Below are 144179 nucleotides of genomic sequence, written 5' to 3'. Positions count from 1 at the left end.
ACTGAAACTGAAACCAAAAAAACTAAATTAGGTCAAAACTTCATATTAACAGGTACCACTTAACAAAGACCACCTCTGTAATAAGACCACCTGTATAATAAGACCGCCTCTAATACAGGTTTTTGCAATTGAATTCGGCGACTTTGCAATTGAATTCGTCCCGTTTGCAATTGAATTCGTCGGTTTTGCAATTGAGTTCGTCGCTTTTGCAGTTAAATTCATCCGTAACAAGAATGGCAGCTGGAGCAAACACGAAAACATGATGTAGCAGCTGCTACAAGAACTTGTTCAAGTACAACAGTAGTAAACAACTCTTTATAAGGCAATAATTCTTCCTCTACAGCCTCTCCAGCAACATTCCAAACTCTACTGCGCCATTCACGATGGGTGTGGTCACTCGCGAGCAAGTTAATTAACTTTTCAGACAGCTATCAGCTTCTCGTACTACCAGCTTCAATTACCTTCTAGTGTCTCAAGTGTAACTCTCCATGGCGTCATCTCTTAATGAACGGGTTGGTTTCTTGGATCCGTTTTGTTTATGACGAATGGTAATGCAAACACGATGAATTCTATTGCAAAACCAACTAATTCAACTGCAAAACCGATGAATTCAATTGCAAAACCGATGAATTCAATTGCAAACGGGACGAATTCAATTGCAATACCGACGAATTCAATTGCAAATGGGACGAATTCAATTACAAAGGTGACGAATTCAATTGCAAAAACCTGAAAGACCACCTCATTGTAGTAGTAGGTCCAACAAATATAGCTAAGGTGTACTCATAATGTAATAAAGTATCAATCAATCAGACAGTACTTAAAGGTTAAAATGACAGCTGCAGGGTTGTACAAAAGGACGTACTATCTTACCTGCCAAAAGTCCATGGTCATGTCACAATGAAAATGGGGAAGTTGCATGCATAATTTACTCCTGGATTTGATAATGGATTTCTCATGAATTGTGCATGATTTAAGAGTTCCATAGTTAAATTAATGATCTTGGACTTTGTGTCTTGGTAATAGTTAGACACTCGTGATAGGCATCTTCAAGGATTTAAAAACCTGAGGTGATGTCAATAATTACCTGCGTCTCGGTAATTACTGATGTCACCTCAGGTTTGTAAATCTTTGAAGGTGCTTATTACGAGTGCCTAACTATTACCAAGACACAAAGTCCAAGATCATTAATGTTGATTTTGTAACTATGCAACTCCTAAATCATAAGAAATCCATTATCAAATCCAGTATTAGCACAGTAAATTATACATGCAATTGCTCCATTTTCATTTGTGACATGACCATGGATTTTAGATCTTAGCACAGTAAGATAGTATATCCTTTTGTTTCCACATTTATTTCAGCCATTGTTTGTGTACTTTTATAAGTAGCCTGGGACTACAACAAGACTGGTCCCAACAGCTCTGGTACCTATCTACTATACCAGTATGATTAAAACACCACCTTGTTGTTCACACTAATCTATACAAACTATAGGCATAAATGAGGGTTGGGTTATTCATTTGCTCCCATGAAAATGTGTAAAAAAAAAAAAAAAAGTTTGTACCAGGCAGCACTATGTTCCATGTAGGTTGTGTAATCACACATCATAGTATTACATGTACTATATCCTACTATCCTTCTTATCCCACAGATCAAGTTACTAGCAGTAGCAGAAAGAGACATAAGCATTGGTCAGATTTGCAACACAACGAGAGTACTGATGAGATGATGGAAATGTGTTGACAGCACAACAAGCAAAGCTTCAAACATACATTACAATTAAAAATAAGTTTAAAACTTATAAAAGGTAACAAATCAAAATACTTGATAGTTTTATGTTCTGATCACAGAAATCACTGTAACAGTCCAAACAATGAACAAATACATAAGTAAGGATTAATATCAATGATTTGAAACACATGGATGGATAAATTTATGAGTAAGGTAAATAAACAAAGCTTACCAAACAGAAAAATGAAGTGATTTAGAAATACTAAGAATGGATAGTTGAATACCAGCTTAGTATGTGTGTGTCTGTGTGTGTGTGTGTGTGTGTGTGTGTGTGTGTGTGTGTGTGTGTGTGTGTGTGTGTGTGTGTGTGTGTGTGTGTGTGTGTGTGTGTGTGTGTGTGTGTGTGTGTGTGTGTGTGTGCGTGTCAGTGTGTGGTAACAGCTAGCACATGGAATGTGTACTCTATGGTGGATGCAGAGGGCCCTGTTGAAATTGCTAGTCTTGGCCAAAGAGGTGAAGAGGTCTTGAGATCTGAAAAGACACAAGTGTTTAACAGAACAAGCTAAGCCCATCTCTGAACAGCATAGAGCTGTTCAATGTCAACATTGTCATCGATGGATTAAGAGTGCTGGGGGCCTGAAAGTCCACCTAAAGAAGTGTGTTCCACCAGTGTGACCAAGTTCTTGCTTCCTCTGCTGCTGTGGATGACCACGTGACCCGAACAGGAAGTGTCAAGACAAGTCAAGTGTGTGTGTGTGTGTTGTGTGTGTGCGTGCGTGCGTGCATGCAGGTGTGCGCGTGTGTGTGTGCGTGCATGTGTATGTGCGTGCATGTGTATGTGCGTGCATGTGTATGTATGCCTCTGTGTGTGTGTGTGCGTGTGCCTCTGTGTGTGTGTGTGTGTGTGTGTGTGTGTGTGTGTGTGTGTGTGTGTGTGTGTGTGTGTGTGTGTGCGTGTGTGTGTGCATGTGTATGTGTGCCTCTGTGTGTGTGTGTGCGTGTGCCTCTGTGTGTGTGTGTGTGTGTGTGTGTGTGTGTGCGTGTGTGTGCGTGTGCGTGCATGTGTATGTGTGCCTCTGTGTGTGTGTGCGTGTGCATGTGTGCGTGTGCCTCTGTGTGTGTGTGTGTGTGTGTGTGTGTGTGTGTGTGTGTGTGTGTGTGTGTGTGTGTGTGTGTGTGTGTGTGTGCTTGTGTCTATGAAAATGGTTAGTATAGTCAACTTACATACAGTAATACATTATTAATAATAGAGTGATGGTACGTACACAGTGTTGGTGTGGATGATTAATCGATTATTTAGATATTTATCACAAATTGATTGTACATCTCATCATGTACCCAACATTGATTTTCTAATTTGTGCAGTTGGGATGCCAACAACTTAATTTGCCTACTAGTGGTTTCCACATTGTTTCAATTAATGCGCTGTTGTGTTGTGTACATGTGGCAGGTGAAATAGCCAGTAGTAAGTTTGTGGCAGGTGAAATAGCCAGTAGTAAGTTTGTGGCAGGTAAATTGGCCAGTAGCAAAAAACAAGCATGACGGAGACAGTGCTACCAGATCTATGATAACCAAATTTTAAAGTCAAGGAAAACTAAATTACCTGCCTGTACTTATTTTGGTTTTGCTTCCAGTAGTGGTGTTGACCTTTTTTAGCAACTATTGTATTTTATTTAGTGTATTTACCATGTTACAACTATCACTTACATAATGTTAGATTCAATCAAAAATCTAGACTATAATGCCTTCAAATATCTTCACTACTAACAGTTTTGGGGGTAACTCATTACATAAGTAATGTGTTACATAATAATTACTACTTTTGTGGTAACAAAGTAATATGTGACCCGATCTGCAAAAACTAGACATAATGGCGCATTTTTCAAATTCTTTATTGTTGAATATTTATAATTTACTAGCCAAGTGTATGCTCTGGCCAAGTTTCAGCTTCATATGGCAACAACTTTTGGAGTTACAGCCCTACAAAGTAGCAACAACAGAAAGATTGATTTGTACAGCAAGTATTGGGAAAATAAATGACATGCGCTTACAAAAACGGCTGTAACTTACAAATACAATACAGTACAGTTGCAAGTTGCACCATTGTGTTCGCCATGAATAGGGGAGTCCATTATTGGGTAAGTTGTTTCTTCTATTACCATTCTTCACTGTATACAGAGACGAAATCGGTGAAGAAAAATCGATCGCATACGATCGTTTCGACGTTACGTAAACAAACGCCCATAACTTACGTATCCTTTAGTCTACTGCAACGAAACAAAGGTTTTTGAACTCCTCTTGAGTAGGCAAATAAGATGATATCCAGGTTTTTATCATAGGACCCTTCCTTCACAAAGAACAAAACGTTTAAACATTTTACGATTTTTTTCCGATTACGCAAATATTTTACCCATTGCAAATCAATGGCTTATACTGAAAATTTTGGCTTGCGCCATTATGTCGGGTTTTCGCAGATCCGGTCACATATAATGAAACATACTGTAAAAACAGGTAATATAATTCAAATTATTTATTTGCAAATGTAACGCGTTACCTAAGTTATGAAGTTACTGTAACAAGTCTAATAATTGTGACCGTCTCAGCGAAAACCCGTCAAGTTCGCACAAGCATGCGTATTGAGAAAATTGTAGTTCAAAAATAATTCATAAAATTATGCATGCTACAAGAAAAAATATGCAAGTTTTTATCAGGCCAGTACTCAAAGAAGGAAGACTCAAATCGATTAAAACTATCTACCATCTTATTCGACTGCTCATGGGGAGTTCGAAGACCTTTGTTTCAATTTTGTAGCTTCAACGGTATGGGTGTCACGTGCGTCTGTTTACGATGCAGTGAACGTAAACAAGATCGCCATTGTTTCTTCTAACAAACCACCTTCATACGCCTATGCCCAATGTGACTGCAAGGCTAAAACTATAACTTGGTTGATCTGCCAATCCATGGTGAACATTGTAAGCCAAATTCCAACTTTGTAGATTATTCCAAATGGAAGTTATGGTTGTGAATGCAAGCGCCTGTAGTTTATTTTTAGTATAGTCACTGTACAAATTGATTTCCTTGTTCTTCCTACTTTCTAGCACTGTAATTTCAAAACTACACACCACAGAAGGCTGAAACTTTGGTTATCCATTCCTTGGACACTGGAGATAATGGTGAATGAATAAAAAAATTTTTAATTGTGTGAACTAGACGGGTTTTAGCTGAGACAGTCACAATTATTATTTTAAGTAACGAAGTTACTGATCTCATTAGTAATCCACTGAGTAATGCCTAGTAACTACGAAGTAACAAAGCTTACTGAACAGGGCTGGAGCCAAGAGAGATTTTGAGTGGTCCGGCCATCCATAGACTGCTATGGAGGCCATAGTCATGTACACTACTTTTTATTGATCTGACGTGATTTTTTAGATTATCTGCTTTCATGTGATAAATACACACAACATGCCAAGCTAGTGGGGTCTGGGGGCATGCTCCCCCAGGGAAAATTTTTTTTAAAATAGATGCTCTGAAATGGCATCTGGAAGCTACAGTATTTTACTTGCAAGGCCTCTTTCTCCTTTTTGTTACATGATCATCAAGGATATATCTTGCAGCTGGTAATTTTGCATATCTAATTTAATTTTCAAAATTTTTGTGAAAGCTTAATTCTTTGAGATACAGAAGCCATTGGGATTGTATATTGCTAATGCATGCATGATCAGTTAACCCAATGCAATGCCATGCAGATGACGCACTGGAACTTTTGAGTGATTTGAAGACAATTAATACACATGTAATGGTTATCTAAGTATAACAGTGCCTATATTCTATATCGAATGCTCTATTAAAGTATTGTGGTGACTGTTCTATTAGAGTATATCATGATGACTGCTTTATTAGAGTATCTCGATCTTTTTTACAAATTCAAGTAGCTGAAAAGTAGTCCAGCATAGTCCGGCCAATGCCTGACCGGCCGGACCGTGGACTCTGGCCTGCTGAATGAAGCTTATTCACCAGTTTCTTGCTTAGACAAAGATTTGCACATTGTTCAACAACGCAATCATGTCAGGTGATAAAGTGGTAGTTTTACACGTGACAGCTTAAGGCTGAGGACAAAAAGTAATATAATATGCAACTGGATTTTGGAAAAAACGATCTAAATCGCACATTAGAAGTTTCGAGATAAATGGTTTTAAAGAATTCAAGCCAGCATAACTCTCCAAGGATAGTAAGCACGCGTATGAAATTTACACGAAAGATGCATCATCTGTTACCTTTCAGACCACTTCCAGTACTTGTAGCTGCTTGTAGAGTTTCCTGCAAAATAAGAGAGAAAATCTGAGCAGTTGGAAAAGCGTAGTAGTATCACGACTGCTCGCAAAGGGGTGAAGGGTGGGGATGGCGGGGTGGGCAAGGGTTAGACCTCAAAATGGAGGCAGACCATGATTGGAGTCCAGAAACGAGATTACAGGGCTGTGCTGGCTTCCTAATGGCTGATATGAAGCAAAATCCACAGAAAAATGTCTGGCCAACATTATCAGGCTGTCCACCAGTAAACCACTGATTCTTACCAAGCAAGGTTCTTCACAAGGCCTAAAACTGCCATTCCAGCTCTACACACCACCAAGAAAAGACATCTGTTCAAACCAGCTTCGAGTAGTTTGAGTGGCAATGAGTATCAAAACTACTAGTATGATAGTGTTACAGACTGGAGGTGTTAGTTTGATTTTGCCTGATGTACGATTTGGATCAGTTTTGTAAAATCTGGTCACATATGTAATATTATTATAGTTAGTTTATTATATGGGCAATAAATAAAAACTAACTGTAACTAAATAGTTCAGTTGTAAATAATATGTAATATGTAACGAGTTACATTTAAAAAGTAGCTGTCCCAACACTCATTACTAAAAATGCAATATCGTCCAACACTAAGTGATGGTAGTAGTGTAGAGAATTATTTACATCATACAGTATAGTAGGGACCACAAAGGTTTGGAAGTGGCACATGAAAAAACATCACCCAAAAAACAGCCTCACTTTTCCCCAATGACAATGAGGCAGTATTGGTTAGGTAAAACTACGTAAGTCCAAACAAGCCTTCAGATCTACCCAAAATGCTTTCAACAAGTTGCTATAACATTTTTGTTTTTCAAAAAAAAAAATTTAATGGAATTTTCTAATGACTGATTGACTGACTAATGTCTTCAGACAAGCGTAACTTGATAACGGGATTGATTTTTTTTCACTGTTCGACGTTGCTTCAGCCAGACACAGTCTTTTAGCATAATATAGTACATACAATGTATTATTCATGGATTTTGCAGTGTCCTCCTTTGTGTCCCATTCATCTTTGCTGACACTGATTTGGCAGTAGTGTGTGATGGTTTCCCTTCACGATGGAAATTGTCCGTATTTTTCATAGTAGCTACTTTGATTGCAGAGGTGTTTTTCGAACAATTCTTGATTCATAATGCTGTGTAACAGGTTGAACATAACTAATAACAAAGCTTACAGAACTTTGCATGGGTGAGATCAAAGGGAAAAGTGAACTTTAAATTTCATAATGTACATTTTACACCAGCAAACAGTGCTTTTTTGCACACAAAGAGTACTTTATTGCACCGCAAAGAGTGTTTTAATTGTACAATAAAGTACTCTTTGCGGTACAATAAAGCACTCTTTGTAGGCAATAAAACACAGTTGCCCACTTGCTCTAGTGCAGGCTAATAGCCCACGGTGCTCACGCCAGTATGACTAATCACCCAAGCCAGTGAAAGCTGATAGCCTCACCGCCCTGAGGGGTCAATCACCACAGCCAATACGAATTCTAACACTGGATTGCTTTTAAAATATACCTAAATGCTTCAATGATGGGTAGGAGAAAGTAACATTGCTGTTACGTTTGTTAATGTAAACAGAGAAGTCCTGGAGATATCACAGAAATACTTCACCATGTGTCACAATAGAATTGATTGTGGGTTGTGACAAAAACCTGCCAAAATACATCATGAACGTCTACATACCAAACTATGGTGAACTACGCATGAGTAACTAGTTTGCATGCATTCTGACTGCTAATAATAATAATTCATGCAACATGGGTTAATTGCAAGTCTTAGTGTATGATGAAGCTACACAACTAGAAAGTTCCATAAATCATTTAAAGCATTGCCTTGCTTGTGCTATATGAAAAATAAAGAATGCCTTGCTTGTGCTATATGAAAAATAAAGAACTTGGCCCTTGGCCTCAATGCTAATCTCATGCCTTATGAACATCTCAGCCGCACTGCGGCAATGCTTTAACATATACGTAATGGATACATACTTCACTTTTCAAACAATAATTCATTGTTGAGGTGTACAGGAGGGTGGACACGATATAAGCGCTACTGAAAATTATTACCGTTAATTAAGTATTTCTAATACCAAGACTAAGATGAAGTGATGAAACCTGTTTAGCAACAGCCACACTAATTTATCTTGTGCTTCTTGTGACAAACGGAAGAAGATGAGTACGAAGGTGTCTTATTTCCTGCTTGATTCTCCATGAGGACACACTAGCGGCGTCCGTTTTTCTTTCTTTAATTCCATGGGAGCAAGCATAGTAGGCTTATTGTATATCATAATACCTTCTTCAACGATTGTTGGGCTCGAGTACAAGCTTATAAGGTGTCTCTAGAGTGCAACGCTTCGATTCCACCGACAAACTTACTGCACAAGTGATCCTCTATAAATTCAAGAGCAATTTACGTGCTGGGAATGGCGGGGAAGAGTGGGGTAGACCGGCTAAATATTCTAAACGTGAAGCACACTTTCGAATGGTGCTTATTTAAACTTCGCTGAAGGCTTGGTTATACTTTTAATACAAATGTATGCGCTCACGTGTGCATGTCCACCCTCCTCTGGTTGACGCGTGCAGCATCTTTTGATCTGGTGCTAAATAAACTTAAAGTTCCCAAATATTCCTGTACTTGTAATGATTTCATCCAAGGCTCTCTTTATAATTAGAGAGACCTTCACAAAAATTTTTAGGTTCATACAAACTGAAACCCACGGACTTTCATTTGTTAAATTGTACTGTCCTCTTATATACAGCTGCTTGTCAGAAGTAATTGTGGGTTTTAATTTCACTACACTATACATTGCTTAGCTTACTGTACACCACAACAACACTTATAAGGGTAAGAAAGCGGTTTGGTTGAAGAATAACTTTCTTACGTTCACCGCATCATAAACAAACAAACGTGTCATGCATACCGTTGGGGCTACAGAAACGAAACAAAGATTTTCAAATTCTCTATGAGCAAGAAAAAAGATGGTATATAGTTTTAATCGATTCGAGTCTCTCTTCCTTGCTGATAAACTCTTGTGTACTGTTTCTATGTAGCATACATTATTTTACGAATTCATTTATTTTTCTAATTTTCTCAATACACATGCTGAGATGGTCACATACACATTATAACTAACATCAGTGAGAGAGTAATAATAGTAGAAAATAACAGTGTAGTAAACTAGTTAATACTCTAATGACATTGATCACTTCAATGAAATTGATTAAGCAAAATACAACAATTACTAATCTAACTTATAACATCTACTTATTTAAACTGCAACTTTTTTATTGTACGTACCTTGAGTTGACAGCTGCTTGTTAATAAGAAATGTGTTATTAGTTAATTACTAGTAATAAAGTAACCCCTCCGTACCTCCCTATATGGCAGGACCTCAGCATGGCTGTTGCTACCCAGTTAAATGACCACACATTTGCCAATGTTACAGGCAAATACTATTTTTCAAAGTACTCATTGTTGTTGCTGTGCCTTGACAGCTGCTTGTAAACAAGAAATATAATGTTTACTAGTACAAACAAGCCCATTACACCTCCCACAGCTATTACTAGCCATTTAAATGCTCATTCATTGCCAATGTTACAGGCACATAATTATCGTGTTTTGTAGTGTGGTCTCTGTTGGACATGAGTGAGGCACTACAGGAATAAGAGACCATGTTTTCAGCCAATCAAATTTCTGTATCAAACTTGTTGTACTCTAAACAAAAACAGCCTAACTGTAAAAAATGGTGCAGCCACCAAAAAGCCAGCAAGAAAATAAAAAGTGAAATCCAAGGTGATAGGCAAGAAATGGCTGTGATGGTAGACTAATGGCAAAAATTTTAATAACAACAATTCAGGTGAATTTAGTGCCGAATCCTAGTGAAACTTACAGAAGGCAACACAAATTTACCTGAGATGTTGTTATTAATATTTTTGTTATTAACCTACCATCACAGCCATTTCTTGGCTGCTACCACCTTAGATTTCACATCATTTTTCAAGCTGGCTTTTGGGGGGCCACACTCTTTGTTACAGCTTGACTATTTTTGCAATCATAGTGGACTTTTGAGACATTGTGAAAGCTAAAATGGCTACAGTTTCAGATCCCTAGCTGCCAGATATTCTATGCTCTAGTGATCACCCCCTCCCTCACCCCCTAACATCAATTAATACCTCCAACAATCTTAAGGTGTCTTGCCTTAACTATCTAATCAAATTGATTTTTACTGTACTTGCAATGTTTACATCCAAGGCTCTCTATTAGAGAGACCTTCACAAAAATTATGAAGACTTTAATTAAACTCTGAGGAAGCATCACTGATAAAGATAAAACTTGAGTGACCTGTTATATACAGTTACTTGTCAGAAGTAATTGTGGGTTTTAATTTAACTACACTACACATCACTTAGTTTACTATACATCACTACAACACTTATAAGACATCAAGTAATGTTGTGGTGGATGATTTTGGGTGGATATCTCTAAATATAAGCCTTCCATAATGTTGTTTCTACTGTTTGGTTGTCTTCATTAATAACAATGTGATCTGATCTTGGAAAACCTACCTTTTTGGCACATTGGTCAATTGTCTCTATTACAGCTTTAATGAGGTACAGAGTGTTCATATAACTTGTGTTAACATTTTAGCTCAATACCTTTAAGCATTCCTGAGATATGGCCAATTTGCTGTCCTGTACATTACAAAATAAATTTATAGTAGTAAAGCATTGAGTTCTGTGAGTGATTTAGGGTGACAGGTGGTGACAAATTTTTACCAAAATTCCATTCCTATATACCAACTAAATACTTTTAAAGACATCTCTGATAGTTTAATGATTTATTCTTGTTATTTTTGTGCAATTAAATGGGCGATGCAAAACAAAGATTTTCTAACTCCTCTTGCTTTGGGGATCACGATGCTTGTTACAACTGTTATGCAATGCTTTTGTTGCAGGCAAATAGCCTGCTGGGTGATTACCACCCATGCCAATATGAATGCAATCACTGGCTTCATTTTATATAAATGCCTGAAAGATTTGACTATGGCTGGACAGCATGGTAACATTACAACTATGCCTGTTGATCGACGAGTCCTAAAGATATCATGGAAAAGTAGAGTTTTTGCTAATCACTAAGTATTTTAATGCTATCAAGTTACAGGTTTTGGCGATTGAATTCGTCACTTTGGCAATTAAATGTGCCGCGAGGGCACAAGAATTCGTCATAATTACATTGTCTTCAAGAAACAACTGCTCATCACGAAGTGAATCATTTTCGCCATGGAGAGTTATGCTTGACACACTAGAAGGTAATTGAAGCTGGCTGTAAGTGAAGCTGACAACTGACTGGAAGGTTAATTAGCTTGTTTACAGAGTGGCGAATGTTGCTGAAGAAGCTGTAGTGGAAGAATTATCACCTTATAAAGAGTTGTTTACAACAGTTGTACCTAAACAACATCTTGTAGCAGCTACTACATATTGCTTTCGTGTTTTCTCCAGCTGCCAAGCTTTGTACGGATGAATTCTAATGCCAAAGCGAAAGTGATGAATTCATTTGCCAAACCCTGTATTTAGAGACTAATACAGCATATACGTACTATAAAGGCCTAAAGGGGTAAGCTTTATTGTAGCATGGCTAACTTGTCTTACCTGTACTATGAGTGTGGTCTGTATTTAAAAATATTACAGGTAATGCCCTGATACTGTGATATATGTATGCCAAAATAATTCCTTTGATCTTTCCATGTGAAGTGTTACATATCTGATTAATTGTTTATGGAAGGCACAAACCATTTGGAATTATCTCAATTTTAATACAATGACACTAGCTTTTATTGTATGTCTTCAAAGACATGACAACACTTACATTCTACAGGTCTGTAGTGTTGATCAATTAGTATAGTACACACTAGGGGTGCAGCAACATATCGATATATTGCAATATTTTCGATCACAATACAATACACTATGTGTGATGAGACATATCAATATGTGAACAGATTTTACAAAACCGGTCCAAATCACACATCAGGCAAAATCAAACTAACACCACCAGTGGATAGCTACACTATCGTACTACTAGTTTTGACCCTCAGTACTACTCAAACTACACGAGGCTGGTTTTAACAGACATCTTTTCTGGGTGGTGTGGAGTGCTCAAATGGCGGTTTCAGGCCTTGTGAAGGACCTGGCTTGGCAAGAATCAGTGGTTTACTGGTGGACAGCCTTATAATGTTGGCCAGACATTTTCTCTATTGATTTTACTACATATCAGCCACTAAGGAGCCAGCACAGCCCTGTAATCTCATCTCTGGACTCCAATCATGATCAGCTTCCATTTTGAGGTCTATCTGTTGCCATCCTCACCAACCCCCACTCTCCACCCCTTTGTGAGCATTCATGATACTACTTCACTTGTCCAACTGCTCAGATTTTTTATCTTATTTGGTGGGAAAACTCTACCAGCAGCTACAAGTACTGGAAGATTTCTGAAAGGTAATATATTGATGCATCTTTTGTGTGAATTTCATACGCGTGCTTGTTATCCTTGGCAAGTTATGTTGACTTGAATTCTTTAAAACCATTTATCTCGAAACTTCTAATGTGCGATTTGGATCATTTTTCCAAATACCAGTCACATATATTGCTTATTGCAATATTATTGTTGTGTTACAATACGTATATTGCATAACATTGCAGTGTTGTAATGAACTGTGGCTTGTGGATAATTAGCCTATTCAGCTTCCACCCTCCTGGAGCAGGCGCTGATCCAAGACTATTTAGAGGGGAGTGGCTAGGAGCTTTGACATTCCACTAAATATTGATAATATTTGTGAAGCTTTCAAAAGAAAACATCCAAGGAAATTAAAATGCGCGGTCCTTCTATTCTGTATGATTAGATTTGATTACCTTGGTTTTGTAAAAGACTATATACATGTACATGCAAGAATGAAAAATTACATAATGTATATGGCTATGTATGTACAAGCAAACAGTACAGAAAGAAAAGATACAAAAAAGGATTAAAACAAAATAACAGGGTAATGGATACTAATCATTAGCCACCCTCAGGGGGGGTGGCTAGCTACCCTATCCCCCCCCCCCCCCCCCCCCTGGATCAGCCCTTGTGGAGGGCGGGAATCAAAGCCACCAGAATGTAATTATTTATGTTTTAGAAGCCACATAACCTCAACAAACAGTGCTGATTGTAGTACTGCCTCCTTGTACTGTAATACCTATTTAATAACTGTTGGCCATTATAAGCAGCTTTTGACTGGTAGGTGTACACCACATGACACTAAATTAAATGCTACGTATCTGCTGTAACTTATGAAGCTTAAATCCATGAGTTATTTACACATGTATAGCACTTTAACATCACCAAAGGCCCTAATCCAAATATTGCAATACAGCAATATATTGCAATATTTTTAAAGGTAATACACAATATGGTACTTACCAGTATTGTTGCATCCCTAATACACACCACTCCTAATATGGTAGTATTTAATAATGATAGTGTTTAATAGTTGATGTACAGTTTGTAATCTTCATTATCAAACACAAGATACAACATGTTATCAGACAGTATTGCATGTTAGGGGTCATCCATAATTTTCAGCATTTTCACAAGAGTACAGAGAGTACTCTTTTCCATAACCCCCTCCCCCCCACCTAAAAGCGTACTATTAAAAATGTTGATATCGATCATGAATTGTTGTATATATGTATGTGTGTATGTCACATATGAAATTGTTTTTAAGAGTTATTGTTGCTGTTTTTACACTATAGGAAATGCAGACAGATCAATCACACAAGAAGTTGTTTACATGTGTGAATTTGTGTGACAGTCATATACTTATTTCTTTTTAGGTCTTCCCCTTCCCATTTTGTAATTTTGCTCAGTCTGGTGTTTCTGAAGCTGGTATTTGGTGGGATAAATTTCACCATAAACAAGACATTTTATCTCAACTTTGGACTTCTTTGACTGTGAAGTAGATTCTGATTCCTCTTGTGACCTAGTTCCACTGTGTATCAGGCATGTGTGGCGCTCCTTGTCAGCTTCACTGGTAAAAACATAACGGAAATGTCCACATCACAGAAATGGCTATCTGTTGGCTGTCTTCAATATAATGCATCAAATTATCATCAGTACTACAGCTTGAAACACCTGTACTAACTTGCTGAGTTACAACACTGTACATTATCATGAGCTTCAGCACCACTACTGACGTCGTCTTCTACTGCTACAGTTTCTTCATTCACTGTGCTTGTCTGCAAAGAAAACAAGTTATAGGTAGCTGTCGTTCAATACATTGTGCAAGTCACCTATTTGTAAACACTACTTCTATAAATTAAACCGGCTATCTGGCAAGCTACAATCCTGCATGTATGAAATAGTGCTAAACCTATCAATCTAGCCATTTAGTACTGTACAGCTACGTGCTTTTAGTACAGTGAAAACAGTTTTTTACTGAAAGTGATCCTGGCTATTACCTAACATGGCCTAGTCATGGCTACCTGCATACCTAATGCACAGCTAGCTACGTGGTTTTATAGCCTGTTTATATATTGTACCTTGAAAAATGAATCAATACGCCTTGTCCTGCTCCACTTCAAGTGTTGCGCAGCTTTTTCCAGTGCTGCCACATAGTGCTCTTTGCTGTAAACAACTCGCTCCTTCCACTCTACTTGCGCGCTTCACAGCATCTGCCCTCTTCATTTTCGTATCGTTCGTCACAACAAAGGTGTTCACGAAATGCTGGTATTGATTAGTTGGTGACTTGTGTACACTATCTGGATGCATAGCGAGCTCAAGAAGAAACTGCCTTGCCTCGAACTGCAACTCACATTTCGCCATCTTGATACTAAAATTGTATGCGCATGCTAAATTATTTAGAATTATTTTTATATAGCGCTACTAATATCAACATTATTAAAAAGCGTACGCATTGGATTTACCCCCTCCCCCCCAGCGTACGCTCTGTACGCTTGCGAAAATGCTGAAAATTATGGATGACCCCTTATAGTTATATCCCATTATAAGTGTAATAACAATGTTATCATCTGAGTATACGGGATATAACTATTTTATAACCCAGTGCACAGGAGTCCGCAAAAGTTTATGGATAATAAATTAAGTTCCGGTTTGAGTTCCTGTCACTGTGCTTAGAATTTTGTCCGAATTGTATGGAGATTCAACTTAATAGCTACAACAGAGACCCTGCATACTGTCTATAAACTGTAGTGAAGGCAATGTTACGAAGCAACAGTTCCAGGTATGATTCGCCTTTGTCAAAAGTTGGTATGGTGGTGTTGTGTGGCGTGCAAGAGAAAAAAAGACCAACAAGTGGCTACCATAGTCCAAGATAGAATGATGAAGCTAGAGGTTATCGAAAGAAGTTAGTTGTTCACCAGTGACAGTTGGGACTGATTGCTAGAGCGAACATCAGAACAGACTGTTCTTAACATTAAGAACTATTGTATTGGTAACTTGTAGTGTTACTGTGTAAAGGACTGACAGCTTTCTTGTAAGATTTACGAGGTTTAAGTGCTGTATTGGTGTGTTTTGTATCAACATTTCCTTATTTGGCTCTTTGTTCCATTGGTAAATAATACCATTTGTGGTTGTTATGATATCATGAACAAGACTGAGTGACTCCAGCAACAGGGTGATAACTAATATATCGTACAGTAGCAGCACCGCACTGTCTTAGACTAGCTGTATGAGTTGTAACCCAGCACAACGTTTTGATACTCCCACACACTGAGATTTAAAGTACATATATGATGAAATGTATTAGGTTACTGGAATTTAAATAGGTATGTACCTTGAAACCACCTAACTTCAAAGGAAAATTTCAGGGTACATATCTCATAAACCCTGGCTTGCCATGGTTTATTTTAGTTAAACCATGGCTGGCCATTTATTTTAGTTAAACCATGGCTGGCCATTTATTTTAGTTAAACCATGGCTGGCCATTTATTTTAGTTAAACCATGGCTGGCCATGGTTTATTTTAGTTTTTATTTTAGTTAAACCATGGCCTTGATATCTGGTGAGGTAACGTTAGTTTGTTTTTACAAGAATCCTGGCAGCATTCGATTGTGGGAGTTTATTATTGCTCACATGATGAAAACCATGAGGCTGATTTTCCATCCTACAGCACTCAGACAGAGGCGATTCGACTCCCTCACCACCCTATGAGTTGACAAAAGAAAGTTCAAGGTGAGAACTAGTGTCATGGGTAATTTACAAGCGCTTGTCCGCGTGTTTGATTATGTACCATGCCCACTTTTCGTATATCATGAGGTAACTACTCTACAGCGAAGCGTACCCCTCTGGATGTTTAGAAAACTGTGTAAACAGTGTTTAAGTGATGTAGCAACTTTGAAACACTTGTAAAATCGCTAAATTGAGTGTTTCCGTGATATCCGTAGGATTTGCCCGTTTATGTTAACAAATGTAGTCACAACGTTAGTTGTTGCTGTCCCATAATCGAATTTCACAAGTTGGTCTATATAATGAATTCGGTGGTTGGTCTCGTGTTGGTTTGGGTGATTAGTCTCTTAGCCTGCATTGGCATGGTACATATCAGTTGTATCACGTGCCTTCGTGATTTGCCTGATATGCACACCCACGCTCTTGGGCCGTACATGATACAACTATTACGTGTATTCTATACCTTGGGATAAAGTACCTTGAGACTGAAGTAGTCATTAAATGTCTTCTTCAACTCTTTTGCTTTACTATAAACTTAAAAATTCCTAATTTGTCTTCATACTTGCATCCAAGGCTCTCTATTATTAGAGAGGCCTTCACAAAAATTACAAAATTTCTCCTAGCAGAATGTATGTATGTATCACAAACTTTAGTGTCCTCTTATATACAGCTACTTGTCAGAAGTAATTGTGGGTTTTAATTTCACTACACTATACATCACTTAGTTTGCTGTACATCACTACAACACTTATACGACATCAAATAATGCTGGGGTGGATGATTTTGGGTAGATAAACCACATGTGTGAATAAGATCAAAAGTGCTGTGCTATGCTATGTAACTTATATACCACATTTTGTGGTTACAATTACCATATATGGTGCAACTTCCACACATTTTGTAAAATCCTTACCTAAAAGGTAAACAAGTCTCTAATAGCAAACACCTAAATCAACCACCAGTTATTCACCAGAAGTTTTTGTCTTTTTCGTGGATAATTTAGTAATTGTGACTAGGTGGGCATGGCACTTCTAAAAAGTCTAACATATCGATCTCCAACATGTGCTGTTTCACTATAAATTGCTATCTATAATTGTTTCAACAACTGGGGTGTAGAATATAACAGTTATAACATGATTACTAGGGACATGACAAAAATATAGGCTCTCACATGGGCCCTTGTGCTCATGCGTATATTTCTGTCATATAACATTTATCATTCATTTTATAACTGCATGGCATACACTATGGTTAGTGTCGTGATTATCAAGGTTCCTCATTATCAAGATGTCCTGATTATCAAGGGGTCCTGATTTTCCAGGTCAGTTAATGTACTAATAATAGACCACTACCAAGTGTCCACAAAATGTAGGTGTCCTCAAGTGTCCACATTAACAGGTTCCAGTTTATTGTCCACACATAATATTTACATACACTTGTTATGCACTCATGAAGAGATGGTAGAATATTCATTCATACAAAATACATATCATAATTTCACAACTAAACAGATTCAATAATAACTTGTTATTGTCGATGATCAAATACATGTAGTAGTTTTGTTTGGACATCATTTTATTGTGACTAATAAGTAAATACTGGGGCTACAACTACTCACCCCAGTAGTTGGTCTCTTCTTCTTCTTCTCAGTCATCACAATGTTGTCACTTCACCAGTTAGTGTAACAGTTGCTCCATAAATTGTGTAGGGTCTAAGAGATCACCTGACCTACAGGATATTAAACTATGTAGTACAATGATCACACACAACACAGTACAATAATACAATGGTGAACATACATAAAGTGAAATATCTTATAACAAACTATGTCAATTAAGGATATCATTGAAAAAGAAAACATCCATTATAAGATCTTGGTACCAACAGGTCAGTACATTTTAACAGAAAAGACAACTTCTTTATCATAGTACAAAATAAACCAAACCTTCGTAGTCACCCTTAGAAAGGTTCCAGTGTTTACAATGAAACTATAAAATATGGACCCATAAAGTGTTCTGGTTGTGAAGGTGTCCTTGTCACTTGAAACCTTAACTAAGTGTCTGGATTACGTAGGTGTCCTCAAGTGTCATACATCACTTAGTTTACTGTACATCACTACAACACTTAAAAGACATCAAGTAATGTTGTGGTGGATGATTTTGGGTGGATGTCTCTAAATGTGACTGGATTTTGGAAAAACAATCCAAATCGCACATTAGAAGTTTTGAGATAAACGGTTCTAAAGAATTCAAGCCCGCATAACTCTCCAAGGATACGTAGCGAGCACGCATATAAAATTTACACTAAATATGCATCAATCTGTTACCTTTCAGACCACTTCAAGTACTTGTAGCTGCTCGTAGAGTTTCCCAACAAATAAGATTAAAAATCTGAGTAGTTGGACGAGCGAAGTAGTATCACGAGTGCTAACAAAGGGGTGGAGGGTGGGGTGGTGGGGTGAACAAGGATTAGACCTCAAAATGGAGGCAGACCACAATTGGAATCCAGAGACAAGATTACGGGGCTGTGCTGGCTGATATGTAGGCAGAAAAACATCTGGCCAACATTATAAGGCTGTCCACCTGTAAACCACTGATTCTTGCCAAGCCAGGTCCTTCACAAGGCCTAAAACCAACATTCGAACACTCCACACCACCCAGAAAAGACGTCTGTTGAAACCAGCCTCGAGTAGTTTGAGTGGCACTGAGTGTCAAAACTATTAGTATGATAGTGTAGCTATCCACTAGAGGTGTTGGTTTGATTTTGCCTGATGTGCGATTTGGATCGGTTTTGTAAAATTTGGTCACAAAATAATATCAACTTTCCATAATGTTGTATCTACTGTTTGGTTGTCTTTATGCAACAAATATTATCGATGATTGGTCTGGTGGGAGCACTTTTACTTATGACGCTAGATCAGGTACCTACTACATAGGTATGGTTAATGTTTTCATTATAACTTTCGACCACCATCTCAGGAGTAGAACACTTTAGTTACTGAAATGAGTACAAGAGGACAATGATCGATAACTAAAAATATGATCACTACAACATCATTGGATTATGTCAATGTAAAACTTACAATTACATTTTTGTATGGCTTGAAATGGGAGTTGACACTGTGCTATCTATGAACTATCCTTGATGTTGTTTGTAATAAACATTTTGTGTTTTTGAAGTCAACGCTACAGGTGATAATTAAATAACTTATTGTATTATACCAAAAGAATATGTCACTTTGTTAACAATCTTAAGCTTCTAGGATAGCTTCATCTATCTGATCACAGTTCACTACAGTATTCAAATAGTGCATTACTGAATAGAACAATTTTATCCTGACCGAACAGTCAAATATCTGAACAAGCATTTTAACGCTAGTTGAAATAAAGCACTATTGTGCAAAACCCTCCAGGAAATTGAATAAATATATTAATGTACTATCTCCAGATCTGTAGTGCCAGGTGAAAACATGCGGATTGGAATTGCTGCTTTGTCATGTTTTCTATAGCAGGACCACGGTTACTATCAACTTGGTTTTAAAAACTGCTATTTGTACCTAATGAACAACTTGCAGTAGTTTTGGCAGCAGAAAATACTGTGGTAATTCACCTCGACCATCATGTGGACCATATTAGGCATTAGCCTTTTATAGAGCACCAACCACATGTTCCATGAAGGTTTGTTAACTTAAAGAAGCCTAGAATAAAATGTTGGACTTTTGTCAAGTTTGTTGATCCCTCGTCAGAATCAGTGAAGTATCATTAGATGTAATACACTACTATGTTTGAAAAGAATTTATTGCTATCATGTTTGCACATTGAGAGTTCATCAAGAAGCGAGGAAGGCCAAGAGCAAATATTACAATAAATTTTGAATAAAGAGCTTATGAAACAATCCACGCATTTCATTTGTCAACTCATCTAAAGAAGCCTAATAACACCTTGTTTTTAAGAATACAGAAGTTAGTGGTAACAACAAATTTGCTATGGGATACTGATTGCAAGATAAGATTGAGATACTCTAATAGAACAGTCAGGATCTAGATACTCCCGTAGAGCAGTCACAGTATTCAGAGAAGCAGCGTAGCAAGTTACTTTTGTGTACTTATAAATAATTGGTAGAGAGCAGCTATTGTCAGCAGGTAGATACCTTTTTGGTTGTTTTGGTTTCAGCTTACAGCTGGCCTGGCCCCCTCACTCTTTAGCCCCCTGATTGATAGTAATCTGTGATATTTAAGTTATACTGGTTTTGATACAGCCTGTTTTTTTTTGTTTTTTTTATTTTAATACTGCCATACTGTCTACAAATTATGGCCTCCCTGTGGGCTTGTTTCGTCCAATATTTAAAGAGGTTAACCAGAGGAGGTTGGTCACGCATCATAGCCCTATAACATATTGATGCATGTTATTGCATAACCAAATATAGTGATTGAAATTGATGTCGGTATTTTCTACCCTTTTCATCACATCCACACGAAGTATTCATGATGCAGCCTTTGTTTCTTGGCTAAGAAAGCCACACAATTTGCTTCATGGCTGAAAGAAGGGCGCTGGGAGCTATAATTTATAGATATTAATTTGTGCATTACATTACTTTATATTGATAATGAGGTGTTGGGGTTGAATGGGTTGAACTTTTCTTTGAGATCATGAGATGTTCGATGACGCATGACTAACCACCTCTGGAGGGTAACCAGACATGTGACAATGTTTTTAGACAGGTGGTGATGTAGCTAGATAACCAAAATATGTAAACAAGTTTTTTTGTGGTAATTTTTACCTGAGGTATGCTGAGTTACCGTGCTTTTATTGAGGTAAATGGCAGTTACTTTAATACCAATGGTTTTTACATTAATACTGTGATATTTAGTAATACTGTGATACTTTTCATGGAAGGTATACAGTTTGCTATTTTTTATTACCGTAATACCACCCAGCACTATTCCTGTATGACACAAACCATTTGGAAGTGTCTCAAACTTACAATGACACTAGTTACTATATGTCTTCAGAGACATGACAAGATTTACACAAAACAGTTTCATTGTTCTTTAACATTTCATCCAATACATTTTCCTTGTTTCTTAACAACTCTTAACCAAATTGACATCTTAACAACCAGACTTGTAGTCCTTCACCAACTGAAATACAAATTAACAAAACTACAAGGAGTGTGTATTTGTAATGTACACTTTATAGTGGGCGGAGCTCCTAATCCCATTTCATCATACAGTACGATAGTAACTGTATAGTAGGGACCACAAAGGAGTAGGCGTGGCCCACGAAATAATATCACTCAAAAATCAACCTCAATTTTCCCTTACGACGATAAGGCAGTATTGGTTAGGTAAAACTAAGCCTAAACAAGCTTTCAGATCGACCTGAAACGCTTTCAACAAGTTGCTACGGAATTTTAAATTTTTTTTATTCAACGGAATTTTCTACTGACTGACTGAGTAACTAACTGACTGACTGACTGACTGATGCCTTCAGACAAGCATAACTCGATAACGGCTAAGGCTACGGGCTTGATTTTTTCACTGTTCGACGTCGTTTCAGCCCGACAGGTGCCTTTTGGCATACCGCAGTATGTACAATGCATTCTTCATGGACTTACCAGTGTCCTCCTTTGTGTCCCATTCATCTTTGCTGACAGGGAAAAGTGTCGATTTGGTGCGAGCACGTGATGGCTTCCCTTCAAAACGGAAATTGTCTGTATTTTTCATTGCGCCTATTTTGATATGCAGAGGTGCTTTTCAAACCGTTCTTGATTCGTACTGCTGTGTAATGGGTTGAACATTGCCGACAGTGAAGCATAATGGATACTTCACTTTTCAGACGATAATTGATATAGCTGGGGCGCGCGGTGCCTTTTCAGATGCGGTATGTGTGGGTTCACCAGTCATAATAAAAATATTTACAAAAAAAGTTAACAAACAAGTACACAAAAAAATTGGAATTTTCAACTAGAGTAGGGACCATAGCACATCGATAAAAAGTACTGAAACAAGTTGGAGTAGTCCATGATATTAAATCACAGTAAAACAATAAGAAGTGTTATATCCCTACTGTGCATTTCCATTATGGTATCTTGAGCACAGTAGGGATATAACACTTCTTATTGTTTTACTGTGATTTAATATCGTGCACTACTCCAACTTGTTTCAGTACTTTTTATCGATGTGCTATGGTCCCTACTCTAGTTGAAAATTCCAATTTTTTTCGTGCACTTGTTAGTATAGTATCTATGGTAGTGTATACCATTCCAGTATGATAGTAGTTAATAATGATAGTGTTTAATACTGTAGTTGATGTGCACAGTAAAAACAAACTAGTGAAGGTCACTACTAAGTGTAGTGAAGGTCACTACACAAAGTAGTGAGTATTGTGGCAGAAATTAATAGTCACCTTCACTAGTTTGTTTTTACTGCGTATACAGTTTGTAATCTCCACTATCACAAATGACAAAAGTTTGGAATGACTAAAGTTTGGCGAATTGAAGAAGTTCGTCAAACTTCATTCACCAGTCAGCTATTCAGTATAGAGTTCCACATTAGCTGCATGGTAAATTTGTCAAACATTATTATCTGCCAACCTGCTTCACATGCTTATTCTCCAAACTAAAGTCTCGCCAAACTTTCGTCATTTACGGTATCAAACACAACATGTTTATCAGACAGTACTGTATAATACACATATGATAACATTTAACATCTTATTGTATTGGCAAAGCTTACCCAAGCTCAGGTGCATAATTGGCCTAATTTGTGAGAATATTGGGCAGCCCAGAATGTGGCTGAGTGAGTGAAGTACCTGACCAAGTTAGTGCACAACATTCTGTATTAATATTGTGATCTCATCACCATAGCTATTAAGTAGCAAACATAATTCTGGTCAAGCAGCTTCACTGCACCCAGTGGCGTAGCTAGCCCTGAAGGATTGGTTGGGCAACTACAGCAATCATGATTTGCAGCAGGGGGATCTGGGGGCATTCCCCTAGGAAAATTTTTGAAGTTAGACCCTCTAAAATTGAATTTGAGAGCAATTTAAGCAGTTTATCATTTACTATCATACTAATAATGTGCTTGACTGTTGTATTAGGGTGACTGCTCTATTAGGATATTTCAATCTCGCTTGTTAGTTTCTGCAGACTGAGTTGGTAGGGCACTGAAGCTGATTGTTTGGGCCTGTGCCCTACCAGTTCCCACCTTAGCTACGCCTCTGACTGCGACTTGTTAGTCCTGGGTTACTGGGTGTATGCATGTAGTATGTTTTCGGCATGATGGGCTGCTATTCAACTGATAGAGCTGGATAGCATCTACCACTCCAATACTTTCGTCTGTGCCTTGAATTGAGTGCACACATGCATAGCTATAAATAGTAACACTTCATGGTGCACGTGACCCATTGTCCCACCTTTTACCTCCCGGTATGATTAATGATGTTAACTTTTATTTACAGAGTAAACAACATTTATTACTGTAGGTTATCGCTCTGGAGTTTACGCAGATGTGTATTCTATACCTTGGGATGAAGTTCCTTGAGACTGAAGTAGTGATTAAATGTCTTGTTTCACTATGATCTTAAAATTCCTAATTAATTTTGTCTTTGTACTGGTATCCAAGGCTCTCTATTATTAGAGAGGCATTCACAAATATATATGCAAAATCTTTAAAAGATTTGGAATTCAACATCTTCAGCAAACTTTAGTGCTCTCTTATATATACAACTACTTGTCAGAAGTAATTGTGGGTTTTAATTTCACTACACTATACATCACTTAGTTTACTATACATCACTACAACACTTATAACACATCAAGTAATGTTGCGGTGGATGATTTTGAGTGGATATCTCTAAATATCAACTTTCCATAATGTTGTATCTACCATTTGGTTGTCTTTGTCAAATAAAAATTATCCAGCCGAGCTATAGCTGTTCTTCAACCAAGAGCTCATAATACACTACTTAATATTATGAACTCTTGTTTAAACTTATTAGCATTAACATCTTTGCAGCCATTTCTTGACTGCCATCTTTGATTTCACCACTTTTTCACCAGACTTTTTAAGGCTGCGCCAGTTTTTCACAGTTTGGCTGTTTTATGTAGATTTCTCCTCTTTTTATACCCAAAACCAGCCTTTAGGTTTAAACAGGCAATGCATCGTGAATTGTTTATACATGAAGCCATTCAAGTTTACAATGTAATCATAAACAAACCACTTCACTGTTAAGGAGCACATGTGCCATTAAAGTTGAAGTCTTTGACCTTGTACAATGATTGTAAACCAGGTGAGTTAGCTTAGATGGCCCCTGGGCTATCTAACATTGTAACAAAGGTGATGCATTATAGTAGGAGGTATGAATATTTTGTTCAAGACAAAGTGCTTCATTATGTTGCTGTTACTGGTTGTGATACATGAACACAAGTTGTTGTGTAGTTTCAATTACTTCCCAGTTGCCTGTTTATTCCTTTTACAGCCATAGAATAAACTCTGTGGATAGTTTTTAAGATTGTTCTCAAACCCACTGACATGCACACATGTGACTTTATTGTTCACAAAATAATCATTTTCTGCAATTTTGAATGGCTTCACAGCAAAACTAATTCGTGACACATTGCCTTTTATTATTATAATACTCTAATAGAGCATACAGTTTTCTAAGACTTCTAATAAAAATGCTCTAGTACTTCTATTGGTAGATCTATGAAATTACAAACGTAAATTAGCAGTAGATATTTCATTTAATATATGTATAAAACAGAAATTAAGAGTTGTGATCATCCAAAGTAGCAGTAGTACAGTGGTCAATGTAAGTATTAGGTACATAGGTCCCTGGTTCAAACACTGGTAAGTGCTTTATTTGACATTTTTGTGCACCTTTTTACCTCAAAGTGACTGCTCTATTAGAGAGTATCTCAATCACATGATTTTACACTTGTTTGATTCTTGTTTTTTAAACTTTGTGTATAGCTGTAACTCTATTGCTTTCAAACTATAAGGTACTGTTATGATGATCAGCCTATGTATACATCAATTTTCGAGCTATTGCCAAACTGGTTTATCCTGTAGCTGTGACAGATGTCTTGATTCTTTTAAATGTGAATAAGTGCTTGGATATTCATCAGATTCACAGCAAACTTGGTACATGAATCCACCTTTATCAGTTCTTCATTTGTGCCAATAGAATTACATGTTTACGTTTTATGGCAATTCTTGCAAAGTGTGCGAAAATAAATAAAAATCCCCATAAAAGTTAATTAAATAAATTTTTTTTTTAATTAAGGCCCCTATGTTAATAAAGAGAAGTGTTCCGTTAAACGTGAAAGCCATTGTTGCATGCATGCATTCAAACGCATGTATCTCGTAAACGAAATATCCTATGCATATACAGTTTGGACCACGCTACTCTGTGGTTAATGGGTAATACCCTAAGCTTTATCCGAACATTGTAGCATGATCGAGCATGAAGTAAGGCCAATATGCGTTTGAAAGAATTTTCGGCCGTTTTTAAGACGATAATTGCTACAATACTACCTGTCATAAAGGAGAGACGGAATAAAGAAAGTTAGTAAAAGTTATATGATGTTGTAGATCTATACTTCGTGAGTAGTTTAACACAAACCACGAAGGAATAGGTTGTTCCTACATGGAGTAACAGGAGCCCAAATTTATGTCAAAATGCATATTTTTCGTAAAATAACTTTCATTTTTAAGTACCAAAGCCAAAATATTGGCTTTAGGGGCCAAAGAGTTAATTAATTAATTGATAATACAGTAATGTATGGATAATACAGTCTATCACTCACTCCTCCATTATTGTCTTGATAGTGATCACATGATCATCACATGTAGCTTTCCTCCTTTCATCTGAACATATACATTTTTTTTAAATCAAAGACACATATCCAATAGTTACATGTACTTATACACACACAACAATCATCACTTATATCACAACAATAAACAAGAGACCAATGTAGAACAAGGAAACGTTTGCTGCTATATACTCCACTCTATAGATTATGCCTGAATTCTATGTATTTTTTATATTGCACTCTGGGAGGTGCTGTAATTGGTGTATTGCACAAAAGTATTGGTTGCAAAGAGTGGGGATGATGCCATGCAAGCCAGAAGGTAAGTACTTATCAACTATTATTACGTAAGCTCCAGACTTTTCTCCATGACAGTAGATTATCCATACTGTATGAGTGTGGTGGTGCTAGTTTAATGTCCAACTGCTTGTCCCTCAGTTTAGTCCTGGCTTAAATCCCAAGCAGTACTGAATGACGCAATCAATTAATTGCAAATGGGTATGTCCACCATACTGCAATCATGCATAGGCAAACACAAACTAATGGCTAAAAGGACGTTCTCCATACTTTATATGGTGTTTTAGGCTACAACTACAGTAGCAAGTTACGTAAACTGCAATGGATTAAAAGTGGGTGTGACACGCAAAGATCAATTGCAAAGAGACAAACATCAATCGCGCAAGATCAATAAGCAGCTGCAATAAAGATGACGATGTTTATTTGTAATTCTTTCACAGACCATGAGTATATTACGAAGCTTCGAAGGATACTTTTATAATTTAAAGTTTACTTAACCTTCTAGCCAACGAAACATTCAAAGCTTCATCCCAGCCCTAGTTTTAAGGTGGTAGCAAGTGAAACTGCGATGGTTTAAATGTGGACATGGCACACAATGATCGATTGCATGCAAAAAGACAAACATCAACCGCACAAGATGAATAAGCAGCTATAATACTATGCTCAAATGGCGGTTTCAGGCCTTGTGAAGGACCTGGCTTGACAAGAATCAGTGGTTTACTGGTGGACAGCCTTATAATGTTGGCCAGACATTTTCTCTGTTGATTTTACTACATATTAGCCACTAAGGAGCCAGCACAGCCCTGTAATCTCATCTCTGGACTCCAATCATGATCTGCCTCCATTTTGAGGTCTATCTCTTGCCCTCCCCACAAACCCCCACTCTCCATCCCTTTGTGAGCATTCATGATACTACTTCACTTGTCCAACCGCTAAGATTTTTTATCTTATTTGGCGGGAAACTCTATCAGCATCTAGGAAGATCATTGAAAAGTAATCATCTTTTGTGTGAATTTCATACGCGTGCTTGTTATCCTTGGCAAGTTGTGCTGACTTGAATTCTTTAAAACCATTTATCTCGAAACTTCTAATGTGAGATTTGGATTGTTTTCCAAAATCTAGTCACATATATTGATTATTGCAATATTATTGTTGTGTTACAATACGTGTATTGCATAATATTGCAGTGTTGTAATGAACTGTGGCTTGTGGATAATTAGCTTATTCAGCTTCCACCCTCCTGGAGGGCGGGAATCAAAGCCACCAGCATGTAATTATTGATGTTTTAGAAGCCACATATCCTCAACAAACAGTGCTGATTGTAGTACTGCCTACTTGTACTGTAATACCTATTTAATAACTGTTGGCCATTATAAGCAGCTTTTGACTGGTAGGTGTACACCACATGACACTAATGCTATCTGCTGTATCTTATGAAGCTTAAATCCATGAGTTATTTACACATTTATAGCACTTTAACATCACCAAAGGCCCTAATCCAAATATTGCAATACAGCAATATATTGCAATATTTTTAAAGGTAATACGCAATATGGTACTTACCAGTATTGTTGCATCCCTAGTACACACCACTCCTAATATGGTAGTATTTAATAATGATAGTGTTTAATAGTTGATGTACAGTTTGTAATCTTCATTATCAAACACAAGATACAACATGTTATCAGACAGTATTGCATGTTATAGTTATATCCCATTATAAGTGTAATAACAATGTTATCATCTGAGTATATGGGATATAACTATTTTATAACCCAGTGCACGGGAGTCCGCAATAGTTTATGGATAATAAATTAAGTTCCGGTTTGAGTTCCTGTCACTGTGCTCAGAATTTTGTCCGAATTGTATGGAGATTCAACTTCATAGCTACAACAGAGACCCTGCATACTGTCTATAAACTGTAGTGAAGGCAATGTTACGTAGCAACAGTTCCAGGTATGATTCGCCTTTGTCAAAAGTTGGTATGGTGGTGTTGAGTGGCATGCAAGAGAAAAAAAAGACCAACAAGTGGCTACCATAGTCCAAGATAGAATGATGAAGCTAGAGGTTATCGAAAGAAGTTAGTTGTTCACCAGTGACAGTTGGGACTGATTGCTAGAGCGAACATCAGAACAGACTGTTCTTAACATTAAGAACTATTGTATTGGTAACTTGTAGTGTTACTGTGTAAAGGACTGACAGCTTTCTTGTAAGATTTACGAGGTTTAAGTGCTGTATTGGTGTGTTTTGTATCAATATTTCCTTATTTGGCTCTTTGTTCCATTGGTAAACAGTGGTTGTTATGATATCATGAACAAGAATGAGTGACTCCAGCAACAGGGTGATAACTAATATATCGTACAGTAGCAGCACCGCACAGTCTTAGACTAGCTGTATGAGTTATAACCCAGCACAGCGCTTTGACACTCCCACACACTGAGATTTAAAGTACATATATGATGAAATGTATTAGGTGTGTATTCTATACCTTGGGATAAAGTACCTTGACACTGAAATAGTGATTAAATGTCTATTTCAGGTCTTTTGTTTTACTATAAACTTAAAAATTCCTAATTTGTCTCCATACTTGTATCCAAGGCTCTCTATTATTAGAGAGGCCTTCACAAAAATTAAGAAAAATTGTCCTACCAGAATGTCCGTAGTACCATCTTGAACAAACTTTAGTGTTCTCTTATATACAGCTACTTGTCAGAAGTAATTGTGGGTTTTAATTTCACTACACTATACATCACTACAACACTTATAAGATATCAAGTAATGTTGTGATGGATGAGTTTGGATGGATATCTCTAAATGTAACACTTTGACACCTCGTATACATTTGCTATTTGCCATGTATACCTCTTTACAGGTGGACATCTAAATGTACACTGATGTACATTAAAATTTATCCCGGGAAAGTGGTTGCAATCCTAAAAAGAGCAAGCCACTTTCATCAAAGCAAGCATAGCCTGATGTGGATGAGGTAGTGGTACCACCCTGTTTGTTTTGTACAAGCTCAGACCGAAATCGATTATGAAAATAATTTAGTGCTCACATAATAATTACCAAAAATTGAAGTGTTGCTACAAGAAGCAATCAAATGAAGGTGTTACAGTATCCTTAACTTGCCGGTCTACATGTTGGGAAATGTTACATAAAGGTGAAAACTAGTCTTACAGTGCATTCACAAGCGTTTCGGCATGTTTTTGAATGTGGACACACCCACATTACAGATGATATGAGTTAACCAATCTATAATGAAGCTACCCATTAGACATCCATTGTTATTAGTCTTTAAACAAAGCGAAAGCATTAAAACACCTGCAAATTCCTCGTAATTTACCCTATTTGACTTTTCAGTGATATCTGTAGGACTCGTCCGTTTATTACAGATTTTGGCAATTGAATTTGTCACTTTGGTTTGTCCACAATAAGGTTGGTAGCTGGAGAAAACACAAGATGTAGCAGCTGCTACTAGACCTTGTTCAAGTACGCCCACATTAAACAACTCTTTATAAGGTGATAATTCTTCCACTACAACTTCTTCAGCAACATTCACAACTCTACACGTTTAGCGATGGGGTGCATGGTCCAGACAGCCACCAGCTTTGTGTACACCAGCTTCAATTACCTTCTCTAGTGTCTCAAGCGTAACTCTCTATGGCAAAAATAATTCTGACGAGTGGTTTTCTTGAAGAATGATAAATTCTTGTGCCAATGTGACAAATTCAATTGCCAAAGGGTTGCCATAGCAACAAATTCAATTGCCAAAACTTGTATAACAATTGTATCTATAACATTACTTGGTGCATAACCATTCAGGCATGCATATAAAATAAATCCAATAGTTACACTTGTATTGGCATCAAGGCTCAACAAAAGTGTTACATATTAGCTGTAACATGGGCACTTGTGGTTTGCCTGATATGTAAGGCCACAGCTCTTGGGATTTGGGTATACATTACATGTGCCCATGTTGCAACCATAAAATATTAACTTTCCATAATGTTACATCTACCGTTTAGTTGCCTTCATCAAACACTCACAGGATTCCCACAACTCTAGTTTGTATTTATGTTGAATTATTGAAACTGTACTGGTTACTAACACCTTGTATAATAGCTTTGCACTAACTAATAAGTGCCCGTGTACAAACTTATGTATCTCTTAATAGAAGAATTTCATATTAATAACCGTTGACCCTAACAACCTGAATCACAATTTGTAGCATATGTGACCGTCTCAGCAAAAACCTGTCTAGTTTGCACAAACATGCGTATTAAGAAAATTGTAATTTAAAAATAATTCGTAAAATTATGCAAGCTACAAGAAAAATATGCAATTTTGTATCAGGCCAGTACTTGAAGAAGGAAGACTCAAATCGATTGAAACTATATACCATCTTATTAGCCTGCTCATGGAGAGTTCGAAAATCTTTGTTTCATTTTAGTAGCTTCAACGGTATGGGTGTCACGTGCATTTGTTTACGATGTGGTAAACATAAACAAGATCATCATTGTTTCTTCTAACAAACCACCTTCATATGCCTATGCGCAAGTGACTGCAAGGCTAAGACTATATATTGGTTGATCTGCCAATCCATGGTGAACATTGTAAGCCAAATTCCAACTCTGTACACTAATCCAAGCGGAAGTTATGGCTGCGAATGCAAGTACCTGTAGTTTACTCTTAGAATAGTCATTGTACAAATCGATTTCCTTGCTCTTCCTACTTTCTAGTGCTGTAATCAGACATTGGTCAAACACTTAGGTCAAGGACCTGAAGCACTTTTCAAGCACCTGAAGAAGTGTTTAAGTACAAGCACAAATGCTGCAATTGAGTAATTGCTTCAAGTACAAAGTGAAGCACCATTTAAGTGCTTGATATAATTACTTAATTACTTTATTAACAAACATATATAATGGTGCATGCAGTCATGCAACTATTGTTATAAGTGCTATTATTATAATGAACAAACATCAATCGGTAAAAGTTTCATGTTTCAATCTGCACCTCTTAGGCCTGAAGATTTTCCCTGCTAAACTAAATAATTGTTCTACAGGTACACCTGATAGAACAATTACTCCCATTTGATAGCACCTTATGGTTGTTAAATGAGAAGCTCATTGGATCAAAGACTTTTGATAAGAGCTGGCAGTTTTTGTGCTTTAAAATGTGCTTATAAGCACTTTGAAATATAAGTGATTAAGTACCAGCACAAGCACAAATGCTACACAGTAACAAATACTTCTAAGCACTTCAAAACAAGAGCTTAAGGTGCTTATAAGTACAAGTGCTTAAGGCTTGACCCATGTCTGGCTGTAATCTCAAAATCACACACCACAGGAAGCTGAAACTTTGGTGATCCATTCCTTGGATACTGCAGATAATGGTGAGTGAATGAATATTTTTTTAATTGTGTGAACTAGATGGGTTTTCGCTGAGACGGTCACATATTATTATGCCATGCAGCCAACCTAAATATGCCATCCTTCAATAAAACTTGGAGACTTTAGACACTCACATGCCCTACAAATGTAAATTCAGGTTGCTATAAGGGTTGCTATGAGTAATGCACCTATCAATGTTAAGCCCACTACCCCCCTCCCAGGCTTACTAGGGGATTATTAGGGGATTTTGACCTGATTTGATCTGAAACTCTATCCCACTAGTGGGATATTTGACCGCTCAAAGTTTTTAGGGTTTGTTTTAAGACAAGTTATATAGTGCCGGCAGTCACGTGCATTAAAAAAAAAAACTTAGACAAAAAACCTAAGAAAGCAAAAAAAAAGTTGTCGCTGCAAGGGCTCAAACCGGGGCATCTGTACTCATAAGCAATGTTTGTAACAATTATACAAACAGTGCTGCAGCTACTCACCTCCCTTAGTTTCTACCTTATAAACATCTGACTGAAGTGACCTCTACATATAACAAGAGTGAAGAAGAAACCAAAGCTGAAACCTAGCCTACCCTAATGCTAAGGAACTACTTTTCGCATCCCCTAAAGTTGAATGCTCGGGGCAACCTACTACTAAAGTTGAATGCTAGGGGAAACCTACTAGACGCGTGCCCTAAAGTCGATAGCTCTGGGCATATTGGGCGCGTACCAATCCTAGCTCACCTAGACACAACTGGTTTGTTTGCTAGTCCAGCAAATGATGGACTTGTGCCGGTAAAATAGCCGCTCACGTTCGTAACCGGTGCCAGTACTATATCCACTGTTGTTTTAACTTGCAAGCTAAAAGAATTGACCTGTTTCCTAAAGTGCCTTACAGCCATACTACATGGAGATTTGACCACTAATCGTTCCCCCATGGGTGGAGGATTTGATTTTTAAAATTAGCACAAAATAGGAGCTACCCAGTATTAGTCTCGCGGCGCCTGACCCTAAAAGTGGGTCTGGTGAAACTGTGTACAAAAAGTTTGGCACTGCCGGAATGTTGGAAGCTCCAATCAGATCGCTCCATTTCAAATTGATTATGTAATGCATACATTTCAAAAGATTCGCGGCTTACGGTTAATTCCATCCGGTGACTCTGCCGCTTAAACTCATTGAGAAAACAGCCATACAATTCTGTTGGGTTCGTTTTAATGTTGAATAAATAAATTAGCGCTATTAGTTTGGTGATGCTGTAAGCGGATCTGGTTGAATGGATGTTGTGACGTACACAGTGCAGTTACATAACACATAAAACGTCATCCAATAAACATTCCAGAGCTCAAACTTTTTGTACAGTTTCACCAGACCCACTTTTAGGGTCGGGCGCCGCGAGACTAACCCAGTATCAAATAACAGCACCTAAACTCTCACGCATTAGTGCGAGACACACATCAGACTTTTGGCTCACACATGGTTTTCCATCTCACGCATTGCAATTCCTGGAAAATTAAGCCCTCACTTAATTAATTTTACTTCAGACCTCTTGGCAAAGTACTACAATGGCTAAAAATGGAGAGGTATCATGTAACCGAAAATAGCCAAAGACTGGGTACAATTTTTACTAGAATTTTCTAGGAGACCTCACACACAAGTAAGCAAATTTCACTCATTTTAACCTCAGGTCTCGCTCCAAATGCACTTTACAGGTTGAAGTCTCTGGAAATATTATCAATATAGCAATAGTCGGCACTTTTAGATGAAGTCGGCAAGAAATGGTCTATGCGGAAAGGCACCATCGATATTAAACACCTTTCACGAAAGAAGAGTAATTTTCCATGGTTACGCCAAAACACAAATCATACCTGGTGATTTGTAGAAGTTTGTGCAGACCTGATGGACCTTGAACTTTTGTAGATTTCCGAAAATATTCTTTCCAGTATACGGAAAACTAGAATACAAAAAGTTTACACGCTACACGTGATCTTCAATTTGAAATTTAGGAGGGAAGTAGATGGAGATGGAGACGATTCCCGATAACCTTCAGGGGTTGAAGCGGAACAAACTTCAGTCGCTTTGTAAGAAATATGGTGTACCAGCGAACTTAAAGGTTAGTTCTGGTGTGTCAATTTGAAATCGCTCGACTTTACACAAACATCACTCGTTTTCCTCATCAGTTATAAGTGCTTGTTTTATCAGCGCCACACATTTCAATTCCGTATCGATGAAAAATTGAGCGTAGTAATGGAGCGCTAAGTTGTGAATAAATGCTAGTGTTTATAAAGGCAGATTTTTAGGTTGTGTTTGTAATTGTATGTAATTTAAATCCTGCTCTTTATTTCACAGAATATCGAACTGATTCAACGGTTAGAAGAAATCAAGGATGGCCAGCGAACAGCGTTAGCAGAGGTATTGTGTTTGTAGTATGTGATATATAGTCTATGGTGTAACCCACATTAAACTACTTTACAAATTTTCTCGATACAGCTTTTTAGTTATATTTACATGGTAATATTGGCAAGGGAATTTTACTTGCAGACAAGTATGTGTGAATTAGCTGACATTAATTACCCCAGGTTACATAATATTATATGGTGCCAAGTGATATAACCCTAGCATAGAATGAATTCACTATCTTCCTATCAACATTGCTGTATGTGAGCTTATGATGAAATGGTCATGATTTTAAAATTAGCCTCAAGTCAGTCATCAATGCCATTATTCCATAGATATATAACCCCAGGTACGGGATGGCACACGGAGTGGTGCTCCCAATACTACTGTAGAAGCACTTCTTGTCTGATGAATTTAAGAATTTTGCACCTTTGCCAGCCTGTAGAAATCATGCTCAAGGGTTGTATACAATCACTGGACTGGACTGGTGGACTGGACTACTGGACTTAGGTATTTTCTCTTTTTTACCCAAATATTTGGGCAGCTGGTTGCAAGTATGTTAGTCTCATGTAGTTAGACCACTCCCCCACACACAAACAAAAGAAAGGTGTGATCATGCCAGACTTGTCAACATTGCCCAGCTTCAACTATGTACAGAGGTTCTAATAGTTCTTGTTTGTCAACAAATCTAAAACAGAAGTCACATGCGGTAATTATAGTTTAAAGTTCAAAATGAATCAATTTGATTGGTTGAAATCTTGTGCATGTGATTTCACTTGTTATTGCCGTCATGCAAAAACTATAGAACCTTTTTTATCAGCTATTGAATAGCAAGACAGTTAACTGTCACCACTTAATCTAGCTGACTCCATGACTATAACTTGCATGGTTACTACAACACTACATACACATGTACTGTATGCATGGTTTGTACTTCATGATAAGACAAATGGTAGTCGTACAATAGAGATTATGCCAAGAGAGAGAATTACACACAATTCTAAGATAACAGACAGTGCCAAGTAGACAGATTTACCTGCATATTTTACATTCAATGTAGCAATAGCTACGACCAGTTGCCCAAATATGTGCTAAAATGAAAAACAAACAAAAAAAAATCTGAGTCCACTAGTCCAGTCCAGTGATGGTATACAACCATGCTCAAGTGTTCTGGGTGTTCTGAGAAAGATTTAAAACCGTTCTTGTTTGCTGATTTTGAATAGACCATCACTGTGCAGTAGTACTCTTTCATGAGACTTTTCAATGGGAATAAGAAATGGCCGTACAGGCGAGTGGCAAATTTTGTCGATTTTTATTGCTTCACCGGATTAGTCTATCAGGAGTACATTTCACTTAAACGGTGGCGTGAGACCTGTAGTTTTGCATGAGGATTTAGTCAGCACAACTGTGCTCTGTTTTTGTCTTTCACAAGTCAGTATCAGTTCACTAAAATCGCATGCGTTATCACCTTGAATAAGACAAGAACTCACAGTGATAGCGCACTGACTACATCAGGCAGTAGAAGTTGACAAAATTGGTCAGTGAACACCCAGAACTCTTAAGCAAGGCTGGCAAAGGTGCCAAATTCTTAAGATTCATCACACAAGGAGTGTTTCTACAGAGTATTGGACACTCCACTCTGTGTGCCATCCCGTATCTGGAGTAAATCTATGTTCCCTCATGCCAATACTCCAATACGGTTTATTCTGCAAGCGTTACAGGCTAAATTTAAAGTAAACCTGCTAGAATAGGCTAGAAGTAGTGTTGTTAACTTGTTATAGCTGTTCATAGTGTCTTGTACTACAATGAAGTAACAGTACAGTACTAGTGGTGGTTGTTCTATCTTCAGAACTAAAAAAATTGCAACGTGTTGTTCTGTGCATGTGTGAAAAGAGATCTTGCTGAAACTTGTAGAAAGCAGCCTTGAAAGATTTCAGCATTAAAAATAATTTAACTTGTTTCATGTTGTTACGGTGTAGTAACTGTTTTACTTGTTTATAGTTTAATCATGATTTTTGATTAATGATAAATGAACAACATGCTAGCTGTGTTCCTTATAGCTGTGTTCCTTATAGTGAACAATTTGTCTTGTATATTTCTACATATACTTGGCTTGATATAGCACATTTTGGTGGACACTGTTTAGCACTCTAGCAGGCCTGGTGGTGGTTGTGTTGTTTTAGCTATTACCTAACTTAAAGGTTGGTAACTATATTTAGGCATTAACCTTTATGTTTGTGAGAACTAGTGTTGTACTGATTCCCGCTTTTTAGGGAAACCCGATATCCGATATATTTTTACCGATAGTTGAGATACCTGATTGTAGGTCTCTACAAGTTACACTTGTACATAAAGTAGAGCTACAGGAAATTGCATTGTCTTTGCAACTACTGGCCATGCGCGGTTTGAGCATGCGCGTGTTTTGAATAATAAAATGCGTGCAATACAGGGTTTGAAGCCATAATATTACATACTGAAAACTACAACATACTACTACTTATTACCTAACTATATACTTATTACTACCTATACGTACTTAACTTAACCAATGTCAAAGTCAGGAAATTCGTCCTCAGCAGTAAGCGAATACTGGGTTTTGGTATTTGTTAACTGATGATCCTACCATTCCTGGTATACTTGCCGTAAAAGTGTGTATAATTCCGGTTATGCAATGATTTAACTGACGTGGAATTGAACGGCTTCGATACCTGCGTACTGTTATACCCGGTATTACGCGCGTTTTATTATTCAAAACACGCGCATGCTCAAACCGCGCATGGCCGGTTGTTGCAAAGACAATGCAATTTTCTGTAGTAAAACCAATGCTGTGAGATTGTACACTTACCTCAACTCAAAAGTTGCTAGTCAGACAAGTGGGCTAGGGCCTGAACCATCACTGTTTATCTTTGTGGTTATCACAAAACATAAACAAATTACCTAAGTACATAACAGAGCCTTTGACACCAGCCCTCCAGTGGTGCTTCAACTGCTGAAGATAAATAGACTAATAATCTGCTGGCCACAGCCCATTCCAACCGATTTCTGGATGCCACAGCTAATTATCGGCTTCTATGATTACCTATCTAGTAAGAAGGGCTGTCATCATTTGTCATTTAGAAAACAGAGAAATGTTTAAATAATGCAGCATCAACACCTCAGATTGGTATCAAAAAGATGTTTTATCAGACAAAATGTGTTTCCATGTTGTATGTTGTATGCATCCCAGGGGCTTTAGAAACCATGTTGTAGTGTAGTTGTAGTGCAGTTGTAGTGCATTTATCTGTTATAGTTTTAAGTTGATAATGTGTTTTATAATCAGAAAGGCTATAATACAGGTTTTAGCAGAGCTGTTGTGTTTACCATATAGGTGTCTTCAAGCAATAGTCCAGAGGAGTTACTGCAAGCAACAAAGGAAGGTACATTCTAACTATAACTCATAACTACCCAGTTTAGTGGGTAGGTGTGAAGTCGATCACTACAGAACTGTCATAGTCATTCTGTAAAAATGTAAAATCGCTTAGCAACCAAGTAGGCCAAGTAGACTAATAATGACCCTTCACCTTTGAGCTTCCTTTGATGTATTTTTTTTTTTACTGTTTGGTCAACAAAAGAGATGTTTGTATTGATGCTAATCCTTTTCTGTAGTTTATCCATCAGATGATATTACTAATGAAGAACCAACTGTACCAGAGACCACCCATGATATTCCTGAGGAACATGATGTTACTGCTCCCAAACACAGGGGGAGGAAACCCAAAACCAGTAGCAAATCTAAGAAGAGGGGGAAGAGGAAATCCCCATCTGTTGATGATGCTCCAGCGGTTGCTATGAAGATGACAGAGTGTTCTAATAGTGATGTGTGTAGTCGCCCTGAGGAGAATTTCAGTGGTGACCATGGTAACAAAGTGGCTGTATTACCGAGTACCCCAGTGATTACACCGGCCATGAGTATTATGAGTGATGGTGAGTGTGTTGTGTGCATGCGTGCGTGTTATAGTTGTGATCTGGTTGTGGTGCTCCATCAGTGTATTCGGTGCAACTTTAGTGCAGTGTTGTATTCAGTTCCAAAGTGGGTCCCCTCATTAGAGAGGTTCATATGAATTCAGGACTGTTTCCTCATTTATTTCAGCCATTGTTTATGTACTTTTGTAAGTAGCCTGGGACTACAACATGACTGGTCCCAACAGCTCTGGTACCTGTCTACTATACCAGTATGATTAAAACACCACCTTGTTGTTCACACTAATCTATACAAACTATAGGCATCAATGAAGGTTGGGATATTCATTTGCTCCCATGAAAATGTAAGAAAGTTTGTGCCAGGCGGCACCATGTTCCATGTATGTTGTATCGGCGCTTATAAGCTCCTGGTTGTATAAATGTCATAGTATTACATGTACTGTATAATAACTACATCTGTTACCCTACTATCCTTCTTATCCCACAGATCAAGTTACTAGCAGTAGCAGAAAGAGACGTAAACACTGGTCAGACTTGCAACACAACGAGAGTATTGATGAGATGATGGAACGACTAGCTAACACTCCTCCTATTGTGACTGGTGGTGATGATGCTGCCATGGAGACCGGTGGTGAGGAGTATGTGACCAATGATTGTATGGCTTCAGGTAAATAACTGTGTTTTGTAACTTTTTTGTGCATTGACATTATAATACCCCCTTTTGTGGGAAAGGTTTTTTAAGTGGTAAAAACCATTTGCAAGAGTAACATTGACTCTGCCTCAACCTCATTCTAGGACCTCCTTTGTAGTACCATGTACTGTGATAAAAATGGAATTGGTGAAATTGTGCATGGGGTAAACAGTGTGAACAGGATTCCAGGTTGACCATAAGTTTTCAAGTGTTTGATTCTTATCGATAAAATGTCTAGTTTCTATACTTGTAGTCAAACAGCTTGAGATTTGCTTTAAGAACTTTCTTGTCATGTGGTCCTGGCCTTACCAGAAATAGTTGTACCTAATTATTGCCTTAATCATTGTCCTCACTTACTGATTGCTGCTCCCCCATTGTAAGTATTCAATTCCCACACTCTAACTTAATAACTGGATCCACTGGTGTAATGTTAGGAAATGGTATGTGAGGAATGCTTTGAAGTTCAAGTTTCTCAGTGCTAAGAGACTCATAATTAACCACACCAGTTAATTAGTTATCACTGTACACACAAGAATTTATTATTTACCACTGATCAACAAAACAATAGCACAACTAAGCTAGTGTTCTCTACAACACCTGTTGAGTTAACTGCAGTGCCAAGACAGGTATTACTGTCTCAGGAAAATGAACTGTGTTGCAGTGATGTCACTAGTGGAATTGTATACATCTTTACAAACAGGATGAAGCGTTTCACTGAGTCTTGCTCATAGGCGATTCTAAGGGGGGGCCATGGCCCCTGTTAAAAAATAACTTTTACGAAATCTTGGGGAAAAGTTGCTGTATAGATTGGCATTGTTATTTTTAGCATTTTTCATGTTTTTAGAATAAATTTTAGGCTGTTTTCAAGCCTTTAAATTGCAAAAATCCTGCAGCTTCTGGGGGTTGTACCCCCAGACCCCCCTGAAAATTCTACTTTATACTATAGCCAAACAACAATAGTTATGCTGTTCCCTACTGGGCCCCCCCCTGTAGGTCAGGTCTAGAATCGCCACTGGTCTTGCTCAATTATGACTGAGTATTTGTGAGGACTGGATACACAGCTTACTTGCCTGTATTTTAATGTGTTCCTCTTACTCAAACTGATGTGGTTATTGATGATTCCACTAAAGTGAACAGCCTGTACCACTAGTCTATCACGGTGTGTAATACATCTGGCTCTTCAAAGGCAGGTAATTTTTCAAGTAGAGTATCCCAATCAGCATTTTGTAATCTCTTCCGCTGACTTGACAAAGCAGTGACGCAAGGCATAGCTACATACATTTCATATTAGGACCAAGAGTGTGTGTTGTATGGCTGCCCATTAAATGCTGTTCTGAAATGTTACAATATGGTTGTAGTCTATCACTTTGTTACACTGCCAGGATCTTCCCTAAAGAGCAGTGCTACTTTGCTCAAAGTTCCAATTCCTTTTGCTGGTGATATCACGTATAAAACAACCAATCAGACACTTCGTAATAATTTTTTTTTAAAAAGTCTGGCCACCTATCATTGGTTGGTTATTTGTATAACTGACTAGGGATGAGTCTATTTTGCTTTTTTTCTCACCTATTTTTCTTTCCAGCAATTCTTTTTTTACCTACCTATTTTGCTCAATATTTTGCTTGTCAACAATCTATTTTGCTCCATAGTTGGTGTACAATGTAATAATAATAATTACATGTAATAATCAATAAGCACTGTTTACATACACTATGGTGTTTAGATATTAGTGATTGTATCTTAGCATGATTGATGCCTCCATATAATCCTTTAGTGAATTTCCTTGTAGGTCACCAAATCCTGAATTCAATAGTGAGAACACCCTTTCTGCAGCAGCCGAGGAGGGCTGTATGGTCAAGACCTTCTTTACAGCATTTGACCATAAAGGCAAATCAGTTGCATTGAGCTTCCACCATTCCAGAGCAGCAAGTTCATCACTAATACCATCCGCCTTAGCTACATAAGAAGGAAGTTCAGCCTTCAAATTTTCAAGCTCGTCATCCTTAAAGAAGGGAACAACCTGCAATGCATTTACATGAGAAACATCTGGCTTAAGCATTACTATCTTGTGCGGATTGAAAACTCTCACAGCCTTAAAAACTAAAATTTGCTCCTTTAAGGAAGAATCTAGCAGTTCTTGAAAGTAATCTAGAGCTGGTTGCATACAGCTTCGAGCATAGCTGCGATGCCTCTGCTGTGCAGTTGATTGAGTAGTGATACTGCGAATAACAGCTTCAGTGTTTGGAGTATGAGCTGCCCTGACTGCTGCAACAACAGTCTGTACTATTTCATAAGCTGTGAAACTCAGTGGCCCATCTCCTTCAAGGTTATATGTAGCCTTAACAAACACCTCCCCCCAATCAATAACAGCAGCAAGCTCAAGCTTTAAGTGTTCAAGCTTTTCACGGTCAGTTAAAATAGCTAGTAACTTTGGACGAGATGCAGGGCCTAAGTCTGTATTTTCACTTAGGAATGGTTCGATATCACCAAACTGGAGCATTATTTGCTTAAAAATTTCCCATTTGCTCCACCACCTGGTAGCACTATACGATGCCATTGCCTTTCCTGTTTGTTGTTTCCATAGAAATTTGGCTTTAATGCTATGTGAAAAAAGTGCTAGCCAATTACCAATAAACTCAGTCAGGGTTGGTACTTTGAAGTGCTCTCCAACACGATCAAAAGCATGGCTGAAGCATCCAATATCTATTACATTAGGGTAAACAATCTTCAATGTCCTCATTGCTACACTGTTAACAGATGCTCTATCTCGCATAGCAGCAATAAGATGGCTGGAAGAAATGCTGTAGAACACTGAAAGCACTTGTACCAATTCGTGTGCAATTTCTTCCCCAGTGAGAGATTTTGAAAGCAGTTGGATGGCTAGAAGCTGCTGTTGAATTTCAAAAGAATCATTTACAAAGCGCACTAAGACTGCTAATGCCTCTCCACTATGAGAGGTACCATCAAAAATGACACTCAAGAACTGACCCTGGAGTGATTGCTTAATACGTGCCTTTTCTTCTTCTAAAATAAAAGGAATAAGGTCAAACATAAATCTGCGATCTGTAAGGCGATAGCCTGTCTCAAAAAGACTACGAAACTGGTCAACCTTACTTAGTGGTACACCCGCTTGAAGAAATGTTTTGACCACTTTGACTCGGAAAACCTGCTGTTGTTCCGGAAGAGTCTCACCTCGCCCATGAGCTTCTGCATTATACCTTTGCAGAGATTGTGCAATGTCTGAGTCTTTAACATTCCTTTGTTGCAGCTTTTTCTTTCCATTAGCATGTTTAGTAGACTTTAAGTGATACTCAATACTGCTCTTTTTGAGGGGTAACTCTTCCCGGCATCCTTGGCAAAAAAGCTTTCCAGTAGCTACAGTAAAGGGTTCCTTGGAATATTCGGTTACTCTTTGCTGGGGCTTGATCGTTTTTGGGTTGCTCTGCGAATTCGAATGTAATGCTCTCTTCCTGCCAGCTGGTGGATTTTTGGCAATTTTTCTCTTACGAGAGAAGTCAGATGCACTTGGTGCCTTTAGCACACTAAGCAAGGACACTCCACTAGACGTTGGCGTCGTTGAGTTGCTGGCACTTCCGGTAGAACGAGTCCTCGAAGTTGTACTAGTCGAAGTTGTTGTAACATCTGACTCGCGAGACGATTCACGGTCATCATCATTACTAACAATGCTAAGACTGTCATCTACTTCACTAACATCGCTTTCAGCACTTGAACTGTAGTCAATGCGTTCTATCACATCCATTGTAGACACTATTTCACACGTGATTATTCGCTAACATGTATTGTGGGTTCGCCTTCGGGTCAAAGTTCAGCTAGAGCCATACTCATTTAACGTACGAGTGTTAAACGTAGCTATGGTAAGTTGTTACTTGTGTTAGTTATGCAGTTACATTCACACTGTCTGAAACAGATCTGAGATTAACAAATTTTGCTTATTTTGCGCCTATTTTGCTCGATTTTGCTCCTATTTTGCTCGATTTTGCTCCTATTTTGCCAGCATTTTGCTTGTTGCTCTTGTATTCCTATTATTCCAATAATTTTGCTGGCGAAATCAACGCATCCCTATAACTGACAACCAACATCACTTAATAACTGTTTGTGTATAAATATGTTGTACACTTGTACTTTATCATTTGTGCGCTTAAGTGATGGTCCAGTTAACTACAGAACATGCTCCTTCAATGGCAAGCAACCGCTCCCCCATGTGGCCCCTTCAATGGATTATTACAGTAAACTACAATTCCTTAAAGTTGTTTATCCATTGAGGAATCCTAGCTTGTCTTACAATAACTATATTGTACAATGATGCTTCCAACGAACTTGTAATGCATGCGACCAATAGTTACTTTATCCATAGTACCATTTTCAAACTAATTCTGTCACTTCCCACAGGTACTAGAGTGGTTACACCATCTGAGATGGAGGAACAAAGTGGTGAAGATGAACCTCCTAAGAAAAGAATAAGGTAATGTATGTATGCATGTGTAGTATAATATGTAATAATAGATAGCTATCTTTCTGTCTATAAATTTTACTGACATTTCTTTGTCAAGTTTAACACTTGTATGTCATGGTCCGGGTAATCACCAAGTTCCACCTTAGAGCTCAAATGATGTCCAGTTTTGTTTCCTTACAGTTTTGAAACTTTTTGGTCTTGTTGTTCCAGTGTGTACTATCCTTTACTGAGTGGCAATAGTTATGTTCTGTGTGCTGTCCAAGGCTTAATTTTTAAATTTGGTATTGTCACTGGGAAAATTCAAAATTTTATTATATGTACACTAGTTGTATTGTCTCTAGGGGTGGGCAGTATTGATCAATATCATATCACAGTATTTTAATTATAAATATTGCAGTAAATACCCTCTAATTAGACTCTATTTAGGCTGTTTGGGGTGGGTAATAAATCTCATATACTCCACCTTGTTTTCTAATATACTCCACACCTTCAGGCACAATATAACATATGCTCAAATTCTAGGTTTATCCAATTGCTATGCATTGTTCACGTGCAGTGATTTAACGAGCGCTATTATTTTGTCACGTGAGGACGCATAGTTGTCATGGCGCTAGCATTATCGCAAGAAAGCCAGCCGCTTTTGCTGAGCCTATACAGCAAAAACAGCCATGGATGAGGTAAGTGATCTGAGTGTAATGTGAAATAGAGTCTAAAGCAGTTATATGGGCACAATGTGCATGGAGTCTATAAACCCTCAGGCCCTTAGTAGCGCTGTAGTCGATTTAATAACAAGCCATTAAATCTATCTCCGACGACTCAACTACGAACGCGAGGTAGTAACACGTGATCACTTCTGATTCTTAATAATGCACAGCAATTACACCACACACACACACACACACACACACACACCCCCGTTGACCATCAGTCAACTTAACGGGTAGCTAATAAATTGCTAAGTGCAACATAATATAATGAATACTTTATATACTGTCAGTTAGTTCTGATATCCAGTTACCTACTACACACTGTCTAGCCTTCACAGCAGCTACCTTAACGAGTCGAGCATGTCCAGCACTTTCCTGACTCTGTTCAGCTGGGGTGGCTTCTGCATCAGGGATTGTCTTCTTTAAGTTAACTTTCGGATCAACTTCTAGCAGATACAAACAGGAAATAGGACGTCTAAGGGTATAGATTGTTTGCCGTTCACGACAGTTGTGAGAGTAGCTCCTCGTGTGTGTTCATCTGATCCTACAATGACATCATTAACTCTACCAAGTCTCCACAGAGTACGTGGCTGATTTTCATCCTAAATCAATACCACTTCACCCGGAATGGGTGCTCTGGGAACACCACCAGTGTCTGTGCGGGTATCTCTTCCTCAGTTGGAGAAGGTATCCATTGTGCCATCTATCCCATAATTCTGCTAGAGCTTGCTTAAGAGTACTCACTCGAGTCTGAAAGTCTTGTTGATCAATTGTAAAATCTAAATCATCATTGTCAACAGCAACTGATCCATCTGGTAGTCCTAAAATACGGTGTCCAGCCAACAGGTGGGAGGGTGTGAGAGGTTCTTCAAGATCTTCACTGGAGAAATAAGAAATAGGTCTTGAATTAACGATAGCCTCCACTTCCGTCAATGCGGTCAACAATTCATCATAAGTCAGCTTGGCCTTGCCAACTGCTTTCTTGAGACATCGCTTCACAGACTGCACCATTCTTTCGAAGAAGCCGCCCCACCACGGTGCCTTCTCAAAGTTGAATACCCACCTGATTTTCATGCCTGCAGTGTACTGCTGTACATCTGGACTCATCAATACATTGTCAATTAGCTGTGCAGCAGACACGAAGGTTTTCTCATTGTCCGATACCATTTGTATTGGTACACCTCTTCTGGAAGTAAATCGCTTGAATGATCGAAGAAATGTCTGCGCAGTCATGTCTGGGACCAACTCTAAATGTACTGTACAAGTAACACAACAAGGGTACAAGGTGACCCACACTTTGCTGTTCTCTGATCCATCTGACGTCTTGACATAGAGGGGGCCAGCAAAATCAACACCACTGTAAGCAAATGGGGGTGCCTCTCTTACGCGGTATTCTGGAAGTGGGGGAGGGGGTACTGCTTGATAGTGGGGTCCTTCAAGCTTACAGCAGGTCACACACCGATGCAAAATCTTTCACACAAACTGTCTGCCACGGACAAACCAGTACTTCGTTCGAACTTCCATTAGTACATCCTTCACTCCACCATGCCCAGTTCTCTCATGGGCCTGCTCTATTATTAACATGGCAAAATGATGCTGCTTAGGCAATAGGATAGGGTGCTTCTTGCTGACAGAAATGTCTGCCTTAGTTAGCCGTCCACCACACCTCCAAGTGTTATCCTTGTCACAAAATAACTGTAACTGAGACTTCCACAATTCAAACTTAGGTTCATTCATCAAGTGTCGTTGGCAGTCTGCAACCCAAGTCATTTCTGCCTTAGCCATGTCCTGAGCAGTGACAGTCCAGTCAACAGCACAGCTGTGCCTTGTGAGGGACTTAAAACACATGACAAACTTGTGTACATATACTGTTACCCTCAGTAGCCTCTGAAGCTTGCTGAATCGCTGGCAGTTGATCACTGTGCCAATAGTTGGACTGGCTGTAGACACCACAAGACTATGGCTGATGACGCTGTCTTTCCCCTTCAGTTCTGCTGCACATTCCGCTGGCATGTCAATCTGTTTTCTCTGTTGTTTCAATGACATCTTAGGCAACCACTGTGGGCCTTGTAGCCAAGCCTGATTACATACCAGTTCTCTAGGGAAGATACCCAGCTGGGTTGTCCTTTCCTGGACAGTGGGACCAATGTGGGACTGGCACAAGCTTACGGATTTCTGTAACACGGTTGTGCACAAATTGTTTCCATTCTTTACTTTTACCCTGGACCCAGAACAATGCAACCTTAGAGTCTGTAAAACACAGGCCAATCTGAGCCCTGACTACTGCCTCAAGTGCCGTTCTGACGTGTACTATAATATAAGCCTTGCTAGTAGAAGGCAAGACAATAGTTCTAGCCTAAGTATAGTCATCTGGACAAGTGGGGCCACCCTTGTTTTAGACACAACAAATTGTACCGAATCGGAAACAGTGTCATACATATACACAACAGCAGAATAGGCTAACTTGAGAGCATCACGAAAGCCATACAAAACACAATCTTCAACAGTGCCTGTCGTAATGTAACACCTTAGTACAGATATGACTACATCTTCCAAGTTTGACACTAAACACTTCCATTTACACAACAACTCACTTGGGAGAGGTTCATCCCAGTCTACCTTGGCCTTATATACTGGGGACAAGAATCCCAGCGGATCGTAAACCCGTGAGGAGAAGCCCACTACATTCCTCTTAATGTTCTCAATGAATTGGCTATTGTCCTGATGTCAAATATTAACGTATCACTGACTGGGTTCCAACTGACTCCTAGAATCTTCTGACTGTCAGATGTTTCCTTGCTAAAAAGTGTGCTAGTGTAGGTAGCGTTCTCTTCAACAACATTATTACTACTGGTCGCCACAGGCTGGGGATAACCTGGATTCTCTCTATGTGCGATGATCTTCTCCTGTAAGGGGACAGAGTTTGTCACAAATTTCGTATGGTTGAAGCCCCTTCTGTGAACAATCTAGTGGAAACAGCATAGAGCTGATAGGCCTCATCCTTACTGTCTACACCACATGTTAGATCATCAACATACATAGAATGCTTCAGTGTGTGCCGTAGATGTGGATGCTTATCTTGATACTTGTCCAGGTGATGGCTGATGGTTGCATTAAGAAGAAAGGGACTCAAGGATACCCCCAAATACCACTCTGGTAAATCTCATCTCTTGGATGACTGGTGATGACTTCTCTACGTCATCTACCCACAGGAATCGTAGGGTGTTCCGGTCCTCCTTACAAACTGACACCATCTGAAATGCCTTCTCTACATCAGCAATCAGCGCTATTCTATAGGTCCGGAATCTAATGATAATATCCAGAATGTTCTGGTCAAACTTGGGCCCAGAGAATAGACAGTTGTTCAAAGAGGGGCTTCCAGATCGCGCTGAAGCATCATATACTATCCGTAATTTACTTGTTTGCTTGTCTTTGCAGATAACCACATGATGGGAAAGGTAGTGCACATGTTCTTCAATATTCAGTGGCTCATCAGCAACCTTCTCAATAATGCCTTGCCGCAACTGGTCTTGCATGACTGCATGATATTCCCTTCTGACTTCTGGATTATGACGGAGTCTGGTCATTAGCCCCTCAAGTCGCCTCTTGGCTAGTCCAAAGTTGCTAGGCAGCTTCTTCTGTAATGGCCTCCAAGGAAGACTGACTTCATAATGACCATTCTTAAATTCAATGGTATTCTTAAATTCTTTGTAAACTGAGGGCTCGTTCTGTTTAATGCCTAGTGACTCCAGCTCCCAAAATGCCTTGAGGGAATCATCCAACGAGTTGTGTGAATCAGAGGGATAAGTTACGCTGGTATGCAGTGAGTGACTGATAGGTAGATAAGAGTGATTACTAGTAAAGGTGCCACCAACAGGACCAGATAGTACCCATCCCAGATGAGTATGAACTGCAGTAGGCCCACTGTCTCTGTGTATGACCTTCCCAGTCACTAGTTGCCAATAATGATCTGAGCCAATCAAGGCATCAATCTGAAGCTCATCTCTGACCCTGGAAAAGTCTGCTAACTCGAGGTTCGAAAGATGACTATAGTGCTGCTTAGTGTATGTAACAGGTTGACAGGATAGCGGCTCGCATATAAGAGGCACAGTTGAAAACAGAACACAAATATGACTTCCCTCCTTGAGCATGATAGCTGCTGAAACAAGCTCTACAGTTTGCGTCCTGGTGGTCTCTGACCCGAATGTTCTGAGATTGACTACTTCAGTTTGTCTTGCCACCAACCCCAGTGCTTCCTTGACTCTCTCAGTAATATAAGATCGTTGACTCCCCATCAAACATGAGTCTGATGTTCATCCCACAGGCTGGATTATCTAGCTTGTGAATATATGCCTGGGCTGTCTGCAATAATACCGGCGTGTCGGCATTAACACAATATAACCCTGTGGTGGTTGAAGGGGTTTGGACTTCTGAGGTTGGTGGAGGTCGACTGAGAGGAATACTGAATTGGGTACGGTTGTCTGCAGACTGAGGTTTGTTATCATGACCTTTACAGAGGCTAGTGTGATGTCGGCCACTACAGAGGGAGCATGAAATCAGTAAATGACAGTCTCGACTCGTATGGTGCCTTTTCAGGCAACTAAAGCATCTTCCAGCTTTCCTCAAGATAGCTTTCCTCTGTGTGACATCTGTGACAATCTTGCACGATACCGAGGAGCGGGTCTGTCGGCAATAACAACACCTTGGCTTACCATTGCCAGCCATCATTGCTGTGATGGTGGGTGGTCCTGATCCTGCTCCATGTGTATGTGAACCTGGTTGAATAAACGCTCTCTCCCGAGCACTAATTTCTCTCCCGACTATTTCCATTATCTGATCAACACGCCATTCATCCTCACCAACCTCCCTACTGACAATCAAACAAAATTCTTGTGGTAGTGTATTCATAAATAGTGAAGAAAGTAAGTTACCATAAGAGTCAAGTGGTACATTTAGTGACTTTAAGCTGTGGACTTGAAACTCAGTTTTATCGTATAAACGTTGTAAAGCCTTGATGTTAGTTGGTGATGTTACTGACTCCAGTTCCAGTAAGGTGTCCATGTGTCAGGCTATGATTAACGATTTGTTACCAAACCTCTTGGTCAGGGTATCGATAGCCTCAGCATAATTGGGTCCAGTTATCTTTAATCCAGCTATAGCTGAGTAAGTAGGACCTTCTAACACTGACGACAAATACTGGAACTTGTCTACAGTAGTCAAGGTTGGATTCAGGTGGATTGAGGATTCAAAGGAGCTCCAGAAAATCTCCCACTTCGTAAGGTCTCCATTGAACCTTTTCGGTTCAAGTTTTGGAAGCTTGACTTTGGAGCTACTTGCCTCGGTAACTTCATGGTGAGTCACTGGTGCAAGGACAGCACTAGTTACGACAGTGGTTGCACCAGAGTCAGCTGTTGTTACTGTATGTTCAGTGGGTGGGGGTGCATTGGTGGTTGTGACTACATCACCACCAGAAATAGGGTCCAAATCTGTTGTAGTAGTACTGGTCGGTGAGACACTATGTGTAGTACTGGTCGGTGAGGTTAACCAACTAACTTTTCAGACAGGTAACAAAATCAATGGCACTCTCATATTTGACTGGTCTCCCATTAGTACCTTACTAGTAGTCCACTCTTGCTACAAACTCTGCTATAATACTATTTAAATAATTTGAAAACCCCAGTAATTTCCAGTATTCTCGGTATGCAGTATTACTAAATGTTTGATGTTAGTAATTCGGTTTTACAATATATAATGTATATTGTGCTCAGTATAATTTTTATTGCCCACCCCCTAATTGTCTCATTTATGTGTGTAACATAATTGGATTTTCAACAGGAGAGCTACTTTTGAACTAGATGAACCCACCTTGCCATCTCAGTCTGTTACTACTGGTATCCATGGTGATGATGAACATAGCAACATTACTAATCCTCACACAGGTGAGTGTATGTGTGAAGTGGGACTACCTCCAATACCAGTTCATTTGAGTGAATTGATTTATTTACGTATATGTGAATAGAGTTTCTGCTAACTATTCTTTAGCATGTGCAAGTACCAAAAGGCTAGGCTTGTGTCAATTATGCCGGCATAATTTCAAGCACATTAGGCTAGCAGAAACATCAAGCATTACACCATCATAGTAGGATTATGCTCACCATCACTAATTAAAATGTGCAATGTACCTGCCAAATATATGGCAAAACACTTAATCACTGAATTTGACATGTAACGGTGTTAATTTTATTCACATTTCATGGTAGCAATCACTTATTCTAATGCAATGGTCAGGGAACACTATTTTACTCTAATAAAACAATCAGGTCTCAAGCATAATCTTTTATTGATTTAGAGTGTACAGTTTCGAACATAATAGACTTGATTTTTGAGCACTGCTCAAACGCACAATGGACTTTATCCACAATGACGTCACGAGCACAAAATGGCCACGTTATCTGGGGTACTAATGTACAGGCACCTATAGAGAAATTGTTTTGATCAATCATATTTCAGCCGGGGAAGGAGATATCAAACTTTAAGCAACAGGTATGGGCACAAGACAGCACAATAAATGATTTGTATCGCATGCTGGAAATTTTTCAGGATAACGCTTGCTTGCAATAGTTTTCATTACATTATACCCATACCTGTTGGCTATTGGTCGGTATCTTTCTTCATGAGTGAAATATGATTGATCAAAACAATTTCTCCATAGGCACTTACCTGTACATTAGTACTCCAGATAATACAGCCATCTTGTGCTCGTGACGTCATTGTGGATAAAGTCCATAGCTAACTGTAAACAGCCAACCTCTATTTTAAACACAGACATACTTACATGAGTTTTGTTTGTTACCCAATTTCTTTGAATACAATTTTAGTGATCATGAATCAAATGTTTGCAATTTTATCTACATATGTGACCGGATTTACGAAAAAGGGTCTTCCACACACATCCAATTTACCAACTTTAACAACTCATAACTTCAGATTGGAAAAGGCTTTTGACTTACAATTTAGTCAGTAGTGAGCACCAACATAGCTTAGTGTATAGAGAAAATTTCAGGTTAATGTGTTTCTTGCTTGCTAAGTTATGGTCCTCCATGTTTATAGAATTGGATGTGTGTGGAAGACCCCTTTTCGCAAATCCGGTCACATATGTTGTCCATGAAACAACCAAACTGTTCCGTAGATCACCCTTATTTGGTTGTTAATATAAATTCCACTGCAATTGTTCAGCTTCATTCATGCAGGCATTTATGTAGTTAATAATTTTGGTTATTCTTTTCATGTAGGAGGAAGCCACAGTTCTAATAGGAGTTCACTATCTAATCAGTTCAAGAAGAGTAAACTGGTTACCCCTAACAATAGTATCCAGCGTAGTAGCAGTTGCCACACCCTGTCACCATTGGTTACCAGTTCACAGTCATCATCAAGTTCAACTGAAGGTGTGTGTTGTGTGTGTGGATACTGTTACCTAATGGACCATTGTGTCCTCAATAGTGTATGCACATAACCTTATGCGGTCATGAAATGTGACCTAGTCTGGGAAAACTGGTCTTATTACCTATTTAAAAGTATCAAGAAATGCTGGTTTTAAGTATTCAGTGTGTTGTAGCTCGCCAATGGTTATTTTCACACCTTTTACACCAATTCCTTACCTTCCAGTGCATCCACTGTACAAGTAGCCAGCAACTAAGTTTCCTTCCCATTTTAGTAGTTTTTAAACCAAGGTTGACTGTATCGGGCAAACTCACCGCTCGTACAGATCTCCACTGTGCTTGGGAAAAGCAGACCACTCAAGTCTGATTATGAAATTTGATAGTTTATTCATGTAGCTTTTTGTTAATGGTGAAAAATCAAATCTGCTGACATGGGCGATAAAAGTATACCTAAACCAGCGACAACCAGCCGAATTATGTTTTAGACCTAAAGATGGGTGCTGATGACAGAGGTCACCTCACTAAAGTTGACAGTATTTATCTTTTATCTTACACTTCTTGTAGATGAGGATCAAGAGGTCACGATAAAACCAATACCAGCCATGATGATGGTTGATGATAATGACAATCAGAGGATGAAGGAAATGAATGCCATATTAGAGGACAGGGTGAACTGTGAGTAGCTGAACTTGTTATATATAGTGGTGTGTGTGTGTGTGTTTGTTGAGTGTGTAGTTATAAGCAGCCAGTTCATAAAGTATTTAACATATCATGGGAACTCACTTTCCTCATATTCTTAGCGAGGCATTTTTTCATAAAGTTGTTCAACAAGACTATTGAAAGTTATACCTAAACCAAGTACTTGCCCTCCTTTTCTATTATCAATGTAATTGTTGTACTGCAGTAACCACACAGTGTCATTATCATACAATACAGTGGTAATGTATATGTAGAACTGGGCTTTTCCAGCCAAACAAAAATTTCACCCTAAAACCAGTCTCACTTTCCCTTCATGACAACATGGTGGTATTGGTTAGGCACAGCCAAGCCCCAAAAAATGGCCCAAGCATAGCTCGACAATAGATATAGCTATGGGCTTGATTTCTTTACTGTTCTTCGTCCCAAAATGTGCCTTTTCGCCAACTGCAGTACATACAATGCACACATCATGCACACATCTTTGTCCTCCTTTGTGTTCCAGTTCTTTTTGCTGACAATGCCAGCAAGGTATCAATTCACAATGGCACAATATGGCTTCCCTGTGGCTGTGTTGGTTTAAGGTTCCATCAATAATCAGATCGGTATCAAATCAAATCGGAGCCAATATTGGGCATTTTGGTGAGGATATTTAGGCAATTAATAGCCACTCACACCAATCGTCATCATCATAGCTACGTATCATCATAAATGCTATGCTAGCAATACTTGGGGTATAACAGGCTGAAAATAATGTTTAACATTATTCTAGCATGAAAGGTGCAGGGATTGCATTGTTAAACGTTGAGCAACTGCTACTTGCTATGTTTACATGAAAGTGATCAAAATACTCTAATAGAACAGTCACTGCACAATAAAATACTCTAATAGAACAGTCACACTGCACAATAAAATATTCTAATAGAGCAGTCACATATAGGTAACTTGAGAGGTGTGTAAATTGTATGGTAATTATCAGTACCTGTATCGGTGAAAATTTACTGCTAGGTATCGGGTCAATAGGTATTTTTCTGTATCAGTGGAACCCTAGTTAGCATTTCACTCGTATTTTCCATAACGACTGGATTGATTGTAGAGACACTTCTCATACTGTTCTTCATTGTATCGCTGTGTAACAGACTGAAATGATGACTGGATTGGTTGCAGAGGTGCTTTTCCTGGTACTCTTTGTTTATAGCACTATATATCAGGGTGAACATAGCTGATAGCAAAGCATAATAGCTATTTCACTTAAATTGAGTCATTAATTGATACCTGGGGCACGCGTTCAGACAAAAACATTAACTCCCTAATCATCATACCCACCATATGGCTGATAACTTACACACTGAGTTCAATTTCAACTTTGCTACAGCTTGTTTGTGCATTTAATAATGCAATGCTGAAATCCTCATGCCCACAGGGTCCTGGTTACTGGGGTATATGGATCCCTCGCGGATTATTGTGTGATAGTTACATAATCACAGAAAATGTCTCATCGTGAGAGTAGACTAGTTTGTTAGTTGTTAATTATGCTTATCATTAAGAGGGAATGAAAGAAGACAATCTGTAACAATGGGGACAGGTACATACAAGCTACTTTTTCAAGACACAGCATGGTGACAGTATTCCCTTGGGCCAGCTGAACAGACAGTCAACGTATCACTGCAAAAGTTGCTGCTCCTGAGTACCTGCCTAAAGCTATGCCAATGGTTTTAGAAATGTGCTTCGTGCTTTTAGCGGCCATTATGCCTCAAGTAATGAATAATCCTATCTGTGCATTATGATGAAACCTGTAGTATATATATATAGCTGTTACAGCAACTATAGCCGGGTCTTGATTTTGTTGAAAACCTTGATAATAAGACCACTTTGTTTATGGCCAGATTAATGAGGTTTTCATTAATAAGGCGACCTCATTAATAGGGCCACTTATTGTGGGTCCCAAAGGTGGCCCTATTAACAAGGTTTCGCTGTGTATAAGAAAATTTTTGGAATATTAAGTTTGATTAGGGATCATAGAAATAAAAAGTAGGGAAGCAAGAAGGTCACCTACGCCTTCAGATAATCTAGTAGACATTTAATCCCTAATTCAGTCATCAGTATAGGCTGAAGTAGGGATTAACAATGTCCACTAGTATATCTGCAGGTATAGCTGACCTCCCTTGTTTCCCTACTGTGATCCCTAGTCAAACTTAATTCCTAGCTTTTCCTTATACTTGTCCACCCTACAGTATGTGTGAGAATTTTTTTTATCGCTTAACATTGTACAATAGAATCCCCAAATCTAGGTAGTGAAACATGTTATCCTACACTGAACAGAGTAATTATAGTCTGGCTATACTAGGGATCAGCTGGTATGCAATACATTATCCATGTTATAGTGAGGAAGTCAGCTGGTGGAGAGTTAAGCAGTAGCAGTACTCGGGCCGCACATCGCCACACTAAACAACACAGACATACTACACATACCAGTAAGATACCACTACCCAGTAGTAACACTACTGGTGGTAAGACTGGGAACAAGAACTTTGTGAAGAAATTTGATAAGATACATCAAAAGAACTTTAACAGGTGTGAACTACTGTATGTACATACGTGTGTTTTGATAGCATGAATGGATGTAATGTCAATATAAGTAACCATTCATATCTAGTGATGTGCAATGTGCCTGAAAGGCTGAAACAGTGTCTGTATCTAACATCCAGAGGAGGGCGGGAGCGTTTTAGGCACTGCTTGAAAATATTATGTTAATTGCATAGTTTTGTTTGAGTATCAGGTGAACACCAATAGTTGCAATACATAGCCAGCGAATGGTGGCTGAGGATCATAAGCTCTTTCGATTATACTTTGTTGGAGGATATGACGTACCGTCTGAGAAGTGGCATTGTGTTTGAAGGACCTTGTTTAATGAGCTATATGGGACTGTCTTCGTTTGATCTATTGAACTGTCTGTTATTTAGCAAGCTAACTAGTTTTGCAGACTGGTCAGCAAGTCAGTTACACTGTTTGAGCCACTCATTTCTGTAGTCATACGTGATCGAAATATTGTGCCTGAATAATAATTAGCAATACAGTTAGAGTACTCCATATTCCAATATGTCGGTATACATCACACATCATTACTGATATTTAGTTATTACTCATGTTACATGTGTTGTATTTCAGGTCCCAGTCAATATTAGATTTTCATAACAGGAAACAACAACAGTTGTCATCAGTTACTCCATCCAAGAATAATGTATGTATGTGTACTGTGTGTATGTACACTGTATGTGTTCAGTGTTACCTCTGTTATATGAATACCTCTGTGTGAGTGTGAGTGTGAGTGAGGCAGCAAAGTCAAGTTGCTAGAGCATCAGCCTGGTTCCAAGTTTGCCACCTTTTGCTGTTTTGATAAATGCTAGATACTTGGGTCAACATCATCTAATGGTAGCCATTAAACCTTTATCTGATAAGCTATTTCATTAAAAGGTACACTTCAAAATGATACTTCTTTCCTTCATAACTCTTCTTAATATGTTGACAATCAGCACCATTAAATATAATTGGTCGGTCTCATGAAAGGGGCTTATAGCTTTTCCAAATATTCAACTTCAACTTACCATACTGCTCGTGGTTTTGAGCTATCACCTTAAAATATCACCAAGCAATCGTTGCATGCTAACAATACAAATTAATTTTCAAGGTGGTATCTTATTCCAAAGTCAAGTTATGAGTTTCCAGACACATACAATTGAAAAGGCTATAAGACCCCTTTTTGTAGATCAAGTCACATATCTCTTGGCCTTAATAGGCAGGTGGCTGCTTTAAACAGGAGGGAATTTTGGGAAATATAGAGAGGTATCGTGGCCTTTCCATGCAGGTCACTGCTAAGACAGGTTTCTCTGTAACATGACACACATACAAAACATACATTTGTGTACATGTACTGTACATTATCCTATAGCCCTCTACTAACCCTAGTACAACAGGCAAGAAAACTGGTGGACACTATCAGTTTGCTACTAGTGAACAACGTAAACAACAAACAACCAAATCTGGTGAGGAGTTACTGTACATATTGTGCTAGTCAGTGTGAGCATGATATCAATTGTGTTATCATCTTATTCCAGTATTGTAGTTATTCCTTTCATAGTGAATTTCCCCAATGCATTTTACAAGCGGTGTCCATATTTATTAGATCTGTTTGTACCAAGTCTTGTCTTAGACACAACCATCAACTTATGATACAGCAATACAATAATTCACTACTCAGCATAACTTACAAAAAGTAATAGGCTCCTTTTTATCCCTACTTTACACCTTATGTGTTACATGTGTGTGCGTGGGTAAGTGTTAATAACTATAGTCAGTCTACTGTGCTACACTACTCCCCCTTTGGTAGGAACATGTCCCATGTCAGTCATCTCCATCACGGTACCTTGCTGGCCTCCTTCGATTGCTCCGTAGTGGATACCTTTGCTTTTGACTATCTTCTTCTGCCATGTTATTCTGTTGTTGTGCCGGTGCTGCTTCTTCATCTCTCTGGAGGTCAATTTCACCATCATAATCATCTGCAATTTGTAAATTTGTGCCAGGTGGCAATTACCTGGTTGCTTGCTAAACTTGGGTGGTGGTGCTCCCTTTTCCATTGGTGTTTACTGGTGTCCTCGTTCCTTCAGGACATGGCTTTAGTCTATCAAAATGAACAACTATCCTTTTCCGGGATATCCGTGAGTCCTGGATTCTATACACAGTTTCCGATATGCATTTCACCACCTTGTAGGGGCCAACCCATGGAGAATGTAGTTTACTAGAGTTCCCTTTTGGTACTACTGGATTACATAGCCACACCAGCCGTCCAACTGCAAACTTCTCTCCATGGATCTTGCAGTCATAGAGTTCCTTCTGCCTAGCCGCTGCTGGGGGCTGCTGTACCCCTATTTTGTCGTGCTAATTGGTATGCTTGTTCTAGTGTTTTTTGCAACTCCATAGTGTGATGGGCATAATCCTTTGTGGCTTTAGTAGGTGTGCCATATATTATGGCTAATGGCATATTAGCCTGACGCCCAAACATCATGTGAAATGGTGTAAAACTGGTTGCAGAGTGTTCACTAGTATTGTATGCTAAACAAACATTTGGTAAGCGCTCCTCCCACTCACCCTTGTCATCTATTACTGTTGCTAACATATTCTGCATTGTACGATTCAATCTCTCTACTAACCCATCACTTTGGGGATGATAATGGTTTCTTGTAAATGTGCAGTAATATGCACATCTCTTTGATCAACTTTGACTCAAACTGTGCACTCATATCCGAGTGTAGTTGTTCTGGCAGAGAGAAACGACAGAACATTTTGTTTACTAACTTACGGGCAACTGTAATGGCCTCTTGATTTGGTGTAGCATAAGCTTCTACCCATCTTGTGAAGTAGTCAGAAGCCACTACTATGTAGTGGTTACCATATTTGCTTGGTGGTAATGGTCCCATGATGTCAACTGCCACCATCTGCACTGGATACCCAGTTCTAACACTCTGTAGAGCACCATGCCTGGTTTTGGGTGGGTTCTTTCTTGTCGCACATCTAACACAAGTCCTGCACCATTGTCTGACCTGTTCTGCATAGCCTGGCCAGAATAACTTCTCTCTAATACGACCAAGAGTTCTATTTTCTCCCAAGTGGCCCCCAAGTTTCCCTGCATGAGACTCTTCAAGTACTGTGTCCCTCGTGCTGTTGGGTACTACCAACTGTAGATAGTCTTGCTTTCCTTTAAAATATTCAAATTTCCGGTAGCCTGTCTGGATATGTGCACAGTAAGGCACAGGGCACAGTAAGCCGTCACTCTGTCTGGATATGTTATAACACAATTGCAAAAATTGCTTATCCGAGTCAGTAGATGTTGTTACAGTGTCCTCAACTTGCCAGAATCTCATTAGGTTGTGTTCCTCCTGATCACGTCCTGCCGCAACATGTAGGGTACTGATACTAGCACTAGGTGGTCTAGAGAGCAGATTTGGTCCAGATAGCAGATATCCCAGTTTTGAACTCATTGCAGTTGGACCAGTTCCTCGCACAATATGGTCCCCTACCAGCTCCCAGTAGTAATCTGCACCTATAAGCAGGGATATTTCATAATTTTCTGCTGCTGTAACTGGGTGCGCTAGTGGTAGTCCCTGTAGGTATGGTAACAGCAGGACGTTTGTGTCAAGGGGGTTGGAGATCGGGGTGGCAATTGTGGGTACCACAAGTGCTGAAAGTTGCACTAGTTCTCCAGTGGTAGTTCGAATCTGGAGCAGGACTGCATTCATCTGTTTGTATAATGGTCTGTCAGCTCCAAACGATGACAAACTAATGTGCTCAGACTTGTGCGGCGTCAATGTGAGCTCACTCACCAGCCTCTCGGTAAGGAAGGATCATTGTGATCCTTCGTCAAACAACACGTTGGCTTCAGTCTGTGAGCCAGCTCCTACAACCGTGGCAATCACTGTCTTCAGTAAGCAGGTGGAGTTTCTAGCAGGAGTTAGAGTGGTGAAAGACGTATTGCTAGTGGTGTTTGCTGGTGGTTGAGCTGGAGACTCCGGCTGAGAGGCTGTGTTCTCTGTGGTAGAAACTGTGTTACTGGCTGGGTTGCTGGGCTTATCACTGCAAATGCTGGTATGGTGCTTGCTTCCACATTTTCGGCAACAATTCTTGGGGTTGCATTGTGATACGCGGTGGTGTGCAAGGCAGTTGAAGCATAATCTAATCGCTGCTGTTTTATGATCTCTATGCGTGCTGGCACATCCTTATGCGTTTCACATGTCATAGCAGTGTGGTTGCCCTTGTAGTACACACAACTCAGTTTGCTGCTAGCCTCTCTTCTAGTGTGTGGTTTACAGGTAGCCAAAGTGTAAAAGGAAGCTGTAGGGGGGAAACTGATTATGACTGGGAAGAGAAGTTTGTTGGCCTGCTTCAAAAATCCTAATTTCATTGCTGATGGCAGTCTGGAGCTCTTTTATTGTCCACTCGGTGTTTGTGTGGTTTCTGGCCATATTTCGTTTGGTTTCTTCAGGTAACTTTGATAGCATTGTTTGTACTAGGAGGGTGTCAAGTGCCTCTGGTGTTTTGCCTAGGGATTCTAAACAACGGAGTTAGCTCTCTACTGTATCATGGAATAGCCTGAGGCTTGTCAACTTGTTGGATGGTTTAGGGAGGTCTAATAAAGTTTGTATGTGACTGGTAATAATTCGGTGTGGCTGCCCATACCTCTCCTTCAAAAGGTCAACAGAATGTTTGTAGTTTAAGTTAGTCAGTGAGAGTCCCGCTATGACCATAGCGGCTTTGCCTTTTAACTGGGCTCTCAAGTAACTAAGCTTTTGAACATTATAGAAAGGGTGGGGTTAGTATGGATGGCCGCCTCAAAGCAGTCCCAGAATGGATGCCACTCTAGTGGTTCTCCATTGAAGGCTGGAGTTTCTAGTTTGGGAAGGCGGACAGCAAAATGATAATCAAGGTTGGGCTCTGTGGATTCATGCGGCAGGGAGGAGGGTCGTGCTTGACCACTAGACTGGCTAATATTACTGGAATCAGCCGCTGGCTGATACACACTACGATTACTAGTAATACTCACGTGATCCGCATGACTGGTCTAAGTTTCAGAGTCCTGCTCGGCGTGAGGGTTCTCCGAACTGTTACTAGTGGTAGAAGAGTTGCTAGGGGGCGAAATGTCGGTCTCCACACCTGTCCGCGGGTTAACTGTGGGCGATTGTAGAGGCAAAGTCGTCGCCAAGGTGTGGGCAATTAGTGCGATTTTCACCGACGGGGATGCTTGCAGATCAGCCGATTCAAACACTGCTTCTTCTAGCTTCTCTTCATCCTCGATAGCATCAATTATCTTTACGTCCAGTTCTTCAAATAATTGAGCTTTCGGTTGTAGCTGCTTCAAAAGGTCCGCTAGAAGGACAGCATCGGGAGGAGGAAGCTTTTGAATTGGTGTCTAATTCTTGGGCTTGAGAAAGCCTGGCTAATATCTCTTCTGTACTGGTGAGGAGTTTGGACACGTGTTCCTTGTGGCCACGACGCGAGCAAATCAGCTTCTTGAGATCCATACAGTTTTTTTTTTTGTCACAGCACCAGAAATGAAGGGGGGCAGGATAGTATAGCAACAGATTCGTGAACTGGAAGGATGCGATCGGCTTGATATACACGGATACAACTCAATGAGCTCAACACTAAGTCGTGACCTGTCAAACTTCTAATTACAGCACACTATTACATCATATATTGCGTGCATTATATGTGTAATGTCAACAATCTTCGACAAAAATCATGTCACTTTATGACAGTATGTACAAGTTGAGCTGGATCCTGAAAAACAGCTTAACATGTGGATTTTTTTTTTCAAGAAAATCAACATTTCGGACAACCAGATGATCAGCAGTGACAGTAAAAGTGTCAACAACAGACGTGTGTTTTGGCTCCATCGCTAGTTCGGGAAAGGTCATAATGGATATTGTATTTTTATGGCTTTCCTTAGGAATTGTATATGGTGGAAATTTTAAATGACCGTAAATATTATGTTAAGCATTTGAGCAAAATGATTTTGAAATTTTTTAGCGGGTCAAGCAGTACTACAAATGAGCCCAAGTTCAAGATCATGTGTAATTGCATCCGTGAGTTACTAAATCTTTTTGAGAATCCAACTCAACACATACATACTATAAGACCACCACTTTCAGAATATAGAAGCTATTGGTACAGTATACTCTACACTAGCTAGTCTAGCTTATACTTCACAAAAAAGTTAACTTACAGTACCATTGTTTACCTTGTAGTCTTTCACACGATACAATAGTTATGTTGTGCATTAAATAGATTTTTAAACCATTCTTTAACAATCTTTTTAAGTTGTAGTTGCTATTAGTACCCTTAGGCACAAAATCGCTATGTTACCAAGTCCTCTTTCTTCTCTGCTGGTAGATAGTAGACCTTCATACTGTATACATGGTATTTTTGGAGGTATGTTATAGTATGTTCACGTTGAGCTGAACCCTGAAAAACAGCTAAAAATTAAAAGTGGATTTTTTTCTCAACAGAGTTAACGTTTCTGCCAACCAGATGATTATTGGTAACAGCAAAGGTGTCAACAACAGACACGTACGGTTTGGCTCCATTACAAGTTCAGGAAAGGGCTCTAATGGACACTGTACTTATATGGCTTCTCCATAGGAAATGTATTGTTAAAAATTTGATTGGCCGTAAATATTATGTCAAACATTTGAACAAATAGATTTGGAAATATTTTTAGCGGGTCAAACAGTACTACAAATGAGCCAAATTTCAAGATCGTGTGTAATTGCATCCATGAGTTATTAAATGTTTTTGAGGATTCAGCTCAACGCGAACGTACTATAGTGTTGTACCAATATTCGGATCAGTTATCGGAAAAACCGCTGTATTTTTGTATATCAGTTATCGGATCAGCACCATGAGAGAAAAAGCAACAGATACAGATTATGTTAAAAAATACATGCTTGTGTACACCAAACTATGTATCGAGTAGCATTTTACTGTTTTGCAATGTTGTTATTACTGCTTAAAAGTGCTGTCAGCTATTGTTGTAGCACTACCATCACTACAAACAAGCTAAATCAGTCCTTTATAAACAAACTTGTGGTAAAATTCACTGAAGGATAGACATATATCGGATCAGCTAAGTTTATCGGCTTGGAAATATTATCTAATATTGGTAGTATGGTATCATATGACCTAATGTATTAGAGTCACTAAAACAAACTTTAAGTAAAACTACTATAGTGTACCAATAGCTTCTTCATCCAGCTGATAGCAGTGGCCTTGGTCGTGTAGCGACAGTTTTAGTTCGATTAATTCTATTTCTCATTGTTTATGTCCTTCCCATAGTAGCCGTATACTCAAAATTGAGCTGGGTGTGTATATTACACGATCCATCGATCTGTAATTCATTGATCCATGTTCCACTAAATACTGTTACAACGCACACCAAGTCCTGCTGTATAATCCTCACTGAACACTCCACTAATATGTCTTTGTACCTTGTGATCTAATTCTCCCATATTATAGGATTGTTCAAGTTCGATGCTGACCAGACTGATAGTGGTGAGATTAACAAGATGAGGGTTCAGAGGAGGAAGTCATATAATGCTACTGGGTCAGCCAAGAAGAAACCAAGCTACAAACCTTACACTGGTAAGACACAGCATCACCAATATGTGTATACATGTGTGCTGTTTGTGTAAACCAAATAATCCTCTTTGGCAACCTTTCATCATAATACACCTTGACCGCTGTTTGTTGTTTTTAACCCTTAAACCCACATAACTGGCCCAGATATGCATTCCTTACATACATAAAGCGCTGTAACTTTCGAAGTGTCCATCCTATGGCTATGCAATTTATGTCATTCTACTTGTGATGTAACTAGGATTAAAATGATACCTAGCATTGTACCCTAACGATAAACAGTGAAACCATGTGTAAATAACTTTTACACGCAAACCATTTACATATCATAAAATGATCCATAAGTTGATGGTGATTTTACGTACTGTTTAATTATACGAACATCCTTTCCCCCAATTAGTTCAGATAATCAAGATTCCACTGTGGTTACAGTGTTCATTTAACCTTCTCCAAATTGCCCAGTAAACACACTTATTTTATGTCACCTAACATCACTGTACATGCCATACCGTATAACGGGTTATTTTCGAAGGGGAAATTTTCGAAGAAGAGCTGCTAAAATTAATTTCGAAAGTTTAAATTTCGAATACTGGACTGTCTAGCATTAGCGCCTCTAAAAATAATTTGTAAGATGGCGAGCACGTGTACGGGTGTGATCGAAGTCTCTACAATCGTCAGGGGGTATCATGCTTATCAAGAAATATGGAGTGCTCCTCTGGGAGAAGTTTTATTTTGCCAACAGGAAACTGACAACCGTCACGATCGATTTGCTGTAGCCATTGTTAAAGAAAGTGAAGTTGTTGGGCACGTGCGAAGAGAGATCTCGTTGATTTGTTCCGTATTTCTTTTGTCCGGGACAATAACGTGCGAAGTTACTGGCAGTAGACAGTACTCATTCGACTTAGACCAGGGTGGTGTGGAAATTCCATGTAAATTGAGATTCACTTGTTCTGATCAAGATCTCCTTAAGACTACACGCAAATTGTTGGATATCGTGCTTAAGAAAGATGATTTGGAAAGGCCACTTAAGAAAATTAAGCTAGAGCCTGTGGAAGAACTCACTATACTGTTACCAAGTACTAGTCAGCCCAACAACCACCCCATTCCAGCACCATCTGATGAAGTAATCACTGTAAGTGACAATCTGGCTTCTGGTAGTAGCTCCCAATTTAGATTTATGGCTGCTGATATTGACACACAGTAGGTTAAAACTAGCCGTACAACTTTACTCAACTCTCACAAGACAGCAATATTAGATGGAAACCTGTTAGATGACACCATCATAAACTTTGCTCAAAAGTTACTTAAAAAGCAGTTTCCGAACATTAATGGGCTCCAGAACACACTACTGCAAGCAAAGAAACAGATCAATGGAGAGAAATCACAACGAATGCAAGTGGTACATTGCCGTAGCAATCATTGGATCCTTGCCTCCACTGTCCATGATGATAACTCAGACAGGGTGATGATATATGATTCGCTGTATGATAATGTTGATCCTGGAACACTGACAGTCATACGTCATCTGTTTGGACCAACAGTTATGCCAGAAATTCTTGAAGTACAAAAGCAGCATGGTACTGCAGACTGTGGAGTCTTTGCTATTGCTTTTGCAACAGCTGTTTGTTTTAAACAGAAACTTGTTGTTCCTTTTCACCAAGGCTTGATGCGTCACCACCTGGTCCAGTGCTTTGAAAAGGGTGTTTGTTTGCCTTTTCCACTTCTACAGAATTCTTAACGTTTTAATGTACAGCATACTTAATTGTATTTAGCTATGTAAATAATTATTGCAATATTAATAAAATGTACATCATGACTTAAATCAGCAAAAAAATGTAACGAGCATGTAATGAAAATTTTACAGTTCCAGAGCACTTGTGATTCCTGCAGCACGAAATCCATTCTTTGCCAATGATGGGTTACTTTGCAAGTAACGGTGTGCTTCTACAAGCCATTCTGCTCCGACTGGTTTCAGCTTGCTCATATGCAGATCCACTGGAGTAAATTTCCCATTCTTGCAATATAGGTTTTCTACCTCACTTGAGTACCACTGTTGAAATTTCTTCCTTAAAAATTCTTTCACAGCTTTGTTCACCGACAAGTCCATCGGTTGAAGACGGTCAGTACAATTAGGAGGCACTTTAACAACGAAGATGTGATGAGAGTCCAACAAGGAAAATATAGCAGGGGTAATTTAACAACGAAGATGTGATGAGAGTCCAACAAGGAAAATATAGCAGGGGTAAGTTGGCCTTTAAACTCATCGTATATAGCCAGGGCTGGATGGTTAGGTGCAACTTTGAGGTCCTTCCTTTTCTTTTGGACATATGGCACAATTATGTTGTTTATATACTCTTTCATCTTGTCTTCATTACTCCAATGGTTGGGAGTATATGTGACATCCCAATCGTCTGGGAATACAAACCTTGGCAAGCAGGCCGTAGTCTTGCCCGTGTAAATCAACTGCACTGGCAAAAATTCACCAGCCAATGAAGCACAAAATACTGCCGTTATTTGGCGCTTATCATTGAGGCCAGCTAGTTCAACTCATTTCGACCCCTTTGGCTCCATGGTCCATTGTGATCCAGGGACAATGTTGATCCCAGTGTGGTCCCAGTTAAACACAAGTTCACTGGGAACCCTCATCATTTCTACCACAACCTTTATATCTAAAAGATACTGTTCTTTGAGCTCATCAAAATGCGATGGATCTATTTTTGCACTGGTACTAGCTTTTCGCTTTACATAATTCATGCGATCAAGCACAGATTTAGCCCAATGTCTAGTAAGTTTAATTGGACCTCCGTTATCATGGGAGAGCTTTTTATTGCCATGATTCAATATAGCTTCTCCAGCTGCCAAAACAACTGTTGTGGTAACAGCTCCTTTTCCATCACGTGTAGCACGAACGTAACTCTGAACTAGCTTGTCTAGATCGTTTCCTATTAACAGTGGTCTTCCTCGTTTCTTGCTGGGTAAACTGGTCACAACAATTTCTCCTGATTCCGCGTACTTCCTCCTTTCTGGCACTCCTTTATTGCATCACAATATTTAGACTTCCACGTACTAAGCGTACTGTCCTTTATCACCACACTAAATTCCTCACTATATCGACGAATGGCTGCTTGGTTCCCATGCTCAACAGCAAACTTAGCAACCTGAGCTGCCTGTGTAGATGTAAACCTACCATATTTTTCTCTGCTACGCTTCTTGCTGTTCTGTGCTTGGGTAACCTCCTCCACACTTTTATTCGCCTCCCTGATTGCCGTCGAGGGCATTTCTTTAGATAAAGCTCCATTGGGATCTGGTAACTTGCTAGAGATTGGTTTAAAATATCTATGCAAAGCCATAACGCTCATTAACTCAACGAATATTTCACACTTCTTCCTTACACGAGTCCTTCACGTAAGGTCAGAAATCGATTGTGGTGGTACTATATTTCGCGTAGTTGGATTTATATTCGAAGAGTTAAATTTTCGTAGAGAATGTGTTTTTCGAATATTTCGAAAATTAAACTCCTTCGAAAATAACCCATTATACGGTATTGTGTAAACGTACATTCCGCAAAATTCCTTTGCAGGTTTAAGGGTTAAACATGTTATATAGAAAAGCATGCCAGGTATTTGGATAACTGATGAGTTGTCCATTATATTATTAAATTATGTTGTTATTGTTCTGTTGTTGTTGTTCATCTTGTACAGGTAAAATTCAACCTCTCAAGCCAATATCGAACTACTGAAAAAAAACTGTATTGTATATTTTTGCCAACATGCACACATCAGATTATTTACCTAGCTTATTGCTGATACACATTTGTATGTTTGTTTTGTATTTATCATAATAGTGATGTATACAGGTATTATATGGAGGTATTTGATGATTGAGAACTCTTGTTGTAATGTATATTTCTATGGTTACAAGTCATGCTTTGGAAGAAAAAAAACTGTTACTTTTGTTTGTGTGAAAGGTAGGGTTTGGGGAATGTAGCATAGTAACGTTGTAGCCCCAGATTCTGCTTGTATCTTTAGCTTACAGCATCAAAGTGGCCTTGGTTTTGGTTGCTACGAAAGAATGACAAGTTACATGTATAATGGATCATTTGTAGTCTATAGCAATTTTTTAAAGTAGAACATTTTTGTGGCTTGGCAGCTGTTCACAAAATTTTCTGCCTTTAAATTTGAAGCTTGATCAAAAATGGTATGTTAGCACAAGATCCTGAAGGATCAAAATTTTGGACAGCAACAAACTGCAAATGTGACCAGCTTTGCCTTTTTCACACACAAAATTTGACCTTTTTGTTTTTTAACATCACAAGTTTTTGATCGTTACATTATATATAATCATCTGAAATTTTCCATGTATATAGTTGCAGTATCTGGCTCCATTATGATACAAGGAGTCATCTGTTATGACATTTTATTTGCTGGTATGTAAAATGTGTGGGAAAGGTCACAAATATTCCCTCAATAAAATCTGTTATCCAAATTTTCAACTACAGAAATGACTGCTCTATTAGAGTAGTGACTGTTCTATTAGGGTAATTGATTGATTCTGATATTTTAACCTTTCTTTATGTGTGCTAATTTACACACAGTTTCAGAGAAATGGATTTTTCAGACTTATAAACCACCCCTGGGGTTCAGATAACTGAGGTTCCACTGTATATGGTTTGTATGACACTACACAAAGTGTACAGAGAAACAGTCTTTATGTGAGTAGACATCCTCTCCACCTTAACTATGAAGAAATTTTATACTCTGGATTCTGTATTGTATTGCAATGTTCAAATTGCATATTGCATGGATTATAATGCAGTGCACAATGTTCAAACGAACAGAAAGTATTAAAGCAATCAAGATACTCTGAGCATTCGCTATATTTGTGGTCGCTTGGCTGTCCGATAAAGCAGTCACTATGATATCTTATTCATACAAATTTTGAGGGGCATATGTTTTGCGGTTGCTTGAAATTGATTGTCCACGAAATTTTCATCCTAGATTATTCCTCAAAAATAAAACGCTGACATTTGATAATCCATGAAATTTGAAAAATTGGTAACTCATTAAATTTATTACTTAACAATATCTCTGTATATCAAACCATTAAGATTTAATAATGACAGTCATTACATCTCGTAAAATTGAGTGTACATTTAACACTACTTCCTGACCAGCTTGGCTGTGATATGCTCCTTGTCTTGGATCCAGGGATGTGCCAGGTTTAAAATATTGGTTGCTAGAAGTATCACAGTGGAGTCTATAGAGCTGTACATTAATGTGTGAGGCCTTGTGTAAGTCAAGAGGTGAATTTGTAGTGGATAGTAAGTGATAATGGTGGCTATTTTTTGTTCAATCTTAACTACTGCCTCCGAATATTTCCCTTTTGAGATAGTCAAAGTAGTTAGTGATTTCTTCAAGATACTCAGAAAAAGTTATACCAAGAGATCATTCCTTCTTCACCATGCTGCACCTGTGATACCACTGGTCCGAAGTATTCTACCCACTGCATTAGGCAAACAATGTTGGAAGTTTGGGCCCTACACCATTTTATTTTTCTTCAGACTAATCAAACGCTACAACTTACACTAGTCATCTCAGCAGAGTGTTGAAATAATTCAATATTAATTTTACACCTCAGATCAATGTCGTTAATACTCCATGTGTCTCATGACCTTTACAAATGTTATCAACACAATGTCATCTGAACTTTCAACACCAAAATGATTTTTCCATTAGACTAGTTGATAATTTCATAAAACATTGCTTTACACACCTTTTAACATTGTTTATAAACTTATCTGAACACCATGATCCCCAGAGGTTTGATACCCAGTGAGGTTCACCTGAACTTTGCTGTCCAAGAAGGCAACATCAACTGGTGCTATGCCTGGTTGAATAATTGTTGCACGTAGTCAAATTGTCAACACACCCACTAGAGGTCCAAACATATTAGATGTTTTCATAACCAACAGACCTGAGACATCTGACACTGTAGATGGTATCGGTGATCATGAAGCAGTTCTTGTTGTCTCATCCATTGTAGCAAACCTCTCCTCTCCATCTAAAACAATAATTAATCTATCTGTGGGCTCATACTGACTTTAACATTATCCAAAGCAACATTCAAACACTCTGAGGACTTTCTCAATAACTACAGTATATATTCAACTTCGACTCCTGTTGATGTTTTATGGAATGAATTTCTGTCCATTTGTAACACCTGTATGGATTCAGTCCCAATTTCTTCCAAATGTAAGCACCCTTGGATCAATAAATTAGGAGACTGACCCACAGAAAGCAGCATACATACAATCAAGCTAGACTTTCAAACCTACCAACAGACTAGTCTAAGTAGATATTACGATCTCAAAAGACAGTCCCAGTGCGAATGTCGTACAGCTTTTAATAGATACGTATCCAACCTTGTTGATCTTAGCAAGAACACATTATTACTAAACGTTTGTGGACTTTCATAATAAAAGGCAAGATTCTGTTGGAGTGGGCACCCTCAAACATCAGGGTGAAACATTTGTGGATGTTACAGACAAAGCAAACCTCTTGGCAGATTATTTCTCATCTGTTTTCACCAATGAAGATGTCACTCACCTTCCTACACTATGTACTGATCCAACACCTAGCATACCACCAATTCAGATACATGTGGATGGCATATATCAACTACTATCAAACATCCAACAACATAAGGCATCTGGGCCTGACAACCTTCCTGCTCGTTTCTTAAAGAAGTGGCATATGAAATCTCCCCAGCCTTATCATTGATCTTCCAGGCTTCTTTAGATCAAGGTACACTACCAAGTATCTGGAAAACTGCGAAGGTAGTTCCTATTTATAAGAAAGGTAATAAATCAGACCCATGCAACTATAGACCTGTGTCCCTTACGGCACCAGCCTATTATGCTTTTAATTTTACCTATTATGCTATGCTTCAGTGCTCAAAAATTTTGCCTATTATGCTCAAAAGTTTTGCCACAGTTCCAATGTTTTGTTACTTTCTAATGGATAATGATAAACTTTTGCTTATGAACAACTGGTTAAATGTAAAAAGTACTTGTTGTGTATTAAGAATTTAGCTGCATTGTAAACTATAATAACAGTCATGTTAAATAACTGCTTAATGCCATATTAGTGGCATCAAATGTTCTATTATTGTAAGTCAACCTTTTTCTGTGGCATGCATTTTTACATACAGTATGACAATTATTCTGCCGATTATGCTAGCATTATGCTTGATGCTTTCAGGCACCTATTATGCTCATAATTATGCCGGCATAATAGACTGGTGCCTACCCCACACCCACACCAACATAAACCCATCCAAAGAAGAGCAGCCAGATTTTGCTACAATAATTTTTCTAGATTTAGTAGTGTAACAAGAATGATGTCATTAAATTTACCTACCCTCGAAGAAAGGAGAAACAAGTCTAAGATAACTACAATGTATAAGATAATTAATGGCAATCTAAGTATACCCACAAATGATTTTATACCTAATCATCGTCCATCAAGGGAAGGATATTATAAACAGCTTGACACTATGATTGACTCTTATAAATTTTCCTTTTTCCCTTCTACAATCAGACTCTGGAACACACTCCCCCCTTGTAATTCACTCCCCTACCTTAGATGAGTTTTGTACTAACCTGGACATTCATTATGATCACACCTGTGCACAACAATCTTTTTGATTTCTGCACAGTAACAAAGTATAATAATCTAATAACTGTAGTCCAGTAGAATTAAGGTTGGAGCCAGAAAAAAATTCAAAGAAAATTATTGTATGACATAAGTACAATGAATTGAAAATCCACTGCCCCTACCAGCTCAGCTCAGGCCAAGTTATTTTGGTATACTACACTGAAAAAGCCATTTGGCCAGCATCAATGTGATAAAAATCAAGTGCATTTCCGGTAACTGAACACCGAAACAGAGGCTGTTCGTGATCTTTGTAAGATTCAAATCATATTTAACTATACTTGCTTCATATGTACTCTGTCACACATATAGACAAATACATCATTTTTCCAGTGTCAGCTACAAAAAGTCACTCTGTAGAGAGTTACAAGCCAGAGATCAGCAAGAAAGAAGTCACCTGTAGGGTTCACCTACAAACAGGTCACTCTACCAGCAAATCACCTTGTGGAGGATTCAGCAACAAAAATATTTAAATCACCTCGTGCCACAAACAAATCACAGTGTAGAGAGTTCAGCTAAAAGTCATGATCACCTCGTAGAGAATCAAGTTATATACAAACAGGTCATCTTGTAACTAGAGTTTAGCTTTAACAAATTTACAAGTCACTGTATAGAGAGTCTAACTACATTGGAAGTCACTTTGTAAGAGAAATCAGCTACAAACAAGTAACCTTGTACAGTAGTTGTATGGATTTCTGCTACTGTGCTACAAGCCAGACAACCTACCTTGAATTACAAGAAAAATTTAGAAAGTGTTTTGTGCTTTTAACAGTACCATGCTAGTTTCAAATATTTCAGGTGCAATCATAAGGGTGATTTTCCAAAATTTGGTCACATATTACTGTATATAAACAAAATACAAAAGAGTTCCATTCTTGATCTCTTCCTTCTTTCTGCAGTAAAGAAAACAAGACAAGTAAAAAGCTCCAAAGCTGGCCACTGCAGGTCGCCTTTGCAGGATACAAATACAAAACAAGGTGTGATATCTATACAAAAATAGTCAAGCTGTGAAAAAGGGTGCAACCCTCAAAAAGTCAGGGTGAGAAATGATTTTAAACCTGATAATGCCAAGAAATGGCTGTGATGGTAGGTTGATGGCAAAAAAAAATTAATAATGACAATTCTGATGAATTTGGTGCCAACTCCTAGTGAAACTAATAGGCTAGAGGAAAATAGATAAATAGAAAATAGCATAATAGGCTGGAGTGTTATGCCAGCATAACGCTAGTGGATATTTCATAATTCTATGAGAATAGATTGATACTCTCTAATAGAACAGTCACTTTGTAGTAAAATACTCTAATAGAGAATTCACTGATTAAAATGTTCCAAGTTAAATTGTAAGAATGTGTTACCATGATTTTTCATGGGCCATGAAATGCTTGCATGTAAAACATCAGAATTTCATGGTATTTTCATGGCACTGCAGAGATTTCATGGGTGCAGTACCCTTGAAATCTGTAAATTTCATAGGAAAACTCATGGGGATTTTCATGCATGGACAATTTTCATGGAGATTTTATATGTGGCATGATATCTGGTAGTGTTACATGTATCGATGAAGGAGTAAAGAATTGGAGTGGAGGTTGGACGGGGGTGGTGTGTGTATGATATTTTTTGTAGTATAATACACTAGTTAAGGAATCTTCACTGTTATACTGTAATGGTTCATTGCAGAGAAATCTTTAAACTTTGTTAAATTTACTGGAAACTGATCACAATTCACTTTACTTGTATACTTGAAACATAGTTTTCTAAATTGTTTGATATTAGTGTAAACAAAGATCATAATGAAAAGAAAACTATGCTTGAACTATGAACTCCAGAAAGTTATTTAATGTTCAGTATAATGTTTGTTCATGGATACATATATATAATAATTATAGTGTACATATCATTTTAATTTGGTTCTCTTTTCACTAGGATAAGTATGTGCAATTTAAGTTTGTCGTGCAACCATTTAGTCTGTCACAGTCGTTCAAATCAAATGATGAATGTGATTCGCTTAAAACAGATGTACTATATGCTACTACTACTAGTTACAGGCTTGGTAAGTATCACCAACTGTACAGTATATTATGTGTTACCTGATGATCATCACGAGGCTACTAGTAATGATACCAACACACTGCAACACTACCTCATGAACAGTGATACTTACTTCACTTCTCATGCTCACTTCATATTCCTACCAGGTGACCATCACCTTTATAAAACACTTTTGGTCCAAGGTGCTTTTAATATAACTGTTCAAGGAAGTAGCTCACGGAAATCATATGCCACAGTAATTTATTGCACTACTAGAGCACATGTCGCTATTATCAGTTCTCACAATGTAAATATAAAATTTCTTAGCATAAGGAGATGTGGATATTCTAATGCAAATAACTTGCGCATTTCTTTGTACATTTTTAACTGTTCAAATGTTGTACTAAAGAATTTTTTGATTGCTTGTCAGTCTCGTCAATGCGGACTGGCAATAATCAATGCTTATAAAAGTGTGGGTTTACTTTACTTCAAGTCATTTGTTTATTGCACACAACAGGACCAGAAGTAACAGTTTCATGACAATATATGACAATCATCACATACAACGTCCTAGGTTTTTACAGAATGCTATTGTAATTCATTTACATGAGCACTCTATTGGAATCATAATACAATTATTAATCATTACACTGAAAGGAGATAAAGCTATAAAAATAGTCTGCTTGCTTTCCAGAGGTAAAAATATAATCACTTTTACAAGAATAAAAGTAATCGGGATAATAGTTAAAGAAGAATTTTTTGCAGTGAGAACAATGATAAGTTCTGATCATATCTACAGTAATTAAATAGCTACTGTGATTAGGTTTCATCAATGTCATTTTGAGAATATAAATAGCAAAATTCAAAACAACTATATCCAGCTTTATTTACAATTACAGAAAGCCATTATTTTCAAAGTTATTTGTTTTTGTATTTTACCATTTCAAAGTGTAATTTTGTGAATACAAGTTCAGTTATGCTACTTAAAACACACTTGGAAGCAAATCACAAATATCCACTCTACTTCTAACTGTCAGCAATTCTTCATTTTCTGCAATCCAAGATACTAAATTTGTGATATGGACAGGAGGTACCTGGTGCTAGAAGGACCAGTAACTTTTACAGAGATAAAAAGTGAAACATCCATAATACAATTTGTTAAAGGTGCTATAAGTTTGTTTGGTGAAATAACATTTTCATTTAATCAGGCATTTGCTTGTATTATGACAGATTACATCACTATATTTGAGAATACCATGCTAAATATTACAGCAAATAACTTTTCAGTTGTATTTTGTACAGAAGATATGTTTATGACAACTAAAGTTGATACACTGTGCACATTTCAGTACATCACAAAACAAGCAAGTACAGATGACCAACCAGCACTTAGAGTACAACATTATAACTACTCAATTTTGTTGCAAGATAACATTGGAAAGCTGGTGTCAAACAGAAGATATGCATTTTCACATTGTGACTGGATGAGTGGTTCAGTTTTTATCAATAAATCAACACATTATACACACTGTCAACAACTCTATGGCACTTGAATGGACTGCTCCTTCCCGTATTTGTTACTGTAGAAATGACCAACACTACAATTGCTCCTCTAATGAACTGGGATCGGTTTACCCTGGACAAACATATAGTTTAAAATTGTTAAGCATTTTCCCCTCAAACCTCAACAGTATGATTACAGTTGATAATACTCTAAACAGAGTATGCAAAAGTCATAGTATAATAGATCAATTTTTTCTAATTCCTAACACCTGTGTGATAGTCAGTTATAATATATTACATAAGAAAGGAGGGCACTGCAATATATATTTACAGGTATCAATTACAGCATCAAAACATAGTGTGTATCATACTTTTTTCCCAAAATGTTTTGCCAGGAATTTTATCAAAGTATATAAAATAAATATCCTGCCATGTCCTCTAGGGTTTACACTGAACAAATTGTTAAAAATCTGTCAGTGTGATCCAATTTTAAAGCCGACAGTAATTTCAACTGACAGTTGCAACATCGACACTCAAACAATTCTACGATCAGCCAGCAGCTGGATAACAGGAAGAACAAATACTGTCACACTTATCAGGTCTCCTCAAATTGTCCATTTGACTACTGTCTACCTCACTCATAACACCTCAACCTCTCCAATCCTGACTCTCAGTGACAGTTTAGCAGATCAGGTGTGTTGTGTGGAAGATGTAAAGAAGGCCTCAGTACTGTGTTTGGTACCTCACTATGTAAACAATGCTCAAATTACTGTCTGTCTCTATTCATCCCTTTTAATCTTTCAGGAATTGTTTTAATCATCTTTCTATTCATTTCTAATTTTACTGTTGCTGATGTAAGCATAATTTTCTATGCTAATGTTGTCGGTATAAACGGTGCTGTATTTTTTCCAAATTTCAAGCAAACAAAATATGTATATTCAATTATTTCTTTTTTAAACCTTGATTCAGGCATTGAAGTTTGCTTTTACAATGGTATGGATGACTATGCTAAAATGTGGCTGCAATTAATATTTCCCATTTACCTCTTTTTCATTGCTACATTACTCATCATAACAAGTCAGTACTCTACTAAAATACAGAGGCTCACTGCACACAGAGCACTATCAGTTCTTGCAATACTCTTCCTATTATCTTATACTAAGGTATTACGTACTGTATCCAGTGTCTTGTTCTCTTACTCCACAATAACTAACCTTCCTAACAAGAGCACTACACTGGTGTGGTCTGTAGATACAGTAGTTAGATTAAAATTCATTGTTCTGTTCATTGTGTGCCTTGTTCTATTTCTGATACTATTACTATTCAATACACTCTTAATATTTACAAGGACACTATCACATTTTCAGAGTATAAATCATTTTAAGCCTCTACTTGATGTTTACCAAGGTCCATATAAGGACAAATTCTATTATTGGACTGGTTTACAACTATTATTAAGAGCAGTATTTTATGGAACGTCAGCTCTTGACAGGAACACTAATATGATGATAGGTATTGTTATACTTGGAGTAATGGAATGTGTGCATGGACCATATTTTCCGTTTAGAAGCAAAATGAATAATCAACAAGAGCTAATGCTACTTCTGAACATTCAAGCTCTTTTTGCAGTTTCAATTTACACAACTTCTAACTCAATTGTAGTCAACATGGTATTGCTATGCTACAGTTTGTGGTATTTACACTTTACCAAAGAGCCTTATATGGAAATGCTATAACACTAGTATGCAAACTTTTGTTTACATGGTTTAAATTTTTCAGTTTTGCCGACACACGTAAACTTGATGAATCTCACCAAGCCTTAGAACTGTATAATACAATACCTGATGTTGCGTATAACTACAAAGAGTTCCAAGAACCATTAATTGGATAGGACAAATGATATGTACATAACTATATTACAATTCACAGCAGATTTTTCTTCCAAAGTTTCTACACTATAGCTTATTAAATTAATGTTTAGTCCACCTTAGTTGTTACACTACAGTATTTTAATTATATGCTACACTGATATCAATATGATAATAAGTTGTTGGGTTGTATAAAAGGATATTTATTTGTCGCTACAGTACATGTAATAAAGAGGGGATTATTATTTTTGCAAATTACCCTCATTAATAAGCTTCATTATGATCCCTAATTCCCTATTGCATAGAATTAATGCTCTTAAAATGTGCAAATGAACAATCTCATCATGTTTTATGAGCAACACGCCATAGGCATGATCCTATAATAACCTTTTCAATAGAATGCACTTGGGAAATACTGCATTCATTGATTGTTCTATTAGAGCATTTGATTGTCTTTTAGAAATTTTCTTTTCTTATTTGTATGTGGTGATTGCAGGAAGTTTTGCTCTAACTATTGCATTCATTACAGCCAATATAACACATTCAACATTGCAGATACATAATTCATAAAAGTCTATATAATTATCACAATTTCTTGTTACTTGGATAATTATAGTGTAAAGCTGGTTTGTCACGGAAAAATCAGTCCAGGTAAAATTGGTCCAGCCGGACTGATTTTGGATACCAAAACTGTCTCTGCCATATTGAATTTGGCTGACCAAGTTTAGTTCAGCTGGGCCATATTTGGCATCCAAAATTGGTCTGGCCTGATCAAAAGTGTTCCAGGCAAGTGCGAATTCTATGAGATGGTCATATTAAAGTTATTAGTAGCTAGTTTGAGTTCATTTCTGATTTGAGCATGCAATTCCAAAGAACATCACGTCTACCCAGTATCTTCTGAGAAGAAACTAGACTGAATGGATGTGAATAGTTATATATATACACTACTAGTGTTTGGCGAAGCCAATAATCCCAGCCATTCTCATACACAATACCAATAAATGGAATGACAGCATGCAGCGGTTTGTTCCCTACATGTTCTTATATGTTGATGATAAGAGTTTGCTTTTTTGACCATCACAACAATGTAACTCAATTACCAGTTTTTCACTCAGATTTTCAAAACTTGATGAGGGCGGGCAGTTACTATTTGTGACCAAATTTTGGAAAATCACCCACATTGTTGCACATGAAATTTTATGTTTAGGGTGATGCTGTTTAGTGCAGGGTCCAGTTTTAAAATATTTCAAAAACTTTTTTGTAATTCAAGGAATTGAAATCTTTATAAGTGGACTTACACCAATAAGTTTATTACTTAATCATTAAATACTTTACGTGTCAAACGCACCCATACGGGTGACTTTCCAAAATTTAGTCACATTTTCCAATCCTGCATGGCTTTAAAGCACATACACAGATCAGTATACAGCTACACCTGTACTCATTAGCTGTCTAAATGTAATATAAAAGTAACATCAGTAATTTGGTTGCCTGGATGAGATTGTAATGAGGTCTCAACAGTCAACACACACACACACACACACACACACACACACACACACACACACACACACACACACACACACACACACACACACACACACACACACACACACACACACACACACACACACACACACACACACACGCACACACGCACACACACACACACACACACACGCACGCACACACACACACACGCACACACACACACACACACACACAGAATGGCTAGCAAACACAGAAAAAGCAAAATTAATAAGTCTACTACTCCTACAATTACACTACCACTACTAACTAAGGGCAAAGGGATTTGTATGCATTAATTTTATGAGATAGTATAATCAATTTCTGTTGAACGCTAGCTACCTAGCTATACAGTGGAACCTCTCTATTATGGACATTTTGGGACCCTTATTGATTTTTTATTACAGACATGGTGGCTACTTTTTGCTGTAATATAGAGGTTTTCCTCTTTCAGAGGTAAAAATGTATTAACCAGATCTGTTGGGACAAAAATCCTTATTATGGAGGTTTGTTCAGTCTATTGTGTCCTTAATTCGGGGAGTTTAATTTGTTATAAGAAAGATTCCACTGTATGTGCAGGCATGGGACAGTTAGCTTGTTGCATCGGAATATTAAATCACAACAGTTACAACAAATCATGCATGACACATAAAACAGCGTTAGAGTTTTTAAGTTCAAGGGTTCTGAAATTGTCACGTGACTATTAGCGTGCGCCCTAAAGCTATAACACTGCTTTCTGTAGGCATTTTCAGAAATCTATTAACTATATAGCTACAAACTGGATGGCGCCTGGTTTTTAGAAGTAGCACAGCATCAACTTGTTCGTCACAGCATAGATATTCTAGACTACCCATCTATGGTCACAGCATAGGTCACAGTACACGTCTCGGTACACGTTTTGTCACACTGAGGTTCTGTCAAAGTTTTTCAATTAACATTCCTGTTTCGACCGGCTTTGGTTCAGTAGCCAGTACTAGCCACTTTGCAGTTTCGCGTCAGTGTCGAGATCGTGTGACAATCGATAGAAACTGTTCAGTGTGTTGAGGACTAAGGGTACCCGGTGAGTGGTGATTGTAAATTTTCTGTTGTGTCTTCAGTAATTCCCCGGTTCCCCCCACTGGCGCGACCTTTCCCTCTCGATTCCTCGTATTGTTTTGTATAAAGAGATCGAAAGGGTAGGATGGCATGCTGCGCGACAGGTTGTCTCTATCAAGCTCATTAACTTTTAGCTCCAGATCAGTCACGCCAACACCACCTACGTACACCAGATTTCAAGTGATTTGTCGTCATGCCTTATAGGGGATTAGTAGCATGACGTTGTGACCTACAAACTATAGATCAGAACCATCATTATTGATGTAAAAGGTATGAACAGTACACTCGTTTATTTAATATACTATATAAGTACGTTGGCATAGACACACTACTGATAGCCACAGGGTGGGGCCCTGGCAAGCAAGGGGTATGTGACCTCTACAAATCATGTACGCCCTTCAGTTCCAAATCACAAATCTCCAGCGAACGCCCACGCAAGTAATTAATGCTGCTTGAAAACTAGTCTCGAAAACATATTTATAAACAATACAAGCTTACAGTGATACAATACTAGTTCTTAATCAAGAACTGATGTCCTTCAGAACCCAGTAATAGCCTTAGAAATCACACTATGGCAATAACGCGTAACGTTTCAAATCACAAATCCAATTTCAAATCACAAATCAAGTTTCAAATCACGTACAAATTTGCGAAGGTGTCGCACCCCTTGCTGGCAAGACTTAATACAGCTCACAAACTCTATATTGCTAGCAGACACCTTGCCATCTCTAAAGGAACAAAACTTTGCCAAGAGAAGCTGGACACTTTCTCAGTACAGTGTTAATTTGAAAATGGTGCTACTCTGGAAGCCGAATCAAAGTTGTGAAACCGGCTTCTGTTGGGATTTCATCCAGGCCAGCTCTCATCTGTAATACGAGCTTCCCTGCCTACTCCATTAAATTACGTTGCTGGCACATACAAACAGGAGTGACCTGTTCTCTTTCTCAGTTGCCTCATCCTACCTCACATCATGTGTTAAATGGTTGTCCTGTAGCTTTGTAACAAGGCAGATATCGTACTGTATAGTAGGGACCACAAAGGAGTAGGCGTGGCCCACAAAACAACACCCAAAACCAGCCTCAATATTCCCCTGACGACAATGAGGCAGTATTGGGTAGGTAAAACTAAGCCCAAACAAGTCAACCAGAAACGCTTTCAACAAGTTGCTACGAAATTTAAATATATATATATATATATTTAACGGAATTGATTGAGTAACTGACTGATGCCTCAGACAAGTGTAACTCAATAGCGGCTGAGGCTACGGGCTTAATTTTTCACTGTTCGACATTGTTTTGGCCCGAGATGTGCCTTTTGGCATACCACAGTATATACAATGCATTCTTCATGGACTTACCAGTGTCCTCCTTTGTGTCCCATTCATCTTTGCTGACAGTGAAAAGTGTCGATTTTGCGGTAGCACATGATGGCTTCCCTTTGTAACAGAAATTGTCCATATTTTTCATAGTGGATATTTTAATTGCAGAGGTGCTTTTCGAGCAGTTCTTGATTCGTACTACTGTGTAACAGGTTGAACATAGCTGATGATGAAGCATAATGGCTACTTTACTTTTCAGATGTAACTGGGGCACGCGGCACAATATTTTTGGGTATGTGTGCTATTCGAACAGTTCGAAATGCTGTGTAACGGGTTGAACATAGCTGACAACAAAGCATAGTGGATACTTCACTTAATTGATATACAGTACCACTCAAATGCAATGTTGTCTCTCGAGAGTGCGAGCAATTAAAAAGCTTACTAATTAAAGGGCATGGCACCTGTTTCACTCACAAGTATTCATCCGTTTTGTATAGGATGAATACTCGTAAGCAAAATTGGTGCCATGCCCCTTTAATTAGTGAACTTTAAAATCACTTGCACTCTCTCGATACAACGTTGCGTTTGAGCAGTACCATAGCTGGGTTGTGCGAAGCCATTTCTTTCGCATTATGTGTGGGTTCAATAGTCATAATAATTATTACAAAAAAAAGTTAACAAACAAGTACACAAAAAAATTTGGAATTTTCAACTAGAGTAGGGACCATAGCACATCAATAAAAAGTACTGAAACAAGCTGGAGTAGTACACGATAATAAATCACAGTAAAACAACAAGAAGTGTTATATCCCTACTGTGCAATTCTGTTATGACATCTTGAGCACAGTAGGGATATAACATTTCTTATTGTTTTACTGTGATTTAATATTGTGCACTACAACTTATTTCTGTACTTTTTATCGATATGCTATATAGTCCCTACTCTAGTTGAAAATTCTATATTTTTGTGTACTTGTACTTATCGTCATGATGCTGTGTTATTATGCCTGATGGCTGAACTGCAAGCTTGTCTAGGCAATGTCAAAATATTTGCTGATTTGGATGGCAAACGTGCATCAGTCCTTCCACAATTCTACCTGCTTTACTAGTATGCCCTTACCCGCCTGATATAGTTGTGTATAATGAAAAACTGAAAACCATGTCATTAACCTGCCCATTAAATTATCATGCTAACCAACAAGTATCAACAAATACCTGCTGAGCTTGATCGCTTGTGCTTCATGAGTCAGTACTAAATAGAGCAGCAGCAATTGCTATCACTGTGTCCCAGCAAATATTCTTTGCTCAAAGCAACCTGCAGACTTGGACTAATTAATTTATTTTAATTGTGTGTTTTTTTTTATCCATCCTTGCCATGCCTACTTTGACTTTGATTTTTGTGGTTTCATGTGACCAAGGAATTGTACATATTATTTAACACTTCATCTAATTTGATGGTTTCAAAAAAGAAATAAATACATTTGTAACATGTCCAGCTTAGCTAGGCAATCCAATAGATCTCAGTCTGGGGAGGCTCTTATAAACAGGAGACAGCAACACAAGCAGCCTGGGATCTTTATAGTTTTCTTTGTCACTTGGTCAATGGAATTAAGATCAACAGTTAACCCAGAAAGCTGAAGGTCATGTTGTAAAGAGTCGTATCAATCTTCCTTCCGAGCTCTAGCAGCCAGTAGATGTTACTGGGTATTAGTGGGGATATAGTCAGTTCAAACAAACAGACGGAATTATTAGAAACCAACACCAAGTCGGGCCTACTAAAGGTAAAGGAAAGGGGATGGTGCTAGGAGGGCTGGTACTAGCAATATAGCCTAGAAGGTCAGCGTAAATGTTGCCCATGAACAAGAATCTATAAGACTGCATCATGTCTCCAGGTGTATTATACGTACAGTGTACCTGAAGAGCAACAGGGTATCCAGTCAAGATATGGTTGTTGTGGGTTGGGGAGCTTAAAAAATACAGTTAGTAATGATATTTTATCCAGCCAGGTTCATAGGAGTTGGTAGAGTGTCTCAACTAGCACATATAGTAGGGCAATCGCAGTACAATAAAAAATCTACTGTAGTGTACATACTATGTTATATGTGTATCATGCTGTAGTATTTTGATGTACTTGACATGCACATATATATTATAATTATATCATATCCTCAATATGAGGTTTGTGCATAATTAATTATACAACCAAGTACTAAAACTGATAAGTTGAGATTACATCATAAACAAATTAATAATTGTGACCGGGCCTGCTAAAACAGGGTATGTGGACACAAACTACACCCTGTCACACTACAGGTCATAGCTCAGTACTGGAACAGACTATTTGCATTCTGTAACTTGCATCATAAAGCCAATTAAATGCTCACCAAGGGCTAAACATTTCGTTGCCATAGCATAAAGGTGTAAAACGTTATGAGTCAAGGAATATGACAAAGTAGGCAAAAGTCATGTGCCCACATGGCATGTTTTTACAGGCTCAGTCACAATTATTAATCAATGCTTGACAAAATTACAAGGCCTAGCTCTATGTACTAACCAGGATTAATCAATGTTGACCGAAGATGCAAGCATATAATAATATTACTACGCTTCTTCCTACTGGTGACTGAAATGTTATGACCATTTTTATTTAATGCTGATCAAAACATGTGACGTGAATCCCTGACGTACTTTCTCCACGATTTACTCATTGATCAGAGACAACGAATCTTGGACTGGAAAGCAAATGTACATCTAGTTAGTGTTAATTAGTTACACGTATTCTACCACAGCTGGTTGATTACAGGCTACCATTAAAATTAATGTCACTAATACCAGGTTTTGCCAGCTCATTAGCCTGTTGGGGAGCCGGAGGGTACTTGCAAGATAATGTACAGTAAGAAGCAAGTCTCTTATGACAACTGTATCGAGATACTCTAATAGAGCAGTCACTTAGCTAGCTGTAGTAAAGCATACACTTTTAATCACCCACACGGTTCCATCTTTGGTTAGCTACCCTATAGTTCAAGAAGTTAGCAAGAAATTAGACTTGTATTGCAGACATACCCAGATTGATAGATACACACTCTGATAAAGCAGTGACGTACCCTAATATAGCAGTCAGTTTCAAGCCCTTAATTTTGTTGTAGCCTACAGTTAACAATACCAGCTACGCTGGTGTAATGCAATTGTATAATACTACTGTTTACATTGCACCACTGGGAGTAGCTACTGTTGTGTGCTAGCTACACACCATATATGCATTGCCCTTTTGTTAGGTTATCCTGTTGGTACATGTACTCGGTTGTATGACCTGGTCATGGATAAATAATAATATAAGTATGTATATTGATCTGTATAGCTGCTACACTGGAACACTGGAATGGCTTTCAGGCATCTCTATTACGTAAGTGATGGTAGTTTGTGGTATACAGTAGATGATTGTGTCATGGGTTATAGGATTTTGATAGAAAATTGGAACAAGCTATACGAGACGATGATGTTCAGGCTGTCAAAGGTTTAATGGAGGAAAGAAAACTTGATGTCAACTATATTATAGAAGTGAGTTACTTTAACTTGTATACTCTATAATTAGTGATTGTAAATATTGGTATGTACATGTATAGATCCCTGAAGTACATACGTATTTATGTTTATAAAAAAATCTTGTCATTATAACTTGAGAAGCTGTTATTATGCAGGTCAGTAGGTTATCTTGGTCAGTGATGCTGACCGAGTTTCAACCTATATACTTACGTATGTTCCTATTATAAGAGTGATTAACAGTCAATAGAACTAAGTAGATACATTTTTATAACACTCATATACAAAGTCCTAATATTTTGCATAGGCAGCAGAAGAGAGTGTGGGGGGAGGGGGTGGAACCTCTTCCATTACTCACTATCCTTTTACATATAGTAGTCATAGCCAATAAAACACTTGTGATCATGCTCTACAGGTTTTTCGCTTTACCATCCACTTACGTATATATGTATAAAAGCCATGGCCCGAAGGTGGCCATAATAGACAGGTCCCACCATATATGTTAACTATACAGTGCACATGTTCATGTTACCTTACGTATTATTTGCTTTACATATTATTTGCTTGTTCATTTCATGTTGATTTTGCCCATTCTAATGGACACATAGAGGGTAAGTTTTGTTTGTAGTATCACTCATGCCATCCAAATAACATGACTTACTGTATTACATACTACATATTATCCACCTATTGATATTATCCCCTACTACGCCCTTCCTGGGATCATTAGGGGATGTTGGCTAATATGATCTATTAAAGCCATTGACAGTAGACTCAAGCAATAGCCCGGGCCTCTATTTGAGACCAGGGGTTTATTTTCCAAGGATGCTGGAAACTCCCTGGCTTCTAATTGAGACAGGTGTTAAATTGAATGCGGCTTTTATACAAGGAAGTACAGTGAGAGCACAAACCTCTCCTGTGTGTTGTGTTTAGATTTTTAGTCAAATAATTACAGACATCTGTTTTTCACTGTTTGTGCATCAAAATGTCAATACTGTTGCTGACAACAATTTTTTAGGTTGTTATGCAGGTTTCAGATACATGTTTTTAGCACTTAGTTGTGTATGGAATACAGTTTCACTACCAGCTAAGTTTCACACAGTAATTGAAGACTAGTGATAAAGTTTTAGGCTGGTGCTGACTCTTTAGTGCTAGAAAATCCAGCACAAAAATCTTACTGTACATTTTAAGTTTCTTGTGTTTACCAGTTTAGCTATAATTTCATTTTAAAGTAGCTTGAAGGAGCATATATACACTTTAAATATCTTGTATGCATACCTTGACCATGTTGTATTTCTTTATTTTTTACATGTTTATCAAAACTCTTGGACATGTATACAGGATGTAAGTTTGTATGCAGTAAATGTTATCATACTGTACAGCAAATATGTACGTACTGTGTGTATAAGGGAACATTTGAGGTTAATTGTTTCCTACCATTAAATATCACCCAACTAATCTCTCCTTCCTTTTTAATAGTGAAAAGTAAACGTTTAATATACCACTGGATTCGCCTTTTCATGCAGAGTAAGAATATGTGTTTATTAATCTCCATTAATGTACAGGCTCAGATATGGTTATTGTCATACTTATCTTTGTGTGTCTTTCTGTACCACAAAGCAAACTAAAGTTGTGTGTGTTTGTTTACATTGTGGTAAAACGTAACTTTATAATTGCTGTTTCTAATCTTAAACAGCCAGTTTGCTTAGCAAACATAAGTGGGCCAAAAACTGTACTTTGATGAATGCCCCAGTCCATGGTGAACACAATGACACAAGTCCCAGTTGTGTAGCATGTTACACTTAATTGTGACATGAGTACCTGTAGTTTAGTCATTGTAATTGTTTTGCTCTTCCTGCTGTCTATTGCTATGTTTCCAAAAGTGCAGATAAGGCTGAAATTTTAACAGATCATTGGATTTTTGGTCTAGACAACAAAGAAGTTATAAAATGAAGTTTGAGAAAAATGCATATAATATTATAGATTTGAGTATAAGAAACATATCAGAGTAGAATTGAAAGTTGAGTCTTTGATCTGGTCAGCCTTCATGAGGACAACTACTTAAGTAGCTCTGTCATTTAAAAACATTCACAATCTCATCGCAGAGCTTTTGTATGTATCTCATTGTAAAGAGTTAAGCTACTGGTATGAAGCTAAAATATAGGCTTAACACAATCTTTTATTTTATACTGACTGTTTGTACGTACATGTGGCTTGCTTATATCTAATGTTTTTGTACATACTGCATAAAATTAATGTATTGTGCTCATAAACATGCTAGAATGTTATTTATATTTTGTATTTTTTCTTTCATGTTGATTTCGTTAATTCCAACAAACTCATAGGTGGTGAGTTACCATAATTCCTATCTTACTTGTCTGCATGAGTACCTCAGTATACATAGTGGCTTCAACATTCATATTTGTATGTATATGTGCTACCACATAAAGTGACTATATATGTGTCCCCAGCTGCTGCTGTGGGTGCACCATCTGGATTCCTAAAATTGTTTTTCATAAAGTTTGTGTGTGCGTGCGTGCGTGCGTACGTTATTTTTATTTATTTATACTAAACAGTTTGCAAATCTCCAAAATTGAGTATTTATGCACAGATACAAACAATTACACAAAAGTTATACAGTAGCTGGGTTATTGCAAACATAGTTCAATATTTTCTTCTTAAAATCTTCTACATTCATTGCTTCAATAACTATAGCTGGTAAACTGTTCCACATTTTAACAACATAATTTGAACAACATAATTTGAACAACATCTGTTCACAGTGTTAGAATTGTGTGGAGTATTCAGTCACACGATCTCACGTTTCATGATCGTTATCTTCAAATTTATGAATTTAGGTATTTATGTATATGGTCGACCACGTTCAGATATCTTTACTAGACTGATCATGTTTTCTTATGACTAACATTGAAATGGGATATGTAATTCTACATTATTTTCATCTACTCTTATTTAACCTTCGAATGAATAGAAAACCTTGTAAGTTTTAAATGAGAAATTAATATTGGTATCCCTGATGCTACTGGACAACTAAATATTCACACAATGTCTTGTTCTTAGACTCCTTTTCAGCAATGTCCAAGTTATTAATGTAACTACCAGTATGACATTTCACAATGGTTATAGCATTCCATTGTGGGCCATAATTACTGAAAATTGTGTCGTACTGACAGAATGCTACTTATCTGTACATGCAGGCATACGTAGATACAAAATAAAGACATGTAACCTGATACAGTATGCTAAACTACAATACTACGTACTGTATGTATGTATGTATGTACTCACATTATTCTGTACAGCACCATTTATAGTGTGTTCGTGTTGAGCTGAATCCTCAAAAACATTTAATAACTCTTGGATGCAATTACACACGATCTTGAAATTTGGCTCATTTGCAGTACTGCTTGATCCGCTAAAAATATTTCAAAATCTTGTTGTTCAAATGTTTGACATAATATTTACGGCCAATCAAAATTTTCACAATACATTTCCTATGGAGAAGCCACATAAGTACAGTGTCCATTAGAGCCCTTTCCCGAACTTGTAATGGAGCCAAAGCGTACGTGTCTGTTGTTGACACCTTTGCTGTTACCAATATTCATCTGGTTGGCAGAACTGTTAACTCTGTTGAGAAAAAACCCACTTTTAATTTTTAGCTGTTTTTCAGGGTTCAGCTCAACGTGAACATACTATAGGTACTACATGTACGTATATACATTTTTTTTTAATTTCATGTTGGCTGCACTGAATCTGACTGCTGACTGCTGTATAGTATGTAAGTTGCATATGTGTATGTTTCATGACATGTGTATAGTATGTATATTACATGTTGATATTGTGATGAATTGTTCCATGATAGCTATCATCATACAGTACGGTAGTACTGTGTATTAGGGATTATAGTGTTTTGGGTTTTCTTGCCCTTTAAAATCACCCAAAAACAACCTCAGTTTTCCTTCAAAACAGCTTGGCAAGCATGACCAATCCCAAACATGCCTTCAGGATGACCCCAGATCTTTTCCATAAGTTTCTATGAAATTTTAAAAGTTTCCTATTTTCTACTACAGTGCCTTCTGCCAACCATAACTTGATGATGGATAAGGCTATGGGCCTGATTTTTGTTTTCTGTTCAATGTCACTTTGTCTTGAGACATGCCTTTTTGCCAACCGCAGTATCGTATAGCAAAAAACTTTGGTGGTAAACAACTTTGGCGAATTTTACGAATAGTGTTCAATTCGCTAAAGTTTTTTTTCGTCAATTATTTTAGATGATCACACGAGGACATGAGTAACTAGAACTTGAGATGAAGGTCAGCACGCAATAAAGATCAAGCTGACTTTGGAGATCTTGATCTTCCTAGGAATGTTTTCCACAGTTGTAAGCACTCCTTGGGATAGCATTTCCAACCGGCTTCCCGTGCGCACGTCAGTTAGTTCATCGTTTCGTGATGGGGGATGATGGATTTAGCCAAATACTTTGATATACATGATAACCTCTGCTACGGAGTTCACTGAAAAAGTAAATACGGTTGCTCTCGGCATCGCAGGAGAATCACGCCTTTGCTAGCATGTTGTTAGATCAGTAGCTACAAAAGTACTGCTCCTCGGTACTGCTACAACAATGCTAGCTACCTATACACTTACTACACTACTTACATGTAACTGATGAGTTGACACCTTGTTGTTTATCCTTACATATCGCAAGACGTACCATACAATAAAAACTTTGGCGGTAAAAACTTTTGCAAATATTATATCAATCGCCAAAGTTTTTTTGCCAATTTTATCAACAGAGAGATTTCGTCACACTTTTTTACCACCAAAGTTTTTTACTATACAGTATGTACATTAACAATACATGCATCATGGACTTTTGTCCTCCTTTGTGTTGCAGTTCTTTTTCTTGACAGCACAAGATGTCAATTCACCACACTAGCAGTGTGTTATGCCTTCCCTGTGGCTGTGTGGTAGCTATTGCACTTATTGCCTGTATTTTCCGTGGTCATTGCAGAGACACTTCTTGTAGCTGCTCTTCACTCCTATCACCGCAGAACATAGCTGAAGGCAAAGATTAATGACCACTGCTGTACATTTCAATAATTGATTGTTGGGGTGCACATTCAGATGCACAATTAATTTTATGGCATGCCTGGTGCCATTCTATATTTTGATCCAGTACATATGTGCAGGTTCACTAGTCGTAACTATGTTATTAAAAAGGTAACACTTCAACCCGCCCCCCTCTACAGACTAAATTATCACACCGATCTAATTATCATCACAATTAATGATAATTCAATCTCTAACATTCTTCTGTTCCCCAAGTATTTATAATTGTTAGAATATTTTAGGTTTCGGTCATGACAGTATAGAGCCAAAAAATACTTCACAACATGAGTGCTAATTTGTTTAGTAACAAATATCTAGCCACATGGAGCTGTGTATTTGTTTAATTTTGTTTTTTGTGGCCACTGTACTAATTTTTTTTTATGCTACAAAGCTTTTTCATGCTGCATGTTATTAATCCTAATTAATAACATGGGAACCATTTATTTAATTAAACTACTGACAGTTATGTTCCCACCTAGTGGCCTAGCACAGAATCTACTGTCCATGAAAAAGTGTTTAAGTATGTTTTATTATCTAAGCCAAATAATTAGCAAAAATCACTATTGTAAGGCAATACAGTGGGACCTCCATTATCCTAACACCTGTGTAGCATAGATAAGTGAATTTGTTTGGATAAATAAAGCCCATTCATTCATATACAAAGCTGTGTTCAACTACTCTAATAGAACATGCACTTACTCTAATAGAACGTTCACCTAATGATGAACTACTCTAATAGATCAGTCACTTATACTGTTCAGATAATCATATTCAAGATTCGGATAATTGAGGTCCTGCTGTATTTTATTTGTTTCTCATAAAGTGAATTATATCTTTTGTGTATGTATTTTGTGTTGTTGGATTGGATCAATCAATGGATGGATATAACAGGAAGTAAGTGTGTTATTATAATAACTTTTGTATTGTATTGTGTTTCAAACACTGTTAGACATTTTAACTATATTCTTCTTCAGTTGTGTTGTACTCTTTAACAATAAAGCACATTCAAGTCAATGTACAGTTACATGTATCCTGTACATACAACACTTACGTAACTGCTAAACTTAAGTTAGGAGAAGAAAATTTTCACAGAACATGTCCTGACAAGTTTATGGTGTGAGCATTGCTCACCAGATAGAGTATCATCTGATGTTCCTATTTTATAATTTGCTTTACGCTGGTTTTCCAGCAACAAAATTGCAATATTAATTATCTGATCATGTTATATAGGGTTATACTGGACTACACTATGCAGTGGATAGCAACAGCATCAATTGTGTCAGGTTATACTTGCAGTTAGGAGCTGATACCACTTTGAAAGACTATGTGAGTATAAAAAGCACTACACCAGTTTGTGTATAGTCTTTAAAATTTTGTGTATTGCTTTTATATTACATAGATGGTTTTATTACAATAGGAATATGGTCATGCAGGATTGACTGCACTGGAAAATGCAGCTTATGGTGGTCGTACAGACATAGTGTGTTGTATGGTTAAAGAATTCAATGTAGATTACTCCTATGTTAAAGAGGTATGTTGAACTAATCTAATCAAAAACAGCCAAGCTGTTAAAAAAAAGGAGTGCGGCCCTTGAAAAGGCTATAGTGAAAAAAGATGTGAAATCCAAGGTGGCGGCCAAGAAATGGCTGTGATGGTAGGTTAATGGTAAAAATTTTAATAACGACAATTCAGGTGAATTCAATTCAGGTGAATTTTGTGCCAAGACCAAATTCACCTGAATTGTCATTATTAAAATTTTTACCATTAACCTACCATCACAGCCATTTCTTGGCTGCCACCTTGGATTTCACATCTTTTTTCACTATAGCCTTTTCAAGGGCCGCACTCCTTTTTTTACAGCTTGGCTGTTTCTGATTAGATTTCACTTCTTTTTGTATTTGTATACCCCAAAGCCAGCCTATGGCCAGCTTTGGGGCTTTTTAACCTACATTTTTTTCTCTACCACAGGAAAAAGAAAAAGATGAAGCAGATTTTATAAATACTTTAACTCATTCTGATTTTATCAGTAAATGTACATATAATGCATGTATTTATTACAGGTCAATTAATCCCCACAGGATAATTTGCAGCTGATCTCTCTACTGGGTGACTTGAAATGTAGCTGAACTCTCTACAGGGTGATCAGCTTGTATGTAGATGAACTCTTTACAGGATTCCCTCTACAGGGTGACTTGACTCTAGCTGAACTCTCTGCAGGGTTATCTGTTTGTAGTTGAATTCTCTACAGGGTGATTTGTTTGCAGCTGAACTCTCTACAAGGTAACTTCTTCTAGCTGATCTGTCTACAGGGTGGCATGTTTCTAGCTGGTCTCTCTACAGGTGATTTGTTTGTAGCTGAACTTTCTACAAGGTGATACTTCTAGCTAATCTCTCTACAGGATGACTTGTTTCTAACTGAACTCTCAACAGGGTGATCTGTTCATAGCTGAACTTTCTACTGGGTGATTTATTTGCAGCTTAACTCTCTACATGGTTGATTCTTGGTAGCTGAACTCTCTACAAGGTAACTTCTTCTAGCTGATCTTTTTACAGGGCATGTTTGTTTGTAGCTGAGTTCTTTACAGGGTGATTTGTTTGCAGCTGAACTCTCTACATGATGGTTTCTTTGTAGCTGAACTCTTTACAAGGTGACTTCTTCTAGCTGATACAGGGTGACTTGTTTCTAGATGAACTCTCTACAGGCTGACTTGCATGTAGCTGAATTGTCTATCAGATTAACTGTTTGTAGCTGAATTCCGTACAGAATATCCTGCAATGTAATATAATTCTGTAATAGAGTAAGTTATAAACGTAGCCGAATGCTCTATTAGGGTGACTGTTCTATTAGAGTATCTCGATCTCGCATTTGCTACACGTAGTTGCCTTTCGAATCATAACTCAGTGGTTTGTAATCCGATTCTTCTGTACTACTGCAAGAACTTTCTATAATGACTATTCCAGCTACATACTGATTTTCAGCTCATTGCTCTAAGCGGTTTGCCTGATGGACACGAAAACTAATAGTATTTTTATTCATAAAAATCGATCGCGTAATTTTGACACAGGTTGGGTTTTGTGTCATATCTCCGTGGTCTTTATCCCGATTCCTTTCAAACCACAAAAAGGCACTCCTACGATGGTTGCTCCATCTACATAGCAGTTTTCAACTGATTCCTCAAAGGGGTTTACCCTGTAGGCGTGACAGACCTTCGACCTTATGTTACGCAAATAATCGGTCATAACTCCGTGAATGTTCATCGGATTCCTACCAAAGTTGGTACAGAGATCCGCCTTAATGAGCCCTTTAAGTGTGCTAAATTTCAGCCCAATCCGAGCACGCATTCGTGTTTTATGGCGGATTTTGTGAAGTGTGCGAAATGAAGAAGTAGAAGAAAAAAAACGAAGAAATTAAAACGAAATGTTGTTCGCTCGTATCTCGGAAATGGCTTGAGCGATTTTCTTCGAATATGGTGTGTAGATTCCCCTTGCTGGCCGGCACCTCTCTAGCAAATTTGGTTCCAATCGGATAAGGGATCACAGAGCTACATAGGTGCAAAAATTGCGTTTCTTTCTTCCTGTTAATATACTCACGAGTGGCACGCCAGCTTCTTGGGCCGTGTGTCTTGATTACAAGTACTTCATATTTTTTTGTGACCATCCCACATAGGTTACACCAATGTACATACTTTTCCAATAAAATGTACTATAATATGTATGTGAAGCACTATATATTTGCTACAACACAAGCTAATGTTGTATAATTCTAAAATCTGTCACGAATTGAAGCTAATAATATCCCTTGTAAATACCTACAGTAGTACATGCTCTATGCAGAGTTCATTTCTCAGCTTTTAGCTATATGCACATAAGCACTTTGCTCAAGTGGGTTTGGAAAGACAAGCTAATATACATGCATATAAACACATGCATTTTTACTTCAAACAATGTCAGAAAGCTGGACATACAACCAAAACTGTGGGCATACTTTAATCTCTTTATGAATTTGATGAAATCCATCTTGCTTATGAAGAGTTGTTAAAAGCATAATATGGTGTTAATGTAACCCTTAACCCAGATAACTGACCCAAATACGCTTGTCTTGCACAAAGCGCTGTAACTTTCGAAGCATCCATCCTATTGCTACAAACTTCATGTTATTCCTCTTCATTTTGCCATAAAAGTTTCTATCAGGCCATATAAGACTCACTTGAGTAAACCCGAAATTAAAGATGTGGCAAGAATGTTGAAACACGGAGATACAACTCACTGTTGTTCATTGCTTCATAACAAGTAAGCCACTGTAGCTACAGAGTTCATGTAACATTCTCCAAGTAGCCCATATTGGGAAAACACACATTCCCCTAAAGTTCTTTGTGGGTTTAAGGGTTAAAAGTATGCGGTGTTAAAAACACACAGTTAAAAGCATACGGTATTAAAGTTTGCAGAGTCAAAGCATACTCTTATTCTTTTTTTTTATTAAGAGTTTACAGCACAAGTGCTGAAGGTCTGTAGGACATCTTGTCCTGCAGCCTGTTTTAAAGTTGTCGTATACTGTGTTAACTGCATATGCATACAGTATTAAAGCATAGTGTAAAAGCGTACTGTGTTAAGCATTATATATGTGTGTGACTGTGTCTGAAAAAGCTGGTCTTATTGCCTGCATATTTAAGAAATGATGATTTTAAACATTTAGTATGCTGTACATGGCTTGACAACGGTTGAAGCTACATTTACCAAGTTTCATACATTTCACATCAATTACTTACCTTCCAGAACAACCCACTGTACAGTGGAGCTTATCCAGACAGCTCTATTGTCTGGACAGCTCAAATCAATCATATGACTTGTAGTCTATTTACCATAATGAAATTTGCACAAGAAGGGATTTACTGTTTGCCTGTTAGGTGACTTATTCTACTAATAGTAACTACCACTAGGTGTGATAATGTATTTTTACAGCCCAGGGGAGTGACCATGGATGACTTCCCCTACACGGCTGCCACTAAACTGTGTAGCACTAACCAATAGCAATTTGTATGTTATTTAAAGTCAACTACTTTAGTGTAATTGTTAACATTAGTCTGAGATATGGATAGTAGTGTATACCAGACTACCTGGATAAGAAAGGTTCTACTTTACAAGTAGTAACAGCTAAGTTTTCCACCATTTTAGATAATTTTTAACTTGAGGTGAGGCATGAGAATTTGAAGGATTTAATGCACCCACATGCCTTCTAACAAGTGTTTTCCATATACGTGTAAAACATGTGACTGCCTCATTAAAACCTCCATAAGTTGTTTGCAACATTTTCAAACTTATTGCCTCTGTTTTAACGCAGAATGGATTTACGCATAATCGCCACCATATTGGAGCTTGCTTGGTACAGTCAATTACTTTTTATACGTTAATGCAATTTTTAGCCTTGTAAAATGTGTACTTGACTTACTCCATAGCTCAAAGATGGATATTTGATGCTTCCTTGTCTTGTTTGGTGGCCCTACTGTATCACATTTACAGATCGACTAACCATTTAAGAGTTAAAAGATTGAGTAACCACTAAAACCTCTTATTAATGCCCAGCACTGTTATTTATCTGGTTTCACTCAACAACTGAGCCGCACTGCTACACTACTCTATTATGTGTTTAAGAATGTATAGCTACAGATTCTACTATGTACAGTATAGTAATATTTGTTGAGTAGAAAATTCAGAGTGCCAAAACTCAGGCCTACTCAACCTGAACTCTGAGTATTTTTTACCAAGGCAGCTGCCTTGGTTGCCTCAATGGTAGCTACACCATTGATGTCTAGTAATGAAAAGCCAAGCCCGTATCCTTCTCTGTTATTGGGCACCAGTTAGTTATACAGTCAGCAAGAGAATTCCACCAATTTAAGGTTATGTGTAGCAACTTACCGAAAGCATTTCGGGTCACACTAAAGGCTATTTTGGGCTTGACCAATGCCATGAAGGCTGAGTATTATTTATTAGAAAGTGTATTCCTTCATGATCCCCAGTATACTGTACCATCATACTATATATATATGAGAAACTGGATACCTCGGTACATGATCACTGAAATATGCTTTACAAAATCTTACAGAGCATGTGCAACATATGAGCCTCACAACTTTTTGGCTAAAATACAGTTATAAAAAAATACCTTGAAAATCATAACTGCACTACTTAGCAATAATTAAATTCATAGAACATAAACACTGTTTCCTTTCTTTCACTCAACAGCACTTTTATATCGATGCCACCTAATGATGAAGCATTCAGTGTTTCTCCTTATAGCCACTTGGTAACACCTTTTGAACTTTATTTCTTTATTATTGAACTCAAATGGTATTGTTAAATAGTATGGCAGAGGTGCTTTTGGTATCATGTATTATCTTTAATAAATCAACCCCCCACCGCCAAATTTGTAGAGGCTCCAATCTACTGCTTCTAAACTGCTATAACTTACAAACCATGCAAGATAATCCTATAAAACTATATATCAAATTGCTTGCTATGGAATTCAATTATTGAGTTGTTGTTTACACAACAGCAACCACAAAGCCATTATACAACTTTAAAGCACGAAAGTTGACCTACATGAACCCGCACATCAAAATCTATCAACTTATCAGTCTAGTATTGTTTATAATAACATAATAAGCATTGCCAATGTGTTGAAAGTTGAAACAATTATCTCCAAGTCTGGTTTTCAGATGTTGGAGTAAGTGCACATACGCATATATGCACGAGGTTACTGACTCAAGACATAAAAAAGTAGCAGCATGCCATTCTAACCTGTATATGCAATCCCTCTCCTTACTGTTTTTTCTTCATTAGTAGTGCCTTATCACTTTGAAGGATCATTTAGAATGCTTGTTGTCGGCATCCCAAAAGTAGGCGGTTAGATTATCTAACCACGCAGTAGCGCGCAAAACATCATTTAAAGTTGTTACATGTTATGGATGTTTGTAATATTGAAACCGCCACAAGGCGGTGAGAGGATTAACATTGGGCACTGTCAGGGAGCACCTTGTATACATTATTGCAGCCACGTATTGTATCCAAACACTCACACACATACAGTATGTTGTTAATGAGTGCATACTGTAATTTTGTTGTTGTACACATAGAAAAACAAAGAGAAAATTGAGGAGGTGATATCACAAGGTAATCAATAATTCAATTACTATACAATACATTCACTCTGTCCCGAGTTACTTTCTACTCATGCCAATCTGCGTGAGTCAACCCTTCATATTGCTCAACAAGTGGGCTGGGGATTACATGTACTGTATAACAATTCATTATTTATGTAGCTGCTAAAATAAAACTGTAGCTACTGAATTTGTATCAATGATTCAAAGACTATAAGCTGTACAATATTATATGGCTGCTGCATTATAGCCATTACATGCATGGGTGAGCCTCTTTTCCTTTTGTTTATGTCAGTAGAACAAAATAGTTAAGAGTCTGCTGGATCTCACGCTACATTGTACTGCAGTTGTAGAATACTTCGAGTGCAGAAATACTCACTGTGTGGCCAACAGAACCAAATAATTTTTTTGATCAGCCCTCACATTGTATCCTTGCCCTGGCCAACCTATTCCAGCCCACCCTGTCTTGTTGTTCTATGCTAGGTCCAGTTTGGCATTGTTTGATTGATTCACACTGCAATTTATTTTGAGCTAGGACCTGGGTTAGAAGATAATGTGAATGGAGTGTAAATACGTAACTATGTGTATGGATTTAATGTTATACACATGTTATGTGAAGAAGTCAAAGCAGCATACGCCATACATGTATTATCATGCAACAGATTCACCATCAAAATGATGGTATGAGCCTTATCCGAAATTACGTCACAAACATAAAATGGCCGCTCTAGTGTGGGGACATTTGTAAAATTTGTATGGGCGACTGTGGGAAGAAATTTTTTGAATGGAGTTATCTCAGCCAAGAAGGAAGATATCAAACTCTAACTAGCAGGTATGGTACAATAAGTGTGTAAAAACGATTTTGGTTGATTTTCAAAACAACGCTAGATTCCTATTCTTTCAGCTAATTTGTAACCATACCTGCTGGTTAGAGCTCGATATCTTCCGTCTTAACTAAGATATTCTCGTTCAAAAAGTTTCTCCTTATAGTCGCCCATACAAATTTTACGAATGTCCCCACACTACAGCAGCCATTTTTAAGTCTGTGACGTAATTTCGGGTAAGGCTCATTGCTAGGCGTGTTGAATGACTACAATAATACTGTTATGTGAGAGCCAAAAACAGTCAGGCATGATGCTACATTATGGCTGGTTCCGTCATACTTAAGAACAGTGAGTTTTCAAGAAGCTTCATATCAGGTTAACGATGTCTAATACTAGTGTCTTTATTTATCAAGCTTCTGTTACAAGTAGATGTATAGTAGTTATGGTTTGAAAATTAATGTTTTAGAGAAATGCTTAAATAATTAATCAAACGTATTATGTTCAAAGATGTCAAGTGAACCTTTTCTGCTTAAACTCCACTACCTATACTGTACACTGATATGTATGTCTAGGGCATATAATTTACGTATATCAGTTTCGTTACTGTTGTATTAGAGTAGTTGATCACTCTATTAGAGTGGCTGAATCTTATTTCTTCAGTCATGAGTCAGTGATCACTACTACATGTTTTGATATGAACAGCATATTGATAATACAATTTTCAAACATTTTATTAAAACGCATATATATATATATGCATGCCCAAAAAGGTAGTGAACACACTATGCACTATTTCAATTCAGTGGCGGATCTCGGTAGTTTCAACAGAAATCCCCTTTCAGAATTTCACTCCTGGCTGAGTAGGCCACTCTTCTGTTGTAAATAGCTCTTTATACATTTATAGTTTACAGTAAATCTTTTTTATCTCTGAGGCCAACTAGATCAAATGCACAGTAGCTCATCTGCTCACTCGATAATTTTTTTTGGCACTTGTTTCTGTGTGAGTTCAAAATGAGAGAACGAAAGAGAAGAGACCCTGATGAGAACTTAACCATTATCTTTCTTTGATAACAGAGCAAGCATGGATGTCCAAATGGTAGCACAATTGTGTAGCTACATAGCTATACTAATGTTATCTAATACAATGGCTTTATGGAGAAATGTAACACACCTCCCAGAAACCCCCTTCGAAAACTCCTAGATCCGCCACTGCTGTTGTAAACTAGTATGCTCAAAATCATGGCGGCATGGTGCAAGCCTAACCATATCAGGGGTTAATCTAGGGGGGGGCGGGGGGGGGGGGGGCACAGGCCCCCTCTGGGTTAGCTATTGCCCCCCCTAGGTTTATACCTAAAGCCTTGAGAAATGGAAAGGTTTAATTGATCCCAAAGTTGTATAATCCAATGGTCAATATTCAATGGCATCACAGTAAAATTTCACCAAAATTGAGTATATTTACACCTAAATTTTCAAAATTTTCCTGGGGGAGCATGCCCCCAGACCCCCCTAGAATCCGAAGCAACTTACTTCGTCCCCTCTAGGTTAATATTCTGGGTTGAGCCCTGCATATATCATATCACCACAAAAATTCACAATAAAAAAACTATGAATTTGGAAATTTGTTAAACAAACAGATATCCACAACTCTGCATGGCTATCAGTACAAAGGCTATGGCTATCAGTACAAAGGCTATGGCTATCAGTACAAAGGCTATGGCTATCAGTACAAAGGCTATGGCTATCAGTACAAAGGCTATGGCTATCAGTACAAAGGCTATGGCTATCAGTACAAAGGCTATGGCTATCAGTACAAAGGCTATGGCTATCAGTACAAAGGCTATGGCTATCAGTACAAAGGCTATGGCTATCAGTACAAAGGCTATGGCTATCAGTACAAAGGCTATGGCTATCAGTACAAAGGCTATGGCTATCAGTACAAAGGCTATGGCTATCAGTACAAAGGCTATGGCTATCAGTACAAAGGCTATGGCTATCAGTACAAAGGCTGGGCTGAATGATCAGCTTTGATGATAGACCATGAACTCAAAGTGTATCATGTAGCTAACCACCAAGACAGAAACATTGTTCCTTGGACACATGTACAGTTCTCAGTAATAGTCAGTGTTACTCTTAGCCTTTCTTCTCCTTCCATGTTCCTTTAATATTATGTGAAGCTGACAAATATCTGAAATGATTAAACTCTGGATGGAAAACAGTCAGTATTATACACCTTGGCTTTCATTCTCCTCCCATGTTGCAAATGGGCATCTTCAGTTGATAATTGTACTCATGATGTGTATGTGTGTGCGTGAGGGTGTACTTTGTTTTCAGTGAGCACCTTAGCAGGCTATAATAATAGCTATGTGTACCCATGTCTGACAAAATGGATATTGTAATCTGTGCACACATTATACTGTTCTACAAAATAGACACATCCATTTGGTTTGTATCAACATTCCACCCTTGGACCTGCAATCCTCAGATCTCATGTTTACATATCAGATGCAAACCTAGTATATTTGTTGTGCAGTAGACCTTTGCTTATCTGGCCCTCATTATCCGAAATTGGAAATGATTGTTCTATTAGAGTATTTTGAGTGCAAGTGTATGTATTACTAGCAGAGCTCTGTATACAGATGAATAGGCTTCAGCTATCTGAACAATCCACTTATCTGAACACTTTTATCATTGCCTGAGAACAAAGGGGTTCAAATAACTGAGGGTTCACTGTGCTGTATCTATTACATGCATGTGTGTATGTACGTCTGTTGCTTATGTTTGCCATTATCATGTGTGTATCATTTACTCAAGCTAAGGATCAGAAGTAAGCAACAGATCAGAGACAAGAATTGTGTCCAGTTGTTACACATAGACCTTTTTTGCATTATTATGTATGTGTGTATATTTGTTACTATTAATAGCCTGGCTTGTTATAAAATGTACAGCTACAGCTTGAGCTGAGCCACCTAAAAAAGTAAACTGGAAGAGAATTTAATTCTCAATAAAGCAATGTGTATAGATTCTCTGATAGTAATAAATAGTTTGAGTTTGGCCGCCTTTCCTGTATACAGCAATGCTACGAACAAAGGAAAGGTGGCCAAACTCAAAAATAGCTTTTTGCCAACTAGATGATGACAGTAAAGATGCGAAGAGCAGACATATGCAGTTTGGTAAAATTAAGTTTGGGAAAGGGTCATAACAGACTATGTACTTTAATTTTTAGATACCCCATTAGTAAAACATCGATCAGCCATAAAGTGTCAGACATTTTAATGACGATAATTATTTATTTTTAGCATGTCACAGTTACGAAATTTCTATAACTGGTGTAATTCTTTTTAAGGACTCAGTTCAACTGTACTATTGTTGTACTGATCAGTGATACATAATGTTTAATTTGTGAATTGTCGTTATACTATTTATAATAATTACAGATACATACACTAGTCACCTTCATGTATTGGCTTATCTATGTACTCATCCTTGAAAAGTATTGCAAGTAGTTTAGGATCTATTTTTGATAGCCGTCATTTTGTTACAGACAATTTTATTCCATCTATGTGCATTGCTAATATCAGTGCTAAGTACTCCCTGTAGCAAGAAACAGTAGTCAGTCGCTAGTACCACCTGTGCAAATCTGTAAACTTCTTTGTTACTTCAGGGAGTATTGCTGCTACGTTGGTACGTAATCTGGTAATAAAGGATGAAGTGTATGAGAAATAGCTGTTGTATTATTTCAAGTCACTGAAAAGCGTAGCATGTAAAACATCTCTAAAAGCAATAAATGCCAGTTGTTGTATTGTATATAGTATATAGCCTTCCCCACAGACCCATTAGGTTTCATAAATATAGTTTGTGACCAGCTACAGGCATATAAAAACAGGGCATGTGGGCACAAACTATACCCCATTGCATAGCTAGTCGTATCTCAGTAATACAATGAAATATTTGTATTCTGTCACTTGAGCTACCTTAACGTTTAATAAGTGCTGAAAATGAAATGGCCATATGATAACCACAAATAGTTATGAGTCAAGAAAATTCAAAAAGTAGGTAAATTTTGTGTGCTCGCAGGCCTGGCCACAAATTGCACATTGGAAAACAGTTTTCAGCACAACTTGCAATTGCCAAGGATAACATGTACACAAGAGATGCATCAATCTATTATTACCTTGCAGACCACTTCCAGTACTTGTAGTTGCAGCTACTTGCAGAGTTTCCCGCCAAATAATATGGCAGTTGTGGGTTGGGGTTACCAGGTGGTAGTGGGTGCTAGGCAGTGGGGTGGCGAGTGGTCAGGTGGCAGGCCTAGGGTGGTAGCTATATATCCACTGGTGGTGTTAGTTTGATGTGCAATTATTTGATTGGCTTTGTAAAATCTGGTCATTATTATTATTACAGATAATAATATATATTATATAGAAGTGTAAGATTAAAGAGGTATTGCAGGTGAATAGTTACATTACAATAATGTACAATGAACTACAATCCTGCAGAAGTTGCAACTATAACATAAGCTATAGCTAAGTGCGTAACTTGCAAGTTAGCATAATGAAGTATAAGTATAATTGCAACAATAAAAAAACTGATTGTGATTAATAAAAAAGTACCATTAGGGACTGGATTTGACAAGATCAGCTGGCTTCCACACACATTCAATTCTTTGAATTTAACTGCTTGTAACTTGACACTTAGTATGCTATATATAAATATTGTTGCTGGATTTCTGTGAAAGGGGTCTTATAACCTTTCCAATTGCATGTACTTGGCAATCTATAACTTGACTTGTGAGTGTAGTACCAGCTTGATATTTGGTAACCTTACACTCCTAACATAGCACTATTCCTGGATGTGATTATTGGTAATTATAAGACAATGCATGGGCTTAACACATGAGTTAATTATGACTCATAAAACTTGGAAAGGCTAGAAGACCCCTCTTCGCAAATCCGGTCACACATTGACCTAAAAATTTCACACAATTCTTTCAATTAATTCTTTCGTGACCATATTTTGGAAATATACATTTGGGCGCATGAAAAATTTGTGGGAATACTCAATTGAAATTTTAAGCAATATTTTTAAAACTAATTTTTTTTGCATATTCTGATAAAGCAATTATATACTAAGCCTTCTTACTGTGAAATTTCACACCCATAGCTTCTTCATTCTAGGAGATATACTCAATTATATCAGACCATGTAGTAGTTTCACAATGCATGGGACAGCAATTGACTTACAAATTGGGTGATTTGTTCATTCCCAAAACCAAACATTTTCTTGTCTTTAGACAATAGTACAAGTGATTTAATCAAGATCTCTTTTCATCCATTTTAAATTTAAAGAATGAAGATCCTTGTCAACAAAGTGATTTGTCATCAATTTGTCACGCCTGATCACTATACAGTTCTATAAACTGATAATGAAAAGTTAGTTTGTAATGTATTAGACAGTAAATTGGCCATGTCTTTGAAATGCTTCAATGTATCATCACAAAATTTTCACACAAGGTAGATAACCACTCAGTGCTTCATTGTAGCTATAAAAAAGAAAATTGGCCAATGTGCCCAAATGTATGCAATGGTTTTCCAAAGTAGGGTCACATACAGTACAGTATGTGCAATGGCAGGTCAAAATTTAAAAGTGATAGGGTATAACGTACTATAGCTAGCTCCTATGTTGATTTAAAATCACAAATCTGGATGAGTGGAAGCCTGCACAGCTGGTTTAGTCAAATCTGGTCACAAAATTATTTTTATACTTATAAAATTAAATCTTCTTTAATAATAATTAATAGCTCAGCAATTCAGCTGACATTGTGTAGCTAGTATCTTAGTTGTGTTTGCCACCATCTTTAAACTGTTTCATAAAATAATTATTATTTGTAACACGAGGGTACAAATCTTTTTCCTGTTATGCTATGATAGCATGCCTATGTATTTGTTCTACAAGCATTGGTAGTAGATTTACAACTAGAACTCTAATTTGAATCTAAGTTTTTAGGTTTAAACTACATAGCCTGTTAAGAGCGTCAAACATTGAACAGTATCGTGTCTACAGTGTACATACAAAGGCATCATCACATGTGACCTGGAATTGTTAAATCACTTGAAACTTTATTCTGTTGTGTAACACAGTATATTATACATCAATGCTACAAGTTATAAAACTCGGAAAAGTTAGAAGACATGCACCACTTTGGGTTACAAATACCTCCCACTACACAGTAGTTCAGTGAAACACTTCACGATGGAAAATGATACAAATTATAATAAATATATACATAATTATAAGTATTTACAAAAATGAGACTATAAACAGTTTGTATTTGATGTATTTCACATTCCAAAATAACAAATAAACAATAAAATTCACAAACCAGCTAAATACAATTTAATACATAAAAAAGATTGTTATTTACATAATTAAAATAATTATCCTCACTCCAAAATAGATCATGGGGTTTGCAGGTCACTTGCTAAATTTGTCAACAATGTTTCTTACCCAGCCTTTAAAGCCGCCTTTTACTCTAATATTTTCAAATTCATCTTTTCCACCATAACTGGGAGGACGATAGATCACATCAGAGTCATCAACCTTGTCTGGACTAAACACACTTAGCCCTCGATATTGTTTAGAACTAGTACGAGATGGATTTAGAGAGCCGTGACTTTTACTAAGTTCTCTAGAGTGAACTGAGAGATTGTGAGGTTGTTCATGACGTTTACCAGTTACTACATTAGAGTTAGCACCATTACTAGTAGAATTTAAGTCCTCTTGAGATTTCATGTGATTTACATTGACAAATGATTTTCCCTTAGCTGGAAACTGCAAGGGATTTTTTGACTTTGAGAGATCCGACTGACCGACAATTACTCTAGGAGGAATTGCAACGTCATCTTTTGGTTGACTGAGCATTTCAAATCCTTCAATTCTTGACCTAATCGGTGAGGAGCTTCGTACTACAGGACTGCTCTTAAACTTGTTGATCTTTGGTGAAGGGTGGGAGTTGTAGTCTCGTGTTGTTTGGCTTGTAATTGATGAACTACTTTTAGCCGATACACCTCTCCCAGCTGAACTAGAGAAATCCATCTCAGCACCAGATGATATTGATGGTAGCTTTCTTTTGGGGTCAACAGATGGCGAAAGTGGTGGTCCTCGGGAATGAGCCATTCTGTGTTCATCAGCAGTTGTTTTCCATGACGGGTCTTTAGCTCTTAACTCTGGAGTGTTGGTCTCACTGCCAGAAAAGTTCTCGTAGGAATGAACTGAAAATCGTTTCTTGCCAAACACAGGACGATCTTTTACTCTCTTGGAATATTCTCGAGCAAGCTTCTTAACTTTGTTGTCATCATTTTTAGAGTTAGGTGGGGAGTCAGCACTACTAATTGCACGATCTTCTCGAATGCTCTGCTTGATGAGATCTTCAAAACTAAATATCCCCACTGTGGAGCGACGCTTGGGTTTCTTCTTTTCTTTTTTCTTCTCTGGTGGTTTTTCAGTTTTTGCCCCTGGTCTAGGAATGGTCAAGTTCTTTTCCTTAGACAACTGGCGACGTAGTTCCGCATGATACTTCTCTTCAGCCATTTGATCTAAGCTCTTCAACATGTCAGTCAACAATACCTCCTCATCTCCATTATCTACACTGAGTAGCCCTGAGGCACTAGAGTGCTTCCTACCATCAAGACTCTTTGTATTAGTAGTTGGTGAAGAATGCTCTTTGGAATTTGTCAACCGAGAAGCCGATGAACTAGAACGAGCAATTCCTTGACGCCTTGGGCTATCTGTATTTCTGTTAGTGAACACGGTCTCATCGTCTACATGCGTTGTGTCATATGTATCAGTTATGTCACCACTTTGGAATTGTGGTGGTGGAGGTAACACAAACTCTTCGTTTGGTTCATCACTATTCTGTGGCGATAATTCCCTCCACTGACGACTAACAGGTGGAGAGGCCACACTACTAGCTTGGTATTTATCATGTTGTGTAAATTTTGGTGAACTATGTGGACTGTTTATCAAGTTAGATGATGCCACTGATGACCTGATCTGTTTGGAGTGTTTGTTCACATGAGGGCTGACGTGTACATGATAATGTTCAGAATCTTTGGACACAGTACCGATATTTGACGACGCCATCTTGCGGGCAAGTTGATGACTGTTTTGATAACGATGTCTTGTGGTAGGAGTAGAACTATCCTTGCTACCAATTGGAGAGAATGATGAGCCGTGATCAGAACCAGGTAATGAACTTGGATCATAACTTGTGTCATCAATAAAACTGGAGGATGGAAACATTCCTGTTTGGTGTGGTGTGGATGTGACTGTGGCAGATGGAAAAGGTGTTTGTTCCGAGTTTTGTGAGTATTTTCGCTGTATCACTGGAGAACACTCACCAGGTAGTTTAGCAAACAGATCTTCATCCAGTGTCATCCCCACTGTTGATATGTGGCTGAGAATCTCTTGTGACAGTATATCAACATCTGGTACAATGATCTCAGCTGCTGCTTCAGGTGAGTCCTCCAATTTGGAGATGATTTCACTAGCATAGCTATTATGGAATCATGTGTAGCAGCACCATTAGTAGCATGTAGTTCTGTTGTGGGAGACATACAACCGTCTTCAGTTCCTGACAACACATCATCATCAAACACATCCACCATTATTATTGGTGACTTGACCGGTGACTTGACTGGTGAATCTCTACTCTCCAGACAGATATCACTAGTAGACACTACTAATGAAGATTCTTGTAATTTCCTACCAGCAGGTATTCCAACAGATGGAAACTCACTGAGGTCAGAAGAATATACACCATTTTCAGTTGGTACATGATCAGGTGATGATATAGCAATCACAAGATCATCCATACTAGCAGCACTAGATACACTAGTGTAGTTGGAGTGTTGTGACACACATCGTAAATTCTCTAATTCTGCTACTGGTAATGAAGTGTTAGCTGGTGGTTGGTCATCACTGGACACAGAGAAGGTGGGGCTAGTTGGAGGTGATGTTATTGATGAAGTGGATCTTCTTTTTACAGCATTATGACGACTATGTCTGGACTGTAATGGAACAAAACAGTATCATTGTTTACAAGCTTTGTTATGAATACCACACACTCCATTACATACAACATAATAATAAATTATTATTATGTATGATTCAGTCAGTAGCTCGCTAATTTCACAATCTAAGGGGACATTGTAATTGGTTTACTGTGGTCTTCTCACAAGAACTCTTTAATCAAATGTTGTATGGATACAGCTTCTGTAACATTGTCTACAAGGTGGCCACCAGCCACACGTAAAGTGGGGTAGTGTATGTGGCCGTCTCAGCAAAAACCTGCTTATTTTTCACAACTACGTGTTTGAGAATAACAAAATTTAAAACAAATGATGAAACTACACATGCTACAAAGAAAAACATAAGCAAGCAAATTTTAATCGAGCCATTATTCAAGGGAAGCAAGTCTCAAATCAATTAAATCTATGCACCATCTTGTTCGTGTGTTCATGGAGAGTTTGAATATATTTGTTTTGTTGTAGTAACCCCAACAGTATGCATGCCATGTGTGTTTCCTTATGATGTGGTAAATGTAAACAAAAGTGATGTCTATGTGACTACAGTGATAAAATTATAAGTGACTGTCTCAGCAAAAACCTGACTTGTTCGCACAAGCATGCTTATTGAGAAAAAAAATATTAAAATAATAATTCGTAAAATTACGCATGCTACAAAGAAAAAATATGCATGTTTTTATTGGGCCAGTACTCGAAGAAGGAAGACTCAAATTGATTAAAACTATATACCATCTTATTTGCCTGCTCATGGAGAGTTCAAAAATCTTTGTTTCGTTTCGGTAGCTCTAATGGTATGCGTGTCACGTGCATTTGTTTACGATGCGGTAAACGTAAACAAGATTGTCATCATTTCTTCTACCAAACCATCTTCATATCCACATGCGCAAGTGACTACAGGGTTAACACTATACCTTGGCTGATGTGCTGATTCATGGTGAACACTTTACGCCAAATTGCAACATTGTAGACTACCGCAAATGGAAGTTACGGCTGCGAATGTAAGTGCCAGTAGTTTATTTTCAGTATAGTCGCTGTATAAATCGATTATCTTGCTCTTCTTACTGTCTAGCGCTATAATTCCAAAACTACTCATCACAATAAGCCGAAACTTTGGTGATCCATTCATTGGACACTGCAGGTAATGCTGAGAAAAAAAAAACTGAAATTGTACGAACAAGTCGGGTTTTTGCTGAGATGGTCACATGATAGATTGATATGCAAATTCATGGTGAACAAATTCCAACTTTGTAGACCAACGCAAAACAAAAGTTATGGCAACGAATTAAAATGTCTGCAGTGTATAGTTACTGTATATTTAGATTTCTTTGCTTTTCCTAATACTGTTTAGTACTATAACTCCAAAACTGCTAACCATAATTTGGACACTAGATAAAGCTGAGAAAATAAAACGAAATTTGAGGTCAGGTAGAATTTCGCTGAGATCGTCACATATTCAAACATACGCATGCACACACACACACAATCACAGGGTAAGCACACACCTTAGAGAAGTTCTTCTTGACCACCTTACTATTATTAGTGCCCTCCTCCATCTCATCACTATCATCATCATCCAGTAGGGTAGGACTAGTGATGTCTGATGACCTCCTGGTGTCATCTGTCTTCTTGTCTGTCACTGGACTAGCATGGGTACTCCTACTCCTCAGAACTGGGGTATGAGCTAGTGGAGGTGGGAGATGTATCATAATAGAGAACTAACACACAATACAATGGACACCAAACTGATTCATACAACTTCAAAGTTATGGATTTTTTAGTTATTTGACCAGTAGGGCTACTGTGATGTCCACTATAGTGGGAAGTGCTACTGGTAATGGAGGATATTTACTGATCATAACATTACTCTAAACACATGGATTAACCCTTCATGCTGCCATTTATGGATGACTATAAACAAAGAACAAATCATCCATACAGGTGTACTATGGCTACGTAATAAACACCTTTATTAATGATTAAACAAGGTACAAAATGGTGCCAAGGGGTAAAACCTACTAGACCAAAAAAAGTAAAATAAGCATGCAAACCTCAAAAAGAAATGGTCAATATATAATTCACCATTCGATAGCACAACACGCCATGTTTAATATGGTTGCTGCCATAAGTAATGGTATCAGGTATTGTGATATGCTGATGCAGAGCCATGAATCCTGGGTTACACACACACAAACACACACTACAGTACATACACACACTACAGTACACACACACACTACAGTACACACACACACACTACAGTACACACACACACACTACAGTACACACACAAACACACTACAGTACACACACAAACACACTACAGTACACACACACACACACACACACACACACACACACACACACACACACACACACACTACAGCACACACACACACACACACACACACACACACACACACACACTACAGTACACACACACTACAGTACACACACACTACAGTACACACACACACACACTACAGTACACACACACACACTACACACACACACACACACACACACTACAGTACACACATACACACACACACACACACACTACAGTACACACATACACACACACACACACACACACACACACTACAGTACACACACACACACACACACACACACACACACACTACAGTACACACACACACTACAGTACACACACACACACACTACAGTACACACACACACACACACACACACACACACACACACACACACACACACACACACACACACACACTACAGTACACACACACACACTACAGTACACACACACACACACACACACTACAGTCACACACACACACACACACACACACACACACACACACACACACACACACACACACACACACACACACACACACACACACACTACAGTACACACACACACACACACACACACACACACACACACACACACACACACACACACACACACACACACACACTACAGTACACACACACACACACACACACTACAGTACACACACACACACACACACACACACACACACACAGAGACTAACATGGTGTTACTGCATCTGTCTGGTCATTCCTAGTGACATTTGGTAATTTAGAGTGTCCCTTCTCATGACGTAACAAGCTGCTACTTTTAAGATAAGACTTGTGGCTGGTGGTGGTGGCTGTCGTGTGAGCTCTGCTACGAAATGCTGCTTCATCTGGTGACTCTGCTCTCCCTACATGTAATGGTCTAGCCTTGTGGTGGTCCTGTAAGAAAGTGTGGTGAGATTTTGCTATGTGAAACACATGAAATAACTACAAACATTTAGAGGCTTACAGTATGTCAATATACCTGTACATATAAACAGTTTACACACAATACACAAACAGTCACAATACAATTGTCTACTTACATATGGTGTGTTCTGTCGACGGAACTGTGTGGAAGAAATAAAGAGCAATAAAGAATACAGTATTGATAATCTTTTTCCTAACGTGGAACTAGAGCTGGGCGATATACTGGTATTGTTTGTAATCTGTGATATTTAAGTCATACAGGTTTTGATACCACCTGCTTTTTTTAATACCACCATACCGTCTGGGCACTATGGCCTCCCTGTGGGCTTGTTTCATCCCATATTTAGAAGGTAACCAGACATGTGACAATGTTTGTAGGCAGGTGCTGATGTAGTCAGCTAACCAAACTATGTAAACAAGTTTGTTTGTGGTAATTTGTACCTGAGGTTTGCTGAGCTACCATGGGTATTTGGTGCTTTTGTTGAGGTAAATGGCAGTTACTTTAATACTAATGGCTTTTACATTAATACCGTAATATTTAGTAATACCGTAATATTTAGTAATACCGTGATACTTTTTATGGAAGGTATACCATTTGCTATTTTTCAATACCGCCCAGATCTACGTGGAACTATTATCAAGGGAGGATTATAATGGTCAGTCACCGAGCATTCACCAGACAACTAACTCAAACACCACTGTTATATTAGAGTATATTCATCCTTTTAGCAGAAAGTGGTCAGCCATGCTTGACTGGTCCAATAGGTAATAGTGTGGTCTGATGTCAAATCAATGACAACCAGTTTATAATCCACTCTGATGTTATACAGCAACAACATAATAATATCAATTCTTTAAGTTACTCTAATAGAACAGTCAGTCAGTCAACTACTCTAATAGAGCAGTTATCAATGTACAACTCAACAAGTTTAATAAATTCAAGTGCAATGTTACACCACACACAATATCAACGCCATGCAATGAGGTGATAACTAACCGAACTAGATTTCTGTACTTTCTTGCCACTAGCAACATCTGGAATATGAAACAACATCATGAGATTAACATTGTACTGAGACCTGCTCACTGTGTACAAAGCCGACTATACCAACTTAAGTTTCAGCATCACTACCGTATCTCAGGTTATTTTCAAATGGTTTTTTGTTTGGATTATTTTGAAGAGGCTCTTCTCTTCAAAAATAAATTACCTCCTGCTTGAAAATAAAATGGCATAATTAAAAGTTCACATGACTGGCATCGCTCCGAGCTTGTGTTTTAGCACAGTATTAGTGATTGTAATGGTTTAGCAGTATCATTGAACAGCTGATCACAGACCTGCCATTGTTGAGAACTGACATGTGATCGAGCCAGTGGCCGATTAGAATTTGCTCCACTTGAGACTCCCCCAGACTTCCTCCAGTACATTGGGATGGGAATTACTCCATTAGTAAGTTGTTGGTAAGCATGCAGACATATCACACATTTGTGACATGAATTTCCATTTATTTTCAAAATGTACACTATTTAAAATTAAACCTTCAAAATTCAGATATTGTCTCTTCTGCGAAAGTTTCTACTTTGAAAATAACCCACTATACAGCAATTTGTCAATCAACTAATATTGACGCTGGCTTCAGAACTGACCCTAATCATTACATAATGAGACTACAGTCAGTTACTAACCTAATGTTCCATGTCTCTTCTTCTTGCCCATATCAGGAGTGAGACTGTGATGATCTGTGTAACACAACTATTATGATCAGAATACTACCATATATGGGTACAACCTGATATGTGCTTACAGTACAAGGTTCAATTAGGGATCATAGAAATAACAAGTAGTGAAACAAGTGAGGTCACCTACACCTACAGATACACAACCTACTCCATGACCAAATAAGGTATATCTGTAGGTACAGGGAACATCAACTTGTATCAATACTTTTTTCTATGATCCCTAATTTGACTTAAAATTCCCAAAAAAATATCTTTGAACTTGTTTATTTACTTCTTTTGTAATAATAATCACAACTGATGAACTCTCGCATACACCGCATCAAAAGAAAGAATGACACTGGACTTAATTTTTCTCGCCTGAACTTGTGCCCCAACCATTAATTATTGGAAAGTCAATATGTTTTGCTTTCGGCTACGTTCAGCCTGCTACACAACGTTAGAAATGAAGGATAGTATGAGAAGCGCCTCTGCCGGTACTATGGAAAATTTGGAACCGTACAAATGTAGGGAAGCAAGCCATCATGTGTTACCGTGGATCGACACCTTGCACTGCCAGTGAAGCACAAAGGAGAACTAAGGTGAGTCCATTATGTGTAGTATGCTAATAGGCACCTGTCAAACTACTAAAGTAACATCTAATAATAATAATGAAAAACTTAAGCTATAGCCTTCTTTAGCCATTATTGAGGGACGCTTCTCTGAAGGCATCAGTCAGTGAGTCATCAGTGAGTCAGTCAGTGAGTAGAAAATTCTGCTGACTTAAAAAAATATATATATTAGAAGCATTTCCAGATATACAGAAGACATGCTTAGGCTTGGTTATACCTAACCAATAATTCCAAGGTGTTATGGAGGTACAGCCTGTACAGGGTATTGTGAGTTTGTTTTTTGATATAAAAAAATTTTTTTTGGTAGGAAAGTGCACCCCAAATCGAGTGCTCCCATACCATATGATACACACACACACACACACACACACACACACACACACACACACACACACACACACACACACACACACACACACACACACACACACACACACACACACACACACACACACACACACACAACACACACTTACCGCTAGCCGGTATTCCAGCAAACAGTAATAGTTTGGCCTACAGTGAACAGAACACATTGTTGACACTGCTAAATGAAGGTCAGACGTGGAGTAACAACAACTGACTGATAAAGGTCATGTCACTATCACATATGGTACAATTAGGGGAAGAATAATTAAATTTAGTAATATAAAGTCTTCTTGTCCATTACAAGACTTTGCACAGGTAGCAGATTAGTTAATTCACTGTACAAACTTCTTTAAAGTTATTAATCCATTAAATAAGTTCTTCTTGTGTACCTGAACTATCAAGCAAACAAACTTATTTGTACCGTAATGTTGGCAGGTGTTCCCACATTGTGTAAACACACATTCTACAAAAGTTCAATGCAGGTTTACAGGATAAGTTAAGTATGTGATATTCTACCTGGCCGGCATCTTTGTTTTTAATCCTGATGTTGTCTCAAATTACATAACATACACATACAAGACACTAGTACAATACTTACCCTATTAGGAATGTCCATATCAACACTATCCACTAATATTCTGTTGATCACCTTCACCCAGTCATCTTTGAGTGACACAGTACGAGCCTGTTGGATGATAACATGTGAACACTGTTCCACTATACAGCATACATTGGAATTTGAAAGAGTTTGCATTGTACCCATGCAGTGTAAAAGCATGGCAACACTCTGTCACCACTACGTTTTAGATACACTACACTTTAGACACACTAGCTTACACTACATATAACAATGAGCTCACCTGAAATGTGAACACCCTGGTAGTGGATATTTGTCTCAGTTGAAAACATGACGGATATCTGGGAATGGAGCCTAACACTTGTAGGTCTTCAACCTACAAGATAACACACAACATACATACCACATACACTGGTAATACAACACACGCACACACGAAAAATACCAATACACATTCACCCACACATAAAATGCATACCTATATAATGCAAGCAATACTACAGAGTGGTCTCTCTGGCAATCAATTAGTCAAACATTCTGTTATCTGATGACTGTTCTATTAGAGTATTTTGTGTAAGGTGTGAATTATATTAGAGTAATGGAACGAGGTTCAGTATATCCAAAACTTTTCGATTATCTGAATGCACTCAGAGCCCAACAATTTTGGATAATAGATGGACCACTGTATATTTGGTCTACTTGGCAGGCAATTTAAATGGCATATCTGTCAAATTGAAATTCTGCCAATAATCGTCATGACTATGTGTTTCATTGCTAACTACAACCTACTATATTAACCGATCACTAATATTATATAATGAAACTGTCAGCACACGTGCAATAATCACTTTCCATCAAGTTGTTACAAACCAGTTATCAATCATACAACACACCATTACACTTATGACAAAACAAAGATACCCCTCAACCCACAACACACACATGGTACAAAGAAAGGCACCCCTTGACCCACAACATGACACAACACTACACAGAACACACAACACTCCCTAGTGTATCCCATCACCTCAGACACAGTACAACTCAACACTAACAGTACATAAAGATAGGGGACACTACGTCAGCACAGGTCAAGGGATAAACAGGTTAGCACCTTAATGATATTCATAACAACCAGCTGACTGTATGTGAACACTTCTGTACTATAATACACACAGACAGACAGACTGATGGACAGACACATTTACATACATTAATGCGTTGTTTGCACACAAAGTGATCTTCTTTCTTCTTAGTCATTAACAGTAACCTCTGGAAGAGGAATAAGTGTCTCTCCGTTGTCAATCTGATACTAGCATTGACTGGCTTGCCACCGAGAAACCGGAATGTGTCCTGTAGTGAAATAGAGTGTTAACTGTATGTGAAATACATGTTAAATACATGAAATACATGTTAAATACATCAAACACATACAAATCAATAATGTAGTCTTTATGACAATAACACAGTTTCAACAGTGACTGTTCCATTAGAGTAACTATACAGGTAACACACACAAGCACGGACGGACGGATACACGCACGCACACACAGAGGAGCAAGAGTCTCTAACGTATGTACAAATAACATACATAGAAACTAATGAACAAACTACACAACTTATGGCTTGATGGTACAAAGGACATAGCTTGCTTGAACTACTATTTGAACTTCAGAGTAACTCTATACTATACAGGTATCAGCACCAACCTCATACACACACACGCACGCACGCACGCACGCACGCACGCACGCACGCACGCACGCACGCACGCACATACACATTACACAACCGACACACACACTCGTATGCACGCGTACACACACACTCGTATGCACGCGTACACACACACTCGTATGCACGCGTACACACACACTCGTATGTACGCGTACACACACACTCGTATGTACGCGTACACACACACTCGTATGCACGCGTACACACTCATATGCACGCGTACACACACACACACACACACACACACACACTATGCACACACGACTGAAGACACACACATGGTAAAACAAGAGATGAATAATGGTATTACAGCATAGCTAGGTGAAAAAGTCCCTACTTTGGCATTGAACAAAATAATTGTTATGCTAATGTGCCAAAGTAGGGACTTTCCCACTGAGCTATGCTGTAATACCATCATTCATCTCTTGTTTCGCTACTTTTTTTGTTGCATAGGGATCCCTTAAATTAATAATTTTAAAAATACTAGTTTGTTTAGATTTTTGTTGCAGCACAGCTAGTTGCAGTGTAACTTGTGACTGTTCTATTAGAATATCATACATGACTGTTGTATTAGAGTATCTCGAGCCAACAAACTGGTGTGCAGCTAGCTAGACCAATAGTTAAGGGGTGAGGTCATCTTGTTTACTGTTATTAAGTAATTAGCTAGATTGTTACGGTTAAGAGTAAGAGGTGTGGTCTCCGCACTCCATCACACCTAGATCTTTATTTGATGGGTGTGGTTGCAAACCTATCGTGTACGGCATCTCAATCGTGAAGTTGCAGATATCTAGCTAGTATACCTCTTACAGTAGAGCTGGGACTAAAGTGCTTCTGAAATCCGGCCCTGAAATAATTCTGTAGTGTCTAAATATGCTGCTGAAAGTGTAGATACAGAAAACTAATGCATCGGTATGGCTGAAGATAAAAGAAACGACAAGACACAGAGGGCCTACACTTGTTGGAACCCCAACAGGTATATCCCACTGGTGAGTTTGTTATTGTGGCATAAAATGGTCATGCACTGCTTTGTATGGCCTCTAGGCTTGTGACTGCGGTCAGTGAGTGAGTGAGTGAGGCAAACCAAACTTCAAGTTTAGGCAATTTAAAAAAAAATTCTACATCTGGTCACTGGTAAGTGTTTTCTTGTTTTTAATGTTGTAATTCATGTTAGATGGACTAATATTATTCCGTAAAGGTGATTTTCGTGGCGTAAGATGTGTCTAGGATGATTTTTGAAGACGGCACTTTAGGCAGTGCCCGTCTTTTTCGGGGGGATCCCTACTTTAACAGTACTACCATACTGTTCGATACTACAGACACACACCTAGCAGTAAACAGTACCAACATCCACAAACATACGTACAAACAACATACACAGAAACTAATGACACTAAACAAACTACACAAACTTATGGTTACATAGTACTATACACCCTGCAGTTAGTTTAAATTACTATTAGTACACACACACACTCAGTTGTGGTAACTCATATAAGGTAAGTCTACTTGTAATACAAATAACATGTAGTCTATATTGTAGGATAATCAATGTAGGGTGAGTTGATTACACTACCAGCCCAGGTACAACAATACACATGGACTATGCTACTTCAAGTGTTAAGTTACAGTTAGCAATGAGTGAACACAAAGAGTTCAATTGAATCTTGTATGCATGGTGTGTCGTGTGATTGTAGTGTCATGATGATGTGCTTAGTGAAAGAATTACAATGTAGTGATTGTAATACATGACTGTTAGGCAATATCACATCACGACTGAGTGTTAATGTACACACACCTTGTGAATACATACATTTCCCACTAACTACAATAGAACAAGCACAGAGAGGTAAACATCTTGCAAAACCTGTCTCGTCCCCAGTTGCTCATGTGCTAAGTTGTTTGTTGGCATCAGTTGAACTTTTATGGCCAGGAAGTATGCATGTGCAAAAATAGGACATGTGGGCACATAAAATTTGCCTACTTGTTCAAACTTTCATGACTCATAACTTTTTATGGCATTATGCTATGGACATACAACTTTCAGCTCTTACTAAACATGTAGTTGGCTCTACAATACAAGTTACAGAATGTAAACAATCTATTCCAATACTGAGATATCACCAGTTTTGTAGCGGGGTATGATTTTCGCAGGCCTGGTCCCAATTATACTCATAACTAGAGATGCACCGATAATAAGCTATCAGTTATCAGCTATATTGGCATATTGGTATCGGATCAGTAACATGTGTCAACAAGTAGCAGATACAGATGTACATAAACATCTATTTAAGGGCACTTGTGATCTAATAATATCCTAGCAATGCCTGTTAATGTAATGTCGGCTGTTGATACTTCGTCACTTTATAACTAAATGAGTACAAATTGTTAGAGAAAAGGTCTATGCTACCATATCGGATTGGCCTGATAATATCGGCTATTGGAATATCTGTTGAACGTCATATACGTTTGATTTTAAGCAAGACTTGAGCACAAAAATTATGTTTGTATTTCTATTTCATAATGGCCAAGAACATGGACCAATGTTACTGAACGACCTTTGTGTGATCTAACATATGGGGACTGGTGATGGGAACATTACACAAATATGTATAATGTAGAAATGACAACTACAGCGGTGGTATTCACTGAACTTCTTCAAGCATGCAGTGATATTAATTACACTTCATTATAGCCATTGTAAGGTTTCTATTAGTGAAGGAATCCTTTGATGTACATAAAGGGGACAAGTGTTATAGGAGACATACACACAGGCTGGCTGGCACCAGTAATGATGTGTTACTATGGAGTAGTTAATGTGTGAATGTGATTAACCAGTGTAGGATGTGTGTAGTAGAGATTGTATCATTGTGTAAGGTATGTTATTTGTGTGTGTGCTAAATGTGTGGTGGATGAGGTAGCAGTGATTGGAACACTACACCTGTCTGACCTGAATAACCAGCATTTCTAGTCTTGGGAAGGTAACGCCAACTGTTGTTTGTCTTGCATATTGGTACAGCGTGTGTGTGTGTGTGTGTATGTGTGTGTGTGTGTGTGTGTGTGTGTGTGTGTGTGTGTGTGTGTGTGTGTGTGTGTGTTAGAGGAGACATGTACTACTAACTAGTCACATTCAAATTTTCTACGCGATGTACATGCATACAATACATGATCAACAGGACAGCGTACTTGACAACCAGTGTAGGAAGCTTTACTGAGAAGACTTCTAAGGGTCATGGGATTTACTGGTAAGTGTGACCAACCTCATGTGACATCACTGTTATTGCTAGTATAGTTTTACTATCAACACATACTCTGTGTGTAGTATCAGTTCAATAGTTTAGTAATCCACCAATCATATTAATGTGTTAGTTATTGTAACTTAATCAATATCATCTTACTGGCTTATATGTCATCCTAGCTATATAGTTTACCGTAGGAACTGTGAGAGTAAAGTTGAAAGGTGTTCGTACTCTTTCCCATATCGATCCACTATCTCCCACACTGACTAGCCAAATTTTAAACTTGTCAAACATAAGCAGAAGTGTACTAGGCTATTTGTATTCACTTGGCAAGTGACTTTGTTTTCCCCATAACACGTACAGTACATAACTAGGATATTTGTTGTAATAACATTCAATAGTTTATACCACAGAAATTGTTCATCAAAAATATGACCTGCTCCAATACAAGGAGTGTACACATGTTCAACTCCTTGATATTACTGGTTATGTCAGCAGTTCCGCCTGGTAAGCATTTAAATGTAGGAGTCACTTATGATTATTGGTTTGGATATTATAAACTAAATCACTTACTACACAACCTCCCACAATACAATACATTCCTCCACTACAATTACCCCTACACTAGCACCACACACATAACATACATGTTTGTAGTAATTGTATAATTATTGGTATTTATCACATTATCGTCCATTAGGAGTATTACAGGCTTCATGTAACTATCACATTTCCACCTGTTTCACTTACCTTTCCAAATTTTGTAACCAAAACAGTTAGTAGCGTATGTCGAACTTGCTACATTTAAGACTTCACTGCTGAAAAGTGATATTTAGTATATTAGAATTATAGTCTAGTTTTAGCACTCTGGTATTTAAATGGACCCGGGTAGGTATTCAAAAAATTTGCAGGCAAACATTCCAGCAGATTGTGTTTTAGTGGAAGCTACATTCACGGAAATTTGTGTCGCAGTTTTAAATGGAGTATAATCTAAAGCTTGGGATGAAGTACTCGATGTGTATTTGAACATTGATATGCACACTGTATTTAGTTTAAAAATACAATAGTAAGGTTTCTACTATAGCAGATACTAAACATTTAGTATTGTTGACATAACAAACAATATGTGTACACTGTAGGTGTCCATAACACAAGATGGATGAAAGCTTACAAGGCATAACCTTACCTTTAAGATCAGAGGACATTGGTTACGCATTATAACATAGTCAGTGTAACCAAATATGGCATTACTGATATGTTGAATTATTTTGTCACGTTTACAAGAAGTATGGATAATATAGCACTTACGTTGCTAGGAAACCACGTATTGTAGGCCTGAAGGTTCTGAGACACATACTGTCATGACAGATTAGAAAATTTTACTAAGCTGTTAAGGGGGTGGACAAGACCACAAGATGTCTGACTACCAACCTCATCTACTGTCAGCCATTATACTTGTATGTGTACAGTATTCCGTATAGCCGGAAAGTTTGGCGGGCTTGGCAAGTGAACAGTGTTTCGTCAAACTAAAATTTGCCAGATCACCTGTCCAATACAAATCTGTATTAGCTCAACAAATTTGTCAAACTATTTTTTCTGCCAAAATCCTATCGCGGCAAAATCGCCAAAGTTTTCTCCCACCAAACTTTCCAGCTTATACAAAGTATGTGTAACAAAAGTAAATGTACTAATTTATTAGAATACAACACACCGTACCTGACACACTAAGTCTCCATATGTGGTGAGGTCATTACCCTATAGTAACAATATATAGGTGTATTTCAAATTACACAATGCAATTACACTATGCATTTTAAATTACACAATTACAGCTACCATACAGCAGATTACAAGTGTACATATATAATGCTGATACCACACATAATAACCTACATCCCAGCCATCTAACTGTGCTTGAATCTCCTACAAAAATAAAGATTGGATTATACATACGTATGTGTATATAAGTAGACTCTCACATGTACACACATGCTGCCATACAAGTGACACCAACAAAAAAACCAGAACAAAACTACTAGAAATTACATACAACATGTATGAATTGAAGGTTCTTTCGTTAAAAAGCATTCCAGCATAAAATTACGAGTCCTGCTGGTGATTTCCCAGTATCTCTAGTCAGGTACAGGTACAAAGGTGAGAGGTTTCCCCAGAAAAACAAGTTGATGTTGTGCTACTTCTAAAAACCAGGCGCCATGCAGCTAGCTAACTCATCTGGAATTAACTAGACAGTATATACTACTATGAATTAACCAACTATGTATTACTACTTTACAATAGGGTAGTTTTGGGTTGTGCAATAATATTATTAGCTAATTCTCGCATTTCGTAATTCATGAAATATTCGTAATTCGTTCAATTACGTTGCTATGCACTGTTAAGGAAGCGTTTGTTAAACAAACCGCTTTTACCAACATATTACGCACAAAATCATCTTCTAAACTGTTTTATAGTGTGACTAACGTGTTTTTTTCCCACAAATTCTCTCAACAAAGCCTTAAAGCTGCTCTTCATTTTCGTTCGCGTACGTAAGGGATACGCCCCTTTTCAACTCGAAGCGATAGGCTATTCCTGGCAGTGTACGAGGCCTGCACAGTTGTTTTTCAGTTGCTAAATGCCTGAAAACCTCAAGGGGAAGGTAGTCAGAGGAAAGCCACCACACCCATATTTCAGTCCGCCGAAAAGAAACCACTTCAGAGCAAAGTTCACCTGTGCAGAAGTTTAATACAGACTTCATTTCACTTTTACTTCTTACGTAAAAGCTGCTTTTACCGTTATTAAACGATTTTGCTCACGTGGGTGCGTACGGACAAACATAGATAGGTAGATAGGTACACACACACACACACAATTTTACGAAAACAATTTCAGTAAACCAGACGCATGCCCACAGCCGGCCTTCGGCGTGCGCCTGGTTTAATAAAGTAGAGCAGTATAAATGTCAATTTGCTACCACTATAAAAGCCACTTTGTTAATTATATTTTCCACATCAAAGGAATTTTGAACTAAGTAGAGTGGTGCAGCACTACTCTTTGGCTCCTAAGGGAAGACCCCGCTCAGGTAGAAGCACTATAGACACAACATACACCAGGTATAATCATACAGTACGATAGTACTGTATAGTAAGGACCACAAAGGAGTAGGTGTGGCCTACGAAATAATATCACCCAAAAACCAGCCTCAATTTTCCCTGATGACGATGAGGTAGTATTGGTTAGGTAAACCCAAACAAGCCTTCAGATCAACCCGAAATGCTTTCAACAAGTTCCTAAAGAATTTAAAAAAATTATTTCATGGAATTTTCTAAATTATTATTGACTGAGTGACTGTCTGACTGACTGATGCCTTCAGACAAGTGTAACTCGATAACGGCTAAGGCTATGGGTTTTTTTTCTTCACAGCTTGACGTTACTTCAGTCCGAGAGGTGCCTTTTGGAATACCACAGTACATATAATACATTCTTCATGGACTTACCAGTGTCCTCCTTTGTGTCCCATTCATCTTTGCTGACAGTGAAAAGTGTCGATTTGGCAGTAGCACGTGATGGTTCCCCTTTGTAATGGAAATTGTCCGTATTTTTCATAGTGGCTACTCTGATTGCAGAGGTGCTTTTCGAAACATACTGCTGTGTAATGGGTTGAACATAGCCGACAACGAAACATAATGGATACTTCACTTTTCAGACGATAATTGCTATATGGATGCACAGCACCATTTCCAGATGCGGTAAGCGAGATCATAATAATTATATACAAAAAGGTTAACAAACAAGTACACAGAAAAATTTATGGAATTTTCAACTAGAGTACGGACCATAACACATCGACAAAAAGTACTGAAACAAGTTGGAGTAGTGTACAATATTGAATCGCAGTAAAACAATAAGAAGTGTTACATCCCTACTGTGCATTTCCATTATGATATCTTGAGCACAGAAAGGATATAACACTTCTTATTGTGATTTAATAACATGCACTACTCCAACTTGTTTCAGTACTTTTTATCGGTGTGCTATGGTCCCTACTCTAGTTGAAAATCCAAAATTTTCAGTGTACTTGTAACAGAATACAAATTAACTAGTTCAGTTGAGACAGTTAGTTCCTGAGTACATTGCACATAGGTACATGCTATCAACTCAATGATTAATTCTTGAAAACTGATTAACTCTGATTTCCTAAGGATTGGTAGATTTGTACCATACCTAATATAGACCTTGTGTAGTCAGTACTTAGTTACACCTTTTAAACCAGTTGTAACAGACAATATAACAGTAATTAGTAGAGAACATCCTCCTCCTAACAACACCACCACCCTACCAGTAATACATCATCACCAACTCCAACAGGATCACATGTACACTATGTATACAATATAGATAGTAAGTGATACCTGCAGTTTAACTGTTGCTTCGTATTTCTTCTTCATTTCATTAATCTGCTCACCAACTTTACCCATCGTCTCTACGGCAGCCTGGAGGAGATGTTGATAGCATTGTAATGGTGGGAAATAATTACAATAACTTGCAGTGACTACAGCAGGACCAGTGTACGTGATATGGACACATCGGGATCAACCAATAGTCTTCAAGGTGTCCTGATTTTCCAGGTCAGTTTATGTACTAAGGGATACTATGGGACCTTAACTAAGCGTCTGGATTATGGTAGGTGTCCTCAATTGTCCACATTACTAGTGTAATTGGGACTAACCAATGAACCCCTCTCCAGATAATATCTGATAATGACTTAATACAAGCACATGTGACTTACAATAATGTCTTCTTTCCCATCCTCTCCAGTACTCAAACAATCATTGATCTTCTGTAAAAGCAATACAAGAATGATGACTAGTAATGAAGGATGAATTACTTGTATCAATATAATGAGGAGGGAGAGTGTTGAACTACGCTACAAGCTATAAAAATGAGCCCGTAAAGTAACCCGCACACCTTCATTTCCTCTCATAAACCTGACCACTGTTGATTTCCCAGATTGAAATTGTTGTAGTAGTTTAAGGAGGGTGATCCACAAGGAATCAAAATGGTGGAAACTCCATCTAGACGTGTCACTTTTGCTAGCAGAACTGTTGAGGCAGGGGATGGCGACTACACGAGGTTATGATGACCCAGAATGCAGCGCACGTGAGAACTGGAACTTGGATTTGTCCAAGGCAGCATCGATGTTCCTGGTGATGTCTGCTTTTCAGGTTAGTTACCTGTGTCCTCTTTATATGTATTAAGTTCCTCTCTGTGATGTCCATATTTTTTTCTCAAATACCTTCTTTCACTCAGTACTGCAGCTTCAGTTTCTTCACGTGCACGTGCACAAGTGTACCAACAGCACTTATAATTGGTCACCAATCAACACAAATCATTGTGTTGTTTGAAAATTCCCATAGGAATTTACGGGCTCATTTTTCACAGCATATAGCACAGTTCAACACTCTCCCTACCCATTATGTACTCTTGTGTGTATGTGTAACTGTATGTCAGCACATACTGTAAACAGACAAATAAATATGAAATAAAACACACACTACACACACATACCAATACACTACACACACCAACACACACACACACTGCACACATGCACGCACGTACTTCTAGTAATAGTGAATACTTCAACACTCTCTGGACAGGTTTCAATAGGTAGGCTCCTAACGGTAACATGTGTCCCAGTTTCTGTTGACATTTCTGTACAATAATACAATATAGTGATTATTACACTACACATCAGTACCATAATAACTAGTTGTGTATTACATGACTTTGTGACATTATGTATGTCTGCCTAGCCTTTTACCTACTACAGGCTTAATATTGTTCAATTATTGTGATGGTTATGTCCACACACTGACCTTGAAGAAGTTGGTCATTGCAGTATGTTTGGCATATTTCCCCCATACTTCAATAGCTCTGTGGAAACAATAACAACATATTAAAACAACCAACATGTGTATTATGTACAAAGGCTTTGTAAAATTTTATGATTGGAATTCTGTCACTGATAATTTACTATCAAATTGCTGCTACACGTTTACATGTAGTACATCTCTATACACTGTTGGTACCAGTGATTGGTGAACACCGTAGTAGCCTCACCCTAGCTACACCTGTAGTACAGTCACAACTACAGTACACACTAAAACAAAGCTCAATAAATAAAATCTACATACCAATGAATTTACCAGTTCATGGAGAGTAAGAAAATTTTTGTTTCATGCTTGTACAGTCAAAGGCAAGCAAGTTATGGGCATTTGTTTATGATGAGGTAGAAATAATGTTTTGTCTTAAGGAGGAAGTACATGCACAACTGTGAGATCAAAGCTTTGGAGGGGTTCAAAGGTTACAAGGTCTCTACAAAGGTATCTGAAGTTTTGAACCATTGTCCAAGCCCTACTGCAGAGCTACATAGAATCAACAACAAGGAATTAGTTACAATAAAAACAGTACCATATAATACAGAAACTATCTATGTATATGACACGTAGCCAAAACCTAGTAACCAAAACAGTTAAATATATTTTTATTACTATACATCATTGTCAATATTAACATACACTTGGGTGGGCACTAATTGGAACACACATAGTTACCTTGGATACTTGGTACAGTAATCAGAGTAGATCTTAAACCCTTCAGCATTCTCCCATATTGTGATGAAACATTTTGCTATCTGTTTGATGTCATCTTTACACTGCTGTAAGCTCTTTAACATGAACCTGTCGTACAACAAAGTGTATTATAACAGATTTTAGTTTTAACAAAATGCAAACATGAATTTGGACCATTACCAAGAGCGCATCAGATCTTATGGACAAGGGAACATGTAACTCTGTGCACCACCAATACAACGGGCAAAATTCAAACATGGCGTCCAGTGTTACTATGCATATCATTGGTTACATCATCCTTACGCACAACAGGGATGTACCAAATGAACCACCATTTCATCGTATTCTGTGAAGGCAGCCAAGCTGGCTTCGATAAACGGCCATCAATGGCAGGTACAACACCTCTAGCAATCATGTATGCCCTTCAGCTAGCAATTGTATGCCCTCTCCTCTTCCAAAGTTCATCTACTAATCAACAAAAAAATTTCAGTAGATTTATTTTCGTGGAAATCTAGGTTTGCAGAAAGTAGCGTTGCAGTCGTGATGAATTATAAACCTGCTATACAGTACTATAGTTTAAGGAAGGCCACAGATACCACAGGCACAACATATTACTAAACACAAGAAGTAGTCTTGTATAACATTCAGGGTAATGACACACTTGTCAAATTGTCAGGTAGTACAACTGTACCTACTGTAATTGTGTATGTGTGTGTGTGTGTGTGTGTGTAGTGTGTGTGTGTGTGTGTGTACACGTGTGTGTGTGGTGCGTGCGTGGGGCAGCATAGCCAAGTGGTTAGGGCATCAGCCTGGTAATCGAAAGGTCCCAGTTTGATTCTTGGTTGAGCCATTTTTGTGTTGTTTCCTTGAGCAAGGATTGCTCCAGTCTATCCAGTTGTGTAAATTGGGGACCTGGTGGCCTAGTAGAGATGCAACAATATATCGTGTATCATAACGTTTTAAGACAATATTGCAGTATCAATATAAAGTAAAACTATATCGATGTATCGACACATCGTAGCTTGTTAACATGGCTGACAATCAAATTATTGTACATTGTGAGTAGTATGTAATACATCTCAAAGAAAAATCAGCTCAATTATTTCTCTTAACAAAAAACAACATAAAAAAAACAACATAGACCATTGCTTAGACTCCACTTTGCATCGCGCAATATATCTCTGTATCGTGATATACCAGAGGCAATATATCGATACGTCTATACACTGTATTGTTACATCTCTATGGCCTAGTATCAACTGGGGAAGCAGCCCACCTAGCTGTAACATCAATGGGTACCTGGAGTAAACTGGGGAAACAAATGCTGAACTGTCCTTGTCTTGCTTAGTGGCGTTGGGGTTGTTGTGGAACTTTAGGTTCCGCGACCTCTCTGTGAGACCTGGACAGTCTTCCTGCGAGTTATTAGCCCTGCCCCAGGAGGATTTGCCTGCACAAGGTTCAAGTGCACAGGCATCCCAGTGGACGGCAATAGCTACGTTTTGCATAGCTTCCAGAGCCTTTGCTTTTTGTGTAGTGTGTGTGTGTGTGTGTGTGTGTGTGTATGTACATGTGTGTGTGTGTGTGTGTGTGTGTGTGTGTGTGTGTGTGTGTGTGTGTGTGTGTGTGTGTGTGTGTGTTCAATAGATTGCAGCACCACGATAAATTATAGTAATGAAGTTAACACAGCAAAAATATCTTAACATACTCATTAAAATCCTTGATCTCTTCAATATTATTAAACAAAGCTAAGATGTCTCCATCAGTGACCCCAAGTGAGTCCATGTTCTCCACTAGTGGGGTCTGGTAACCCTGTAAGGGATAAAGGTCAGTAATTAGTAGCACAACCAACAACAGAAAACAGTTACATAATAACAGATAAACCTCCCACACTCATCACTACCGAGATGTTGTGTCAGATTAGTAAACATGTTGGATTATCAAGTCTCATCAGTGTAGTAAACAATGTCAGGTTATACCATTTGACCATGTACAATAGTCGATATGAAGTGTATGTGTGTAGTCTAGCCTGTATTATAGACAATTAGACCAAGTGTTCTCCATTAACTACAATCACTACCACACACAACTCTACTGTATGATATACACAGGGAGTTAATGTTCATATCATAACATGACAATATGTAGGTCTGTTGCTTCACCAAAAACAATTAATACAATATTAGTACATGTTATGTTTTTAATGGGAAGGTTAATAATAACATTCTCCCCAAAAGGCCACGCAATGTCTGATCCTTAATACGTCTAGTACAAATTATCTTTTGCCACATTCCCACATCTGATCATTAATCAATGACTTATCATGTAAAAGCCACTTCACTAGACTACACTATACACACACAAACAGTACACACAAACACACACACACACACACACACACACACACACACACACACACACACACACACACACACACACACACACACACACACACACACACACACACACACACACACACACATCAATAATCTGGGATAAATCCTTCACGTAAGATAATTCGGTTGAGATAATTTCATCGATAACATGTTCACGTTTAGTACGACGTTGTTCAGTGGTTGGAGATAAAGGGTTCTCATCAATGGCCTTTTGATAAGAGCATACAAATGGCTCCCCACCAGTAGCACTACCAAACTGTCCATCATTGTTTAGTGATGGCATTGATTGGGAGAAATCCTGTAAGAACAAAACACAGAGAATAATGATTAACTCAACACATCTCATAGTTGTCCTAATTATACAATACAAGAGTCCAATAACTCCAAATATGGATGTAACTATCTGAACTACTGAACTGACAACGTTTAACCCTTAAAGGTGTATGATACTTTGGGAATGTGTGTTACACATTACAGGCATACATGGATGGTGACACCAGTTTAGTCTACAACTACATCTGAAAGTGAAGTGACCATCACACATCATTTTCAGCTACATAAGCCTATTACACAGTGTTACAAATGAAAAATCTGAGAAACGCTTCTGCAATCAACCTAGCCACTACAGAAAATAGAGATGATTTCTATAACAAACTTCTGGAAACCATGCAACATGCACTAAAGCAAATTGACATCTTGTGCTGTCAGCAAATAAATGACACAAAGGAGGGCACGAGTCCATGAAGCAGACATTGTACGTACTGTGGTATGTCAAAACGCACCTGTTGGGCTGAAGCAGTGAAAAGTCAAGACTGTAACCTTATCCATTGTTTGTATGAATAGTGCCTTCAGTATGACCTTCGATGGGTTGCTACAATTTTTAAAAAGGTTTTCAGTGGATTTTCTACTGACTGACTGCCTGATCGATGCCTTATTACAAAATTTGCCAGAATAAAACAGGTGGTGTAATATTAGGAAGATGATAACTAAGTGTGTTTATATGTGATATACACAGCTAAAGCCTTATGCACCTATCATTGTTAAGCCCCACCCCCCTAAGTAGGACAACATCAGGCTTTAGGTAGGGATTCAAACTTTAAAATGTGCCCCAGCGTGGGAAAAATGATCAAGCACTGACTTTTAACATGTGATAAAACCACAGCTCCATGTCAAATCTCCTTATCCCCATGCTACATGGTGGGGATATATGTGGTAGGCCAGGGTGGGGAATTTGGCTTTATAGCAGGTCAAATCCCTACTATATCCCACCCTCCTGGGGTGGGTTGGGCTTAACATTGATAGGTGAATTAGTCAGAAGAATTTTACAGATCAAAAAATCCTCTAAACATTTTGACTACGCATTAACAGAACCACAGTAACACACTACACAGCACTCTTCATAATATTATTTTTATTATGGGCCTTATAAGGCCTTCAAAAATTCAATCACTTCGTTACAACATACAAGGTGTGTTGTTCCTCTGAGCAGAGTGATATACACTGGACACTTTTATACACTAAGATGTGAGGAGTGATTGTGGGCTTGAGTTTGTACGTGTTATGATGAGTTGGAGTTGTTAACAACATATCATTTTTATCCGAACAGGACTGTCAAGTCATCATTAATACAACTGGGTAGACGACTTCCCTAGTTAACAAAACACTCTGAAGTCATCAGGCTGTACAATATGTACACCATAATCTCATATCAATCCTTAACACTCAAGACAAGTGAGTTACAACTTTTTTGAGAAGACAAGTGGTAAAATACATTGCCTATTTACAAGCCATCATTTAGTGACAATAGTGTGTTTTACATTCATTACAAGTACATGAAAATTTTTGGAATTTTCGACTAGAGTAGGGACCATAGCACATCGATAAAAGTACTGAAACAAGTTGGTGTAGTCCATGATATTAAATCACTGTAAAACAATAAGAAGTGTTATATCCCTACCGTGCTCAAGATACCATAATGGAAATACACAGTAGGGATATAACACTTCTTATTGTTTTACAGTGATTTAATATCATGAACTACTTCAACTTGTTTCAGTACTTTTTTATCGATGTGCTATGGTCCCTACTCTAGTTGAAAATTCCAAATTTTCATGTACTTGTTAACTTTTTTTGTAAATAATTTATTATGACTGGTGAACCCACGCATACCACATCTGAAAAGGCACCGCGCACCCCAGCTATATCAATTATCGCCTGAAAAGTGAAGTATCCATTACGCTTCGTTGTCAGCTATGCTTAATCGCTACACAGAATTTCGAATCAAGAACTGTTTCAAAAGCACCTCTACAATCCACGCATACCAAAAGAAATCATGCCGCACGCCCCAATCATATTAATTATCGTCTGAAAAGTGAAGTATCCATTACGCTTCGCTGTAGGCTGTGTTCAACCCGTTACACAGCAGTACGAATCAAGAACTGTTTGAAAAGCACTTCTGCAATCAAAATAGCCACAATGAAAATACGGATGATTTCCGTTTCGAAGGGAAGCCATCACATGCTCGCGCCAAATCGACACTTTTCACTGTCAGCAAAGATGAATGGGACACAAAGGAGGACACTGGTAAGTCCATGAAGAATGCATTGTACGTACTGCGGTATGCCAAAAGGCACCTGTAGGGCCGAAGTGACGTCAAACAGTGGAAAAATCAAGCCCGTAGCCTTAGCCGTTATTGAGTTATGCTTGTCTGAAGGCATCAGTCAGTTACTAAGTCAGTAGAAAATTCCGTTGAATAGAAAATTTTTAAAATTCTGTAGCAACTTGTTGAAAGCGTTTCGGGTCAATCCGAAAGCTTGTTTGGGCTTAGTTTTACCTCACCAATACTGCCCCATCGTCGTAAGGGAAAATTGAGGCTGATTTTTGGGTGATATTATTTCGTGGGCCACACCTACTCCTTTGTGGTCCCTACTATACAGTTACTATCATACTGTATGATGAAGTATTGGCCTATGTAACTTACTGTAAGGGTTGAACAACTCCATACACATTGAGCCTGGAACAATGCGAGGCCAACAACATTTTGACTACTACTATTACTACTGTACCTTCACACAGATGTACAACATTCATATTAACAGACACACACACACCTGTGACGGCACATATCTTGGAGGAGGTGACAACATGGGTGGCAGGTTGATACTCTCTCCTAATCTTTCACTCTCTTCTATATCGTCTATGTCATTATCTGCCTGAGGGGACCGCACCTCCCTACTTATCACGTGATCCCCATCATCCCAACCCTTAGGGTACACCTTAAATGCTAACACTGGTCCATTATTGTATTCTGAGGCCCCAACTTGTTCATCGCTCTTGGGACTTGTTAGACGAGACTGGAACACCATCTGACCACGAGGGTGTTCTGCATCCGTCATCTTGTTGAGATCATGTGATCTGGCTATCTTGTACTAACGGTGGTGGGCATTATTTAGATCAATCTGTAATGGAGCAAGTGTAATGAGGTACGTGACAAACACATACAACATGAACAAGTCTTACAACAAACTACACTGGCTACATTATAGACAGGTTACTTGCAAATGTGATACCCAACTTGTGTTAGATGTTGTAGTGTTAACAACGTCCAACTCAAGTTTAATTAAAATATGCCGGGTAACCCATAAACAGAGTATTATATATGCCAAAACACCAAGGTGTTGCAAAATTGAGGACACTATATCTAAACAATCATTTAGTTAGGGTCCTACAGTACTACTTAACCAGTACATGTTGATAATAAGGTCACAAGGTATCTATATTACACTGGTCCATTGTGTTACAACAATTACACAATATCATCTATATTAACCATGTGTGTTAATAATAATTGTGTTCACAATATCATATAGTCAGCACAGCTGACTATATTAACCATTGATTATCACACATTGTTTGTAATTCACGGAATTGTGTTAACTTTGTAGTCATATTTCTCAGGAATGTCACAAATTAACTCACAATATATCACTACCAATCCTCATCAAATATGATGATAACTGGGAAATGATAAGTAGTTAAAAAGCTGAAACGTGTATGTACACACATACGAACATGACTATTTCAATTCTTGCAACAACTGTAAAGACTTCATGACTGATACTAAATCATTTTAACAACAAACCACAGCCTGTAATTGCTAAAGGTCCACTGAAATAGTAAAACACACTATTGGTTATTGCCAATCCTTGCTACTAGTGGGGTAGATTGGTATATGTGATTTAGTGAGGTTTTGTTTTGTTCAATACATTGTGGCTAGTCAATTATATTACATCATAACACATCACATTATATTACATCATAACATATCACATAAAGAAACTTTATTACATGTGAGGTGACATTACAGTGACAGAAGTGTCCATGTACAGCTAGATTTGATTTAGTTTTACTTAACATAACAACTTGAAATACCATAAGAACTTGTTTACAAGTCTACAAGAGATCGTTAGTGAATTGTCAGTGGTCTTGTGGTGAAGAATGCTTGAGAACACCTGTTAAAGGGACTGCCAATCATAAGTATAGTGGTTGAAGCAATTGCTTGAATGTTTTTGAATATGTTTAACGGTCCACTACAGCAAATGGAGGTAGAGAAACACAAGGGAAAACAATTGCGATGGTGCCACTGGTAAGATATGCATGAGATATTATCGCTGCCAGGTTGAGAAGCTACTCAGGGATGTGTAACAGTCATATCATTGCTTGTTTCATGGAACAGCTAACCCAGCTTTGTAAACAAACTTAACTAACCTTCAGATAAACATGATGAAGCGTCAGTGAGCTTCAATAGTGTGAAGCACAACAGGCCGAGCTACGTATAAGCAACACAACAACTTTGTTATTGTTTTCCAGCAGAATATTCCAGTAATCTTGGAACACTACAAAGTTGAAAAGGAGAGCTTGGTATTACCACCCCTAACCAATACTGTCAAGGAGCCAGAAGACATTGTGAAGCTGTGTTGTTGGGTGATACTTTGGCCAGAAAAAAACCCAAAACTTCACAATCCATAATATACCATACTACACTTGATAAAAACAATGAGCCAGGCAACCAGTAATATTGAGAGTGAAACGTAACACTACTTTGCTTTTAGAAGTAATATTACTGTAAGTTACTTCTAAACAGTAACAACCATCATGTACACAGACACTCTAAATGTAGCAAGACATCACATTGGTGACCAGTTAATATTCATAACAACATGTTAGGTAATTTATGGCTAAGTACCCACATTAGTTACCATGGTAACACACACCTACAATAACCAGACACATCACCTCCCACTGAACTAGTCACTACTATGGCTTTGTATAATATTATCATCTTTCATAATAAAATTGTGATACTTGTCTAAGTGTCTGGCTTCATATGTTTCTATCTCTGAAAGAGGACAACCTCTTTCAAAGGACAAAAATTGTTGGTCCTAAACTGTCCATTACAAAGAAGTGTCCTATGTGACTCAGTCAGGCTACAATAGTTCAGAGATGGCAAGGAATATGACTAGCAGCCCACGTGCCATGTCTTACACATAAATATTTGTAGCCTCCAACACCTCATTTACATTACCTTCTAACCCAGGGAGAGCATGGCACAGTTCAAAATAAATTGTAGTGTGAATCAAATGAGCCATGCCGTACTGGGTCCAGCACGACATGACGAGGTGGCACAGGTTGGCCTGGGATAGGATATAGTGTGAGCGCATTTTGAGCTGGCCAACTCAGGTTAACAATATAACTTGCTTCTGTTGGCCACACAGCGAGTATTCTACACACTAAAACTTTCTTCAAAATGGCCACTACATACCATAGTTTGGTAGTCTTTGTGACAGTTACTCTTGAACGACACATTAATATTCCTTGTGAAAGGAGCACCCACCAGCTTAAACATGGTGGCTATAACACTGTACGACTTATTTCAGCTGGTTCCCTATGCTTCCTCACACTACACACACTATTGAGCTAGATGCAGTAGGGTGGACAAGTGCCAGAGTTGACACTTGTTCAATAAATCAAGTTCAATGAAAACAATCTGTCTGGCTAAGCCGGATAATGTGAACAGGGTGTAAAGTCTCACCTCAACCTCATTCATTATGAGTCACAGACAACTTCTCCCCTGGATACCTTTTAGTAAAGCTGGAACAATGTTAGACTGACATGGCTAAAATGTGGAACGGACAGGAAAATGTACTCACAAACGGACTGGGAGGAACTTGCTTGAAAATGCTTATCTACCACAGAAACTCAGTGAGTAGCTGCTAGAAAGAATATAAAACACAACAATGGAACCTCTGAACACAATCTCAAAGCATGCTTGAGATGACATCAAGCCCTAGTCTTTTAAAAATGCTAGTGCAACCACCTGTGATAGTGAAGTTGTCTCTGTTAGTTGTAAACAAGTTTATACAAACAGAATAATACCAATTGTATTTTTAGTAGCCAGTGCCTTGCCAGCTGACTAAAACACAATCTGGTCCTGCTATGAAGTCCACCCATCTCTACCATGAACTCTACCTGTCATCTGTAAAACTGAAGAGCAGGTTTTAGCAATTAACCAGAAAACATTATTCAAGCAACATTCATCATTGTGACTTGTCTTGTTTACATCAGAAACCAGACGAGTGTGCTTTTAATTAACCCCAAAATTTAAGTGCAGAGCTAATATTGGCTTCAGCATGTTTCAAGATTGTATTCAGAGGTTTGTTTCACTTCGTTGCTGTGTTATATATTCAGCTAACAGTGAATTTCTATGGCAAATAATTGTTTTCAAGCAAGTTCTTCTCAGTCCGTTCTGCATTTTACTCATATTCATCAAGAGGGTGTGTCACATTGGTATGTACTGTAGGTAGATCTGTGACTGCCGTCAAAACCTAACAATTTGCTTTGACCTGTGACTAAGAGCCTTTTCCAATCTTTGATCGGTGAGTTAGCAACGATATTTCAGTACTTTTCGATTGCGGGCTGGAAATTTGTACCCTTGACCTCTGACGTGGCAGGAATTTGATGGCCTTGAACTTTGCACTATTTTGCAGATCTACCTACAGTGAGTGCCCATGTGTCACCTTTTGTCCATGTTAAGCTGGCCAGTGAATGTCACCTTGAACATGAAACTCCACTCACTACACTACACAATACCTGCACAAACCTGTTACACCACTACACTACATACAGTCTTTATGTACATAACACCACCCATAATAATAACCATTACATTAACATTACCATATATGGTACACCACTAACTACACATCTGTGTAAACTACTAGACTGGTAAACTACTTGATAAACTCAGACCAGTCTATAAACTTCATTCAAGCACTTGTATTAGTGTACACACATTTAGACCCCTGAAATGAGGTACCTCTATAATAAGGACACTTCAAAATAAGGTTACAAGGAGACAATATCATTGAGGGATATTAACTAGTGATGTTCTAGCAGTGATCACTTAATTCATATCATTCCACAGGATCACTTTGTGTATTCAACACTTTCACTGGTGAGACATGGTACAGCCTCAGTACTAGTCTGTGTTGACTAGTAGGTACCTGTAGGCACAGGTCAACTAAGTAGAATCATTTTTACAGTGGTTGAGGGTTTGTGTGTGCATACATGTCATGTGCTTGAGGCAGCACAGCAAGTGGCTAGACTACCAGCCCAGTAATTGAAAGGTTCCAAGTTCAATGCCCAGTTACTAATGTCGTTGTTGTTTCCTTGAGAAAGAAACTTTACCCACAAACCCAACTACAACATAGGTATCTGGTGCTTATCTGGTGCTAATCCGGAAGCAAATGCCAACCGTTCATGTCTCACACAGGCAATTTGGGAGTGTAAACCATCATCTATGAGATACGGTACAAGAAGATTTGTCTGCACTGACTCGTATCACCTGAGCAGTAAATTGCTGGTTCATTGGGTCGGTATGACCTTGCTGCCAAAGCAGCCAAAGACTTTGTTTTGTGAGTGTGTGTGTGAGTGTGTGTGTGTGTGAGTGTGTGTGTGAGTGTGTGTGTGTGTGTGTGTGTGTGTCAAAGTCATACTGTAAACTAATGGATGACATATAAGCCAGTAAGGTGATATATTAAGTTACAATAACTAACACATTAATATGATTGGTGGATTACTTCTAGTCTTCAAACTATAGAGCTACAATTTCTAAAAAACAATACAGCAAGTAGTTTTCTATTACAAAGAAGAGTTGCTATTATTCCAGTTAGATACTACACACTACAACACATTATGGACAAGTACTGTAGTATCTAGTAAATGATAACATACCAGATAAGCCATAGATATGTACTAGCTTGAAATAAGATGATGTGTCAAACTGTACATGTGCATATGTGTCAATGGCTCTCTATGTGTACTGTATGTGTGTGTGTGTGTGTGTGCATGCGTGCATACGTGTGTGTATGTGGCATGCATGTGAGGCAGCATAACCAATGGGCTAGAGCCTGGTAAACAAAAGCTTTCCGGTTCGATGCTTGGTTATGCCAAATTGGTGTTGTTGTTTCCTTGAGCAAGAAACTTTACTCAAGTCTACCCAGCTGTCAACTGGGGAAGCAGCCCACCCAGCTGTAACATCAATGAGTACCAGGTATTAACTAGCAAAGCAGATGCCAACTGGCCATGTCTCACACAGAGGGTAAAGTCCAGGTGGGACTGCAGGTGTCCACACCTTCATCTGTGAGAAATCCTGTGGGTTACTAATTCTGTCCCATGAGAATTTGCCATCACTGACTCCTAGCAACTCAGTAGCACACATGTCCCAGTGCTGGTTCACTCACAAGTTATTACATACAACACATTACAATCATTCCAGTCACACTAGAAATTGCTTAACTAACAAAGAAGCCATGTGAAGAATTAATGACTATTGGTACAACATAGCATTGTTGTTGTTATTGCACATGTACATGACATATTGTAATACTTGACCTGTACAGTTTAGCAAGCCACAAGCAAAACACAAGCATTTGGCTACCACTGACTACTATTCAGGTGCTACGAGCTACCTGTAGTGCAGGTAAATCCTCCAGGTAACCTGGAGACTGTACCATGTCTTACAGGTGAAGGTGTCAGCAGCAGAAGTCCCACCCAGACCTTACAGTATCTGAGACATGGCATAGTTTACACCAGATATTTATTGATTGGTGAGTTGCTTCCCCAGTTGACACCAAGTCACCAGGTCTTCATTTAAACAACTGGGTAGACTACAGCTATATGAGTAAATTTCTAGCTCAAAGAAACAACAACACCAATTTGTATAGCTGGGCATCGAACCTGGAACCTCAGCTCAATACTCTAGCCACTTTGCTATACTGCCTCACACACAACACTACTCACACACAACACTACCCACATACACACCATATACAAGGTCAGGTCATAGACACTACTCACACTGAAAATACCTCAAAGTGTGATGAATATTATTATAGTGACCTCACATACCATCATATTTCTAGTGAGAAGAATGGAAGAGGCTAAACTGACAGCACTAGACCTTGTTCCATATAACCATATAATGGAACACACCTCTGAATTGTAGGCAACCACTTTATAAACCAAGGACAAAATTAATTTTGTTGGTGTCTTGAGATTCAACTATGACATCAATATACTGGTCATTATCGGGATACAGTATGGAGAAGACTTTTTCTGTACGATTCTAATTCAGTGGAAGAGTCTCATTTGTTTTACTGACATTACAATAACAGTCCTTCTAGGGACCTCTCTACATTTAGGATAGCCTCTGAATTACACCATAACCTCCACAAGTGTCAGTTAATGATTTGTAGATGGAGTGATCTAGATAAATCCTTGTCCAGTGTCTGATAAAATTATTGTATTACCAAACTGGATGGTACATGTACTAAGGGATAAATGTTTGTATCAACTCTACTGGATAAACACTACTACATACACACTTGACCTCTACTAGCATACTGTACAAGAACTGTACATCACATGTGATAGTTGTGTGTTAACCAACTGAACTATCTACCAGTCTCAATTGTAGGATTGCTTATTAGAATCAATTAAAAGACATTAAACCCTCTTAACATTTCAATCAGGCCGTATGGCATATCAGATGACAACTTTGCAGTCCCAGCCTTGTACAACAGAACTTTACCAAGGATCTAACAAGTCGCGAATAATATAAACTAATTCCAGGTGTAACCAACATTGCCGACATTACTGATAAGGCGTAAACAAATTAAAACACTTCATTTATCAAATGAGAAGACCGACAAAAAGAAAGTGTACATCACTTTGAAGATAATGAGCGAGAGCGCGAAGGATAAAAACACCAGTCGCTTCGCTCCCTCTACTAGTAGTGAAAGATCACGTGTTGAGGAAGACACAACGAAAACATGTTTACAACACGTTACTAAACAGTTTAACAATCACCACTCACCTTCTCTTAAAACACAATCACTTATCTCTTATTGCTTTTCTTACAATAATCAAGTTCTCGACGAGTTTGCGATGACAAACAACACAATTCACAATGCACGGTGATGACACGCTAAATAACAAATTCTTTTACGCTAGTCGCTACAAGATGATCTCTTCAAGAATCAGTAGACGAACAGATGTTTATCTTAGCGTAGCCCACACTCGCTCTGAACACTAGTCTAGTATGACTTCCTGATTGGATGATGAGTCCTCGATGTTTTTTGACTTCGATAGATCACGTGCGGTTAGTTTGATCACGTGCTGTATTAACTGTAGCTAATTTTACTATCTACAATACTATCTACAGTACAGTACATTGAACTTGTGACATGTGAGAATCAGTAGAAGGAGAGGCTGCATTAGCAGAAACTGGGGTGGTGGTGAACGCTTCCTCTTTTTGCAAAGAGGTTCGGCGCCGCCAGACGTTGATGAATCCATAAGTGCCTGCGAGAAAAAAAACGGTGTCATCTTTTACTGCGGCCTACGTACTATATGCGGGCCTATGCTGCCCGACTATTATTGAGCGTGTAGGCGGCTACAGACTACTTGCTTGTCAAATTACTATTGATTTTAGCTATACACATCTAACAACTGCAATGGTTTAACAGTTAACAGAATTAGATGGTGCTGGTGCATGAGGTAGGGCTGGAGCATGCAGTGTCACCTTATGGTACTCCAATACAGCAGTCACGCATACACTCTAATAAAACAGTCAGGTAGTGCCAAGTTATAGAAGCAAGAATACGTGTATTACAAAACTATCATGTTGCTAGAATTATTTAGTGGTGTTTAGTACCTTGTGTGATTCACTCCAGCTGTGCATGACAGAAAGTCTAGCCATGCACATTGAGTAGGACTTCACAGGGGCGAATTCAGAGTTTGGAAAAGAGGGGGTGTACATTGCTAAAAAGTTGAAGAGCAAAAAAAGAAAAAAAGATCACAGCAATAATGGCTGTCCTATATGTATCTTTATAAAGACCCTTATTTATATATATAGCTTCATAGTTAAGCTACAATAACTGCCTTATGAACACTGTGACTGCTTTATTAGAGCGAATGACTGCTCTATTAGAGCATCTCGGTCTTGTATGCAATTTTTTTTTAAGGGATGAAGGAATGGAAGTGGGGTGGGGTGGGGGGAGGGGACGTGCCCCCTGTGCTCCCCTTTGGATCCGCCACTGCTTCATGTTGATTGAGAGGCATTAAATCACATCATGTGTGTGTGTGTGTGTGTGTGTGTGTGTGTGTGTGTGTGTGTGTGTGTGTGTGTGTGTGTGTGTGTGTGTGTGTGTGTGTGTGTGTGTGTGTGTGTGTGTGTGTGTGTGTGTGTGTGTGTGTGTGTGTGTGTGTGTGTGTGTGTGTGTGTGTGTGTGTGTGTGTGTGTGTGTGTGTGTGTGTGTGTGTGTGTGTGTGTGTGATCATGAAATACAACACTGTAACTAGGAGTATATGTGACATTGTTATCTTTATAATTATCATTTCACAGCCAACAGGATGGAACGCATAAATGCACAATAATCTGATTCCCAATGACTGGCTAACTGGATGGTGTAATTAAATATTGACCTTTTCAGTGTACTGCATTTTACATAGCTCATCTTACATAACTCATTATCCTACATTTTGAGTACCTCATTGTAATGCTGTTCAACTTCACCATAGTCTGGCATATCCCCCTATATATGACTTGGTAAAACCAAAGCCAGAGCCAAAGTACACTGAATTATTGAAGTACACTGACTGTTTTATTAGAGTATATTATGATTTTTGCGTTGGAGTACCTAAAGCAGATATCCGTTATTTTGTTAGATACTGAAACTGCATATTTAATGATGTACGTATGTAGATTGGATAGTGTAATAAAACATTCAAACACAGAATTACAGTTATTTTGTGAAGGAAATAGTGGGTAAAGATCAAATATCTATAACGGCAACCCTATCATCGAAATCTCCGAATAGAACATTCTCAGATTTATTAGCTATAGATACACCAATACAGCAGTAAGATATAAATTTTTAATGGGAAAAACTGAGCATAATAGAGGACCCTCCAAAATCTTTTCATTCAAATGTCTGATGCAATATTAATAATCAATCAAACTTTTTAGCATACACTTCCTATGGGGAATCATAAACTACATCATCTGTTATTAAACTTGTAATGGAGCCAAACCACATATGTATACTCTTGACATCTTTACTGTCACCACATAATCATAGAAATGAAAAATCCACTTTTCTGTTTAGCTGTTTAATCAGGGCTTAGCTCAACTTGTACAAATACTGTGATAATTGTAAGAATTGCCATTGACAGCCATACATTGTGCTTCATTAATATGATCCACCCTAGATAATATACACATGTATAATTATTATCTATGGATCCACTTAACCCAACTATACCTACTGGGGAGTAGTGTGGGAGAGTAGTTATATTCCAACTGCCACACAATGAAGAAAATTATTATGGTATCAGAGCAAATGTAGTGGAAGCCATTGATCAAGTCCTACCAATGACTAGCTAGAAAGATAAACTATACAATAATATCAAGGAGGGGAAGAGTGGGTTTTGACAGAACTACATGAAAGTATGAGTCAAAGGAAAGTAATAATACCGTGATACAACTAGTAGAGTACATGTGCAAAGTACACTCAACATGTGGGGCATGCTCTGTCTGAGGGTAGTGGAGGATACCCCACAAAAAATCTTCTTTCATTCATTTACATAACTTAGCTGTTTAGTGTAGTTAATGTCTACTGTCCAGTTTTTATACACCTAAATTACAACAAAACATCAACATGCTCTAATAGAGCAGTCAAATTCAAATGGACAGACACACAGTAATAGTGCTACATGCAGTCTTGCGTTGATCACTAAAATGAGAAACAAGAACAGTGACGTTGGTACACACATGGCCTTCGTGTTTACATTATTAACATTAGCCTGCATGTACTCTGATCTGCTTCTTTTATCTGGTCTTCCACTGGTGTAAAGATTCATACATTATAATGGTTATCATTAGCAAACATGTCAACCTGTGACAGCAACAGGACATGTAATGACTATTTATGTAATAACCCATGAGGTTTGCATCTGATTAATTGTATATAAACATGATCTATATAAGGGCTGCAGTTTCAAGGATGGAGTGTTTACGAATGTGTTATCGACCATATATGGTATGAGAACTTTCTGTGAATACATTTACAGGGATTTACAAATAATGAAATATATGTACTAGTAATAGCATGGGTAGCAGTGAAATTTGGGATAAATACCACTCTTATTGTATTGGAAATGGTAAATTTCCAATACAACACTTGTGGTATTTATCCCAAATTTCACTGCTACCCATGCTATTCCCTGAGACATTAAATAACTACTGTAAGTAAGACAATGTTCAATATAAATGAGTCCAAGGTCCAAGGAGGCAGCCTCTTTAATCACTGCACAGAATTTATTCCAGAGTTGTATTGTAGCAGGTCATAAGCAGGGCCGCCCAGAGAAATTAAGGGGCCCAGGGCAAAGAGTTAAAGTGGGGCCCTTCACCCAAGCTGTAAGTTGAAAACCCCCCCCCAAAAAAGGTCACAACCTGCTCACAATGACAATAACTACCCATCACCAACCATATCTCCTTATCTATAAGCTTGCTACACTGCTCCTCTGAAGAATACTGTGACTGCTCTATTAGAGTATTTAGATCTGACTGTTCTATTAGAGTATATCGATCTTTTAAACAGGTATTCAGGGGGCCCTTCATGGGGCCTCCTGGGACCCCTTTCAGGCTGGGGCCCGGGGCAAAATGCCCCAGTTGCCCCCCCCCCCCCCTGCGGGCGGCCCTGGTCATAAGGATTGTTGATATGAGGATTTTTACATGGCAAAGGGACTATTATATAAGTTACTCAAGTGAAAATTTAATTTCTTGCCCTTCTATATAAATGCATTAAGAGAGATTTCTACTTTTGTATGCATGTACTATATGGTCTTACTTATGTATAACTTTGTCAATCTTAATTGTTGGAAGCTAACTAAGGTGCTGGTGGTCGGAGATCCGTGACACTAGTTGTTGGGGTTTGCTACAAAATGAGCTGCATGACGTTACTGCAGCTGGATACTCCCTAATGAAGTAGTCAGTGAAAGGTGAAAACTACAATACAGCATTCAAATGCATTGTACATAGCTCCATAGATCGATTCTCCCTAATAGAACAATCACTTTGCAGTGAAAAACTCTAATAGAGCATACACTAATAGTAGCATACACTAATAGTAGCATACACTAATAGTAGCATACACTAATAGTAGCATACACTAATAGTAGCATACTCTAATAGTAGCATACACTAATAGTAGCATACACTAATAGTAGCATACACTAATAGTAGCATACACTAATAGTAGCATACACTAATAGTAGCATACACTAATAGTAGCATACACTAATAGTAGCATACACTAATAGTGGCATACACTAATAGAGCATACACTAATAGTAGCATACACTAATAGTAGCATACACTAATAGTAGCATACACTAATAGTAGCATACACTAATAGTAGCATACACTGCTTAAAATGTCCCTAAGAAAAGTTGATAATCTAGGTCCTAGGAACATAATGCAAGCATAATGATAAACTGAAGAGCATAATAAGTGAAAAGTTTGGGGATTCCTGAAGTCCTGAAAGCATTTTGGACAAAATTTTGAGAATATCTGACTCAGGCCTAACTGCCAGGAGCCCAGAGCTGCTGCATATTACTCTAATTGTGGTCTTACCAGCATAAGCCAGCTCTTTAGTTGTAGTAGAGAAGGGTTTAATATTTCAAAACAACAAACCAAGCATTTTGCTTGCTTTGGATGTAATTTTTGTAATATAGTTAATATGCAAGTTCTACTTCAACTTCTTAATAATTATTTAATTAATTTTATGTGATGTCTCCCTAACTTGCATAATGATAATTATTAATGAAGTCTTACATAGTTAGGCCTTAGTTAATATCATATTAGGCTCAAATTTTACCTAATTCGCAAAATGCTTTCAGGAATTCCAAAATTTTTCAACTATTATGCTCTTCAATGTTCCCATTATGCTTGCATAATACTCCTAGGTTAGAAGCACTTCTTATGAACATTTTAATTAGTGATTGCTCTATTAGAGTATTTCACTACAAAAAGTGACTGTTCTATTGGACAGCATCAATCAGGAGCTGTGTACAATGCATTTTAGTGCTCCATTTCAGTTTGTAGTTTCTACTGACTGCTCCACTAGGGAGTATCGATCTATTTTCTTGGAATCAAGCTCCATAGTTTGGTAACATAATATTATATGCTAGCATTTAGGCATATAATTATAGAACTCCAGCCTATTTTTAGTGCAAAGAAACCATAAATGTAGTACGTAAAAAGCAGTTGGTGTGCGTATAATATCAGGATATTACATTAGCAAGATTTGTTTAGCTATGGAATTGTTGGTAATACCCCGGGTAACTTTAAAGGTGTTACTACTGTATTTGTATGACAGTCATGCAATGAAAATATAACGTAGACGAAAGGTCCCTAAAATGAGTGCAACATACATTTCAGAGGAGCTAGGACAAAACCTATACAGTTCTACCACCATGCTACACCATTACATACTAGCTATCCATGGCCACCTCTCTTGCCTTGCCTAAAAGGTAAACCAATAAGAACCTGGCTATAATATAGCTACACACACCCTGGTGAAGAATAAGGGTCAATCTATGTCAAACCAACAAGGAATTAATTAAGGTTACCTCTCAGATTTTGATAAAACTTAGTGTATTAGTGGTACCTATGGTGCTCATCATCCAAACAAATTTTTAACCCCATACGTCACATGGTTTCTGATTTATGATCACAAACTCTAATTCTGTACTGTGTTAATATCTTAAGATTAAATTTTCACCAACTGAAGATTACTGGTTAAAATTTCAAGTGATGTATAAATTATGGTACTAAAGATCAAAAGCTACTTAGTTAAAAAAATTAATATTTCCAAAAAATGCTATTCAAAATTCTTTGAATTTATTTGTGAACAATATCATTGGGTAATTGTCTACAATTAATCAATTTTCTTGTGATGAGACCACAATGGACTAAAGAGATAATATAATTGTGTAAATATGGTGCTGTGCACTTGTGCAGTGCAATTTTGCACTCTATTATTGCTGTATGGCAGTGTACACCTCAAATAACCACTTATTTCAAGTACACAGTCTAAGTATACAAATACGTACAGTGCAACTTGTATTAGTGACCACCTGTATTGAAGGACCACCTTTATACTACTATTAATTCTTGTGTCTTTAGTTGGACATTAATGTTATAGATACAGTGTAGCCATCTTGTTTAACAGATCCAAACTCAGTCCTGATTAAACTGGTGGACTTCAAAACAACCATAATGTGTCTAGAATTTGTGAGAATTTTACCTTCTTTTCAAAAAAGTACCTTCTAGTGGGGCAGATATGTAATGTGAAGTGACCAAGATGTTCACTTCTGGCAGAAAGCATGAAATTTGGTATTATGGGGTTTGGAACATGCTGATTCCACATTTTAGAGGAACCATGTCATCAGAGTAAGGCTTCCTGCTTAAATTTAAGCTCAGAATGGGTGTGGTCAAGATTTTAAAGTTAATACGAAGACATTGTATTTTTGTTTTAGTAAATTCTAAAAATACATTCATAGTGAGCTTAATATACAGTATGTACGTATATTACATACAGATTTATAATATTTTTTTCTTGCTCAGTGCACTGTCCACTACAGTAACACAACTGTGTACACTTTACATGCTGGCCTTGTGGCATTTTCAGTGTCCAAGACAGCATTTCTTACAGTTACACTTAATAAATTCTCTACATTCTTTTGAAGTTTCAGCAAATGTAGTCCATAATGGTATCCATTTTCCATCTCTGTCCCCAATCCGCAGGACATGGAAGACAGGGCCGTAGCCAGACTTTTATCTGGGTAGGTTCTTTTTAGAAGAAAAGTGGACCTTTTTATGTGACATGTTTCAGATTATATTATGGTGTGCATGGCATGCTGAAACTAGGGGGGTCTGGGGGTATGCCCCCCCAGGAAATTTTTTGAAAACAGATACTAAAAGGTTGAACTTAGTGGCATTTCAGTCAATAAAAATAACAATTTTTTTAGGTAAGCTGAAGACCAGCTGTATGAATGATATCTGGAAAATATCTCTACTGCTACTGTAATTATACCATCTGCACATGCATGTGTCTAAATATAATATAATGGAATGTCACAGTTAATAAGAATGAGAAAGATTGAGCACTCTTCCATGATCAACAGGGGCAGTGGAGCAGAACAAAAGGTGTCTTAAACAATGAAATTTACACATTGCATGGAGTTGAAGCATGGATGCTATTCGTGGGCTCTGCATAGAGGGGCTTGTCCACCAAAATCTTATATTTTAATGAAAGCTCGGTTTAGACAATCTACACGTAAATTAAGTAGCTTTTAAAAGAAAATGTAATTGTGACTGTTCTATTAGAGTGATTGTTCTATTAGAGTAGTTGACTGCTCTATTAGAGTATCTCGATCTTGCATTGCATTTAATACAAGCACTGAATGAGTTACTCGGAGCACTTATTTTAGCTTCTTATTAGTGGTATCTAGTAAACTGTAGCTAATGGACTTTTGCTCCTGAAAATTTGGACTTGTATACTAAAATTGTGGACCTTTTTGCTAAAATTGTGGACCTTTTACTGAAATTGTGGACCTTTTTTCCAAGAGGGCGGTTCTTCAGAACCCCCCGAACCCCCCCTGGCTACGGGCCTGGAAGAGTTGGCTTTGTTATCAGCACTTGTCCCCAAATATGGCCTGCTTGGAATGATGCACATTTCACATGCTGATATAGAGCTTCTCTGGAAGGAAGATGATTTTCCAGCTTTCTATTTCCATAAGAAAACAATTACTTCCTTGCAGCATTTACAGTGACAAGTTGTGAAGTATGGCTGTACAATGAAACCACAAATATTTCTATTTC

The 144179-nt window shown here is 38.1% G+C and overlaps 2 protein-coding genes and 2 long non-coding RNA genes across 5 annotated transcripts; 3 read left to right on the top strand and 1 right to left on the bottom strand.

Moving 5' to 3' along the window:
- Positions 1-33741: 33741 nt before the first annotated feature.
- On the top strand, positions 33742-66236 carry LOC136246425 (uncharacterized). Its single transcript, XM_066037850.1, has 14 exons — positions 33742-33897; positions 34134-34196; positions 37549-37597; positions 37827-38144; positions 38629-38808; positions 43243-43315; positions 49849-49952; positions 51306-51458; positions 52017-52127; positions 54533-54722; positions 55317-55389; positions 56098-56191; positions 62214-62339; positions 66035-66236. Exons 1-14 carry the CDS (start codon positions 33802-33804, stop codon positions 66070-66072), a joined length of 1668 nt encoding a protein of 555 aa, XP_065893922.1. The 5' UTR covers positions 33742-33801; the 3' UTR covers positions 66073-66236.
- Positions 66237-77871: 11635 nt separating this feature from the next.
- LOC136246451 (uncharacterized) lies at positions 77872-82945 on the top strand. The gene is made up of 3 exons (XR_010696425.1): positions 77872-78031; positions 82743-82787; positions 82841-82945. It is a non-coding gene; the product is annotated as an uncharacterized lncRNA (long non-coding RNA).
- Positions 82946-88600: 5655 nt separating this feature from the next.
- On the top strand, positions 88601-99002 carry LOC136246452 (uncharacterized). Its single transcript, XR_010696426.1, has 5 exons — positions 88601-88951; positions 89288-89383; positions 89475-89588; positions 95188-95224; positions 98847-99002. It is a non-coding gene; the product is annotated as an uncharacterized lncRNA (long non-coding RNA).
- Positions 99003-104320: 5318 nt separating this feature from the next.
- Positions 104321-136395, bottom strand: LOC136246404 (pleckstrin homology domain-containing family G member 1-like). 2 transcript variants are annotated; one of them, XM_066037784.1, is made up of 21 exons: positions 136110-136395; positions 128785-129132; positions 125760-125972; positions 124987-125090; positions 123264-123389; positions 122526-122583; positions 122269-122361; positions 121436-121486; positions 121059-121139; positions 118543-118572; positions 118366-118404; positions 112889-113029; positions 111960-112052; positions 111698-111784; positions 111210-111246; positions 110072-110125; positions 109386-109423; positions 108505-108528; positions 108157-108358; positions 106621-106799; positions 104321-105100 (listed from the first exon to the last, which is right to left on the bottom strand). In XM_066037784.1, the coding sequence occupies exons 2-21, from the start codon at positions 129067-129069 to the stop codon at positions 104465-104467; spliced, it is 2571 nt and encodes an 856-aa protein (XP_065893856.1). In that variant the 5' UTR covers positions 129070-129132; positions 136110-136395; the 3' UTR covers positions 104321-104464. The 2 variants fall into 2 exon arrangements, with proteins under 2 accessions (XP_065893856.1, XP_065893857.1); XM_066037785.1 differs by lacking the exon at positions 128785-129132.
- Positions 136396-144179: the final 7784 nt, after the last annotated feature.

The sequence above is a fragment of the Dysidea avara genome, chromosome 2 (genome assembly GCF_963678975.1).
Source record: "Dysidea avara chromosome 2, odDysAvar1.4, whole genome shotgun sequence".
NCBI classification, from domain to species: Eukaryota; Metazoa; Porifera; class Demospongiae; order Dictyoceratida; family Dysideidae; genus Dysidea; species Dysidea avara.
This window is presented reverse-complemented; position numbering and strand designations above follow the sequence as displayed.

Bases quoted from the DNA above. Each gene is read 5' to 3' on its own strand.
- LOC136246425 (XM_066037850.1), top strand. From the start codon at position 33,802: ATGGAGATGGAGACGATTCCCGATAACCTTCAGGGGTTGAAGCGGAAC. The intron at 34,197-37,548 runs GTATTGTGTTTG...TTTACCATATAG, and splicing joins AGCGAACAGCGTTAGCAGAG to GTGTCTTCAAGCAATAGTCC. The intron at 38,809-43,242 runs GTAAATAACTGT...CACTTCCCACAG, and splicing joins CAATGATTGTATGGCTTCAG to GTACTAGAGTGGTTACACCA.
- LOC136246404 (XM_066037784.1), bottom strand. From the start codon at position 129,069: ATGACGGATGCAGAACACCCTCGTGGTCAGATGGTGTTCCAGTCTCGT. The intron at 125,091-125,759 runs GTGTGTGTGTGT...TATCCCTTACAG, and splicing joins ATTTATCCCAGATTATTGAT to GGTTACCAGACCCCACTAGT. The intron at 106,800-108,156 runs GTTAGTCTCTGT...CACCTCCACTAG, and splicing joins GACAGATGCAGTAACACCAT to CTCATACCCCAGTTCTGAGG.